Source organism: Dipodomys spectabilis, unplaced genomic scaffold, assembly GCF_019054845.1.
Source record: "Dipodomys spectabilis isolate Male_0828 unplaced genomic scaffold, ASM1905484v1 ptg000649l, whole genome shotgun sequence".
Classification (NCBI taxonomy): domain Eukaryota; kingdom Metazoa; phylum Chordata; class Mammalia; order Rodentia; family Heteromyidae; genus Dipodomys; species Dipodomys spectabilis.
In genome coordinates this window covers 35,417-174,990 of record NW_024871326.1, presented here as the reverse complement: position 1 = coordinate 174,990, position 139,574 = coordinate 35,417, and the positions used below count along the sequence as shown (strand labels likewise).

The following is a 139,574-nucleotide window of genomic DNA, read 5'->3' as shown; positions in this document are numbered from 1 at the left end:
TGCCAAGTCGCTTTTGGAGCTGGAGACGCGGGAGATAGATGTGATCAGTACGCTCATGGCTGAGCTCCTATTTAGATAGAAAATCTCCCCCCCGGGGCTGGGAAGGTGGCTCAGTGATAGAGCACTTGCCTTGCATGCATGAGGCCCTGGGTTCGATTCCTCAGCACCACATAAGCAAAAAGAAAAAAGAGGGAAGTGGCGTTATGGCTCAGGTGGTAGAGTGCTCGCCTTGAGCTGAAGAGCTGAGGGACAGCGCCCAGGCCCAGAGTTCGGGCCCCACAACCGGACCCCCCCCCCAAAAAAAAAAAAAAGAAAATCTCCCCCCTGCCACACACACACCACCGATTCTCCATTGCAAGCGAGTCAAAGGGTTTCAACGCTCAGATGGGAAAACCCAGCCGAGTGGGCAAACCAGATTGCTTTTATGGTGGGAAACCCACACATCTCAGGAGACGCTGCTGCTCAGGGGCCAGGGGAGAAGGAAGGTCGGGTTTCCCGAGGCGCGCTGGCCCGGCGTTTCCGGCAACCCTCCTCACGCCCACCCCCCCTATACCTCTCCAGAGCAAACCCCAACTCCGAGTAAAAAGACACTTTAAAACGCGTATTTAAAAGATTCCGCTAAGGTGTTTTGGACATCAAATGGCTCTTAAAAACCACGCAGGGCTTTCATGATTTCAGTGTAAATGATCCCGAAACATGTGGATTACATTTTCTTCAAATTCCTCCTCGTTTTAAAAGTGAGAGGTAGACAAGGCAGAGAAACTATAGATTACCTGGGCTGTTTAGCAGGCGGAGGGGCTTTGGGGTGGCTGGGGGGCAGGGGAGCAATGCATACAGTGAGCCCCCAGACCAGCAGAGATGCCAGCTTGTGGCTTGATGGGGAGTCGTCTTCTCTTTAAAACCTACAATGATCTTGGACTTGGCTGGGGGGGGGGGTCGGGATCCCCCTCTCTGGGCCAAACCAGGATGGAAAGCCACAGTTTCCAAGCTCAGACAAGCAAGTCACAGACCCTAGAAACCTATTCCCGCTCTTGACCTGCATGAGGAACCCTGGAATTTGTTCTCAGCAGTTTCCTTAGCCACCAGGTTGGAGGGGAAACCTCCCCCACCCCCACTCCTGGGCTCCCCAAAGTGGAGGTCAGAAATTCTCAACCTACTCTGTTGCCATTCAGGGCTTGATCATTCTTTCCAGTCTTTCTTGCTGTCCTTCCTTCCTTTTTTCTTTCTTTTTCTTTGTAGTAGAACTAGAGCTCCCACCCGGACCTCACAATCACTGCTCCAGACACATCCGCAGCCCTTTGACGTGTGTTTTGTCTCCCTAACGTCCTCCACGCTGGCCTCGATGGCGCCATCCTCTTGTCTCTGCCTCCTGAGTGTCTGGGATTACAGGCGTGCGCTACAACTCACCGGGTTGCGATCCTTCTTTGGTATTAGGTGACCCACAGAACCTAATTATCTTCACATGTCACCAGGTATCTCTTGGGGCGGGGGAGAGTGGATAGGTTCAGGTGACAAGAAAGCGTATAGATGACTCTAATGTGGGCAGCCGCTCAGAAGTGTACAATTGCTTGTCTATGTGTGCCCGCCTGGGCTGGCTGGCTGGCTGGCTGGCTGGCTGACTGGCTGGCTGGCTGGCTGGCTTCCTTCCTTCCTTCCTTCCTTCCTTCCTTCCTTCCTTCCTTCTTTCCTCCCTCCCTCCCTCCCTCCCTCCCTTCCTTCCTTCCTTCCTTCCTTCTTTCCTTCCTTCCTCCCTCCCTCCCTCCCTCCCTCCCTCCCTCCCTGGCCCCTGGCCCTTCCTTCTACATCTCAGATTAATATCCTCTGCCCATTATCCACCAAACTCTTCTTGAGTGAGCAGAAGCAAAGCCCGGTGTACATGGAATCCAGGCCCCTTTGGAGGCAGGGGCCCAAGATCCCATCCCAAGCTAATGAAGTGGGGGGGGGGAACCCAGGAGCCAAATGGATCCCACCCCGCCTCACCACCCCCGCTGGCCATCCATCCGTCACGGCCTGCAGGACGGAGGCTCCTCACTGGTGCTTATCTTCCCGGCTTCTGTCCTGGCCAGGCAGCCATATTTCACATTAGGAAAACAGATGACCCCAGGGTCAGGGAAATGAAAGGCGCATGCAGCAGGTCCAGCGGGGACTCCGCTGGGAAGGGGGGTGAGGGCGGGTCTCCATCTTCACCGGCACCCCCAGGCCAGATCCCAGGCGCAGGGCCAGGGTGACCCTCACTCCCAAATCCACCAGCCAGGGGGCAGAGCCTGGGGATCATATCTGCTCCTCCCATGATGCCTGGCACAGCCTGTGGGCCCCCCCCCTGGCGAGCCAGCTGGGTGACAGCCCTGCCCAGCTTCGCTCCCAGGGCAGGGCCAACTTGCCCACGGGCACCAGCATCCATGTAGGAGTTGGTTGGAATAGTTACAATTCTTTATAGCAAAGGTGGAGGGTGAGTAATGAAATGTTAGGTTACAGCAGCGTGTTCACGCTTTTTCTTACAGAAAACCAAGTGGATCTACAGCCAAGCACGGGGTAATGGAACACAGGGACTCGGCCCCACAGCGGGCAAAGCATTAGAGAAGACAACCGAGGAAGGACAGCAAGGAGAAGTTGCTTCCGTCCCAAATTCAGAGCAAACTATAAGGAGATGGTGATAGTTCAAGAAGCCAGAACTCTCCAGAAGGAGCTGGAACTATCTCGATGGCTGCTTGGTTTGTGAGGGGAGGCGGGGGTGTATCTTACCTGATAGGATTAGAGAAAGAAGATAGATGAGTAGCAATACCCAGCATCCCTCAGTTCTCTCACCCAGCCATCTCTACCAAGACCTCCCATTGGTCAGCACTCTGAGGGAAAAGGATTCTGGGAATTGTAGTTTTTGTGAAACAGAGCAAGGAGAAGGTGGGAATGGAGTATTTTTTTTTCCCTCTGCCCTGTCTTCCTTCAGTTCCTTCCTTCCTGAATTCTCTTCCCTCCTTCCTCCCTCCTTTGTTGCCATCCACATGGAGAAATAAGAAACTGCTGAAAAGCAGGAGTTTCATGGAATTCACAGTCAAGATAGGAGAGTATCGCCTCCTAGAGCCTCCGTGGTGGGTCTGATGCCAGCTGCCCGCGGTCTAGGCCCCAGAAGTGGAGAGCTGGTTACCAGGACGGCCTGTGGCTCTCTCTCTCTCTCTCTCTCTCTCTCTCTCTCTCTCTCTCTCTCTCTCTCTCTCTCTGTGCATGTGTGTGTGTGAGTGTGTGTGTGTGTGCATGCATGTGTGTTAACAGAACAAGCCTGACCTTTTCTGTTCCCAGGCAGCAGTTGCAAACAGATGCTATAAATTACTCTGAGTGTCCAGCAACTTGCTGATTGGAGTCTGGCTTGCATACTAAGCAGTATCGCTTCTGGGTGCCGCTCAGCGGGGGGTTTTGTCCATTTGCATGACCATCCATCTGTTCATTCCACCCCGCCCGCATTTAATGAGCAACTACTGGGCCGGCAGCCGGGACGCTTTGCCCTCATGCTGACCAGAGCTGAGGATTGCGTTTAACTTTTGACTTGTAGCACCAAAAGCACACTGAGGGCTATTTTTTTCTCTTCCCCCCCCCCCCCCCCCGCCTTTCCTTTCTTTCTTTTTTAACAGAAGATCTTTGCTGCAGAAGGCCCAGCAGGAGGAGCCGTTCTCCGATCCTGAGGTTACAATTCTGCAGTCACCCCAAGATTTCCTAGGTATGCTCTTTGAAAATGAGGATGATGGGAAAGCCCAGATAGCTACTGGCAGCTGATGAGCTCCAGAGCCAGCCCAGGGTTCTCTCTCCACCCTCCTCCTCTTCCTCCTTCCCAGGGGGCCATTCAGTCCTTCCATGACAGCCTCCATGCTGCCAGTCCCTCTGTGAGCACGCTTCCCCTTTCATACTTTCTCATGCTCTGCTTTGGGGAGTGTGTGTGTGGGGGGGGGAATCCCTGCAAACCTTATTAAGGTTTCTCCCCAGCCCCAGTGCTGACAAACTCCCAAGCAAATCAGTCTCGTTACGATGCTTCTAGAAAAGAGGCGTGTGTTCAAATTCATCCTATGAGGCACTTTAGTGCAAGTCCACATGCTCTGGGACAAGGCCAGGTAACTTGTCTGCCATGCTTGCTGGAAAAGAGTTAGGCGTGCCAGTGGCCCTTGCTCAGTAGAGAAAGAACCCATCACCACATTGTATTCTCTCTTGCCTACCTTCCTTGGCCAAACTAGTAATGGTGGCATTGACCTCCCGAAGGCACGGCAGGAAGCTGGAATCAAAGCCCTGAGTGCGGATCCTGGAAAGATGCTCATGAGCCTTGCTGTTCCCCATAGCTGTCCTTTAAAAAAAAAAAAAAAGACAGACCAAGTGCTCACGCCTGTAATCCCAGCTTACTTAGAAGGCTGAGATCTGAGGATCGTGGTTTGAAGCCAGCCTGGGCAGGAAAGCCTATGAGACGCGTATCTCCAATGAATCACCAAAAAGCTGGAAGTGGAGCTGTGGCTCAAGTGGCAGAGTGCCAGCCTTGAGCAAAAAAGCTCACGCACAGTGCCCAGGCCCTGAGCTCAAATCCTACTCCCCGTACAAAAGAAAAAATAAAAAAGAAAGGAAAGAGGAAAGAAGGAAGGAAGAAAGGAGAGTGTGAGAGAGAGAAAGAAAGGAAGAAAGAGACCCCCCCCCACACACACAGAATAAAGACCCTGAAGAAGCAGATGGGCAGGAAGCGCTGGCTTTTCCTCCCTCCCCCCCCCCCCCGTTGTCATCATCCATATCCGGCCCACAGCCCCAGGGCACATCTCCCCTCTTTCACCCCCCCCCCCCCCCGATAAACCATCGGTTGAATTGGAATCGTATTATCAGCAAAGAAATCGTCTGACGTTCCCAGAGAGGACCTGGGACCCATTGGCCAGGTGCTTCCTGAGCAGGTTTCCTTCAGACCAGTCCAAGTGTACCCCTCGGTGACCCCAATATCTGCTGGGATTCCTCTAGGCCAGGATTGGGGATTATGCTGTCGATGGCTACCAGCCTGACAGGCTGGGATGGAAGGGAGACAGATTGAACGGGGCAGGGACGGGGGAATGGTGAGATTTCCCCCACCGCACCCCCACCATCTCTGCAAGGTAAGAGGAAGGGCAGGGGTGCCCACCTCTGGGTGGCGAATTCAAATGCTACCCCGGGGCCCAGGCTGGGATAGGCCCCAGTAAAGCAGACAGGAAGCTGCCCGGTTCACAAGGAGATCATGACAGAAGCAGGTTATACCCAGGCTGGCAGCAACCGCCCCCTCTCCCGGCCTTCCCCGGGTGGGCAGGGTAGGAGCGGGTGCTTGGCTAGAAACCCATCTTGCTCTGAGCTTGCTCTCCCAGCCTTTATTTATGGTACTGTGCACGACAGGAAATTTTTATATAAAGTGTAGGCAATTTAGGACATTTGATCGTCCTGTTGCCTGGCAAACCCCCCCCCCGCTTCCCCCCAGCATCTCCCCGCGATGCAATTCTCCCTGTTGTCTTTGAATTTCAGCTGGAGGTGGAGGCTGATAATAGCTAAATTACATTGCAAACAGGTGCCGGCCTCTTCTGCCCTGGACCGATGCCAGGGTTACAAGATTTCTCAGCTGGGGGTTGTGTGGTTAGCCGGGAAGGGAGGGAGGGTGGATTTTTCTCCTCCGAATCTCTCCACCCCTCTCCTCCCCGCTCTCCTGAGCCAAGTGGGCCCTCGGGGAGGGAGATCTATGCATACTTCTCACCAGGAAAGCAGATTTTCCTTTACTCTTCTTGGTTCACACCCTGCAGTATATACTCTGCTAGGTGGGACCCTGCTGGCATCACTAATAATAATAATAGTAGTAAGATGAGAGGTAGGTAGATATTCCAGCTACGGATGGAACAAAAACAACAACAACAACTCCCAGAAGCATAAAAACCTCAGTCTCAACTGGGCTTTTAATCCATGGGCTTTCGTATCAAAGTGGCCGCCATAGCTCCAGACATCACACCAGCATCCCAAAGAGAAAAGATGGGGCCAGAGGAAAAGGATTACAAGCGCACATACCTACACCCAGCCTTGGCCTCTTTCTACAAAGCGGATCGATCTTTGATTTGAGGCTATCCTGAGCATGTCCATACTTGATTGCCTTTGTTCAGCACAGGTGAGGAGAAGCAAGAGTTTCCAAGAAGCCACATGGGGTGGTCTTCGGGAACTGGGGCTGTGGGTTCCAGGCTTCTTCTCCAAGGGAGAACCCTCCACACTGTGAGATCTTGTGTGAGATGCCACCCTGTCCTTCCTTCCTTCCTTCCTTCCTTCCTTCCTTCCTTCCTTCCTTCCTTCCTTCCTTCCTCCCTCCCTTCCTTCCTTTCCTCCCTCCCTCCCTCCCTTCTTTCCTGCCTCCCTTCCTTCCTTCCTTCCTTCCTTCCTTCCTTCCTTCCTTCCTTCCTTCCTTCCTTCCTCCCTTCCTCCCTCCCTCCCTCCCTTCCTTCCTTCCTTCTTTCCTTCCTTCCTTCCTTCCTTCCTTCCTTCCTTCCTTCCTTCCTTCCTGCCTCCCTTCCTTCCTGCCTCCCTTCCTTCCTCCCTCCTTCCTTCCTCTCTCCCTCCCTCCCTCCCTTCTTTCCTTCCTTCCTTCCTCCCTCCCTCCCTTCTTTCCTCCCTCCCTCCCTCCCTCCCTCCCTTCCTCCCTCCCTCCCTTCCTTTCCTCCCTCCCTCCTTCCCTTCTTTCCTGTCACCCTCCCTTCCTCCCTCCCTTCCTCCCTCCCTCCCTCCCTCCCTCCCTCCCTTCCTTCCTCCCTCCCTCCCTTCTTTCCTGTCACCCTCCCTTCCTCCCTCCCTCCCTCCCTCCCTTCCTTCCTCCCTCCCTCCCTTCCTCCCTCCCTCCCTCCCTCCCTCCCTTCCTTTCCTCCCTCCCTCCCTCCCTTCTTTCCTGTCACCCTCCCTTCCTCCCTCCCTTCCTCCCTCCCTCCCTCCCTCCCTCCCTTCCTTCCTCCCTCCCTCCCTCCCTTCCTCCCTTCCTTCCTTCCTTCCGTATGCACCTGAATTGGGATAAGCATAGGCACCAAGCAAAGGCTTTCTCCAGGCTGGCGTCATCCCCACCTGGCCTTCCTCAGGCTACGTTCGAACGCTCTGCCCGTGTCTGTCTCCTGACTGTGAGACACCGCTGTTGGGGTGCCCTGTGCGGTCACCTGAGCGCCCCTCCTCCACGGTGCCCCCCCCGCAGGGCGTCTCTGAGCCCCCGCCTCACCCACCCTGAGCACCCTGCGTGGTCAGTGCCGCGTGGACGGCGTGGTTCAGGCCGTGCCAGGGGCACCGCAGGCCACCGCAGGCCAGCCCTGGAGGTCCTCGAGGTCAGAGCTGGGTGGACGGGGGAGGGCAGTTGCCGGCATCCAGAGGCTCTGCCGGCCGAATCGTTTCCAGTTAGAGAGGATGAAATCTCAACACGGACACCATGGCCCTCGAGCGTCAGAATCAGGAAACTCCACTCCACGAATGTCGCGCTAACCTCTCCGCAGACCACGCCTCACCATGGCACAGAGAGGCCTTGCAGAGGCCGGAGAACGAGGGGAAATCCGGGCGACCCGCCAGCCAAGGGTGTTGCTAACAGTGTGTGCACCAGCTGTGTGTGTTTTTATTTGTGCATCCATGAAAACTAACATCAGAATGTAAAGGCTGGGGAGTCAGGAAAGCCAGCACCTTATCTAGAAGGATCCCAGAGGTGAGCGAGTGATGGCCAATACCTGTGAAGGCTTCTCCCTCCTCCCTTCCCCTTCCCCTTCCCCTTCCCCTTCCCCTTCCCCTTCCCCTTCCCCTTCTCCTTCTTCTCCTTCCCCTTCCCCTTCCCCTTCCCCTTCCCCTCCTTCTCCTTCTCCTTCCCCTTCCCCTTCCCCTTCCCCTTCCCTTTTCCTTTCTCCCTCCCCTTCTCCTTCTCCTTCTCCTTCCTCCATCCTTTCTCCTCCTCCTTTCTCCTTTCTTCTCCTCTTTTCCCCCTCTTTATCCTGTCTCCCTCTTTCTCCTTTCCTTCTCTCCTTCACTTCCTTTTTCTTGTGCTGATCCTGGGGCTTCAACTCCAAGCCTGAGTGCTACCCCTGAGCTGCTTCTTAGTCAAAACTAGCCCTCTACCGCTTGAGCCACAGCTCCACTTCTGGCTTCTTGGTGCTTAACTGGAGATGAGAGTCTCACAGACTTTCGGTTTTGAAAGGCTCCTCAGATCACCATCTTGTGAGTCACTAAGATGACAGGCTTGAGCCACCGGCTGGCTGAAGGCCTGCTCTGAAGTTCAGAGGTCCATGAGCAGATGGTGGTGACGGCGTGGAATCTGAGAGGCGCAGCTCATCATACCTGGTCACACCCGCTGGGGCGGGTGCTCTGTAGAATGGCCCCTCATTGGTTTATTTGGGGGGGAGGGGTCGTGATGAGGATGGGGATTGGCTTTGCCGTCCTGTCCCTTCCAGGGTGTCTTTATGAAAAGCTGAGCTGTCACCCAGCAGATCAGCATCCCAGCTCCAAGACTACAAATGATAACGTAGTCAGCCCTCATCGGGACTGTGTGCTAGACCACACGGAAGTGTGGTCTGTGTGGACCGCCTGCTAGACCATAGGCCAGAAGTTTCTGTGGGTCGTCACGTTAGATGAACGCAGCCAGGAAATGTCCCCAGACCTGAAGGACTGAAGTATGAAGTATTTGCAAGTCCCCCCCCCCGCCCCCTCCAGGACAGGAGGTGGTGAGGACAGTGAACTAACTCCATGACAAAGCTTCCAAAATGGTTCCAGGAGACACGCAGAAAGCAGGCGATGCCCCACAAGCTGCCCATCGGTGCTTTTTATTATGAATATCTATTGATATGTTACTTGGGGGGGGGGGGGAACCACAAAAGCTTGCCATTCCATTTGACTAGCTCATCCATAGGCCTGCCGTACGTGTCTGTAAACAAAGTTGAGGCCCGGCAGGAAGGAGAATCGTGTGTGGGTCCAAGGCCAGCTGGGACAAAAAGCTTTAAGGCTCTACCTGAAACACAGCCTAAAAGTGCAGAGGGCTGGGGAGACAGGACTCGAGCACAAGATGGAGCACAAGCTCTGGGAGTTAAAACCCTGCTATTACCAAAAAGAAAAGTGGAACTGATATCTAAGACCCAGCAGCGGGTCTGAGCCTGGTGTAGATCCTGAACTTAAAAACTTTTCCTACCCGGCTCTTTGTGGTAAAAGATGGCCAGCGTGGAGTAGAGCTCATTGGAAGTGGACGACAGGATTATTTATACTCTGTCTCCTTTCTGCTGGGTTTGCTGGTTTAAAAACATTTCTCGCGTCCTCCTCCAATATTGGGGAGCGATGGTATTTCCACCCAGCCATCATCGGCAGGTTTTGTCCCGTCCGGTGTGAATCCTGGGTGGCTGACACTAGTGGATGACCGCGGGACTCTGGGAAGAGGGCAAGTCCACAGATCACAGGTTAATTCCTAGAAAATGAGAAATCTCGGCCAGGCGGATTCCTGGCATTCCCTGTTACTCTTGAACCCTTGATGGGAAAGCCAGCCCTGCTATTCCTGCACGAAGCAGGTCGACAAACAGCTGTTCCGTAAGTGAATTGTAAGGAGAAATAAATCTCTCCCTTTTCCTGCTCTCCTCACAACTGGATACGATGAATACCCAGCTCCCACCGCACCCCCTCCCTCCACCCCACCTTGACCCTACGAACTTTAGCAGGGTGGTGCCAGTGAGGTTGGAGAGTGGGAGGAACCTGAGTTCAAATCCTGCCTCAGCCACTCACTGGCGGAATTTAATGTGTGTGGTTTTGACTGACTTATGGAGAGGAGAGGAGGGGCTGGCCCCGGGAAGTTACATGAGACCTAAAAATCACTTGGCCAGAGGCCTCAGGTTTGAAAACAATTCAGAAAATGCTTTCAGTTGTTTATCGATCATTTATTATTATTATTGTTGTTGTTGTTATTATAACGACTACGGGCTGAGTAGCTCTTATCCAAAACACCCAGACCCAGAGACGTTTCTAGTTTCATTTCATTGGATCTGGGAATACTGGCATTAACTTCGTTGATGGAGCATAGCTAATCCCCAAGCCCCCAATCCACAACACTTCAAAATCCTAGTTTTAAGCGATGTGGTTTTTGTTGTTGTTGTTGTTGTTTTTAAGCAAAGGTTTCCAGGTGGGAATGTTTGTGTTCATATTTTTTATTTAGGAGTGCCCTAGCTGTATTTTTCACTCGCATTTAAAACAAAGAATCATCTCCTGAGATAATAGCATTGAATGACTGAGCCCCAATTCACAACTAGACCCGTATAAGGTCAGGGCTCCAGGTGGCTGGCTCTGTGTTTGACTCGTTATGCCTGGTGCCAGGCACAAAGCTGACCAGACTAGCTCAGGCTCGCTGACCTGGAGCAACTGCCAGATGAGTGACATCTGCCACTCATCTCGAGTCGCTAACCAGAGTGTCGGGATCACGGCCACGAACACGACACAACCAGACCGGGGCTAGGAAGGTCTGTCCAGCCCCGGCTCCTTCCTGCTCAGCTGGAAGGTGAACATTTGTAAATGGAGGCTCCCTGCTGAGCCTCCAGCTGTGTGACACTAGATCTTTCCATCCTAGGCATCCCCTTTCCCCTCCTGGGGGGGAGGGGGTCCCCCAGGAGCCTGCTCCCCGCTTGAGAGTCAGCCACCATGAACATCGGTGGCCTGAAGATATTGATTTCAGGCTCGGGTCGATCAGAGTGCTCTCTCCTCAAGCTCTTCGATCGGTCCTCCTCTGCATCAGAGCTCTTTCTAGAAGGTTCGGGGAGGTGGGGCGGGGAGGGGGCGGGGGTAATGGCAGACTTTTCATTCAGGGCAGCAAATGGGCACCCAGGGTAGAGACAGGGGCAAAGAAGGGACAGAGGGAAGGGAATTGCCCTCAGAGGAAGAGTCCGATGCGCAGACCTCGCGGGGCCAGCGGGGTCAGCCGCGTGGCGCTGCGTCGCCCCCGGGTAGTCCTCCGTGATGGCCCCAGGATCACGGGCAAGGCGCATCAGAGGAACGTCTGGTAGGACTCAGGGGGGAGGAAGCAGATTCGATTTCTGAGGACACGGCGGAGGGCAGGGGGCAGGGGGGCTGGGGACCGGACACTGGCCCTGGGTTTGGGCTCCTCTGCCGTGCAAGTGAAGAGCTTAGTCCCAGCGGCTCAGCAGCGTCTGCTAGGAGGAGAGAAGTCTTCTCGGGGCGCAGAGGCCGGGCGAGGTGGAGGAAGCTGGGGGGGGGGGGACCGGCTGGCACCCTGCCTGTGCCCAGCCCCGAGGGTGGCTGTTAGTGTGTGCCATCTCGTCCATGGCCCGGGAACCCTGAGGTCGGCGATGCTCTCCCCCGCCATTTACAGGGCACAAAACAGAGGCTCAGAGAAGTGGAGGAGCCCTCACCAGACCCAGCGTCCCCACACGGATGGACAGCGTCTCTGCGCGGTTTGTGTTCAGATTAGCTGAGTTGACCTCAGGCGAGATGACCTTCGGGACTCGGACGCCTTGGACCACACCAGAGAAACCAAGATGGAGCCCACGTGGCTCCTCCCGGCTCCTCTTCTTTCCCGTTTGGTGGCATCGCGGCCTTCAGTCCCTCTCAGTCACATGTGTGTTGTCACTGACCAACACCACAAGCACCTACTGTGTGGAGAGAGCCTACTGCGTGCCTGACACGAGGTGGAACTATGAAGGAAAGCCCCAGGCCCACCGTTTGGTTATAATTATGGTGCTGCCAGCTAGACTTTGTATTTCTCCAAGACAGGATAATTTAGTCACAATAAGAGCAATTGAATGGTCACTCTTTATGGTTTGGAGGCCCTATGAATTTCTGTGGGTGTGTGTGAGTACTGGGATTTGAACTCAACACCCACCCCTCTCCCTCAGCTCTTTCCACTCACAGCTGGTACTCTACCCCTTGAGCCATGCCTCCACGTGTGGCTTTTTGGTGGCTAATTAGAGATAAAAGGCTCTCCAATTTGGAGGATTGTAAACAGGGGAGAGGTGGACTTCTGCAGATTCCCACACACTGCGGTGTGGCTCAGCCTTTGTGGCTGCGTTTTAAGCTCAGTGTAAACGCACTGCCTGCTCAGCCGGGCGGTGGAAGGAACGTGGGGCTCAGGGTCAAAGCCACAGCTCCCACTTCCCCTGTGGGGGTGATCTCGTTGTCTGTCCTAACCTCCAGGTGTGAGTTTTCTGGAAATCGGGGACACGCATAAGCGGTTGTGTATGGCTGGCAGCACAGTGAGCAGAGGCCCTGGAAGGGACCTGCCGTGAGTTCTGCTATCTTCTCCCCTCCCTCCTCCCTCTGGGAGAGACAGGGAAACTGAGTCAAGGCACAGGTCCGGACCTAGATAGACTTCAGAAGTGTCCCAACTGGGCTTCACATAGGTGGGAAGCCTGCACCCAACTTCCCAGGGAAGACCCCAAGTGAAGGAAACTGGAAAGCATCCAGTCGGCGTCTGGAGGAGACCAGAGGGCAAGATGGCAGATGGTTTTGTGAGGAAGGGTCTGGCCAGGCTTTGGGGGGGGGGGGGCAGAGACAGAGACAGAGGGACAGAGACAGAAAGAGAGACCAAGCCCGCAGCTGTGGCAGCGAAATCTCTATAGAGCAGCAGGTACCTCAGCTCAGGGCTCACACCTGTGCAGCCTCTTGAAGGTTAGCTCAGAAAAGGACTAACAGTGTCCTTCATCAAAGTAAGGTCATTGTCAAAACCGGATGTGTGGGAGACCAGAAGGCGGCTCCGTTAATCCAGAGCCTGGGGGAAGGGAGGGTAGGAGCCTGCCAGCCAATGGGTGGGGCGGACGGCACCAATGCCTGGGCTACAAGGACCCCCTCGAGCCCCCGCTGCTGGGGCTTGCGCGTTCACGGACAGTGGGAACACGTCTACCTTCTCTCTTCCTTTCTTCCAAGCCAGCAGCTTCTTTTCCTCTTCCTTTCTTCTAAACCTTCTAAGGCGTTCAGGTTGGGGGTGGCGGGGGAGTGGTGCGAATCCTAAAATGATCTCAAAGCTTTCTGGCCCAGGGAAGGAAATTGCAGCTGCTCGGGCTGAGATCGGAGGATCACAGTTCAAAGCCAGCCAGGGCAGGAAAGGCTGTGAGACTCTTAGACCGCATCACGAAAGCCAGACGTGGAGCTGTGGCTGGAGTGGTGGAGTGCAAAAAGCTCAAGGGATAATGCCTAGGCCCTGAGTTCAAGCCCGGGACTGAAAATAGTGAAGCTGTTGTTAGATACAGGCGGGAATGAAACTTGCAAACCCAAAATGCAGGAGGTTGAAAGCTAGGAGGCAGCCCCAACTTTCTGTGGGGAAGCTGGCTGAGCCGCTAGGTCTCCCTATCAGTCAAGGGGTATGGAGTGAAGGCCTGCTCTAATGGGGGGCTCCCCGGAGCTCCTACCTACGGGCTTGGTGAAGCCCGTCAGGGATCCGGCTGGGATGGCAGGAACAGGGGTTCCGGTGTCTCCCTCTGCGCTAGTGGATGATAAATGGTACATGTTCCCCCACTGCCCCCCCCCAAAAGAAAAAGCTTCCACAAAACTGCCGTTCACGTCTTGCTGGTTATGGATATGTCCTGGGGTGACTGGACTCGTCGGGCCGGCTAGCTTCCATTCTCCAACTTCCTAATTCTATGGCGGGGGGTGGAGGGAGGAGGTTTCCCCTCGATTTCTCCCAGGTTTCAGCTCACAACTAGAGTGGTGGGGTAGAACTGGGGGGGGGGGGGTGAGGCATGGCAGAATTCTCCCGTGGAAAGTCAAAACCAGGTGGGCTCTGAAACCAGGCTGTGGTTTCCCGGCCGACACTAAGCAAGTTCTCTGTATTCCTACTCCTCGTGGCTAAGATGGGGGTGTTGTGTCCAGTGGGAGGGAGGGTCTTCGCTCTAAGAAGGCATGGATTTGCAAGGCTCATGCAGAGGGGTGAACTTGGGGAAACCTTCCACCGCCCGGACTACAGGAAGCTCAGCAATACCTCATCCACTCAAGATGATCCCCCCCATAACCGCCGCCTCTTTTGCTTTGCTCCTGAACCTGTATCTTCTCTTCTGGGGTTCGGTCCCTTGCATGGGGGAAGGGAGAGCCTGGCGGTGGCCAGGGATGTGTATATGGAGGGGGGAGGAGCCTGAGCTGGGGAGAGGGGCATTGTCCTTATTCTGGGCAGCCCCGTGTTCTCTAATGTAAACAAAATAGAGTCAACTGGGGATAGTCTGGCTTCAGGTCCAGAGAGTCTGACAACTGCTTGATTGTTGTCAAATGATAACCCTTAACTCCATGCTCCATGGGTCCCAGCTGAGTGAAGCCTTTGGGCCCCCAGAGAGGAGCTACAGTCGGCTTCCCGTGGCTTCCTCGAAGCCCCCTGGGCTGGCGTGAGTTAACACTTCGGGGATGGCGTGTTTTAAGTGATTCAGGCTGAGGGACGTGGTTCTGGGCCTTCCCTCCCTGGGACTCTGTCTTCCGCCCAAGAAACTCCTCGAAAGCCTCTTTACACAGCTTAAGTAGCTCACGGCCTGCTAAGCACTTCAAACTGCGCGTTGCTGAACCAGGCGGGGCGGCCAGGGAAAGCCTCACCTGGCGGCTCTGCAGGTGTCCGCGGGTCTCTGCAGGAGGAACTTTTGATTTCACGTGTGGCCGTGGCTGTCACACAAGCGGCCTAGCGGCATTTCAGAGTTGTGGTGAGCTCCCTGAGCGAGCGTCGCAGGAGAGTGCAGGTTTGTGGCTCCTACTGCAGGGTTTACATGAAGGGCTTTTTACTGGGGGGAGGACAGTTCGTGGGATTGCTCCTCAGTAGCGAGGCGAGCGACTTTGAGGATAGGAAGGACTTTTAAAAAGTTGAGGCACAGAACCACTGGCGGACATATGGCGGACGGGGTCGAGGCGTGGAGGTGGACCAGAGAGGCCAGCCAGCTTTGGGTAGTGTCACAGCCCCGAACGCTGTCAGTCATCACTTGTGTGTGGCAGCCCTCTAGGGGGTCTCGTGGGACACTGCTTGAGTGACCAGGGTCTGATGATAAGACCGTGATGTAGCGAAGAATCTGCTTCCTCTGCCTCTTCCTGCCGCCCTTGAGCTGGAGGATTGCAGGTGTACCCCGGCCTCCTGCCCCTGTGGCTTCCAGTGTGGCGAAGGGAGGATCTGGGAAGTCCCTCAGACTGACGCAAGCCTGGCGGGCCTCAGATAGAGCTGTTGCTGTGGCCACTGGCCGGTAGGCCCCAGGGGTGCGCGGTCAGCCGGCTGCTGCTCTCTGGGCACCTGGGGGGTGTCCCCCTCCTCACTACAGCCAGGCCAGCAGCTGCCTCCTGCTGCCCATGTCTCCTCCTTCCTCTGGGCCTGGCGCCTCATCCAAGAAGGCAGTGGACGGCCAGCCAGTATTTACAGAGCCCGCTGGCCCAGGCCCTGCCTGCTGTGCTCACGTCACTTCCTGTCTGCCTTGGTGTCACCTCCCTCCACCTCTGTCACTTCCTGTCTTCCTTGGTGTCACCTCCCTCCACCTCTGTCACTGGGTTTGGCTCCGTCCTGGCTGCAGCCTCACACTCTCCCTTTCTCATTCTGTTCTCAGTCTCAAAATTTTGACTTTGGAAAGCCGGGCGCCCAAGGCTCACGCCTGTCATCCTAGCTACTCAGGAGGCCGAGATCTGAGGATGGCGGTTTGAAGCCACCCTGCACAGGAAAAGTCCATGACTTTTTTTTTTTTTTGCCAGTCCTGGGGCCTGAACTCTGGGCCTGGGCGCTGTCCCTCAGCTCTTCAGCTCAAGGCTAGCGCTCTACCACTTGAGCCACAGCGCCACTTCCAGCTTTTTATGATTATGTGGTGCTGAGGAATCAAACCCAGGGCCTCATGCATGCAAGGCAAGCGCTCTACCACTGAGCCACCTTCCCAGCCCCCTGTGAGACTCTTATCTCCAATGAACCACCAGAAAACTGGAAGTGGGGTTGTGGCTTAAAGTGGTAGAGCGCATGTCTTGAGCAAAAAGCAGCTCAGGGACAGCACCCAGGCCCAGAGTTCACATCTCAGGACTGGCCAATATAAAAATAAAAATTCATTTTCTACGGTGCCGCTGTTCCTGGGAGCCGGCCCCGGCACCAACTCTCCACGTTCCTTGCTTCGTAAACATGACAGCTGAAGTCCCTGGGGGTCCTGCCTAATTCCCCCCTTTGTAAAAACCAGGGGAAACTGAGGCCTGTTTGGGGAGAGCTTCTTGCTTAACTCTGAGAACAAGGGCCGACTGGTGGCTCATCCCAGACTCACCTCAGAGCACCGGTGTCCCTAGGTCTTCATCCCTCCCCCGCCCCGTGTTCTTCCTCTTCAATCGGCATCCCCGCTTCTCCCCAAGCAGAAGCATCTTCATTAATTGATTGATCGATGTCCTGAGTGACTCCATTAGACGACAGTAATGCACGGCCTCTGTGCCGTTCTGACAGGCATTGACCGCAAGCCGGTGCAGCACGAGCAGCTGTCTGGACGGCTGAGTGGCCCGGGAAGTGACCCGTCCAGCGGAATGTGAGGGAGAGATGGGAAAAACCTAGGCACTTGGGTTCAGAGTCTAATCCAGCTTCTTCTGGATTTTCTTAGCCTTCTACCTGGGCCTTGTCCTGACATGGCTGCGGGCTTCCACAAAGACACCTCCCACCTCCATTCCTTTTAGAACTTAAACCTCGCTTCTGCCACACCAGCCACTGGGATGTCTCAGATTGGGTGTAGGGGGTGAGTAAAGGGATGAGTGGGAGCGGACCCCTTTTCTGGGGAGCCTTCTCAGGGTGTCTACCATAGGATCACTGGGCTGTTGGTATGAGCCAGGAAGCCAAGGGGACTCGAAGGCCTACGTGGAGAGCAGGCCTGGGGGAACAGCAGGCCAGAGGCCATCTCTGAGGCCGAGTTGTGGGAGGCAGAAATGAATGGAACACGCAGGATTCTGGAACAAGGATGGTCACCTGTCCCAGCAGGCTAGACTTCAAGGTTACAAGTTGTTTTTTCTTGGCTTTGAATGTGGCTCAATGGTAGAGTGCTTGCCTCGCATGCATGAAGCCCTGGGTTCGATTCCTCAGCACCACATACACAGCAGAAGGCAGAGGTGGCGCTGTGGCTCCAGTGCTAGCCTTGAGCAAAAGAAGCTGGGAAACAGCGCCCAAGCCATAAGTTCAAGCCCCATGACTGACAAAAAAGAAATGGTCTGGTGGCGCCGAGCACAATAGACAAGGTTTCCTTCAAATTTTCTGAGGCCTCCAACGGCCTCCTCCAATGTCGGATTTTCTTCCCACTGGATCTCTTCAGTACTCCTCACTCGTGAGTGCTGAAATTCAGTCTTTGTGGCGTAGAGCTAAGGTCTTCCCTCGATGTCAGCCGCCGTCTCTCTGAGCCTCGCAAAGCTCTGCACCCTTTGGCACTTTGCCCACATCTTCCGGCCAGTTAACAGAAGGTTGAACCATCCTTGTCCTTTGAAGCTAAGATTCAGTGTCTCGGCATCTAGATGTAAACTCAGCGGGGCTCATAGGACTAGGTCAGAAAAGCCCAGGGTGGAATTCCTTCTCTCTCTGGGGGAACTATGGTGGAGGGGGCTCTGCCCGCACTTGGGGGAACCGTGTGCTGTGTGCGCACCCAGGGAGAGCCCGCTGCCTCTCACGCCATGGCTACCAGCCTCTTGTCAAGTCACTGTCCCAGGGTGGAGTTCTCTCTCCCTCACTCCAGAGCAGCGACCAAGACAGAGGCTGGAGCTGGGCTGGGTGTGCCTTTTCAAACGTTAATGGCTTAATGACTCCAAGCTGCATCCTGGGTCCCTTTCGCTTTTGTGGGGTGTCCATGGCACATCTCCCCTTTAAGGTGTCGGCCACTGCCATTCTGGTCCACATCGCATTCTATGGGCAACACTGGCTCCACCTCTTCTTCCACGTGCCAGACCCTAGCCCTCCCATGCCCTCCCACACTGACACTTCTGAGAACTCCCTAAGATGCCTTTTGTAACCTCTTGTGAAAATAAATAAATAAATAAATAAATAATGAAAATCCCTTCGTTGGGTGCGTGCTGCCCTCTTTGGGTCGATGTGGGTACTTGTGCCAGCCTCAATTCACTGAAAAACCTTTCTAGATACTTCTATACATTCCTGCTCGATGCAGGCCTGTGGGCCCTTTGTCCCCTGTGTCCCTTTGGGTGGTGATTTGGGTTGAGTGACTGTAGAGGTGTCCCAAATGAAGGTCATCCTAGGCCTACTGAGGCAGTGCCTGGAGTACCAACTCAAGTACCCACATCTACAGAATCTATTCAAGTAGCACTCAGTACTGAGTACTCAGTCCCAGACGAGAAGATCAGATCTGGGTCTCCAAAAGCCTCTGAGGCGGAGAGCTCACCAAATAACCAGAGCAGACAGCAATACACTGACACCCACCCAGCTGCTCCCCTAGTCTCTTCAAGATGGGAAAGGCTCCTGTTCAAGATTTTCAAGGAAAGACTCTCATAGTCATAGACACTAACACTTCCACATGAGGAGTGACCTGGCTTAATGACCTCCTTCAATGAAAAGGGATGCTGTGAGTACTTCATACCCAGTCATCAGGACACTAACAAGTACTTGTACTCAGTACTCTGAGCTCTACCAAGTACTTTGTACTCAGTCATCAGGATGCTACCAAGTACTTTGTACTGAGTACTACGGGCACCACCAAATACTTAGTACTCAGGACTCCTTACGGCACCACCCATCCTGTAGTTGAAGCTGTAAACTTGACCTAGAACCAACACAACTTGTGAGGCCTTGATGAATCTAGAGGGCAGCTCACGTCCTTCAGCCTCTCCATGTCTAACTTGTATTTTGGGGGAAGCGCTCTGGTACGCGACAGTAGATTCCTGTGTGTGCTACACCTTCCTCGTGTCTCTTCCCAGTGTGTGGATGCCTGTGAGCACATGCTTGTCTTTACATAGGGGATACCACGGTGGCTTGGGGAGGGGAGGGGGTTCCGAGGAGAAAAGGTGGGCCCTGGTGTGTCGGGAGACATAGCTTGAGAGAGAGCTGAAAGGAAAACCAGCCCAGCAGAACTTTTCCAAATGGCCCAAGTCACAAGTACACAAACATCACAGGTATTGAATGCACTGCTGTGCACTTCTGCGTCTCACAAAAGTCCAGCCCAGGCCACATTGTCTGTCCTTAAGAGGTGGCAAATCAAGGCACAGCATTACAGAATGAGTTCTACACCACTTAGCCAATCACAATGTTCTACTGCGGGAGATCCTTCACTTGGGAGGAGGTGCTTAAATGTCCACCAATCCTGAATGCGCAGCCCAATGGCAGATCATTCAATGGGACAGAACCCTTCAAGGATTTCTAGGTTTGAGAGACTCAAGATGCTGCTGGCAGAATTCAATAACAAAGCCAGCAAGGCCTGGCTGCTTAGAACCTTCCAGACTTTGTTCAAGCCTCTCCAGACCTCCATGACACAAAGTCTCCCCTTCGCTTCTTGTTGCATGGCTGGCTTTGTCTTGATTCCCAGACACTTCCAAACCTGGCGCAGCTCCTTCCTGTGTGCCCAAGGCCTGAGGACCAATCAGCAAATGGCCCTAAGGTCAGGTGACCCAAGCTCAGTCCAATCCGCTGAGTCCTATTGGCAGCTAGGGTCTGGGCAGTTTCAGTTCCCAGGGGCTGTGGGCCGGGCAGGGTGCTTGCGGCTGGGTCTCCTGTATCTAGTGGAAAGCACCATGGGTGGTCTTAAGGGAGAAAAAAAACTACTTAAGACTACTTTGTCTTTCTCGTATCTAAAGAGGGAGCATGACCAGAGCATCAGGGAATGCCTGCCCACCCACCCCTCCTTCAGAGGGTCCTGGCTGAGCCTGGAGGAATCCTCTTAGAGACCCTGAGTTGGTTCTTAGGCTAAGTAGTTATCCCCCTTCGGGGTCCATCCTAGCCAGTGTGTTCTAGAGATTAAATCTTCAGGGAGCCAAGGAGGACCAATCTTTTCCCATGTGGGCATCACCCTCTCTGGTCCCAAGGGCTGTCTGTCCTGGCCAATGTCCCAGGTACCTTGAGAGGAAGGTGCATTCTGTCGAGTGGACGGTGTGCATCCATTAGGCCCAGTCGGTGGCGCCTTGCATTCTGTCTCCTTGCTGCCCTTTCCACGTGGTGGCATTGCTAACGGGGACCACAAAAGCTGCCAACTTGTAAGAGCATGCTGTCCCGTCCCACGACGCTGTCTGCTGAGCCCCTCCTAGTTTGATCATGCAGGTGCGGGCACCTCGAGAATGAACGTTTTATGGAGAATGAATCCCCTTCATGAACTCACGGCCTCGGGTCCCCTGCCTTTCTTCTTCCTGCTTTTTGACCTGATAAGAAACAGAGATTCCCTCCTGGCTTGATCTAGCACTGGCAAACTGTCTCTTACGTAGGACTTAAAACTTAATTTTTGCCAACTGTCAGGGAGCCTTGCACGTGCTGTACCCCTGAGCTACAACCCAGCCCCACCGTGAGGTTCTTAACACACACCATCATTGGGGGGAAAAAAATTAATTCGCTATAGCACAGTAGCGCAGTCACCTGCATGGTATAGAACACTCTGGACTCATGCATTCTCCCACAAACTGGGTGCACTCGGCTTTACTGTGGGGTCTTTTACTGTGGTCCCTAAGTTTCCTTGGATAAACGGGGTCCCATGTCCCTCGAGGCTGGTACTCCTCCCTTGGGAGCTGTTTCCGGGTCAGGATTCCTGGATACAATGAGCATTCTACCTAATTCTTACTAGAGGATGCCCGACTGCTTTCTGAAAGGAAGGATAACACACTCCATTTGTAGATGACAGCCTTTCCCTGGGCATCGAAGGCAGGGTGGAGCCGTGGAGGGACTGGTGCCCCTTGTTTGGAAAGCACAGCTTCCCATGGTGCGGCTGGTGGTGACAGGTGTGTTACATCTCAGTTAACTGTCCTAAACACAACCCCTTCTGAAAGAGTCTCGTGTCACAAGTGATTTCCCGTGATCTTTGCAAGACATCTTTACACAGATGCCTCTTTAAAGGCAGGGAAAGCTATGCCTTGATTAAGTACTTTTTATGATTTGAATAAGCCGGAATCGTCAAACATCATCCGAACCACAAGTCCAGCATCTTTGTGTGTAGTGTGTTAGTCCTGGGGCTTGAACTTCAGGGCCTGAGCTTCTCTTGCTCAACGCTAGCACTCTACCCCTTGAGCCACAGCACCGCTTCCAGCTTTGGGGTGGTTAATGGGAGCTAAGGGGCTCACAGACTCTCCTGCCTGGGCTGGCTTTTGAACTTTGAGCCTCCGACCTCAGCCTCCTACACCGCTAGGATTACGGGCATGGGCCACGGGCGCCTGGCTCTGACTCCTTCTTTTGCTTCCTCCACCGTGGCCTTCTAACATCGTGGGACTGTGCCCGGCAAACCTCGAACCCTTGTTCCCTCCCTATCCTATCCTCAGCCCCCTCCCCACCCAAAGAAGCCACAGCCTGTGAAGAGGAAGCGGTTTGAATGATCAATAACCAAGGTGGAATGCAGGATGGGGTGTGTGGGTGTGTGTGTGTGTGTGTGTGTTCACGATGGCTGGCTTTATCTGTCTTCCTGCTTACCACTAACAGGTCATTAACTTATCTGCTGTGAATACATCCCTAGTGCCCACGCCTTTCAAATTATAAACCCACAGCCACCCGGGCAGATCACACGGGGCTGCGGCACAGCCTTCTGTCACGGCGCCAAGTGCTTTATATAACTCCACCAGGCCGGGCCCCCTCCTCCTTGCTTGTCAACAACTCGGTGTGACACCCCTGCCTATCGGTGGGTGACAAGCCAGGACCTTCTTCAGGCATTTTCCCAGCTGGGTAATCGCATGGCATCAGTGGGAATGTTTACAGCTTGCTGCCACTTAGAGTGTTTTATCAGAGCCCTTAATATGGCTAAATTGATAAGAGAGGGGGTTGGGCAGGGTTGGGTGGGGAGCCTCGGGAGAGCTGGGAAGGACCAGGGGACAAGATGGCGATCTAATCTTGGGGTCCCTGCTGTGCGGGTGTATGTGGGGGGGGGCAGCTTGGTCTGGGAGGTCTTGACTGTAACACCGGGCAGGTGCTTGGCACCAGCTGACATCGGCCTCAGGGACGGCGTGAGAACTGGAGTCTGATCCAGGATGTTCTTCCCATGGTGATGAGAGGCCCCTATGTAAGACTACAAATCAGGTCCGGTGACTTAATGTCTCTGCTGTAGGACCTGAAACTTAACTTTCTTGGCCATTTGCCTCACCCACCCTCCCTTCAGTCAAAACGGGGACATCCGGGGTGATGCGTGCTCTTAGGACCCACTGAGGCCGGTGAAGCTCGGGGTCAGCTTTGACCCTGTAAATCATGAGAGAGGTCGGGCATAGCTCAGCCCTTCCAGGCAATTCTGGGAAGGATGGAATGGTTAAAAAGAGACAGAAGCTGGGCGCCGGTGGCTCACGACTGTTATCCTAGCTACTCAGGAGGCTGAGATCTGAGGACGGTGGTTCAAAGCCAGCCCCAGCAGGAAAGTGTGTGAGACCCTTATCTCCAATGAAACACCAGAAAACCGGAAGTGGTGCTGTGGCTCAAGCAGTAGAACACTCGCCTTGAGCTGGAAAGCTGAGGGACAGCCCCCAGGCCCAGAGTTCAAGCCCTATGACCAACAACAAAAAAAGAGACAGAAAGGCAGAGGTGCCTTCACCCCCTCACCCCCTCAGGAGGGGCTGGGGTGTGGGACATTCAGGTTAGCGGTCCTCCAGAGGACAGTGCCAGTCGATCGCCGGACGAATGCTGATGTTTAATATCAGGATGCTCGGTGCAAAAATTGACCGCACGCGAACCCATCAATAAGGTGTTAGTTGAAATCCCAGGTGGACTGGCCAGCCTCACGCAGACTCTTCATGCCCTTGGCAATGTTGCTGACCACACCTTAATGCTCCCAGCAAGCTGCACACCACCACACCGGCTCTCGGAGACCGAGTGCATGGCGCTTAGGGACAGCCAAGGTTTTTGAAGTCCTGGATCTTTTTGTGCACAACTTGAACCCTGAGCCCCAACGATTGGCTGAACTTGCAGGAGGGTGGAATGAAGTGACTTCCACACACACCTCAGTTGGCAGCCGCTCCTGTGGGCATCCTGGTGATCTGAAATGGTGGTGGCTGGTTGTACCTGCCTGGAAGTCCAGCTGGGTTTGGACACAATCAGTGGTGGTCTGGACTCCTGGCTCCCGCAGGCAGGGTCTGCTGAGTTCCAAACAGTGAACGCTGGCCATGGTGTGGAGAATTCCAAAGAAAACCGTCTGATCAGATGGTGGAGATGTGGCCCGCTCCGCTCTGTTCGGGTGACAGGAATGGCTCAGGGGTTGGTATGCTTACATTTCCCTCATCTCTCCACCATGTCTTGAAGCTCTTGGTGATACCAGGCTAGTCCAAATTTGAATCAGCTGGCCATATATATATATATTTCTGTTGTGTGTTTGATGTAAAAGGATGCTACATTTTCTTTTCGCTCCCAATAATGCTAGGAAATAATGCTTTCATCTCAGAAAACCTTAAGCTCTGGTTTACCCTTCAGGGAATCATGAGGGAAACTCCCGAGTTGGAAGATCCAACAGACTGGAAGGAAATCTGTCAGTGTGAATCATCTTAGCCGCAGTGACTCCGCCGTTATTGATCAGACACGTGTCTTTATCCAGATCGCTGATCAAATATTGAATGGAGTGGGCCCTGGCGTGGCCCGCCCTCTCCCTGAGGACCTGATCCGTTCGTGCCTCCACGCCGTGCATTCCGGCCACGCCCCATCTCCATCTGCACAGATTTCCCCTAAAGTGCTCTGCACCTGCTGACTCCAGAACCTTCTGAATCGGGGTGTTCTGAAGCCTGATGATAAACTTGGAGGAAGGGCATCCTAGACCAAGCTACCTGAAGATGGCCCTCAGGCCTCGACACCTGGAGCTCTCAGTCACCAAAGCAGGAATGACTTTAGGAGCTTTTGTCTCCGTTGTTTTCACTGAGCTTGTGTTCAATAACCACATCAGAAGAGCAGTCAGTCTTTGAGCAGACACAGGGGGTCTGTGTAATCTATAAACTCTGAAAGGGCATTGGCTATAGACTGGGAAGTGCCAGGATATATGTCCCTGAGCTTGCTCAGCCTTTGTTCAAGAGAAGAAAGATGGCAGGCAGGACCACACCTGGACACTGTGAACTTGTGTCCTGAGGATGAGAGACCAGAGTACTTCTGAGCATGCCTACTTAGCTATTTTTCCCCAAAGCTTTTATCCACAGCTGAAAGAAAGGATGCTCTGAGTTGTGGGAGTTTCCCGACGGGCACCAGCCCCGCTGACCTGCGAATAGAAACGGTGATCTTCATGGACCTCCCTTGGTCCGATGGCTGCCTCCTTTTGGTGTCCCCTCTGCACTTTTCCCCAGGTGTCCCAACCCCACTGGAGAAGAACATCTGGCCACCACGTGTCAAAGGACCTGTGTGGGCCAAGGTCGTGACCCACAGGGAAAACCAGACATGACACAGGTGGGAGGTAGTCCCCAGGATTGGACCCTGGAGCTCGAGGAGCATCAGGAAACGTCACCCCTGTGGTTAACACTGCAGGAAGGCTCGGAGAGGACAGTCACATTCACAATATGGTCACGCATTTCATCTGCCTGCTTGGCTGTGTTCATGATCACCAGTGTGTTTTGTTTTGTTTCAAGTGACAACACCCAAAATTCAAGGGAAAGCCAGGGATGGAGCTCAAGGCCTGACACTTCATGTTCCTCCTCAGGTGGTGCTTGGCAGAGGGCGTGGCAGGACCTGCAGAGTCAGCTTGAGTCCGGGGGAAACTGGTTGAGGATGGAGCTTGGGCTGTGACCAGCTCAAGGATTGTGAGCTGTGGCTCACACCAGCTTTCTGGGGGTAGATGAGGGTCACCCATGACGGATGGGCGGGGCTCTGCTCAGGCTTCCTTCTTCAGCCAGTCACGCTATAGCCTCTCTCTCCACGCCACACCAACAGGCTTTCATACAGATCTAAGCCAACTGTGGCCCGATGCAGAGGGGAGTGGGGGGAGGCAGGCCGGGGGAGAACTTGGATCCTCTCCTCCAGAGTTCCAGTTAAGCTTCCATAGTGTTCTTAAACTACATGTACTGAAACTATGTTAGAGGGCACTTCCTCTTTCTCCAGGACTACTTCCTATCTTCTCCTAGCTGAGCCCAAGATGTCTTCTGGCTAAATCTTCTGCCCATCTGCACAGAGCTGTCTAGCGTGAAATGGGGGCTCCTCCGGCCTTCTTGTCCCTTGGTGGACGTTTTCTGTGAACAACTTCAGATATACCAACGGTTCTGCTATTCCGACTCCTGGGCCAGACCCACCTGTTCTAACTCTGAAAGTGCTTCCTATGAGACTCACGCTAACTTGAGGCAGGGGTAGGGCGGGTTACTGGCATTTGCATGGATTAAAAACAAAAAACATGCTCAGAAGCATCAGTGGTCCAGAGTCACGTATGACAAGGCCGCATGGGACCACTCTGGATTCCTAGATTCTTCCATCTGCCCACGTCTAGATATCACTGACACCTATGCATCAGGAGGTCACTAAATCAGTTACGTTTCCAGTAACCCATTCTTCTAGCAACCTCTTTCCAAATGCCACTTCTTTACAAAACCGGATTGTAAGGATGTGATATTTGAGAAAGTTATGGAAGGATGTACTCCAGGTAAATGATGTCGGCCAAACCTGAAGACTTTGGCGAACGGAGAATCGGAGATGGTTAGCTCCTTAAAGCTTTGTTTTGCCCAACCTTGATGGCATATTGGAGGGAACGTAACACAAGAAACTTGAAGCCTTGGTAGGTGGTAATCCACACAAGTGGACCCAGAGATCTTCAGCGGAGGCAGAGCCCGAACGTGAAGCTTCCTGTTGGCCTGAAGCACAGCCCAGACTGCGGAGACTCGTAGTCTGTAAGCTCAAAGCAGCTCAGAAGCAACCAGGTCATTGTGGTGCCAGGAGACACACCTGTCCAACGGCACGGCCGCGATTTCCATCAGTCCTGAAACCCTGCTCTCTTATTGTGTGGCCTCTGTGCCCTGAAGTGAGAGCAAATTGTCCTCAAGCAAGCATCTAGAGTGTGTAGGGAGGAGTGTCTTCCCAGAGACCGAAAGAGACGCTCCAGCTGATCTAGACTGAGAGCTAGCGCAAGGAATTGGCAGGGGGTTGGGGGGGGGGGGGAGCAAGGGAAGGGTCTTCTTTTTCCTGGAATTAGTCCTTAGGTTTTTTTGGTGTGCCTTTGTCATCTGAAGTCCTTGAGTCCTGAGTTTGGAACTATAATTTTAAAGAACAAGGCTGGGCAAGTGTGTTCTTTTAAAAAAAAAAAAAAATCTTTATTTTTTTTCAATTACAAATCTTGTCTTAAGTTCCAGGCCATCTGGAAGTCCAGAACCTGGAAGGCTGGCTTCAGAATTCCCATTCTTGGCACAACCATTTTATCTCAAGATGCCTGGTGGCCGCTTCTGTTGCACGGTAGAAGTGCAATCCTATTCTGTGGTTTCTAGGAGTTTGTGTCTCCTGTGTGGTTTCAGCTTCGCAAGCTACGGGACTAGTAAAGACATCTCACATACCCATGACTTCGGCTGTCTGCATCCTGTCCCCGTTGGCTTTAGATTGCCTATCAAAGTCCGAGCAGTGCCCTCTTCTTGAAAGTAGAACTAAAGCGGAGCTGTTAGGAATAATATAAGCACTCAAAGAAGCTAGCAGGTATGAAACCTCCCCAGGATGTTCTGGGAGGAAAGGAGTTGAGAGTAAGCTTGTCTGTCGCTAGGCAACCAGTCTCCCAGCCGGAGATGCTCAGCTGACGGACGGCTCTTGGGGTCTGACCCATCTCGAGGTGTGCTGGGGAAGCAGCTGCCTTCCAGGTTGGGGCGGGTCCTGTGCAGACAGGAAGTAAGGTGGAGCACCTGCCACCACAGCTGTGCACCCACACCCACAGCAGCCCTGGGTAGGAACCGCCCTCACTTGCCAGCCTCATGTCCATATCGTTTTACGGCTTTAATCCCTCTCTCCTGGCCAAGGCTAGGTCATGATAATATATTTCAGTAATGAGGCTTGACAGCCAGGGCCTGCCAGGGTAGAAGAAGGTCCAGAGGTGAGGCTCCTAATCCCCCGGCAAACTTTCTACAGTTGGGAAATGGCGGTGAACCCGGGATGCTCAGAGCCCTGCAGAGCTAGAGCCCACTAGAAACTTCCTCGGGGCCCAGGTAAACAGGTGTTCTCCAAAAGAGCAAGAGCAAGGTGCGCTGATGCACACGAAGAGGAGCGAGCTACATCCATGAAGTGCCCTGTGGTTGACGTAGGCGCCTTCCTGGATCATCCAGGCCGGCTTCCGTAAGTTGTACTTTGTTTTCTTCTCAGCTAAATCCTGGCTTTTCAACAGGTCACTGGTCAAATGGTGGTCGTGAAAGTTCAACTTTTTTTTTTTTTTTTCCATTACTGGGGTTTGAACTCAGATCTGCTTTTTCTAGGTAAAACACTTACTTACCAGATCCAGCTTTGCTGGCCCAAAAACGGAAAAGGGAAAAATTCACCAAAAACTCCACTTGCTAAAACTTAAAAAGATAGTTCTGTCTTAAATCCATTAATGTGACTGAATTTTCCAGACCCGTTTTTATCTAATCCTTATGTTTCACCATCCACTACAATTCTCTGTTGAGTAGTGAGGGAGATAATGTCTTTGAAATGGAGACAAGGATATAATTCGATTCAGCCTTCAGTACGTTCCTGCAAACAAGAGTTACAGGATGTAGCTCTAAGGCTCACTAATGGCCTCGTGAAATGGGCTTTATTCGGGCTGTTGACTTTAGGAGTTTCAAGATGGCGTCTTCCACTACCACAGCTGCAGGGATAGATGGAAGTCTCAACAGTTGCTAGGGGGAAGTTCTTGACTTGGAAGGGGAATGGTCCTGGCGTGTGTTCACAGCTGTGTAACTGGTCACAGGTCTTAAGTCCCCTGCAAACAGCTACCATGAACTTTGTGATGGTCTTAGACCAAAAGATGGTATCATAATCTGGCCTCTCCTCAGATTTCTTTTTAACCTGTAAGCTAAGCAAGACATGGGACAGGGGGAGAAGTATCTGTGTGTCTGTGTGTCTGTCTGAAGTTGAGAGTTGATGGGAGGCCTCCAAGTGATTGCTGCTACTGCTAAGCCTGAGGTTTTTGTGGGTTGTTTTTTTTGTTTTTTTTTTTCCCCTGTCAGTCATGGGGCTTGAACTCAGAGCCTGGGCGCTGGCCCTGAGCTCTTTTTGCTCAAGGCTAGCGCTCTACCACTCTGAGCCACACAACACCACTTTCAGTTTCCTGGTGGTGCACTGGAGATAAGAGTCTCACCCAGGCTGGCTTTGAACCGTGATCCTCAGATCTCAGCCTCCTGAGTAGCTGGGATGACAGGCGTGAGCTGCCAGCGCCCAGAAGAAGACTGAGAGCTTTAAGATCTGTCTCCCATTGCTCAGAAGCTGGTGGGTCACGACCATGGAGGGGAATGAAATCTGAGGACCAAGTTTTGAAGCCAGCCCAGGCAAGAGCGTCAGTGAGACTCTTGGTTGCCAATTAACCGGCAAAAAGTGGATCGTGGAGGTATGGTGTGAGTAGTACAGCGACAGCCTTGAGTACAAAAGTAAAAGTAAGAACATGAGGTCCTGAGTTCAAATCCCAAAATCTGTCTCAATTAAAACATAACTGTAATACATATTTACATTCATAACTATATATATATATATATATATATATACTTGTATACACACACATATCCCACTACATTCTCACCCCATCCACACCAGGACAGAAATGGCAAATGAAGACAGGAAAAGGTTTACCCCAGCAATCTATCACTCCAAACACCTTGGGCAGAAGAATAGCCTCCCGTCCTACCTGCCCTTGTCCAGCAGGGCTGGTAGAGGCCCTGGCTTCTGGGGCGGGGGAGGTGGGGGGCCAACTGGACTCACACTCCATGTCTCCCTCCCGCTCTGTGTCTCCCTCTCCTCAGAAACCCAGGACCAGCAGCTGGTCGGCAGTGTCCTATGCACCAGGACCGCTGGGCCTGGACACCAGGAGGCCGGTGTGTGCACGTGTCTCCTCCCTGACAAGCCGTCCGCAGGAAATCCATTCATTTCCAACCTGTTGGCAAGGTACTGACACGCAGAGACGCGCAGCCGTAGGTGCAGAAAGGCTGCAGGAGAGAAGCAATTTCCCAGCCCGAGCTGCTGCGGAAGGAGAAATTGAACACTTGGTTGTGATTTCCCTCCCCCCCCCCCCCCCCAGGCCTGTCAGGGCTCATTTACGCAGGCGCTTGGACTTCAGGGGCTGGAATACGGAGATCCGGGATCTTTCTTCAGCACCGTGTCTCGGGATACTCAAACCACACTGAAAATGTTCTTTAAGCACTTCTTTTTGGTGCTGGGGATGGAGATGAAGGCCTCACCTGTGTAGACCAGCGATCCACCGCTGACCTCCATTGTCTGCTTGCAAGGTCAATCTTCCATCCGAGGAGAGTGTCAAAGGTGAGAGGTCAAGGTACAGGAATACCCCAACCAAACTCACCTTGTTACCTAATCAACCATCCCTTCTCTTGATGGGAGATTAGCACTGCCCATTCTGGAAGCACCTAGAGGCGGTGGGAGAAATGGGGCCCCTGAGGGCTGCCTGTGCCGATGTCTGGTGCACAGGAATAAGCGCTACGTGTGTGGGCTTCTCTGGGGAAGAATTAAAGTTGGGTGTTAAGAACCAAAGAGTAGCCAGGCTCCGGTGGCTCACGCCTGTAATCCCAGCTACTGTGATCCGAGGATCCTAGTTTGAAGCCAGCTGGGGAAAGTCTGTGAGACCCTCATCTCCAATGAATCGCCAAGAAGCTGGAAGTGGAGGTGTGGCTCAAGCGGGAGGGCACCCTCCTTGAGCAAAAGGCAAACACCACGCCGAGGTCTTAAGAAATAAGTTTAACTAGAAGCCCTGCCGTGACCACCAGGAAGCGGCGAGGGCTGAGCGGAGACAATCTCTGGGTCTTCCCACGGTGCCCTGACGCACCCCAGGCTCACAACAGCCAGAAGCAGAATTTGTAGTGGCTCGAGTCTGAACTTGACCCCGTTCCCGGGGACACACTGTGTGCTGGCCCGATCCTCCCCAGCAGCCTCTCGAAGCCATGAGACCCCTCTTCCCCAACAAGGGGAAGGCTTCCGAAACAGCGCCCCCACCTGGCGGTACTTGGAGAGTGCCGGACTGAGCGGAGGCTTTGGGCGGGGCTGATGATCTCTACCAGGAGCCGGGTGGTAATGGGCAGGGTGAGCGCCAGGTCCGCCCCGGTGTGCCGGCCTCCCAGGGCAGGGAGGAGAGGACAGGTGTGTTGTTCCTCAGCCTTTTGGGTAAGATCAGGTAAGGGGAATGAGTTGAACACGGCAGTGCTCCCAAGAACAAGACGCCGGGTGCTTCTACACGAGGTTTTGCAGAGCCAGGAGTGTCCGTCAAGTGAAAATAGCAGACTCTCCAAGCCGTGCTGGGTGTGCAAAGCTTAGCGGTGGAGCCCTGCTACCCTCTGCTCTGTGCTTTGCCCAGCAAGGGGCTCGGAGAGCCTTGACTACCCCGGCGTTCTTGTTTGAGCTCGTGGGTTTGGGTGAGAAGAGTGTTCGAACCCACTAGGTTCTTTCTGTGGGAATCATCCAGCCGACGTGGGGCCGACACGGTGTTCCAAGATGGAGGGAAGCTTGTGTTACAAGGCGTTTCATTTCATGGTCACCTCGTGTCTCAAAACGGCTGTTGGTGCTCCAGCCATCATCTAGATTTTCACTATTAGGCAGGCGAGAGGGATGAATGAGGCATGTCCTTACGGTCAGGAATGCTGCTGGGGACATGAACTATTACTACCATCTCGTTGGCTAGAACTTGAGTGAACGCCTTACCAGCTACAAGAAAAGCTGGTTCCTATTTGGGGCATTGTATGTCTAGTCGACTTAAAAAAATGGGAAGCTTCCTTTATGGAGGTGAAAAGCAAGAACTGGTATTCGGGACTGAACCACAGTCCTTGTCTGTCAATCAGTGGCTCCTAAAACCAGGACTGTGTCTTACATGCCTGGGCTAGTCACGTCCGCTTGCACGTCCTGGGCCTTCTACCTTTAGTGAAAACCTATTTGTTCAGCGAGAAGAATCTTCAGAGCACCGTACGTGGGGTGTGGACATCTGGGCCCAATTTAGGTGTTCTTTGAGAGATGTGTGTCTTGCGAAGAACAATGCTTTTGTGGGGGGGGGCTGGCAGCATGGTAGGGACTCTTGGTTGCTGAGTATAAACAGCTGTCCTGCAGCTGCGGGCTCCATTGTCAACAATCTCGCAGTAGAAGTCACCCCCAGCAGGCAGACGGCCGGAAGGGCAGGCGGGGCTACAAGGTGCAAATAAGGATTTCAGATAGCGCGGAAGCCCCGCCCCTGGGACTGGGGCAGGGAGGGGGTAGAGCCTCCAGACTCGGTTTCTCAGCAGAGCACACATGAGACCTGCTTGTTTCCTCGGGAATTTTCTTGGCTGGTAAGACAAGAACGGCATGTTTGCCGTCCACAGAGTTTGCAAGCAGTGCAAGTTTTCTTTTCTTTCCTTTTTCTTCTGATCTCAAAGAATGTTGCTATGGCAAAGGTCAGTACGGCCAACGGGGCACCCATAGTTCACACCTGTAATCCTAGCTACCTGCTCAGGAGGCTGAGATCTGAGGATCATAATTCGTATCTAGCCTGGGCAGAAAAGTGTGTCTGAGACTTTTAACGAGCAAAAAAAAAAAAAAGTAAAGAAAAAAGGCCAGAAGTGGAGGTCCTGGCTCAAGTGGTAGATTGTCAACCCTAGGTAAAAAGCCAGTGGAGAACAGAGCCCAGCATGAAACCAAAACAGAAAAATAACTGCTTTTATTTTTAAATATCCAAAGAGCTCTGTGACCTGCCCCCCAGGGAATAGGCTTGCTGCGTGATTCATTATTTAGCCTGCTCGCAGTGTAAAAGGTTAAGCTGTGGGGCTGGGAAGGTGGCTCAGGGGCGGAGTGCTTGTCACATGCATGAGGCCCTGGGTTCGATTCCTCAGCACCAGGAAAAAGCCGGAAGTGGTGCTGTGGCTCAAGTGGTAGAGCGCTAGCCTTGAGCTGAGGGGCCGAGGGACAGCGCCCAGAGTTCAGGCCTCACGACCGACCAACAACAAAAAGAAGTTAAGATGCGCTGGGCACGGCTTGCCTTCTCTGGGCGAGCACCATGTCTCCTGTCTTCACCACGGCTCTTCTGCGGCTCCCGCGTCCAGCCCCAGCCAGCTGGCTCACTCTTCCGCTGGCCGTGTGCTAACCTGCCCTTTTGCCTTTGAACCCAGCCAGAATAGAACCCGCCCATGGCCCTCACTGTGGGGTAAGAGGTCCCCGCGATGGGAGATATTGTTCCCATCATTGCTCTCATCAACCTTGTCCGCTTGCATGGTAGGGACTCTTGGTTGCTGAGTATAAACAGCTGTCCTGCAGCTGCGGGCTCCATTGTCAACAATCTCGCAGTAGAAGTCACCAACAAATGTTGGCTGCGCGCAGACTACTGCCTGCAGATGGTGGGGGGCGGTGGGGGTACCGTGTGAGCCCCGTGTTTCCTGAAAGAGGAGGCTGTGGCCAAGAACTCAGTGGGGGAGGGGGGGACGCCTCTCCTGTTCCATTCGAAGCTGTCCTGCCCAGTCTCCAGGGTGCTTGTCACTCCGCGATCAGAACCACTTGTGCTTGACCTGCCTCCCGCCTCTGTGGGGAACTCTACCGCCCCAGCTGGCGTGATGCCCTGGCTAGGTATTTCTTTTAGATTGAGTCTGAGTGGGATGTGAACCGGCAGAGACCTCTGGAACATCTCCACGACGTGGAGTTTATCGAATTGATGCCTTTCCTCTACTTCCTCCCCACACCCCCAACACCGCCCCAAATCAAACTTCAGAACAACCCAGAGACAAAACGGGAAATAAGAGGCACGAATCCTTGCTTTCTAGACAGCAGAAAAACTTAGGGCCCAGTCCGTGTGCATTTGTGACAGCCCTTCTCTGCCCGCCTTGAATCTTGCTCTGGGACCATGGATGTGTTGGTTGAAGCCCCGCTTCCTTGGCGGTGTGTTCTGAGCACCGAGCCACACCCAGCCCTTGGTGCTGCCAAAACATAGCCACGTCCAGGGTAGGTGTAGCGGAAGAGTGTGCGGCCCAAATTCTGACTTGTGATCCTGCCCTCGGCTTCATTTTCTTGGCCCAGAATGACCTGTTGATGACCTAGATGGCCCAGAGGAGTAGACTAATAAGCTTTTCCAAGCCTGTTGGAATTAGGCCCACTGTGCCAGCCCGCCGCCACCGCCCCCTCCCTTGGTTTCCCTGTAAATGGAATAAAGCCCCCAAATAAAGTTCCCAAATTGGGAACTTCGGGAGCTGTGGTTCTGAGGAAGTCGCTGTTATCTGTTCAAGGCTCTGATCTCCTCTCCCCCCCCCCCACCCCCCCAGGCCTCTACCTCTGCCAAGACAGAGCCCAAAGCCAATTAGTGTCTAGGCCGTGATGAGGGAACCCAAACAAAGCCATTCAAGACTGCTCAGTGCAAGCGAGCCAAGCGATAGATAGCCCGTGTCTGGCCCTAATGAGCCCGCATATTTGATCGGGGGCGCCCTCCCCTACCCCTGCTCCCTGTGGTGACGATTACCCAGCGTCTGCCACGCTGAGACAGAAGATGGTCACGTCCCCTAATGAGAGGCGGCAGTGGCTCCAGCCTCCACCTCTGGGACAGAGCGGCGGCCAGGGGCTCCCTCCCCGGTCCCTGGGTCAAGACTCAAAGCAGCTCTGGGCCTTTGCTCCTTGACCCAACAGGACAGAAGTCTGTTTCCCTGCTGTTCGGGTAGGCCCAGAGCCTCGCCAGCCCAGAGAAGAAAGGGACCAGGGTGTTTGTTTTACATCGGCTTAGGAAGGAAGGATTAGAGTCCATTGCTAAAGCAATCAGACACGGGAGGTCCGAGGATGGAGGAGCCTCAGCTCTGAGGATGATCGGGAAAGACAGGTCAGACTCCTGACCCTCTGCCCTTGCTCAGGACCAAAGGAGGTATAGGGAGGGATTCTCCCAGCTCCTCCCTGCCCTCCCCCCCCAACCCAGTCCAGCCCAGCCTAGATGCCCAGGCAGTGCGTCCTTCATTTCCCCCTCCCATACCCACAGGGTCTCATTCCCCCTCCCCTCTCTCTCCATCCACGCTCTAAATCCTTCAACACATCCCGGGTCAGCCTGACCCAGCTCTGTGTCCATCGGTTCCATCCGTGTGATTTGTCCAGAGTTGGGCTGACCCAGGGCTGCATGAAGCCTGATGGGAAATCGCCCTTTTCTACTGGCTGTATGTTCTGAGAACGTAGGGAAGTTAGAAGGAATTAGCAATGAAAAGTCTGAGGGACAACCAGGAGTCCTCTTCCGCTCCGGAGTAGGGACAGGGAAATGTGAGCCACCTCCCGTTATGTCTGGAAAGCCTTTGAGTGTTGTTGTGGTGTGAGCTCATTTGGAGAGAGCTCTCCTTGGGAGCTGCTGTAAACCTCTGGTGACCAACGGAGATGGTTGGTTACAAGAAGAATATCTTGGGGCTGGGAAGGTGGCTCAGTGGTAGAGCGCTTGCCTTGCATGCTCGAGGCTCTGGGTTCAATTCCTCAGCACCACATAAGCAAAAAGAAAAAAAGCCGGAAGTGGCACTGTGGCTCAAGTGGTAGAGCGCTAGCCTTGAGCTGAAGAGCTGAGGGACAGCACCCAGGCCCAGAGTTCAGGACCCATGACCAGACCCAAAAAAAATATATATATATCTTGGACCCTTTTACCACTGGCTGCTATTGTGCTGTAGCATCTCTGTCTTATAAAACCTACTGATATGCAGATAACTTGGGGACCTAGCTTCATAAAAGAAGGCCATCAGATGTAACTTCTTCCTCAGCCTTTGCGGTCCAATTTAACTTGAGACAAAGCGATCATTGACTAAGCGATATCCTAAGATTTTCATATTCCCTCCTGGAACAGCTCCTCTAGCCTTGAGTCCCTCTGCCAGCAATGGCTGCCTTCCTTTCTATGGCCAGCATCAAGCCTTTGCTTGGGCCTTCCCTGCTGCAGACTCAGAATTGGCCTCTAACCTGATCCATTTGGGGGGGTGGGGAGTTCCCCCTCCACATTGGGAAGTGATATTTGAAAAAAAGATGCCTATGTCGGGAGGGGGGTGGGGGGTTTGCTGCTCCAGAACTATAAACGACAAAGCACAGCATTGCAACCGTGCTGCCCACGCATCTGTGCAAATCAGGATCAGTGTCTCACACACGTGGGCATCCACCCAGAAGTGTTCCCTCAGCCATGTCTCTATAGAGACAAGGCTTCCCCGCCATTGAAGGCCGCGGGGTCAAGGAGCAGCCCCGTCCCTCTCCAGGGAAGTGGGGAGTTTGCCACTTCCCTCCAGGTCTGTCCTAGGAACTCAGTTCCTAGCCACGAGCATCCATTCGTGGTCCTAGGAAAGGCCAAGGTCATGGGAGATGCCCAGGAAAAGAGCAATTACTCCCCCAGCCAGCGCTCTATGTGAGTTGAGCACAAAGGATGTTGAAGCCCCATCGACTCCCCTCACTAAGGAGTTCAAAGTCACCTGAGCACAGCCTCACTACTGCGAGCACCCGAGTCTTATCTGCCAGGACCTTGACGTAGGCCCAGGACCACACAGACTCAGAGCAGATTCAGCTGTGCTCCTATTACTTCTGTATGGAATACCTTGACGTGTCCTTGGGGGGTGTGAGAGAGCTCCTAGGACAGCCCTTTCCTACAGGGTATCCCTAGCCTGTGGGAAAGATTTGGCCAGGCCTATCAGGGAAGAGACTGGACTGTGTTCCCTGGAGCTCTGGACCAGAAGACATTTCCATGTTAAAGGAAGCTAGGCCCTCCAGGGGACTCCTGGGATGTGTCTAGAACATCAGTGAAGTTGGCTTGGTCTCTCTCACCCTGTCTTCCTGCATCTTTGGAGACATCAGCTGCTTCTGAGTTGTTCTGCCTTCGTGCACCCAGACAACCAAAGCACAGCCTGCTGGACTTTCCTCTTCCCCGAGAATTCTTGTAAACACGCAGCTCGGCGCCATTTGCCACAGAGCTCCTCCACCGCTGCCATCTACAAGAAGCAGCTCCCTGACCCCTCCTGCCAGAGAACCCTGCCCCCCCCCCCGCCCTCTGGTGATACCCCCAAGCTTTCCAGCTTTTCAGGGCTCCCTTAGTTCGGGGTTGAAAGACACAACTCGTGACCCATGCGTCGACATTGGCTCCGAGACAAACGTGTTGGCCACGCACACAGGCACATACACACACATACACACACATGTGTGCACACACACTTGCACATACTGGACCGCTAAGGGCCCATGTCTTTAGGTCTGTGAGGACCACCCAATGTGAAGGTTCAGAAGGCGGTAGACGGGTTATGGTCTTGGTCTTGAGGTATGATCCTGGTTATGGCCATTCAAGGTCCTTTCATGGCTGCTCCCCCCCACCCTCTAGTTCTTCTGGCCCCATGAATCAAGGTGGGGAGATCCAGGAGAGACACTGCAGTGAGCTCACTCCAAAAATCAAGGTGTCATCATTCCCTTTGGGAAGCCAAGGGGTGTCAAAGGCATAGTTGCTCCGAGAGAGATGGGAAGGGTAGCATCAAGGGATGGGACCTAGGGTTCGATTCCTATTCTGAAATCCGTATTGGGCCTCTATCTGTTCTTGCTTTATTTGTGGGGGGGAGGGAGGGAAGGAGGTGGGCAGAGGATTCTGTGAGCTTAGCGTCACGTAGGTCCAGAGTCACAGAACTGTAATCCTGGTCTGGTTGTGTTCAGGGGCTTGTCTCACAGCCTCTATTGCGCTTCCTCGGTCTATGACCTCCACCGTGGTTAAACCAATTCCGATCTCAAGAGTGCATGACTACATCTCTTCCTAGCGCCTCTCAGAAATCTGTGGTGGATCCACACTTACTCCTTCCCTTGGGCCATTTTTGTGGGTTTACTAAACCCAACACCCCCGGTTATTTTCTTACCATACTTCCATTTGCTTGGACACTAACGCCACAACCTGCTGCAGGGAAATGACAGAGAGCACAGAGCGCGGGCCGCGCCCGACGTCCACGTGCGTTTAGTCTGACCACGCGTGAGCAGTGGGGTCAGGATGAAGCACCTTGAGACCAACCCCCCCGATGAACTTTTCCTTTCTTGGCTTAACACACGTTGGGGATTCTTGCCTGGATAATAAACGCGTAGGCCTCTGCCAGCCACGCCTTCCCGTACAAGTCCACTTACGTCTCGATGGGGAGGAAAAGAAACACCTCCAAAAAATACAAACACCGTTGAGATCTGCCAAGAAAACATGAGACGAGAACAGAAATATCCACCCCAAGCTCGCAGGACTGTGAAAGTACTCCCAACTTATAAGCAAACCCAGCTCACCTAGAAGTATGCATCTCTCTTAGGGCAGAGTCTCAGCTGACCGAGGAGGACACATCCTGGCTTAGAGAAGGGGACACGGAGGAGAACTGCTCACTCTCTGCCCTAAATCGACCTCGCTCAGACTCTTGTCTTCTCCGGGCTGGCTGGCGTCGTGTCTAGCTGCTTCAATCTTGTCCCTGAAAAATGCTACGGAACAGCTGGGGCGGCCGCCATGTCTCCCGAGCTATTCTCCGCCCAGCTTTTCACACGCCCGGCTCCATGCTCTGTCTACGTTGGTCAGGCCATAAATCAGAGAGGGCCTCTGATGGGGTCAGGCCTGCTCAGCTCGATGCTGGGCTTAGAGTAACGGATGGGAGTGGGCTGTTTCGGTGAGCTTTGGCTCTGGGGCTGGGGGAAGAAGGCTGGCACTTGGTTGTTTGATAAACTCGGCACTGGCGTGTCCTGGGTCCAATAATTATGGTTTAACATCTATTGGGAGGGGCTGGCATGGGGCTGGCATGTCCCAGTCAAGGCTGGCCAGGGGCAGGGTGCAGAGTGAGTGTCAGATACAACACCGATGGCCTCTTGCCTTCCCACCAAGGTCTGTCCTGCACTGTGTTCCCCTTCTGGGGTCTGTGTTCACGGCTAATGGATGCACCAAGCAGTTTAAGAGTGTGGACACTAGATAAGGAGGGCCGTGGCTGCCTTGCCTGTGTTCAGGTAGAAGAGGCCAGATACAGGGATGACGCAGACCGTGCCTGACACCAGGCCACGCGTGTCACAGGTCTGAGGAGGACCCAGCACACCCCACCGGGATACTTCAGTGCAAGGACAGAGTGGCAGGTGTCTTCTTGAAGACTCAAGCAGCAGAATGGCAGGGCTGCCTCGCGGGGCTCTCCCCCCATTCTAAGAAGCCAGCACTCATCCTGGGGAATTGGGGTTGCCAGGTCCAGCTAATGCCTGTGAAGCCTGGAGGTCATGGCAGGGAAAAGGTTTGCTTGGGCGATTATTCCAGAAAGAAGAGGAGAAGAACCCTGAAAGGAACAGCCTCCAATGATAAAATCGGACAGACATGATCTTTTTCCAAGGGTAGCCGATGTGACTGCTACTCCACACTTGACACTTTTTATCCTTTGGGGGACATTTATTCTTAGATCTCCACCACCTCCTTCGCTGCCGCCACCATGTTGTAAGGAAGCTCAACTTCCCCCGTGGAGAGGAACGTGTATCTGGGCAAAGAGTAAATCTCACAGGTGAGCAGTGGGGAGGGCAAGGGGGAGAATGGAATAGAAGCATGGCCACCCTCCCATCCCATGGTTCTGTGTTGCCGGCTCCACCTATGTACCTACCATGCTTGCTTCTCTCCAAAGCTATCACAGAGCCAAGGACTCTGACACCGTGGCCCCTGTGGGACTCTCCGTCTCTTACCCAGATTTCTGCTTCCCAACGGAATCCCATAACATGATGAGAAAGTTGTCTACCTCCCCCCTCACCCCACTACCACCCCATGCAAAAGAAATTCCATGAGAGCAGAGACTAAGTACCTGCTCTCTGTTCTCCATCTCCAGGGCAGGACAAACACTTGGGTGCGTCCCATGCCTTTGTCTTAGCGTTATCTCTCCAAGAGGAGAAAGGACCAGGTGGACACCATTGTCTACCAGGGTGTTCGTGTGCAAAGGGCTTTGGAGTAAAGGGGTTCGGAAGGACCCGAGTTGGGTCTGAAGCCTCATCCGATGTCTTCATCCTGGGGAGCACAGGCTGGCTTTGCTTGCAAAGCAAAGACTTGAGCTGTAGCTTGCAAAGTGGGTGGAGCTGTCGGGGGTTCAGAACAGATGGTCCCTAAGCCATCCCATGTGTGGACCTGGCCAGGATCCCCTCCCCACCCCACCCCCAACACCCCCCCACACCCAGGGGAGGCCCCACCCAAGGTGTCTCTCATCCCTGGCCTCAAAGTCACACCTTCCTGGGCGGAACATTCCTTTATTGTAAACTCTCCACCTGATTGATCTCATAACCCAGCGCTTTGATGGTTTTATTGTCCCTAAATTCACACCAGGCTCTGGGTAACTTCAGAGCAGGTAGAGAATGTGGAGTGGAAGGGTTGGGGCAGTGAGAAATCCAAGTTCCAGGTTGCTACTTCAAAATGCATGGGAACAGACCCATGTCAGAGGGGGAGAGGAGAGGGGGGCGGGAAGGGGGTCCCGAGCACTGGCCCAGATCACTCAGTCTAAGCAGATCAAGATCCACCTCCAGGACCCCTGGGCTCACCTGTCAAGGCTGCTTACAGAGTGATGGGTGCACTAGACTAGCCACACCTCTGGAGCTAACGCTGGTGACAATTGCCCTTGGTTCCACACCAGCCTGCACTGCCTAAAATCACCTGAGCCATGGGGCTAGGGGCACAAGGAAACCCCTTCATTTTCTTCCTCTTTCGCTGAGGACTGTTATGTCCTGAATGAAAATGTGTCTTCCTCAAAATTCCTATGTTGGGCTGGGCACTGATGGCTCACACCTGTCAGCCTAGAGACTCAGGAGGCTGAGATCTGAGGATCACGGTTGGAAGCCAACCCCCCGGCAGGAAAGTCTGTGAGACTCTTATCTCCAATGAACCCCCAGAAAACCAGAAGTGACGCGGTGGCTCAAAGTGGTAAGAGTGCTCGGCTTGAGCAAAAGAGAGCTCAGAGACAGTGTCCAGGCTTTGAGTTCAAGCCCCAGGGACCAACAATAACAGAAAAACGAAATTCCTAAACGGGGCTCCTCATCTCCAAAGTGATGGCTGAAACACACAGTCTCCAGACCAGGTGGCCGGCCAGCCGCAGGCAGCAGCGCAGAGGAGAGCACATCGCCCTCCTACAGGTGGTCACCTGGGAGAGGCGATGAACCCCATCACCATGGCAACCAGTAGAGATGCAGCTCCCAGGACCCAGCACGTGGCGAGTTCCACACGGGCACGGGCCATCCCCAAGGACACACGCCGCAGTTTCTACTTGCAGAACATAATCAAGCTGTGGCTGGGCAGCCCTCATGGGGTGTCCTGTAACAAACCCCCACTGCCTTGCAGGGTCCCTGAGAAAGCGTACCCAGTCTCAGATACATGGGATCTTAGGGTCCCTACCAAGTACCTCAGCCTGACGTCCAGAGGTGGAGGGAGCTGGTCAGATGGTCAGCGGTGGTTTGTTGACCAGATGAAGGGCTTGGGACCTGATGCCACTGGGCAGGCAGATGATTGAGACAAGACCCCGTGTCTGCGTGTGACAAATGACTCCCGTCTTGGATGCAAGAGATACCCTGGAAACGTGCATCTAGGAGTGACCCTTGGGTGGGACTGGCACTTGGGAGATGGGAGGCTTGTTGCCACGATGGTCACATGATGGGAACGGATGTTTCTGGTGACTTTGAGTGGGTTGAAAGGCCAAGGTGGGGGTGGGGGGTAGGGGAGGAGATTTGCCCTGTCTTCACATCAGCTCGGGCTGGGTCAACTCAGCCAACACTGACTAAAGCTCCTACCATGTGCCAGCACCTCTCCTAACCAGATAGTAGTAGCATGAGGCCCTGGCTTCCTATCACCCCATTCTGCTGCTCCTGGGCAACCCAAGATGTCCTTCTGCTGCTCACGGCTAACCTTCCCCTGGCCCGAAGCCTCTCCGTGCTCAGGATCGGCAGAGCTGGCTTCCCTTTCCTCGGGGATCAAAGGAAGGAAGGAATAAGATACAACCGAGCTTGGTGTCAGGAAACAAGGCAGGCAAGCGTGGCTGGAGGGGAGGTGGGAGGAAGGAGAGAGGAAGGGTCAAAGGGGCTGCCTCCTATAAAGCATTATAGGGCAGAAAAAGGAGTCTGGCTTTCTTTAGGCTGGTGGAAAACTCATTATTTTCGCAATCGGAACAAGTCCTGCCATTTATCCTCTCCTCCCATCGTGGCCTCCTGGCTTCTGTTTTCCAGAAAGAGAAGAAAAAGGATGTGGGCAGATTCGAGATGAGAGAGAGAACACTTACTGATCATTCTGATGGATGGGAGAGGGGAGAAGAAAGATTAAGTTTGAGATGATCAGATCTTTTGGTTTCGTGGGGTCTCCCAGAAAGCAATGTGTCAATAAAGTTCAAAGGGCAAGTCACTTATTCGGGGCAATTTCCTTGACCCCCATTCCCCCTCTAAATGGAAAGTTGCTTTGCGTTTCTTTACATTGACCAAACTTGTATTTACGGCATACTTGTTTCCATAGGTGTCTACCCCATGGAGCTAATTAACACATTTATCCCATTGTATACGCATTGTTTTACCCTTGTAAATGATCACCTTGTAGTGACAATGCAGAATCTAGCCGGTGATTTCGTTAGCTGTTCTGGAAGTTTGAACTCAGGGTCTGGCACTTGCGGGGGAGATAGACGGCTCTACCGCTTGGGCAAGCCTCTAGCTCTGTACTTTTCTGATTATTTGTGAGATAAGGCCTCACATTCTCCATCTAAGCACCTGCCTGAGCCACGATCTCGCCTACTTTTAAGTTTCCCATCATTGCCGGGATCAGAGGCAGGCACTGGACCACTGCAACCTCCCTGTCTCTGTTGAGAGGGAGTCTGGGTGACTCTTCTGCCTGGGTTGGCTCAGAACTGTGATCCTCCCATCTGAACATCTCAAGCAACTAGGCTTGCAGCCACCGCGTTACACCATGGGATGGATCACTTAAGCATATTCTTTCTGTCTAATCGAAGGAGTCTTCCTTTGTGCTCTTGGTCAACATCCCAGACCCTACCACCCCCCAGTACCGCCCTTCTGCGGTCCTTCCGGGACACAGGTCTGAGAGGTACGCCTGTCCCCGTGTGTGCCCCCTCCTGAGAGTGTGGAGGGGGTAATACACCACGGTGAAGACAGCCACCGAGTCTTCCTGTGAGACTCCGGCTGTCAACCTCAGCTCTGCATCCTCCTCCCCTCCTCCTCCTCCTCCTCCGGGGACCTGACCTGTCCCACATCCGGCCCAGGGCCCGGCTGTCTGGCATCCAGATGGATCCTCCACATTCTCCCTTGGTGCCTCCCTTCTCCAGGTGATGCTTCGTTCGTTCCTGTCGGCATCTGCGGGAGAGAACAATCCAAACCTGTAACCCATCTTCCATTCAAACAGCCCCGGGGATGGAGGGAGGGGCGGGGGCGGGGGGAGAGGTGGGGGGCAGCTGCACCCAGACGCACCTCCTCCCTTCCCCCCACCCCAAGGCTGGCAAATCCTCCTTTAATCCCCCTGTCATTTGAGGGTGCCTGAGAGCTGCAAGAACTGTTTCGCCGTGGTTGTATTTTGTATTTTGCTCCCACCAAGAAAAGCGAGGTGGGCAGCAAGGCCCGATTGAGCTGCACGTGTGTCCTGTTGCTTTGGTGAACAGGGACACTTGATAGAAAATCCCCCATTTAGGGAATCAGGGACCAATCAAAGTCTACAACAGTGAGCCGGGCATTGGTGGCTCCCGCCTGTCATCCTAGCAACTCCGGAAGCTGAGCTCTGAGGATCGCAGTTCAAAGCCAGCCAGGGCAGGGAAGTCCATGAGACTCTTATCTCCGATGAACCACCAGAAAACCAGAAGTGGCGCAGTGGCTCAAGTGGTCACACGCTAACCCTGAGCACAAAGAGGCTCAGGGGCAAAATGGACAAAAAATAAGATCACAATTACCCTTGGCAAGGACTTGGCGACACTGATGTAGAACTCTGTCCTAAAGACCCAGCACACCGATAGCAAAAGTCCAAGACACCACACCACCCACCAAGAGCACCATAGTAGGTGCTATGGTCCTGGGGCAGATCTGGAAAACCAGATCTGAGCATCACATAAAGCCAACATACATGAGCTGATCTTCGCTAAGCAGGGAGATAATGTGTTTCCAACCCAAGTCCTGCCCGCCAACCACAGCCTGGCCCAGGCTGTTTGTAATCGGCTGGAAATGGTGACCTCCCGCCTAAGTTTGTCTTCCCGGCAGCTGAGCCCCCTCTATCTCTTTGAAGATTACGGGGCTTTAGCGTGCCTTTAAAGTGATTTTTTTTCTCCTCTGCGTTTTATTATAATTAATGACCAGAAAACTCTTCTCTTTCCCCCCCTCCCTTTATCTCTTAAATATGTTTCTTCCCTCTTTAAAAATGCAATATTTCTTTTTAAAGCAGGATATAGATGAGCCTGTCCCTAGCAGGGCAGGCTGGGCTTCATCTGTCAACCTGATTATGCAAAGCCTCTGTTTTCAGCTGGCATCTGAGGTGGATTTCAAAGCCATGACTCACGTGTGCTCCGAGCACACCATGCAGACAGCGCGCATCCGTGGAGAGCCCGGGCACCCTGGGCTGCGGTGGCTCGTCCCTCCGTGGTGCCAGAGACACACAAACTAAGCCAGCGGCTCAGATCGCTGCACATGGAGCACAGACAGGCTCCTAGGCAAATGCTCCATGCCACACAAACAGTCCATGATAGCTTGTGCGAAACTCAAAGCTGAGCCGGTGGCTCACGCCTGTCATCTTAGCTACTCAGGAGGCTGAGATCTGAGGATCACAGTTCGAAGCCAGCCCAGGGTAGGAAAATCTGTGAGATTCTTATCTCCATTGAACCACCAGAAAACCGGAAGTGGTGCTGTGGTTCAACATGGTAGAACGCTAGCCTCTAGTAAAAAAGCTCAGGGACAGTGCCCAGGCCCTGAGTTCAAGCCCCAGGACCACCACCAACAAAGCCCTCAAAGCTGTAGTTACAATGCTTGTCCTGTGTGTGCCTGTACGTATGCAGAGAAGATACCCATGATGGAGGTCCTCAGACTTGAGACTAGTGACAAAGTCCCACCATTGCAAACCTCCACTGCACACGGCATCCCTCAGAAAGCAGGCTTGTGTGCATATGCATATGGCCCTGTATACGCTTTCCTCTGTGTGTGTGTGTGTGTGTTTATAATTTAGACCTGATTCCTTCAAACAGCTAATTCATAGCTTCACAAGATGAACTCCAGGGAAACATATGTTGTTGGAAGAGAGAGAAAGAGAGAGCTAGAGGGAGAGGGGAAGGGGGGGGCAGATGGCTGGAGAGGGGAAGGGGAGGCCAACACAGTCATGCTAGTCAATGTTCGTAGGTGAAAATGGAACAGGCCGCTAGAGGGCAGGGGTGGGGCTGGGAGGGGTGGGGGAGGGTGAAAGGGGTGATATCGATCTAGAGGCCTTGTATTTGTACGTTGATATGCTGAATTGAAACCTCTTCGTGTAACTGCTGAAAGGGAATTAAAAAAAAAAAACTAGTGAGCTGTGGGGGCCCATCTTACAGACTGGACAATTTCTGCCAGCCTCTCTGACCTCTGCCCACCAATGCCAGAAACACCATCCAGCCAGGACAACCAAAATGTCTTCATGCATTGCCAAATGACCCCAGACAGCCCCTCTGGTTCAGAACCATTCATCTACTGAGCTGGGCACCGGTGGCTCATGCCTGCAATCCTAACTACTTAGGAGGTTGAGATCTAAGGACCAAGGTTTGAAGCCGACCCAGGCAGAAAAGTTCACGAGGCTCTCTTATCTCCATCCAACCAGCAGCAAGCCAGATGTGGCGCCGTGGCTCAAGTGGCAGAGGCCCACCCTTGAGTGAGAAAGCGAAGGGAGAGAGCAAGGCCCTGAGTTCAAGCCCCCGTACCAGCACAACAACAACAACAAAGAAATCCTGCACAGACACACAACAAACTACCAGCCCTACATTCCAGCCCGCAGCGTGAGGGCATGGGGCGAGTAGAAGACTTTGGCTAGTTGCGTCCCGTTAACTATTACTTTGCATAAAGAGTAGAGTCGCTATTGGGGAAATCTGGGTTTAATAACCAACTACTCTGGTTTGGGAGCAGACAAATTCAAGGAGTCTGTGTTGAGAACTCTGGGACGGAGCTGTTCCTATGCAAACCATGTTCCCCAGAGGGCTTGCGTGGAAGCCCCTGGGAGGTTTGTGTTCGGGGTGTAGGGGTGTCAGGTGGAAATCGTTCCTGTACTCTGTGCAGTGTCCCTCGATCCTCCGTAGTTGGATGCGCCTCCTTCTGAAAGTGGGGGAGGGACCAGTCTGCTCAGCCTCCTCCAGGGTCCCCCTCTGTAGGAGGAGACTTCACTGGAGGTGGGGCAGGGGTGACAGGTGAGCAAAGGTCAAAGTGCATACCTCCTAACCAGGACGTGTGAATGAGCCTCTTTGCCGACCATCCTCAAAGAGAGCCTGCAGTTTCGTTAGAGAATAGATTCAAGATCACAGCTCCTTCATCTGCGCTAGAGCCCCGTGAGTCCTGTGTCTGCGGGGGGGGGGGGGGGGGGGGGGGCTGTGGAAGATCTGACGGCTCTGTCCCTGCTAGGCTGCTAGGCCTGGCACCGTCACAGACCCGAGCTCTGAGCCACATGGCCCAACGGCCAGCTGAACTTGCCCAGAGCATGGGGGCCCCCAAGGCCCCCCACCCCCTTCCCCCAGCTTGGGATTCCTCAACTCCTGGGTTGGAGGAGAGCTGGACATGGGCACATATCAGGAGGGCACGAAGTCAGGTGCCAACCACCAGCCCTCACACAGAAGGACAGGGTACATCCCCCTCCCCGGCATCTGTTCCCCCTCCTAGCCCCATCCCACCCCACCCCAGAGCACGATCCTGCAGAAACCAGTCTGTCTCTCTGCCTCAAGCAGTGAGAATGGAAGGCCAGGGGTGGGAAAACTGCCCAAACCAAAGGGAGTCTGGGGCTTGGCTCACGGGAATGGTAGCCCAGAGAGGACTGCAGACACTGACCATTGTACTTCCCAGCCAGGCCCCTTACCAGCTTGAAGATTTTGTTTTTTAGGAAACTGTTACGCAGAGGTTCCTCAGCCTTTCTTTCCTTCACCGCTTCCATTTCCCTCCCAGTGCTGTGGAAGCCACCGCCGTGGGGTTATGAAGGACTGAATGGTGTGACTTAGACATTTGCATAATGCAACCACATGAGGTCCCCCGGGGATTCCCCAGGGCTGATTTCTTTTTATTTAGCCATCAGTAGCTGTCAATCAAACAACAGTTCAACCCCCTAGACCCGTTCAATGCAATTTTCTAGTCCGTTACCACCATCTTAAGCTGTGAGCGGCCAGATGAGTGTCTGTTCTCAAAAGTTCACCCTCCCCCACACGCCCGGCAGACTCCAACATCTCAAGTCATGGCTGCTTTGCTCATCTGCACCCCGTCCCACTGAGTAGGCCCGCAGGCCTGGAACACAGGTCTAGGGGTACAGCAAGAGCTCTGAATGGGGGGGAAGCTCTCTTACCACACTACGCTGAACCACACCACAATCTCGGGTGATTCTCAGCATGAATCGGGAAGGTACGCTGAGCCTTGATGGAAGTGGGGAGAAATTGGAAATAACCTATGTACTCTTGAAAAGGGGAAGACATTTCGGGGTACACCAGAGCCAGCAAGGCAGATCAACATGTGCCATGGTGGAATAATCCCCCAAACCACTTCGGGAAACTTGTACACCATGTGCAGTGTAGTCTGTGCGGCACACAAAATATGTAAAAATGGGAGGTACGTATTTATGTTTATAAAAACAACATCTAAAGGTCTAGAAAGTGGGCATCAGAGTTGGGTGTAGATGGGTGGAGTCAGGACTGTAGCCACTTGTAATGTCTGTGATGAAACCACAATGGCTGACAAGCCGAGTGTTAGTCTTGATCTTTGATCCTTTAGAGTTAAATAGTCTCATTAGCTACCAAGTACCATAATGGACCAGGCAGTTCTACTCTCCAGAGCCAAGAATCAAGCGGGAATTCTTGAGTGTGGTTTGGCTTGCTTAGAAAACATAATCCCAGGGCTGGGAAGGTGGCTCAGTGGTAGAGCGCTTGCCTTGCATGCATGAGGCCCTGGGTTCGATTCCTCAGCACCATATAAGCAGAAAAAGCCAGAAGTGGTGCTATGGCTCAAGGGGTAGAGCACTAGCCTTGAGCTGAAGAGCTGAGGGACAGCACTCAGGCTCAGATTTCAGGCCCCACGACTGGCCAAAAAAAAAAAGAAGAAAAAGAAAAAAGAAAGAAAACATAATCCCGTATCGTAGAAGAAATTAGGACTTTCCTAAGTGTGGGGGGGGAAGGGGGTACCCTGGATGGGACCCCCGGATGGTAGACGAATAATAGAACTCTTGCTGATGGCCTGTGAAGTCATGACTTCAGCAGTAGTACTTTGCCAGTGCTTGCCTTCGTTTTGAAAGATGTCACATTCCTGTAAAAGGTTACCAGCAGGGGAGGCTGGGTAACAGGCACGTGGGGCTTGCTTGTCTCCGTACCTTCTGGTAAACGGAGCATCGTTCCAGAATAAAGCATATTCAGAAATTGATCGCATGGGAGTTTGGTGCCTAGGTAGTTTCCTGGACTCAAAAACAAAAGACAACTCAACACACGTGAGTTTCTGCTCTTGTCTTTCACCAGTGATGCTTCGGGTGCCTGTGGGTTTGGAAGATTTGGCACTTTGGAAAACCTTGGTGAGGGAGGAGGAGGAGAAGGAGGAGGAAGAAAAGGAAGGAGGGAGGGAGAAGGAAGGCCATAGGGCCACACAGAAGGGCCATGGGAAGCGGAAATAGCTGCTTCCATCTGGCATTCGGCCACAGGATACCCCAAGGGTACAGCAGCCTGGGGGGTTACCCTGAGACCAGGCTTCAGCGTGGGTTCAAGAATCCTGCAGGGCCCCCTGTGTCTGGGGGCCCCTTCCAGAGAACCTGCCCCTGACTACGTAAACACTGGAGACTCCTCCTCTCCCACGTACCTCCCTCCGCCTCTAAGCCTGAAGCCTTAAACACCCCAAGTACTGTCCTGCACAGCTGTTTCTGGAGAAATACTGTCCTCTAAAGGCTTCTGTAGCCTGGTGGACCTCGGTCCTGTGTTCGATTCCCACCGCATGCCAGCTGTAAGGACCAGGGGAGACGCAGCTCGTGGATGGCTCTGGACTTCAGTTCTCTCTCTCATTTGGGACCACCCTCACAGAGGGCGGTAAGAACTCCACCCTCTTGAAATCAAAGCCTCCATCAAGCCCCGGTGCATCATGGGTAGCGGCCATTTCTTGATTCCCGCCCCCAGAAAGCAAGCTCCAGAGCCACCGCATCTTCTGGAAAGTTCCCCTAGTCAAACCAGGAAAAAAGATTCTTAGACGTAGATGGCCGTGTGTCTGGCTTGGACTCTGATCCTCAACCCCAGGCAGAGGGAGAGCTCGAGTCTCGCTGTCGGGTCTTAGAACCCATCTCACCCGCACAAAATAGAGCTGTCCATCGGGGGTGACAGACGCAGCCTGCACCCCCTTCCTGGGAGAATAAAGAACCCTCGCTAGACACAAATGTAACCATCGTTAGCATCCTGTGGCCGGTGTCCACACAAGACTGACAGGAAGTTGCTACCCCTCCACTTCCTGGGTTGAGGGGCGGCCTGCTCCCCCACCAGCCCCCGGGCTACATGGGGCCCTCTGCCTTCCTGACTGGAGATCCCCACAGGTGAATCAGAACCAGGCTGGCCCTCTCCTGCCCCGCCAGGCTACCCCACACCCGCCACAGGCCAGCTAACCACAGGTCCTGGCAGCTGCTGGCCGGGCTTAGAGGGCATCCTGGATGGTGGATGGCGGGGTCCGGTGCCCCTGGCTCTCACCAGCAGCTCAGCAACACCTGTGATGCCCGCAGGGGCCCTCTGCCCACCCCGGAAGGGCCTGCAGCCCTCTGGGGTCCACTGATCCATTCTCTCTGTCCCCACCAGTCAAGCAGTTGGCTTCTGGACCCAAGGAGAGTGAGGGTGGCTATGGATGCCCATCAAGACTGCTCCTCCTGGCATCCAAGCCCCAACAGCCCGGTCTGGCAGCTCGTGCTGCTCCCTGCAGGACTCTGGTCCCTGGCTCTGTAGGAAAGGCAGGTGTGTAGCTGGACACAGGAGGTTCCCCCCTGCCCAAACCCCTCTCCATTATCCCCTGCCTTGGTCTCCAAGAGTCGTCTCTACAACCACCTGCTCACGTGTGTTCCTCGGTCATCATGAATTTCCTCCTGAACCTGTCACCTGAGCTACTCAGGAGGCCGAGGTCTGAGGATCGCATTTCAAAGCCAGCCTGGGTGATACAGTCCAGTCTGTGAGACTCTGATCTCCAATAAACTACTCAGAAAAAGCTGGAATTGACGCTGCGGCTTACGTGGTAGAGCGCTAGCCTTGAGTACAAAGAGGCTCAGGGACAGCGCCCGGGCTCTGAGTTCAAGCCCCAGGACCAGCACACACACACACATACAAATTCATGATCAAACCTAGTAGCCAACCCCCAGAAAGACCTATTAAAGTCTTCTGGAAATCCGTTTTACGTAAGCTGTTTCACCTCTGAGCCTCAGTTTCCCCCCTGCCACTGGGACCACCATGACCCATCTATCTCAGGAGTGTTCTGAGCATCAAATAAAGTATTTCATCAAAAGCATCACTACTAAGAGGACCACTGGGTCCTGGCAGAAGTCTCTCAGCGGAAGGAGCTGGTAACCGCTTTTGCTGATGAGAAGGAGAGCATGTGGCCTGAGCTTGGGTCACGGCTAGCCGGTGCCCGCCTGGGCTGCCAGCCAGGGCCGCCAGCCAGGGCCATCAGCCTGAAGTCTGCACCCCGGTACCCACATCAATGTGGTGGTGACGGAAGGCATGCCGGGCTTCGTTGAATCGATCATTCTGCCATCTACCCTGTCCACTAGCCTCAGTGCTGCCCGTCGATTACCCATTTGCACACGATCTAGTCAGTCTATTAAGACAGAGCAAGGGAAAGGGTGGACATTGTCCAAAAGAAATGTACTCACTACCTGACGTGTGTTAACTGTCATTCCTCTGTGCGTCACCTTTATCAATGACAACAAAAATTAGAATTTTATAAAAGAAAAGAACAGACAACACCACCTTAGGCATTCAGCCAGTTGACGATAAGTAGAGGAGAGAGAAAAGTAATCTCGTAGGCCAATGAGCTACATCCGTTTCAGATCACTGAATCCTTTCGTGTGTCTGTGTGCTGGTACTGGGGCTTGAACTTGGGGCCTGGGGCCTCTCCCTGAGCTTTCTCTGCTCAAGGTGCTTGAGCAGCACCTCCACTTCCAGCTTTTTACTGGCTTTCCTACAGACTTTTCTGCCCCAGCTGGCTTTGTCCTAGGAGCCTCAGATCTTCACGTCTTAAGTAGCCAGGATTATAGGTATGAGCCACCAGAGTAGGACACTGATATATATTTTTTCATCGGACACCTTGAACTTCCTATTGCATAAGTCTTCGTTTTCTTACATACATTAACTTTTCTGAGCCTCCATTTCCCCATCTGTCATATGGCCAGGAGCAGTAGGTTTGAAAGGACGGTGAACGCAACTTGCCTCTGAGAACCACCATCCAGAACAAAGAGCTGAGAATTTGACCTCTGGCATTCCAGCCTCTGGTCTGTGCCTACAACCACCTCGTCCTGGGGACCAGGTGAGCCCCGGGTGAGAGGAGACCTCCAGCGGGCCCCTGCTGCTCCTCCTCCTCCTCCTCCTCCTGGAATGAGGCTGGCCATCCCTGCAGCCGACAACGTTGAATAATAACTGAAGAAAGGGCCGCTCTGGTTCCCAAATAAACAGGCTTGTGAGTGATAAGGGTCCCCCCCTTCTCTCCCCCCCCACCCCCACCCCCGCCCAGGCAGCTGTGGCTGGCAGCATCGTGTGTGTGCACGTTTCCTACACGCAAGAGAATAAACACCCCACAAGATCCCCTTCAAAAGGCCCAGGGCGGCCGTGGACAGGCAGCTGCTGCTGCTGTGACCAGTGTACAGGGGGGTGGCGGGAAGGGCGGGGCCTGAACCAAGGGGTTGGGGTGGCCTCTCCCCGGCCCCCGAGACGTCCAAATACATCAGTATGGAGGCCTCAAAAGCCCAGAGACCGAGAGCAGGAAAAATAAATAATTCCCGTTATCTCTGATGAATTTTTGTCTTTGATCTCCTTCCCCCCTCCCTCTTTTCCTTCCATCGCTCTTTCTCCCCACCCCCTGCCCTGATTTTTTTTTCCCCCTCTCCCCACTACCTTTAAAAAAAAAAAAACCCTCTCCTCCTAACTGTTTGATTTATGCTCCCAAGCGCTCTGTGAGCCTGACATCCTCTGATGAATGATCGGGGTGGTTCTTTTGTGCAGAGACCAGGATGGGCCTCGGAGAATGGGGGAGAGAATCTCTCCTAACAGGGAAGAGCCCTGGCACTGGAGAAGAGCAGGCCGGATAGACACACGTGACATGCGTGTGGAGGTGTGTTCCTAGATGCTCGCCCCCACCCTGTTCCCCAGAGCTTGGACCCCTCTGCTCCCTTTTGCCTCCTGGGCCAATCTAGGAAGAGAAGAAAGATGCTTGTTCTTCCTTTTCTCCTTGAAGGGAGAAGGGAGAAGGCCTGGTCTCCATTCCATCATGCCAGGACCTCAGGTTGTACGGCCAGAGGGCCCAGGTTCAAGTCCCAGTTCTTCCAGCCTCCCGTGAGCGCAAAGCCTTGGCGTAAGGTGGCCGATTCAGCACGCCAGGCTCATCTCCTGCACATCTCCACGTTGGTTCTGAAAGCCGAGTTCAGAAGCCGAGCTTGCTGGGGTCAGCTCCTCCTCCAACCTCTGAGTGGATGGACGGTCACAATGCTGCAAGAATGGGCGAATGGGCCACGAGGATTCCTCCTGTGTGGGGCACTGTGTGGCTTCTTCCATGGAGATAGGACAGCCAGGCATTTGAACTCAGAGCCTTGCACTTGCCAGGAAAAAACTTGACCCAATGAGCCAAACCCCCAGACCCTTTTGCTTTTAGTCCTTGGTTGATTTTTTTCCCCCATGTGAATGCCAGGCTTAGGACCTCGATCCTGTTTATACTAGGATAAACAGGTGCATCTCAGCTTTTCTATTAGCGGACATAAGAGTCTCAAATTTTTTTTTTTGCCTAGGCTGGCACCAAACTGCAATCTTCCCGACATCCACCTCCCGAGGAGCTGGGATTACAGGGGTGAGCCACCGTGCCCAGCAGCCTTCCTTTCTTTCATGTTCGGCCATTTCATCCTCGGAGGGAGAGGCTGGTGGGGCTCCTTGTTCATGGATGGGCACAGCCAAATGCCCCTGGTGGAATGGGCCCGTCCAAGCCTGCTCTCCACTGAACCCAGCCTGTCACTGCCCTGGGACTGGATACAATGGCTCCCAGCCCCAGGTGGAGATAACTGATACTGTAGGAGTGGGATCTTTGCCACGAGGCCTGCGGCAAGCTCTTCACCATCCTGAACCTGTTTCCTCACCCGGAAAATGGGAAGAACAGTGAGGATCTCACGGATGGGGCTCCGGAGAACGTCAGAGCAGATCCCGGATCAGGTTAGCCCTCAGCCGTTTCCCACTTCATCTGAGACACCGCATCAGCCCCTGCCTGGGCCCTCATAAAGAGGCGTGTTGGGAAAAGAAGCTCTCATTCCGGCAGGTGAGACGCAGCAGCGGTGCATTACTCAGTACCCGCTGCCAGAGTTCAGACAGGAGTCCGCGTGGATGCTCAGAGGGGTCCTTCGAGGGGGTTGCGGGAGGGGGTATCTGATTGGGGTGTGGCTCTCCTTGGCCACCTCCCGGCCCCACCCCATCTTCCTGTCTACATTTCCTGCCTGGTCCAACTAGACTAAAGTCCTACAGGGCTGGGGTTCCAAAACGAGGGATTAAAAATGAACCCAATTAAGAAGATGGATCAAACTAGAAAAGGTTAAAATAACAGCCTGACTGTAAACCGGCGCCCCTGGCCCGGGGAGAGCCCTTGCTGTCACCCCTGGGAAGAATCCGGCGCTCCCTGCCTCTTAGTTCTTGTGGGGTAACTGGCCTTGCTCCCAGGGAATCTAAGAGCAAGCAGCAAAGGCATTGCTATCCCACGGGGGAGGGGCTGCCTTTTGGCTCTTCTCATGGTGCTCCGCGCACTGCTTGCTAAGCACTCTGCCCCCGCCTGCTTGTAACTGGGCACCACCAGACCCCAACACCAAAACCCTCCAGACCCAGCCTTGCTGGTAAACATTTGGCTTCGTCCCACACAGATCCTCCGTGGAGAGCAGGCAGGGCTGGGCCCATCCTGGCCCTCGTTCCAGGCTTTTCTGGTAATTTTCCACTTGGAACAGGTTGTACTCGCCTCGAACTGTATGTAGAGGAGGTTAGGATATCTCCAGAATCATCAGAGGAGAAAGCCAGACCCATGTATGGTGTCAGCTGACCATCAACTACATAGGAAGGGGAATCGCACAGTATGGCGGCCTAGACCACGTGGCATCAGTTGACTGGGATTAAATGCACTTCCTCCAGCCCTTGGGCCTTAGACCTATGTTGTAACTCTGGGCTCTCTGTAAGGCGGTTAGAATGGACTAAAGTCACATGATTGAGGCTCGGACCGAATGTGGCCAACACTGTTCATGATCAGCGATAATAGCACGATGCCGTGTGTCCCAGTGTCTCCTGGCTGTGAACGCAGAATCCAAGGAGGAAGCAGCGTGAGGACTGAGGGGCTCACGGGGCCCCAGGACGGCTGTGTGCCCAGCGTCTGAGTCCCAGGTGCTGGGTTTGGTCCTTGGTTACACATGAGGCTTTGGATGACAACTCAACCTGCTGTGCCTCAGTTTCCTCCCCTGTAGGCCAGAGGCGATAGGCTCTCCAGGTGTGGCTGTCACCGAGACAGACAGGAGATTGGCCTGGCAGGTGATAAAGGCTCTGTAAACCCGAGATTCGAGCGTGTGCATTGAGACCCTTTTGAGAGAGGAGGCTCAGGAGCAAAGATGGGAGCGTTCCCGGGAAGAGCATGAGCTGGGATCGCTGTGTGACTGTTCTTCTTCTCCAGGTAACTCTTCTCCACTCCTGCCCTGGCTGTTCTCCGGCTTACATTTCAGAAGAACAGATTCCTCTTGAGGAAGCTCCCAGCCCATCTGCTTCAACGTTCAAGGGAGAGATGCCAGACAACCTCCCCAGCGGGGGCCTCACTGCCTCTGATAAGAAGGATGAAAAGAGGTGAATTCTAAAAATTAAACAAATCCCGGTGTCTTGGAAAGGTCACCGGGCTCCGAGTTCGGCCGTCCTGTCGGAGACAGACTGCAGGGCCGGGCCAGCCCTGCGGGGAAGAGGAGCAGAGTCTCCAGAGCTGATGAACCCGGAGCGGACAGACCAGAGCGGGGCGAGACCCCAGCGTTCACTCCAGGTCCGAGGCCCACCGGCCCAGGGTGTGGCTGTCCATGAAGCTGGCTGCCCACCAGTGTCTCTGGGACAGGCACAGGGCAAGGCACCCAGAACTGTGCTGTATTCCCTGGACAGCCCACTTCCTGTGGGCAGTGAGCACTTCCTGCCCCTGTGAGCACTTCCTGATCCAGTAGGCATTTCCTGCCACCATTGGGCACTTCCTGCCTCTGTGCTACTTCCTGACCCCCCCCCAAAGGCATTTCCCCACTCCATGGGTACTTCCTGTCTCCCTGGGCACTTCCTGCCTCCATGGGTACTTCCTGCCTCCATGGCCATTTCCTGTCTCTCTGGGTATTTCCTGCCCCCACTGGGCACTTCCTGCTCTAGCCCCAAACAAGGACCCCACCACCTTCTAGAGGCACCCCGTCTCAGGGCAGCACAGAGGAGCGGCCTGTAGGGCTCTGCTGCGCTCACTGGTGGGGTGCTGTTCCCACATTAGACTTTCACCCCCATTGCTTGCAGACGCGTACATTAAGACCAGCCACTCATGTATCAGTGTCTGCCATTATGGGGAGGAGAAAGTCTGCAGAAAAATGACTTCCAGCAGTGCCGGCCTTCCTGTATCCACTGGGAGATAGGTGTTGTTTCCCCTCTTCTCAGGTCTGGCATGGCCCCGGACCTTACTTTAACCAACAGAGTGTGGTAGAGGTAATACACTGAGACTTCTGCGCTCTTAAGGGAGATCACAGCTGTTCCTTTCCCCTCTAGAAACCGAGACTGCTGCTGTGAGAAAGGCCCGGCAAAGGCGTACAGAAGCCAGAGGCCCAAGGACCCTTTCAGGGCCCTGTGGGAACCCCCAGCTAAATGTGAAGACAGAGACTCTGGCAGGAGAACCACCCAGCCGAGCCCTGGCCGAATGCCCGACCCACAGCGTCATGAGAAATGAGCAATCGTGGCACTACATTTGGGGAGAGTGTTTAGTCACGCAGCAAGGAAGAACCCCAGTAACACAGGGATTTTTGTCTGTGCGGGTCCCATTGGAACCCTGAGCCTTGCCTAGAACCTGGCCCCCAGGGCAGTGGCTTCTGAATTCCAGTAGATGGCCAAAGAAAGCCATGGGTCCAGGCAGGCCCCAGGCCTCGGCCACGTCTGCATCTCTGGGTCTTCTCCCGGGTCCACCCTTTATCCAGAGCCACCAGGTCTCAGGTAATAGAAAGAGACGGGGTCAGCAGGCTGGGGAAATCTCCGCACCTCATCAAGTTGCCAGCAGGCTCATGTCCCCTTCCCAAAGGGGGGCAGCCATCCACCAAGCTCTGCTCCCCATTCTCCTTCCACTGGGGGGCTGCACCCCATTCTTCCCCAACCCAGAAATAGGAAGGGATCCTTTCACCTCTTGATACCGTGAGAGGCCCCCCCCGCCGCTTGTCTCCCCAGCACTGCTTTCCACAGTGGGGGGGGGGGGTCATGTCCTTCACCCTTCCCCCACCTCTCATCATACCCCTGTGCCAACTTCTGAGAGCCAAGAACGGAGGATCCTGAAGGAAGGGCGGGTCCCACCATCCTGTTCTCCCGCCTCCCACACCTCGAGTGCTTTGGAGAAAGAAGCCACTTCTGACTGCGAGAGGGGAGAGAAGAGAGCTGAACCCCCCTCCCAGAGAGCACCGAGTCCCCTTATCTGTCCCCAGCCCTGCCCCAGCCCCTCCCCGGGCCAGGCCGGGCCTGACAAGCTCATACATTCGCACTTTTCCAAAGCAGTGTCCACTTTGGGACGAGTGGTGGGGGCCCAAGAGCAGTCATTTCCTTTGACAAATGCCAGTGCTGACAGCTGGACACTGTTCTACAATCCCCGGCCCCCCGCTGCCCACTCCCCCCCACCCCCCGCCCGGGCGCTGGCAGAGCAGGAAGGCGCTCAGAGGCAAGTCCTTTTCCAAGGACAGAGACCCAAGAGGACGTCCACTGCGCGCAATCTCACTCCGACCGTCAGGGCTGCACACGGCCAAACGCCCGGCTGTGCCCCGAGCCTGGCCAGCTTCCCTGCCTCATCCTGGCTTTCCTCAGCGGTGGAAGAGAGGTGGCTGTCTGGCTATAACTCTGCTTGGCAAGCCGCACGGACTCAGCTGGAGGCAGCGGGCATCATTCTGGCTGACGGTCAGCTCTGTCAGTTGCCTGGTGAGCTCTCAGAAACAGGCTCTACTGGTGTTGGATCCACAGTGTCAGTTGAGCTGGGGTGTCTTTTGAAGGCTGGGTCAGGAATGATCTCCCAAACTCCTCCGTTATTGGGCAGGATGTGGTCTCTCACAAGCTGTAGAACTGAGAACCCCAGGCCAGGTGTGTAATCCCAGCTATCTTAGGGGGCCGAGATCCAGAGGATCATCCAAGAGACCCCCATCTCAACTGATAAGCTGGACCATGTCATTGTATGCCTGCAATCCCAGCTCTTTGGGAGGTGGAGATCAGGAGGTTTGCTGTCCAAGACCAACCTGGGCAAAACATTGAGAGCCTCCTACACACACACACACACACACACACACACACACACACACACACACACACACATACACACACTTCAATCAACACACCAGGCAAAGGGGTACATACCTGTATTTTGAACCCCTCGGGAGGCACAGGTAGGAGGCTCGTGATCCTCTAAAGCTAAAAGGATTGGGGGCATGATTCAGAGTGCCTGCCTTGCAAGTAGAAGGCCCTGAGTTCCAACCTTAGAACCACTAAAAAAAAGCAAAGGGAGAGATCTTCAGTTCCATGCTGGCTGCTGGCCGGAGGCCACCCTGGAGTCCTGGGTCTCTCCAACGTGAAAGTAGCTTCGCCAACCCCAGCAGGGGAAACAGAATTCCGTGAACGTGGGCCGTGACATCACCATGGGGACAGCCCGCCCCCTTTGCCCTTAGCTAGTTACCTAGGAGCCAATCACCGGTGCCCGATCACTCTGGAGGATTCAGAAGGGCCTCCTGACTTCATGATTATCCAATGAGGCCCTGGGTAAGTCATGTCCCCGTGGCCCTCCTCTTTGCAGAGAGCCACCTTTCCTGTTCCAGCCATTCCAAGTTACAGAGCTGGTAGAGGGCCCAGAAATCCGGGTGATGGGGGAAGTCTCCAGAGGAGCCAAATTCTGAGACTGGAAGTGGATGGTGGAGAGGAGGGAGGACAGAGAATGAAACAGGAAGTGGGATGTAAAGCGGAGGGAGGTAGGAGGAGACAGGAAATGAGATAGAGAGAGGAGGGAGGAAGAAGAAGAAGGAGACAGGAAGTGAGATGGTGGAGAGGAGGGAGGAAGGAGAAGGAGACAGGAAGTGGGATGGTGGAGAGGAGGGAGGAAGGAGAAGAAGGAGACAGGAAGTGGGATGGTGGAGAGGAGGGAGGAAGAAGGAGACAGGAAGTGGGATGGTGGAGAGGAGGGAGGAAGAAGGAGACAGGAAGTGGGATGGTGGAGAGGAGGGAGGAAGGAGGAGACAGGAAGTGGAATGGTGGAGAGGGGGAGGAAGGAGAAGGAGACAGGAAGTGGGATGGTAGAGACAGGAAGTGGGATGGTGGAGAGGAGGAAGGAAGGAGGAGACAGGAAGTGGGATGGTGGAGAGGAGGAAGGAAGGAGAAGGAGACAGGAAGTGGGATGGTAGAGACAGGAAGTGGGATGGTGGAGAGGAGGAAGGAAGGAGGAGACAGGAAGTGGGATGGTGGAGAGGAGGAAGGAAGGAGAAGGAGACAGGAAGTGGGATGGTGGAGAGGAGGGAGGAAGGAGGAGACAGGAAGTGGGATGGTGGAGAGGAGGGAGGAAGGAGGAGACAGGAAGTGGGATGGTGGAGAGGAGGGAGGAAGGAGGAGACAGGAAGTGGGATGGTGGAGAGGAGGGAGGAAGGAGGAGACAGGAAGTGGGATGGTGGAGAGGAGGAAGGAAGGAGAAGGAGACAGGAAGTGGGATGGTGGAGAGGAGGGAGGAAGGAGGAGACAGGAAGTGGGATGGTGGAGAGGAGGGAGGAAGGAGGAGACAGGAAGTGGGATGGTGGAGAGGAGGGAGGAAGGAGGAGACAGGAAGTGGGATGGTGGAGAGGAGGAAGGAAGGAGAAGGAGACAGGAAGTAGGATGGTGGAGAAGAGGGAGGAAGGAGGAGACAGGAAGTGGGATGGTGGAGAGGAGGGAGGAAGGAGGAGACAGGAAGTGGGATGGTGGAGAGGAGGGAGGAAGGAGGAGACAGGAAGTGGGATGGTGGAGAGGAAGGAGGAAGGAGGAGACAGGATGATGGAGGGGAGGAAGGAGAATTCATTTCAGGGTCTACCACAGGGTGGAGGGCAGTGGCGGGCGGTACGCAGGTGTGAAGGTATTTGAACCCACTGAACTCTCCCCCTCAGTTCTGGCAGAGGAGAATGGAGTTGAGCAGAGAACAGCCAGGGCTGGAGGAAAGGGCATAGCTCCGCACACATGGCTGCCAGGCTGTGTTGCCGCCACCCACCATGCCCCACGCTGGCAGGCCGGGCCCTCGCTCCTTGGCGCTGACTGACAGCATTCCCCCAACTCCCACCCCCTCACCCTTTACTCCTTCCTGCTCTCACCCACCCCACCTTTCAAGGGCCGGCCAGGACCCCACACCCATCCATTCGCAGTGCCCACCCCGTCCACCCTCCATCTCAGAGCCACCTGCCATGCCTGCCCTGCTCTGGCCTTCCTCACGGTCCTCCACACGACACAGAGGAGGAAACTGAGGCTGGTGTCCAAGGACAGAGGTAAGATTGTCCTGCCCAGAGCTGCTCATCTTCCTGTCTCTGTAGCTGGACACCTGGGGGGGTGCACTCTGTGGACACCCCATTACAGACTTGTACCCCAGCCACCTGGGGTCTTGTTGACCCCTGTGGTCTTCTGCATCAAGGGGGTCCGGGTGAGGCCTGGGACTCTGAATTTCCAGCCAGCTCTGGGTTGGTGCTGCTGGTCCTGGTGAAGTTTGAGAAGCTACATCTGACATGTGACCCTTCAGATACCTCAGAGCCTCCGAGAGGGACTCAGCCAATACTGGGGGTGTTGTATGAGAACTTCTGGGGTCGCCTCAGTACAACTGGTGTGAACTTGGGGCGGTGGGTAGGGGTCATTCGTTGGGCAAGTCATCTACTGCCTTGGTGAAAATGGGTTTGAGCGGAGGCATTGCCTTTTTACAAAAATAATCAATGAAGCCGGGCACCAGCGCTCATGCCTGTAATCCCAGCTACTCAGCATGCTGAGATCTGAGGACCCCAGGTCAAAGCCAGTCTGGAGAGGAAAGTCCAGGAGACTCTTATCTCCACTGAATCACCAGAAAACTGAAGTGGCGCTGCCGCTGGTGGTACAGCACCAGCCTTGAGTGAAAAACGAAGGGACAGTGTCCAGGTCCCGAGTTCAAGCCCCAGTATCAGCACCTCCAAACAGGAATAAAACAAATCCTTCTGCCACACCGAAATCTAAGTCTCTGCCTCTCAGAGCTGAACCCTCTCCTCTGTCTGCACCCACAGTCCTACAAGTAGCAGGGTGCAGAAAGGAGGAGGGCGGGCCTTCATGGTAACGTGGGCAGGGCCACCACCAGGGAGGACAGACAGGGATGAGGAGGAGCGGGGTCTCCATCTCATGAGGAAAGCCGAGGGCCACCCCAAGAAGCCAGTAGAACGACTTCCTGGCGCCCTGCCCGGAGTTGCTCCTTGTGGCCTGGGCTCAGCAGAGCCCGAGGACTCTGCGGGAGGAGAGGCAGCGCTGAGTGTCCTGGGACTGCCTGTGGTGTGACCTCCCGGAAGTGACCTCGGGCCAGGCAGGAAGCCAGGTGACAGGTGATGGAGGTTCAGAGTTCAGCTAGACCCGGTGACCTAAACCCCAAATTGCCAGGACACTGGGTGAGGACCTGGGTTTCCACAGGCTATGGGCCCCCCCAGGACAACACAGAGCCCCACATCCATCTCTTTCTCCACGAATGAAGCCAGAGGAACCCCAATATCCATGGACACTCCCCTCCCCACCCCACCCGCCCCAAGACAGCCATGGGTCTGGGCCCCTGGGAGCCCAGGAACAAGATGACCAGGGCTCTGGCTGTGTGCGCCCCACATTCAAACCTCGCTCTGCTCTTCCCGGGGATGTGTGCACCCCACCCGGCCCCACCCCTCCCACCCACCCCCCACAGTCCTCCGTCTCCTCCGGCCTCCCCCCGGTGACATGAGGTGAGATTGTGGTTGGGATCTCCCAAAATATGGCTGAGAACCCATTCTTCCGGTGGCACAGGACACACCCCACCCGCCCGGTAAAATCTAGAGGAGCAGCAGTTCCCATGGCTGGATCAGCAGGGCGTCCGGGTTCTATCTCCGAGCCTGGGCAGCAGTGAAATGAGACCGGGGGGGGGGGGGGGGGGCACAGCGGGGATGTGATTTGTCACACTCTCTCTGGAAGCCAACGGAGTAAAATCCAAAATTCTCGGGTTACATGGAGAGTTAGGATCCAAAGGATTTGGACCTGGGGGTCCTTGGGATGCATTTTATGACACCAAAGAACTGGCATTGTCTGTCTGTCTGTCTGTCTATGACTGGGTATGGGCAATGCACCCACAGCAGAGAATTGCCTGTGACTTTTTTTTTTTTTTGCCAGTCCTGGGACTTGAACTCAGGGCCTGGGCACTGTCCCTGAGCTTCTTTGGCTTGAGGCTAGCATTCTACCACTTGAACCACAGCACCACTTCCAGCCTTTTCTGTGTAAGTGGTACTGAAGAATGGAACCCAGGGCTTTGTGCATGCTAGGCAAGCACTCTACCACAGAGCCACCTTCCCAGCCCCACGCATGACTATTTACAAGCATGCTGGCAGCTCATGAATTTCAACCAGAAAGCATGGCCGCAATGTATTGGTAACGTAACAATGGGCCAATCAATTTCTCCAAAACAAAGCCAGTCTCGTGTGTGTGTGTGTGTGTGTGTGTGTGTGTGTGTGTGTGTGTATGTGTGTGTGTACACGTGAGGGCAACGCGCGGGAGGGGAGTTAGGCATCACTGTGTTGGAGGGTGTGACAATCTTCTGACTTGTGTAACTTTCCTTGAAGATGCGCTTTGAGCGGTTGTAAAACTCCAAGATTCAAAGTTACTAAAAACCCTGAACGGCTGCTCACTGGAGTCAGGGTATCTCACCCCTTACCTGTCTCCCAGGGTCCCTGCTGGTCCTGGGCCTCCGTCCCCTCCACCGACCCCTCCACACCTCTCCCTGCCTAGCCCCCTCCCTCCCAGGCCTCCTGGGATGTCTCACACTGACTGGCCCAGGCTGCCCCAGCCCCGACCTGCTCTCCAAGAGGTTGAGAGGCCGAGGTGAGATAACTCAGCTCTGGCCACGCCCTCGAGCCAAGGGAGAGGAGGAGAAGGACTGGTGCCTCACCAGGGCCTCCTCTGACAACCCCAGGGCCTAACCCCCCAGGGGCCAGGTCCGACTCTGGGCCTTTATTAAATGGGTCAGCTCACCCCAGCACCATGGTGCACAGAGCTTGCCAGAAGGGCAAAGACTGAGGCAGCACCTGCCATTTCGGGGCCTTGGTTTACTCCTCTGGGAAATGGGTGTGCTAAGAGCAGTCCCTTCGAGGATGAAGGCAATACTGGACCTTGAACTCAGGACCTCCTGCTCTTGCTTAGCTTTTGTGCTCCAGGCTAGCACGCTAGCACTTGAGCCATACCTTCACTTCTGGCTTTTGTGGGGGTGGGGTAGGGAGGCAGTTAATTAGAAATAAGAATCTCACCCATGGCTGATCAAGAACTTTTTCTTGTTTTTAAACCATCACGTCTTCATTTCACATTGGAATAAGGTGAGTTTTTGGAGAAAAAGAAAAAGAAAGAAATAAGAATCTCAGCCAGGTATCGGTGGCTCATGCCTGTCATCCTAGCTACTCAGGAAGCTAAGATCTGAGGATCACGGTTCAAAGCCAGCCCAGGCAGGAAAAGTCCATGAGACTCTTATCTCCAGTGAACCACCAGAAAACAGGAAGTGGCGCTGTGGCTCCAGTGGTAGAGCTGAGGAGCTCCAGCCGAAGAGCTGAGGAGCTAAGGGACAGCACCCAGGCCCAGAGTTCAACCCCCACAACCACAAAAAGAAAAAGAAAAAGAATCTCTCAGATTTGTCTGCCAGGGCTGGCTTCAAACCATGATCCTCAGACCTCAGCCTCCAGAGTAGCTGGGGTGACAGGCGTGAGCCACCAGTGAAAGACTCCTGTGTTTGTTTTCACAGTCTCTGTTTAATTCTCTCGGTATCTATCTACGTTCTCCTGTTTTGATATGTCCCCCTACATATTAGACCTCTTGTTGATACATCTTTGTAGAAAAGAGCTCTGCTGGTGAATGCAATAATAATAATAATAATGACCCTGTGAAGAATAACTGGCCCCCACCGTGGGTTGGGGGCTGAGGATGGATCAGCCTGGTGCTGGTCTTGCAGAGTTGAAGTCAACAGACAGCTGGGAAAATCCCTACAACACGAGCAGCCACTTAGGTGAATTTTCCCGGTATTGGCAGCACAGGAGCCCCACGTGGTGCCTTCTGGGTAATCCCTGTATCTGCCCTCTGAGCCGTGCACCGAGTTAGTCCGGCTCCCACCCAGGACCTGCTCAGCCAGTGGCACTGGCTGGAGTACCCCAGGCAGGGGGAGGGGGTGTGGGGACCCATCTCCGGGGTCTAATACTCAGGGCACATATGTGCAAATGGAACCAGGCGACTCAGCGTGGTGGGGAGGTGGGGGGAGATGAGGAGAGAGGGATGGAAGAAGGGCTGACATTCCTGGAGACACGCCGGACTCCCGAACTGACATGTCCAATTGAAACCCCTTGGTTACACCGACCTAAGGATAAGAACGCAAGCCGGGTCCCTCCTGATCTTCTGCCATACGCGTAGCCTAATTCATCTTCTCTCTCTGTGTAAAGTGGGGTTGTTGCAGTCCGAGCAATGATATTCATTAATGGGATAGATGTCAATTGTGGGTACTGTGTGTCGGGAGCCGCCCCCCCCCCGTTGGCTCCTCTCCCTCGACCTGGTGAGGGGGAGGGCATCCCAGATCTCACTTTGTGTGTTGGGGGGGGCAAGGGAGGGGGAATGGCAGGTATGGAACTGGTGACATGAAGAGACTGTTCTTGCAACTTTGCTATGGAGATGAGATACTGTGGGTAAACTCCTCCCCCACCCATGTCTCAGATGAGGAAACTGGGGGGGGCATAGAGGCTGAACCACATCCAAGGTGTCAGGAAGAGGAAGGGGAGCCCTGGGGCACACAGCAGACTTTCTATCTGCACTTTCACCCTGAGCCAGCCCATGGGTGCTCCTGCTCAAAGAGCTCTGAGGACCCCTAGTGGCCAAATGTTCTCCTGCTTGGGGACACATTGGACCTGTGGGCCTGAAGGCAGGATTTCTCTCTCTCTCTCTCTCTCTCTCTCTCTCTCTCTCTCTCTCTCTCTCGTGGAGAGAGAAAGGGAAATTCCCACAAAAGCATTGCTCTTTTCATCTATGCATTAAACGAGGGTCCAAGCGGACGCCTGGAATCCTAGCTACTCAGGAGGCTGAGATCTGAGGATCAAACGGTCGAAGAGAGCAAGAGCATTAAGTGAAGCCCTGAATTCAAGTCCCAGTACCCCCGCAGAACTACAGCCACAACCTTCCTTTCCTATGCTTCTCATCACATATCAAAGAAATATCCATCCATGGTTATGTCCGGCTGGTAGGATTCTTTATGGGCAACTTTGAATATTCTTTGTTCTTAACTGTATTTACTAAATTCAATAAACAAAAATGCTAGATTTTTTTTTCTTTCATGGTTACTCTATGTCTTGTGAAATTTTCATGTACTTTTAATTTCCTACAGGAGAAAGTGGCAGGCCAGAGTAGTCAAAAGCCTATGTAATGATCCAGAAAAGGCCTTGTCCTGGCTGGCTGGCCCCAGGGTGCTTCATCCTAATGGGGGCTCCCCCCGGGCTGGCCCGGGGCCCCAGGAAGACCCATTGATGCCATGACTTTTCCTGACCACCCCAGAAATCTCCATTTCCTGGCTGCATGAGAGGAGGGAAGGAGGGCTCAGAGAACTTTTACTCCCCAGACTCGCTCCCCACAGACAGAGAAATGGGACTTTTACCTGGAGGCCACACCAACCCTCACTCTGTCCCACAGAGAGTTACAGATATCCCCCCCTACACACACACACACCAGGGGTGGGGAGGGAATGGAGACCCCACACTGCTGTCTTCAGAACCTGGCAGACGTCGTGGCTTTGATCCTTCACCCCTCCGTGGGTGTGGGGGGGGGCTGAATTTAACTCAGGGAGTGCCAGGGTGCAGAAGTGCCCCCGCGGCCTTTGTGAGGGGCTGCACGGAACCCTGAGCCCAAGTGGTGGCTAACGATGGCCTCTCCCCCTTGAACCTGGAGACGAATGTGACCGTCCTAGGATGGCGATGAGGGCTGTTGGGTCTGAGATCTTGGATCTCTGCAAGCGGGTCTTCTCAAGACCTTGCTGTGAGTGGGCGCCCTGCTACTTTGCTGTAAGGAAGCCCACGTTCCAGGGACCCTGGAGAGGCAAAGATGGCACTGCTCCAGCTGTGCCAGCATCACTGAGCGCCTAGTGCGTGCCTGGTTCATTAGATGGCATCTCATGTGCACTTGTGCACGTGAAAAACCTGTGTGAGGGGCAGTGTCAGTACACCATGGATTTGTCTGCCTGGGCTGGCTTTGAACCTCAATCCTGAGTAGCTAGGATTACAGGCATGAGCCACCACCGGGCATATGTGCTGTGATTTATCTGACGGATTCCTTTGCAAATCCTATTAGCAAGAAAGTGACCATGGCCCATGGGCATCTTGCAGACAGGGAGAAGGGAGAGCTTCCAGAAATCTCAAGACCATGAAGTGACATATTCGGGAAACGACAAAACAACCATCTCCAAAAGTGGAACCGACATTCACCCATGAGTTTTCACAAGCACCGAGCAGCTGGGGGGTGGGGAGGGGCGGAGAGGTGATCGGGCCCCACTCTGGCCTGCATGCTTGTCCTTGGGCTCCAAGGCTATTTTATGGACTGTTCTGCGGAAAAGAAGTAAAAGGAGGTTTTTGAAAACCCATCGTCGAAGGTATCCAAGAAAACTCAGAACCCTGAGCAGGGAGGGTGTGGGTCTGGAAGCCAGGGTGGCGGGGGCAGCTGTGGGCAGGGCTGGGAGAGGCGGGGGGTGGGGGGCAGCGGAGGTCAGCGTGCCCACGCCAGGGGACCACCCCCGGCAGGACGCACAGTGCGCTCATTCTATCCTAGACGGCCAGGCACCGGGCTGGGGTGGAAAGGCAGGCACTGTGTGTCTTGGCAGAGCCGGCCAGGGTTGGGGGCCTCGTGTGTTTACGAGAAAGGGTACTCCCTGCCATCTAGGGGAGAAGAAGGGCAGGCGAAGCTCCGGGAGGGACTTGGAAACGTGGAAGGGCCGGAGATCTCCATGGGTCAGTGTGTTCCCAGAAAGAGCAGAAGGGAAGGGAGAGGGGAGGCAGGGAGGCCGGAAGCCGGGGGCCGGGGGGAGGGAGGGGGGAACCTTGGCCTCCATAAAGCAGTTGAGGTCAGGGCTCCTGACCCGGGCTGCAGGACTGAGGCCCAGAGAGCAGAGCAGCCCGCCGACACCTCTCCCGCTCGGAACCAGGGTTCAGAGCCACTGTCACCCCAATTCCACGCTTCAGCTGGCCATCACCCATCAGTAAAAATAATATCCCAGAGAGCCTTCGAGAAAGTAGACGCCCACCGTGTTTGGACAAGCTGTGGCTTTAGGGCCCTGTGGGTTGGAGCTGGAGGGGTGGGCTATGAGCTACCTCCCTTGCAGGGAGACCCTCCCCCCCACTTCCTATCTGCCCAGCCCCTCCAGATCCCCCTTCCCCCCCACTTCCTATCTGCCCAGCCCCTCCAGATCCCCCTTCCCCCCCACTTCCTATCTGCCCAGCCCCTCCAGATCCCCCTTCCCCCCCACTTCCTATCTGCCCAGCCCCTCCAGATCCTTGGCTTATTTCAGCAGCGCGCCCCCCAACCCAGGCCTTTGGGGTGATCACAGTTACGGCACGCTCCTGCCCTCTAGTGGCAGGAGGTCAAAGGTGCCGTTGTCTGCCAGCCAGCCGGGCTCCCAGGGAGAGAGACACAGTCCCCTCTCTCCTCCTCCACCGTTTGGAGCAGCCCGGGATCTCTGAGCGGGGGGCCTGGGTGCGTGGAAGAGGCCAAACCTCGCTTCTCACTGTTGGCTGCGCCAGAGCAGTGACCAACGCCGAGTCTCGTGAGAGATTTGTTCAAGAAATATACCAAGGGCAAAAGAGCCAGGGCAGAGCGAGGCTCTGGGGAAAGCCACGGCGTTGGCCTGGTCCTGTGGGAGCTCCGCCGCGTGACCACGGCTCCCTCTGCCGTCCCGCACTGGTCCATCGAGGACGAGGGTCACCCCAGAGCCGGGCTGGGTGCAGCCACAAGACCCCACGGGGCCAGAGGCTGGGGTGGGGGACAGGAGGGAGCCGGGGGGGGGGGGAAGGGGGGAAGTGGGAAAGCAACCATGCAAGTCTGCTACCACCCAGACAATCGGGTTCAAAGTGAACAGTCACGGGAGGTTGTCTGAGATCTGGTGCTGGATCCTGTCCACCTGTCCACCTGTCCATCTGTCCATCCTCCCTGGTCAGCAAGCTAGCCTGCCTGCCGCACCGTCCGTTCACACCCAATCCTTGTGTGTTGTAAGAAGAATGTCTGCCTCAAACTCACCAGAGCCCCTCGCTGGATGGATTTATTCCCACACACACACACCTCTGCGCTGGTCCCCCGGCCCTCTCTCCTCCCCGATGTGCCCCCCACCCCCGGTTGGTTCCAGGCTGGCCAACGCTGTTTCCACCCAAGTGAAAACCTCACCCCTGCCCAGGCCGCTGTGAAGTCCTGCGCCATGCAGCCCCCAGCCAGGCCCCACCCTGGGGCAGCTGGCCACCGACAGCCCGTCTTCACCAGCAGAGGACCGGACGGGAGCCACAGGGAAAAAGCCTGCCCCTCCGGAGAAACCCCGGACCCTCCAGAGCTGCCGGCCTGGGGCATCCAGGGCTGGCCTCAGTTGTTTCCTCCTCCATGATGAGATGTCATGACAGCCCGGCACCGGCAGGGGGCGCTGTTCTGAGCGCTGGTGTGTCACTTGGCTCCCCCCCCCTCCTCCCCACTTTGTAGGAAGGGAAACCGAGGCACAGAGTGCCAACATCCCTGAAGCACCATCCATGCTGTCCTTCCCACCGGGTCCCTGGAGTTCCGTGAGTTGTTCCAGGTCCTGCCCCCCCATCCTCTCCCTCCCCCCATCCTCTCCCCCCCCCACCGCCGTGTTCGGCCAGCCCCAGTCCTCGTCTGTCACAGCCCTCCCATCTTTGATCACCAGGCAGCCCAGATGTTGGGCTGATCAAAGGCAGCTGCCGCCTGGACCCCGCTAGAGCCGCAGGTTGTGAATGCACTTAGAGCGCGGGAGGCTGGCGGGGGCGCGCTGGGGCCTGGGGCCGCGCCCAGGGGGTGGTTCTTCCCACTGGGGGGGGGGGTTGCAGGGTCTCAAAAGCGCACTGGGCAGAGGCTGATGCTTGCCCAGGGGTCACCATCGCCAGAGGAAAAGCCTGTGTCCAAACATATCACGCACATTCAAATTCCACCATTTCATCCACCTTCACAGGTTTCAGACTTGGCTCAGTTCATCCTGGGGTATGTGTGTGTGTGAGAGAGGCGGGGGACTGGGTCTCAAGATGCAGCCCAGAACCTGCCATTCTCCTTCCTCTGTCTCCTGAGAGCTGGGATTACAGGTGTGTACTACCATGCTCGGCTCACTTCCATCTTTTCCTTCCTTGCAGGTCTCCAGATTTTTGAGGGTTTTTTTTTTGTTTGTTTGCTGTTGTTGTTTAAAATTAACTAGAAAACAGCATGGAATAGCAAGTACAACATAATATACATAATATATATTTGCCAGTCCTGGGGCTTGAACTCAAGACCTGGGCACTGTCGTTTTGCTCAAGGCTACCACTCTACCACTTGAGCCATGGCACCACTTCCAGCTTTTTCTGTTTAATGTGGCACTGAGGAGTTGAAACCCAGGGCTTCATGCATGCTAGGCAAGCACTCTACCACTAAGCCACATTCCCAGCCCCACATTTTATATTTTTAACAGAATTGTGCTGGTACCGGGGCTTGAACTCAGGGTCCAGGTATTGTATCTTAGCTTTTTTACTCAAAGCAAGCAGTCTAATACAGTACCACTCCGGTTTTCTGGTGGTTCATTAGAGATAAGAGTCTCACAGGTTTTCCTGCCAGGGCTGGCTTTGAACTTCAATCCTCAGATCTCAGCCTCCTGAGGAGCTGGGATGACAGGTGTGAGCCACCAGCGCCTGGCACAAACTTTTAAACATTTGTCAGATCCCCCTCTGTGCATACATGAAACACTCAGCTTCACAAACTGGATGTGATGGCCCACACCTGTAATCCCAGAACTTCAGAGGCTGAGGCGGGGAGGATCGTGAGTTGGAGGCTAGCCTGGGCTACTTAGTGAACACAGCAGACAGACAGACAGACAAAGAGAGAGAGAGATGTCCACACTGAATGATTCTCAGGCCGCCCAGCAAAGCCAGTGTCTAGCTCTTGCTCAAGATTGAAGTCGAGGCTGGACCTACGTGGGTGTGCTCCTGAACTGGGCCAGGCGGTCATGGCTGTGTCCACACACCAGGTCACCATGTGGCACAGTTCGAATGCCACCCATCTGTGGTGGTCTCTGCCCAGCCCAGGGGGCCCGCTCCACCCTGCCTCGACCCCCCCCCCCGCCCCCCCGTGGCCATCTCCCCACTGTACCCTCTGCACGGCAGGGGGGGGAATGGAAGGCTCCACCCCAGAGTCCTCCTGGCCCTGCCTGTCCTGTCCTGTCCTGGACAGAGGCCGGTACGCCTGCCGGGCAGTGTGTGGCTCGGGGCCGTGCACAGGGCAGTGCACTCAGCAAACAGTGGTGGTTTGCCGTGGCTGAGTTCTTCGGTTTTCTGGTTCGCAGACGGGATGGGTGAATCAGGAGGTCTAGGGGTTCCCCTTGGAGTCTCCCCACCACTCTCCTCCCTCCCCCCCGCCCAGAGCCCCTGAGAACACTAGGGGAAAGCTGAGGGGAGGGCTGATCCATCACCAAGCCTTCTGAGGTCCCCGTGGCCATCCCCGGCTCCCTGGCTGTCCCAGCGCTGCCCCTCTGGTTAGAGCTCGCAGCAAATGCATCTTGGAGCGGGCTTTGATCCCTGGCAGCTGTGTACTTGTGGCTGAACCCGAGGCCCCGGGGCTGAGGCGGGAGGGGGGAAGGAGCTGGACTCTCTCCTGTCTTCTAGGCCTGGGACTTTACACACACACACACACACACACACACACACACACACACACACACACACACACACACACACACTGCCCCCAGCAGGCTGCGCTGGGAGGCAGGCAGGAAGGAGTACAAAAGCTATAGCCAAAATATCACAGAGTCCCAGGTTCAAGTCCAAGCTCTGCCCTTTTCCAGCTGTGTGGCTTTTCAACCCCTCTGGACCTCGCTTTCTCCTCATCCAGAAAACAGGCGTAAGAACCGTTTGGATGTCAGGAGAATGCACAAGAGTAAATAGGTCCACGTTCTTTTTTGGTTTTGTTTGTGACAGTCCTGGGACTTGAACTTGGGGCCTGAGCTTTCTTTGCTCAAGGATGACACTCTACCCATTAGGTCACAGCAACACTTCTAGCTTTTTTTGGTGGTTAATTAGAGATGAGTTTCACAGACTTTCTTGCTGTGGCTGGCTTTGAACCACGATTCTTAGATCTCAGCTTCCTAAGCAGCTGGGATTACAGGCATGAGCCACCGGCCCCCACCAGGTCCACATTCTTGAGTTGTTTGGGATAAAGTAGGGGCTGGAGCAATCTTTCCAGCTCTGCTTGCAGAAAGACACCAATCAGTTATACAGAATATGATGTAACACTCTAACTAAAACGTTGCAAGTGATGCTACTTAGAGAGATCTTCCTAGAGTTCTTTCCTTTTCTGAGCCCACACACACCTCCTTTCCTACCCCTAGAGATGGAAACAAAGCAGAATTATCTTCCTCACAGGACATTTAATCTGAAAATTAATTCAAGCCGTGTTTTAAAGTGCTTGGGACAGTCTTCCACGGGCTCAGCATCGGAGTCAGCGGGAGAAACAGATAATGCTGTGTGACCTGGGCCCGGGCTCTCTCTCTCACCTCTCTGAGCAGGTTCCTGCTAGAAAAAAAAAAATAATAATGACCAGGCACTGGCGGCTCTGGCCTGGAATCCCAGCTACTGGGGAGCCTGAGATCAGAAGATCGGGGCTGGAAGCCAGCTTGGGCAGGAAAGTTTATGAACCTCTTTATCTCCAATTAAGCCCAAAAAGCTGGGAAGTGGAGGTGTAACTCAAGTGGTCCAGCACCAGCCTTGAGCAAAAAAAAAAAAAAAAAAAAAGGTCAGGGATAGCACCCAGGCCCCTGAGTTCAAGCCCCCGGACTGGCAAAGGGAGGGGGTAGGGGTGATAAAGATTCATGTATCAATTAAGATAAGGATAATCTCCATTAAGGACATCTATTGAGATAACCACAACGTCCCAGCGTGACCTAGAACCCAGGGCCCTGCTCGGGACCGCACAGTGCCCGCAGTGGGGAGGGGAGTTGAGAGCGGCCCGCGGCTCTGCCCCAGATGGGGGTTTCCTCTTGCTCCCTCCTCTTGGCTTGGGGCTCCTCAACGTCCTGGCTGAGGCTTTTCCCACAGCCACGCCCGTGTCCCTGCCTCCCTGGCACCCCTCACCTGCCGGTGGCCACGGCTGGCCCCTTCCCGGTGCCCTCTTGACTGACGCCCCCCCCCCCCCCCCAGCCAGGGTCCAGCGGCTCAGCGACTGACATCTATTTATGTCGGCAGAAGTGGCCCTCACGCGGCCTGTCCCCGCGGAGTTTCTTTGGCAGGAAACCCGCGGGGGCAAAATTAGGAACCCATCGCCCCTCTGTGCCCACACCGGGCCTGGTGGGTGCCTGGCTCTGGCTGCCAAAGAACCCCAGGGGCTTCCCCTAGCTTTCCCCGGCTTCTGCTGGGGCAGGTCCACGGTCCTCCGGCGCCCCCTGCTGGCCCCAGCAAGGGACTGCGTAAACTGTTTAACCTCCCCGGGTCCTGGCTGGCTAACACGGGATCTTCCAGATTAAAGTCATAGCATCCGTACCGCCTGCACACCGCTCACACCGTGGGCCCCTGGCCCATTTGCCTCCCGTAAGAAGCCAAGACCAAGCTGGGCGCCGGTGGCTCATGCCTATAATCCTAGCTACTCAGGAGGCTGAGATCTGAGGATCCCAGTTCAAAGCCAGCCCTGGCAGGAAAAGTCTGTGAGACTCTGATCTCCAATAAACCACCAGAAAACTGGAAGTGGCGCTGTGGCTCAAGTTGTAGAGCGCTCACCCAACCAAGAAGAAGCCAAGACTGACTCATTATTTCTCTCTCCCCTTCTCTCTATCCTTTTCCTTCCCCCCCCCTTCACTCTCTCTCACTCCCTCTCTCTCCCTCCCACCCCGGCCTTTGGAAATAGATCACCGGGCCACCCACACCAAAGCTTGGGGTTGAGCCCTACTTTTAAAAGTCCCAGGGGCTTGAACTCGGGTCCAACAGCATCCCAAGTGTCCTTGTAAGAGGTTCAGTGTGAGAAGGAGAGGTGAGGACAGAGGAAAAGCCAGAGCAGGCATTGAGGAAGGAGGTGGGCTCACAAGCCAAGGGAAGAGGGCCGCTTCCGGTGCTGATGGCTGGAGATGGAATTCCACGGGGAGCCCAAGCCTGGGGGGTGTTTTAAGCCACTAAAACCAGTGAGCGCTTGTTACAGAGGCAACGAGAGACTAACACAGCATGTACCTGACCTGGGCTGCGGCTGGTGTCCACGGCAAACCTTTCAGAAGTGCAGTGGACGGATCTCATAGATGGAGAGACAGAGGCTGAGAGGCCGGGAAGGGGCTCTCAGGAGAACCTCGTATTCCTGGGAAGATGGTAACAGAAGGAAGAAGCCAGGAGTCCCTGCAGAATTCCTTCCTCCCCGGCCCCCTCCCCTCTGCCAGGCCCAGACCCGGCTTCCCACGGGGCCTCTTGTACTCATAAAGCCTCCTCATTTGTGTGCGTGTTTGTTTGTTTGTTTGTTTAAATCCCCAAGCCCAGACAGGGGGAGCCAGTCTGGGGGGTCCAGTTACCCTTGGATGGTATTTTCCGAGAGTAAAAAGGGCAGAAGGCAGAGCAGGAAGGCAGGAAGGCAGGAAGGCCGTAATCATGTTATAACGTGCTTGCTTATTAAACGCGGGGGTTACATAGCCCGCAACACGGTCGGTCATTCTCCTAACATGTGGTCACCACATTTCCCCGGGCCGGGGTGGGGACGTGGGGTTCGTAAAGCGCTTTCCATTTTCTTTTAATGCCTTTAAAACACCCTCTGATCGGACGCGGTCTCGGGGGAAGGCTATATTTAGTTGTGTTTTAATAAAGGCAGTTCAGGAAAATAATAAAAGCATATGAAACTGGCAACCTCCGCTTGCTTTAAAGGCAAATTCCTCAGCACTGCCACAGAAAGCCTGTATACCCCCATCTTAAAGGGGTCACGGGGGAGAAACAGCCCCCCTAATTGTCCTTCTAATTAAAAGCACATCAGTAAGCAAAAGTATCTGTTAAAACTCTTTCAAGGAGGTAAAATGCCGGTACGGCCCCTGCCACCTCGAACACTGACAGTGCTTGGGTTACAACCTTCCATCTCCCCTCTGCGGCTATTCGGAAATGTGTAACTTCTTGTTGCACACACACACACACACACACACACACACATCAGTGGGTTTGGGTCGTTGTTGTTGTTTGGTGTTGCTTCTGGTTTTTGCAGTGGTTGGGTGTGGCAGCCAGGGTGATGTGCATTCACATGTGTGTGTGTAGTAAGTGCCCTGAGCTTCAACCCAGCCTCAGCCAGTTAATGGAGCTGAGTATGTGTGTGTGTGTGTGCGTGCACGTGAATACATGCATGCATGCGCACATACGGGTGAATCAACAGTCCATGTAAGACATAGCAGTGGAGGGATGCAATCACAAGCCAATCCCACAGAACCTGCAGGGAGACAAGGAATCTTCTATGGTTCTACCAAGACTCATCTTTTTATCCTCACATGGCTTCTCCTGTGTGTGTTTCTTATAAGGATACCTGTCATTCCATTGAGCAGGGAAGGGGTCAGCAATAAAGGGGCAGGGATTCCTTTGGAGGAGGTGGTGACAAAAATGTCCTAATATTGACTCGAACATGGTTGCAAAAGAGCAAACATGCTATCACCATGGGACAAATGTAGACAAGTGAATTGTCCGATACGTGAATTAATCTTTTGTGTGTGTGAGTGTGTGTGTGCACACACCAATACTGGGATTTGAAATCGGGGCTGGGGGCTGTCTCTGAGCTTCTTTGCTCAAGCTAGTGCTCTACCATTAGGTGGTTAATTGGAGATGAAAGTCTCCAGGGCTGGGTGGTGGTGAGTCACATCTGTAATCCTAGCTACTCAGGAGGCTGAGATCTGAGGATCCTGGTTTGCAGCCAGTAGAAATGGCCACGTGACTCTTATCTCCAATCAACCACTAAAAATCCGGAAGAGGTACTGTGGCTCAAAGTGGTAGAGCTCTAGCCCTGAGCAAAAGAGCTTAGAAACAGCACCCACGCCGAGTTCAAGCTCCATAACCAAGAACAACAACAACAAACAAATGTCTCGGACTTTTTCTTGCCCAGGCTGGCTTCAAACTGCGATCCTCAGATCTCAGCCTCTTGAGTAGCAAGGATTATAGGCGTGAGCCACCAGGGCCCAAAGAAGCTATTAACCAAAAGTCAGGAGTATCTTGAAGAGGGAAATTGCAAAAGCTGAGAGGAGGGGGGGAAACCCAAACAACGTTAGTGCATATGAGATGCTGTGGCCAAGAAGGAAATGCTGCATACTAGGGATAGTATGGGGGTTCCTGCGGAGCTCCCCCCCCCACCAGTGGGTAGAGACTGCACCCTGATGCACCCTTGTCCCGTCTCAGGAGCCTGACCTGCCTGTGTCCTTGAACTTGGGGTAATGCAGAATTATCACCGTAGAAAACACAAAGGCTAGAGGATCATGCTGGTGTCCGAAGGCCTGGTGCTGAATCTGAAGCTAAGCATCGTGGGGTGCTAGGCATGCCCCCACCTGGTGGAAATTGGTGTGCAGACTCCCCTCTGGCAGACTACTCCCCCCCCCCCCCCCCACGCCCGCAACCCCTGGATCCTGGGAACCAGCGCCTCCTACCGACATCTCCCAGCTTCGTCTCCAGGTGGAGCCTGCGCCTGCGCAGTGGGCGAGTCCTCCGCCGCCCTCCACCCCGCCCCCTTCCCCTTAGGGCTGACTTCCTCGAGCGGCGTGGCCAATCACGTCTGCTTCTGGGAGGGGGCGGGTCCCGCGCCCGGTCACGTGACCGGCGAACCATGGCGGCGCCCAGGGCGGCAGCGTGAGAGCGGCGGGGAGGGCGCTGCGGGCTGCGGCTGGGATCCGGAGCGCCGGGAACCTCGCACCATGTCGCGACTGATCGTGAAGAACCTCCCGCACGGGGTGAGTGCAGAGCCAGGCCTTGGGACGCCTCTCGGCGCGCCCTCCGGGGGACGGAGCCCGGGGCCCCGCGCCGACGTCGGCATCCCGGGCTTGCCCGCGCTGCCCTCCGGGAAGGCGGGGGAGCGGCTGCTCGAGGCCTCCCCGCCGGCTGGAACCCCGGCTTCTCTTCCCGGGGCGATGCCACCCCCGCCCCGGCCCCCCAGGAGGCCCCACAGGCTCGGGTCGAAGTTTCCAGGCTGTTGGGCTCCTCGCGGGGTCACGGCCTTTGCTTCCCCGCCGCTGCCGCCCGGGCAGCCCGGAAGACCAAGTGGGGGGCGGGAGGTGGATGGGGCGGGGTGACCCCGCCCTGCTTTCCTGCATCCCCGGAGCCCCCGCCTCCACCTCCCGAGGGAAGCATCCCTCCGACAACACGCCGGGTACCTCAGCCGAGAAATAGACGAGTGGGCATGGACACGGGGGGTTGCACCCTCCCTCCCGTTTCAGTCCGACTTCTGGGTTAGAGAGCTCCTGATGGATAGCCCCAGGCCACCATGGAAAGTGAGCCGTTTGAATGGAGTGATTGGGAATAACGCCGCCTTCCGAACTCTGGCTTCTACCCCCGAGGGTATCTTCCTCACTTTAGAAAATGCCAGACTGTTTCTGTTTTTTACTGTTGCCTCTGGTGGATTTGTTTGTTGGCTGGCTGGTTTTATTGTTGTGGATTTTTCTTCTTAAACTCTCTCGCCCCCGGAGGGCTGGGAAGGTGGCTCTGTGGTAGAGCACTTAGTCTTGCTTGCGCGTGGTCCTGGTTCGATTCCTCAGCACCACGTAAGCAAAAAGGAAAAAAAAGCCGGAAGTGGTGCTGTGGCTCAAGTGGTAGAGCGCTAGCCTTGAGCTGAAGAGCTGAGGGACAGCGCCCAGGCCCAGAGTTCAGCCCCCACGACTGACCAAAAAAAAAAAATCTCTCAGTGGATGGTGCTCTGCCACTTGAGCCATGCCTCCTGCCTGGTTTTTTGTTGCTCAACTGGAAATGGAGTCTCATGGAATTTTGACCCAGGCTGGCCTCAAACTGTGCTTCTTGAAACCTCATTCTCCTGAGTAGCTAGCGTGTCTTGATACCTGGGCTCCCGATGGAGGAGGGGGCACCCCTGGCCCCCCTCATTGTGCCTCTTCTCCAGATGAAGGAGGAGCGCTTCAGGCAGCTGTTTGCTGTCTTCGGCACACTGACCGACTGCAGCCTGAAGTTCACCAAAGATGGCAAGTTCCGTAAATTCGGCTTCATCGGCTTCAAGTCGGAGGAAGAGGCCCAGGTAGCCCTGAGCCACTTCAACAGGAGCTTCATCGACACATCCCGGATCACGGTGAGTCGGTGGGAGTCCCTCTTTGCCTGTTTCCCTGGAGTGACAGCAGGCCTCTCACTCAGCACCCGTTGCTCTTCCCCCTTTGGCCTGCACTTTGGGTTCACACTCTTTTGAACACATAAGAATCACCTGAGAGTTTGGTAAAACATCCTGGGCCCGTGGTGAGTGTCTGAATGAGCTTGTGGAAATGAGGCCCCAGCACGGGCACAGGCTGTCCCTAGGGGACCACCTGTGAGCCCCTCCTTTGTTCACTCACCTGTCAGCTGCCTCTGGGACTCCCTCTGAGGCTGGGTAGCACACATCTGTCTGGGATTCCCAGCTCTGTGTCTTCACGTGGCCACCTGCCAGCCGGCAGGCAGAGCTCTATAAATCAGCAAGCTGCTTGTGTTCCTGGAGGGCTCAGGAAGGCTTCCATGTGTACTGATGACATGACAAAGCATGAGTCGTACTGCACTGAGAAGGAAAAGGAGACCTGATCCCATGCACGGCCGTATCCCTGCTCTGCGGGTATATAAATGCAGAAAGAGCCAGGTGCCACAAGTTTCCCAAAAGATTAATTCCTCTCTGTGATTGATAGAAATTCAAGTCATTTTAAAAACCATCTTTATACTATTTTTCTGTCAGTTGAGTCATGAATACATGTCCTTACCACAGAAATAATTTTCGTGGGTTTTTTAATGGACCAATAGCAGGACTTGAATTCAGGGCCTCAAACTCTCACACCTCACTTTTTGCTGGTTAATTGGGAGATGGAGTCTCAAAGACATGTCTGCCCAGGCTGACTCCAAACTTGGATCCTCCAGGTCTCCGCCTCCTGAACTGCTAGGGTTATAGACACGAACCACCAGTGTCCAGCTAACAATTGGCTTTTATTCTTTTTTTGGCTGTTTGTTTTGGGGACAAGGTCACAATATGTAACCCCAGCTGGCCTTGAACTTGAAATTCTCCTGCTATACCTGAGTACTGGCTTACTGACGTGTACCACTACACCCAGCAGAAGGAATTATTCTTAAAGACCCCATGAAAGGATTGTGACCCTGGGAAAAGTGATTCCCTGTCGTGGCAAGGTGTGGCTTATGGCTCCCACCTGGGCTCCCACAGGGCCAGCCCTCCCAAAGATCACTTCCTGGAGTGTTGGAAACGTCTAGGTTTCAAGAGTGGTTCCTTAGGGTTCTCCTGAGACACCCCCCCCCCCCCCATTTTCCCTGTTACCCTGTGATGGTTGTCTGGGGCCAGCCAGGCTTGCCCCTGTCAGCTGTCACTCTGCATTGCCCTGCTCCAGCTCCCAGCTGAGCATAAAGCCTGTGTCACCAGACCCAACCTGCACACGTGGTTTTAAGACCTTAGGCCCGGGGGCTGGGAAGGTGGCTCAGTGGTAGAGCGCTTGCCTTGCATGCATGAGGCCCTGGGTTCGATTCCTCAGCACCACATAAGCAAAAAGAAAAAAGCTGGAAGTGGTGCTGTGGCTCAAGTGGTAGAGCGCTAGCCTTGAGCTGAAGAGCTGAGGGACAGTGCCCAGGCCCAGAGTTCAGGCCCCACGACCGGACCCCCCCCCTACCCCCCCCCCCAAAAAAAAAGACCTTAGGCCCTGAGTTCCAGTTTGCATCAAGTTCGGTCACTTGCCACCTGGGTCACTGGGCAGTGGCTTCTGTTCTCTGCTTTGATTCCTGGGCTGGGAACTTGGAGAGCAGCGACTCCTCCTTTCTGCTTGGGGGAGGCGGGGGGGGGGGGGGGGGCTTGGCATGCTGACCCTCGCAGATGGGGTGAAGCAGCATCAGTACTCGGGTTCCCCGATGCATGGTAACTGTGGCAGTGACTTCAGGGCTGGGGATGGGAAGGAATTTGCTTCAAGGAAACAGGTCACTGTTTATGGCCTGTCTCTAAAGCCCATGTGCCCAGGTCCCGTGTGTGTGTGTGGGGGGGGGGGTGGTGGGTGATAAACGCCATCTTCTCCCCACACAGGTGGAGTTCTGCAAGTCATTTGGGGACCCCACAAAGCCCCGAGCCTGGAGCAAACATGGCCAGAAAGCGATCCAGCCCGAGCCTCCTGCACAGGACTCTGCCCCCAGAGAAACTAAGCAAGTACGCAGGTGGTGGGGCGGTCCCGAGGAGGCAGGGTGGATGGTCCCTGGGCCCAGCAGGGCTGTGCTGCTCTCCTCGCCCCGGTCCCCACTCAGGCTCACCCTCTGCCTTCTGCCTTCAGGATAAGAAGAACAAGGTACCAACTGAGCTGGAGAAGGTGAGTCCCGGGGCTGATCCGAAGGGAGGCCTGCGCAGGGGTGCTTGGGGGAGACTGAGTACACCCCTTGCCCTGTCTCCTGGCTTCTTAAATCTCCTGCATCCCAGGGGCTCTTGCTGGTCGATAGGCCCAGCCCTCACCGGAGCCTCCTCTGCCTCTTCTCCATCTCTCCACCTCTGCCTCCTCGGGCGCTGTGCCATCAGCTGAAGGAAGACACCGAGTTCCAGGAGTTCCTGTCAGTTCACCAGAGGCGGACACAGGCCGCCACTTGGGCCAACGACGCCCTGGACACTGAGCCCCCAAGAAGGAAGAGCCAGCCAGCCAGCGACTACCTAAACTTTGACTCCGATTCTGGCCAGGAGAGTGAGGACAGTGAGGCAGCTGGGGAGGAGGCCAAAGGTGAGGACCCGTCCTGAGTGCTCCGTGGTGGCATGGCGTGTCTGGCGCATCCTGGAACGCCGGCCCCCTGTCACTCAATTCGCTGAACTCATCTCCCTGTTCCTCCAGGGAAGCCAGGGCTGGACGGAAAGGTGGCCGTGCAGAAGGGACTCTCCGACATGGATTACCTGAGGTCCAAGGTGGTGCAGGCCGGGGCATCCTCCTCAGAGGAAGAGGAGGAGAGTGAGGACGAGGCCGTGAGCTGTGAGGGAGGCAGCGAGGGCGAGGCCCAGAGCCCCCCTGCCTCCCCTGCCCACCAGGAGAGCTCAAGCAGGGGGCTGGGCCCGGAACCGGGGGCCCTACCCCCCAGCAGACCCCAGGAGGCTGCAGCTCAGGTGTGTGCTTCCGTGAGGGCCCGAGGGGGGGGAGGAAGGAGGGCCGGCTGCACATGCCAGCCTGGGGGCCCGCCCTTCGGGGCGTGGCGTGGAAGAAGAGCCAGGAAACAGGCCTGGAGCAGAGAAGGCCATGGCTGGGAGGCAGTGGGGTCAGGACTCACTCCTGGCTGCCAGGCTCTGAAGAAGAGGTTATAAAGGTTGTTGTACACCTAGTGTCCCTCCCATGGGGAGGGGGGAAACCCCTGTGGGGGCCCCCCCCCCGCCTTAGAAGCACCCACTCTTCCCTTGGCTCTCCAATGAGAGGAAGGCAGGCTTCACCCTCCTCTTCCTCTTCCCTTCCCTCCTCTAATCACAAGCACTCCAGAGAAACCTGAGTTCTGGGTTCAGATCTCAGCTCTGGTCCTTAGTTGGCCGTTAAACCTGTGCGATCTTCCCTATAAATGAGGCTCTTCCAGCGCAGTCCCTGAGCTGGTTCCCATTCCTCCCCACGCCAGGCCTAAGCCCAGGGGTGCGCAGCGCCAGGAAGATGAGCACACGCACAAGGGCCCTTGGCCCTGGCATCGCTCATACAAACCTCGTGCCAAGGACTCGGCCGGCCAGCCCCGTGGGCCGGTGCTCAGCGCTCAGCCCGGAGCTGACCGGTGGAAACCACACTCGAGTCAGGGCAGGTTTTGTGCCCAGAGCTTGGGTTTGGCAGGGCTGTTTGGATTTCAGAATCACGGGAAAGACCGTGAACCAGAATACCTGTCGAGTCGTATTACAGACTGAGTCAGACACTGGCCTCTTGAGTACTGGGCACAGTCCCGGTTGGGGTGACCAGTGTCATTGTGCCTCCGGCTTCCTTCCCTTCCCCGCTGGTATCCCCGCACCGCGGGGCCCGCTGCTCCCTGATGCTATGGCCTCCACCGAGGCTAGCCGTGCCACGCCCAGCCCTCCCGGGGCGCGGGCAGCACCTCCGCTGCGGTGGGAGCCATCCCTGGGGACTCACCGCCACTCCTCTGTCTCGCCACCACTCAAGACACAGAAGCCGGCAAACCAGAAGGAGCCCACGACCGCCCATACAGTGAAGCTGCGCGGAGCCCCGTTCAACGTCACAGAGGTGCGGGATAGGACGGGCGGGCACCAGGGCAGAGGGGGCAGAGCCTGAGCCGCCCCTGGGATGAGGACCAGCCAGGATGAGCTAGAGGGAAATAGGGGCAGAGGCGGAGCGATGAGCCCGCAGCGTTGTTGTGGGAAGGGGGCAGGGGGGAGGAAGACGGGTCATTCCCTGCCATCCACACCCGGCTGGGTGGGCCTCCTGTTGTAAAGGGGCGGTAGCCACGGTGGTGCCCACGCACCCTGGAGGAGGGCGCACGTGCTCTCCCACAATGCCAGGTTTCTTGTGGCACAGACCCACCGGCCTCCCCAGTCCTCTCAGTTAGACCCGGGTCATTTGCAGTGTTTTGCTATGAGGACTAAACGCTGGAGACTGAGGCCCGGGCCTCATGCATGCCAGGCAAGAGCGCGGCCACCAGCCACGACACCCCTGCCCAGTCGTGGGGTGCTTCAAAGTCTTCAGATAAAATATCTGACAATTGTACTAATAGGATTAATTTTTTTAAAAGTCGTTTATTACGGAAGTAACACGAGAGAGACTGGCTGAGGAAACATTTTTTTCTTACAGAAAAATGTCCTCGAATTTCTGGCCCCCCTGAAGCCCGTGGCCATTCGGATCGTGAGAAACGCGCATGGGAACAAAACAGGTGGGGTCTCACGGGTTCTGGGTGGGGCGGGATTGTAGGGCGCACCTGGCTCTGGCTTCCGTTGGGTGGTCCGGGTCTGTCCCTGGCCCCCATCCCTGCCTCTGGCAGCCTGGCTGACGGTGGCATCTCTCTCAGGGTACATCTTTGTGGACTTCAGCAGTGAGGAGGAGGTGAAGAATGCATTGAAATGTAACAGAGAGTACATGGGTGAGACTCGCGGGACAGGGCTGTGAGCGGTTCACCATCCACGGGGCCGTGAGCTTCCTCGCTCTGCCAGAGCCTGGGGTGGGCACTGGGGGTGCAGCGGCCAGCAGTCCCCTTAGTCAGGCAGAGGGCTCTGTGGAGCACCCGGGGCGGGGGGTTTGGAGGATGGATGGCTGTGCGGGGTGAAGCACGGGCCTTGACACCCGTGACCCTGGTCATTCTCCTGGGCTGGATTGGCACAGAGGACTTTGCAAGTGGTACCAGAAGGTGAGCCTCAGGACTCTGGGGTCTCTGTGGCCTGGGCCGGGCAGCCCCCAGGCTGGAAGGTGGTAGGGTGAGTGCCAAGGGCACTCTCCCCCTCCCAGGCCACGGCGTCCAGCAGTAGCAGAGAGGAGACCAGAGCCACTGGTCAGGAGGCCCTGACCCCCTGTCCCTGCACAGGTGGGCGCTATATCGAGGTGTTCAGGGAGAAGCATGTCCCCACTGCCAAGGGGACCCCCAGAAACAGCGCCAAGCCCTGGCAAGGCCGCACGCTCAGGGAAGACGAGGAGGAGGAGGACCTGGCGGACTCCGGGAGGCTCTTTGTGCGCAACCTGCCGTACACCAGCTCCGAGGAAGACCTGGAGAAGCTCTTCTCCGCCTACGGTGCGTGCGGCCAGCCTCGGTCCTGGGTGGAGCCCCGTCCAGTCTGCAGCGGATGGCCGTAGCCCCTGTGTAAAGTGGGGATTCCCATCCCAGCTGTGGCCTGAGGACCACTAGATGGCGGCTCTGCTGAGTGTGTGGAGCTCTTCACGCCAAGGCAGAGCTGGAGGTGGACGCTTTCCTGAAGCTGCCTGGCTGGCCAGATCCTCACCCCCCCCCCCCCCAGTGTGGCAGGCAGTGACCACAGGCCTGGGCATGCCTGCCGCTTGGGTGTCTGAAGTCGGCTTCCTGTGCAAAGCTGGCCCCAAATAGAGGTGGTGATGGGAGCCAGTTCTGGCTGTGTTGTAGGGCGTGGTCACCGCTGGGCTCGCCGTGGCCATGAGGTCTTGGTGCTGGTGCCACCCCAGCAGTGGTCTTGGGTCTCCCCGGGCAGGGAGGTCCAGCCCCTCCCCTCGGTCCTGGGTCACATGGCAGGAGTTGGCCACAGACCACAGCTGTCCATTCGGGAAGACAGATGTGAGGCCACCCAGCAGGCGGTGGGCGAGGCTGGGGTGCAGCTGGGCACACCGAGAGCAGACGCAAAGGAATTGCGCGGTGACACTTTGACTGTCAGGTGTCTGCAATAGCCAGTGGCCGGGAGAGCCGGGACTGAAGTTCCCACAGCCACACCCGCCCCCTCCAGTGCCAGCACCTTGCTCACCCAGTGCTCGGGCAGCCAGCCCCGCTCCCAGCCAGCTGACTCCATGCCCGTCTCTGCCCAGGTCCCCTGTCCGACCTCCACTACCCCATCGACAGCCTGACCAAGAAACCCAAGGGCTTCGCCTTCGTGACCTTCATGTTTCCCGAGCACGCCGTGAAGGCCTACGCCGAGGTGGACGGGCGAGTATTCCAGGTGAGCAGCAGGGCTTTCCTGCCCCTGGCCACAGGGCCACTTACAGGGATCCGCCATCAGCTGACCCCACCCAGTGACCACCCTCGGGTCATCGGTGTCCACAGTGAGTAGCATGTCCGTGACAGCTGACCCCTCCCTCCTCCTCTTCCTCCCCCCAGGGCAGGATGCTGCACGTGCTGCCGTCTACCGTCAAGAAGGAGGCCAGTGAGGACGCCGACACCCCCGGTTCCTCCTATAAGAAGAAGAGGGAAGCCAAGGACAAGGCCAGCAGCTCCAGGTCCTCATTACCCAGTCACCCACCCCAGCTTCCGCTCCCTCAGTCCTGCCTTCTCTCTCTCTCTCTCTGACACTGAGGTTTGAACCCGGAGCCTCATGTTCTCTCTCTGCTTGCTTTCTTGCTTGCCTGTGGCTGGAGCTCTTTTCCACTTGAGCCTTGTCCCCCAGTCTCCCAGTCCAAGTTTTTGCTGGTTATTTTGGAGATGGAGTCTGGACTTTTCCTGCCCAGGCTGGTTGGGAGGCACCCCGCCGTGGCTGCCAGCTTCCTGAGCAGCTGGAATTACAGGCATGACTCATCAGCCTTATCCAAGCTTCCTGCTGCTCGCACTGTTCCTCCCCATGGGTTCTGTGTGTGGCCTTCCAGAGCCTCTCTACTCATCTGCTCAGCGGGGAGAGCAGTGTGGCCATCACTGGCCGGCAGTGACCACAGGCGCTGGCATCTGCCATTGTGTGCACAGCCCCACGCATGCGCCGTGCTCCGGCCATGCTAGCTGGGCGAGGGCGGGGGTCGGTGGGGGGTGGAGCTTGGGCAGCTGCCCAGAGCCATGCCTTAGCTCTTGGAGGTCTGAAGGAGTCCCCCATAAGCCGGGTGTGACCCCTGCTCTGCCTCTGCCCCTCAGCTCCCACAACTGGAACACGCTGTTCATGGGGCCCAACGCCGTGGCCGATGCCATTGCTCACAAGTACAACGCCACCAAGAGCCAAGTGTTTGACCACGTGAGTGAGGGCCACATGGGCACGTTCTGTGATCCAGCCGGTACCTAGAGTCTCGGGCTCCTGAGTCTGTGTTAGATAAAACCCACAACTGGCTTCCTCCAACCTGCCAAGGGCAGCCCTGATTTTGTCCACTGTCCCTTAATCCTCCCAGCATGCCAGGCCAGCACTGTCCCTAGAGGTAGAGTGACTGCAAAGGAAGGAGACAAAGTTAATTCCAATCATCCCAAGCCATTTTTCAGTCTTTGTTTCTCACCCAGTCCAGTGTGATTGGGCCACTTAGCGGCTCAGTGTGGCCCCTGGTGGCCATATAGGGTAGTGCAGGCTGGCCCAAGGTAAGAGGAGAGACGGGTTGCAAGTACCCGCTGTGCACCAGGAGCTCAGCGGAGCCCAGAGCAGGGGTTCTAGCCCTCCCGTCCCTTGTAGTTGAGGAAGATAGTGGTGCCCAGAGTACTGGTCCAGTCCATGAACGCCATCCGAGGTCAGCAAGTTTGTATCTGCCCCGGGGGCTGGGGGAGGAGGAGGCTGGAGAAGGGGCTGTGGGGACCCAGGCAGCAGAGCTGTGAGGGCAGGTGAAGGCCGTGGGCCAGCCCCATTTCCCTCTGAGGGGAGGTGGCGTGGGCCGTCACACTCTTCCATTCTGTCCCTCAGGACACCAAGGGCAGCGTGGCCGTGCGGGTGGCCCTGGGGGAGACCCAGCTGGTCCAGGAGGTCCGCCGCTTCCTCATCGACAACGGGGTCAGCCTGGACTCCTTCAGCCAGGTAGGTCTTCACGCAGCTCCAGCCGGGAACTTGGGCGCTGGGCGTGGCTTTCCGGGGAGGCCACGGGGCCTCGTTGGGGAGACCTGCCAGGCTGGCGGGAGGCCCATGCTTCCGCAGAGACAGGGTGCACCAGCCCACAAAGGAACCCAGGCTCTCCGTCACTGCTAGGCCCAGCCAGGACGGGCCAGGCAGCGAGGGGATCTGCCTGGCTCAGAAGGGGCCCTGGGCCTTCACCCTTCACAAGGCTGCCATGGCAGCCAAGGCCGGGCCTTCTGGCTCTGCTGCCCGAGGCCACTGCTGGCCGGGGCTGGGTTTTGCCCCAGGTCCCACTGCTCTGGTCCCACCGGTGTTGTTCACTTCGCCCCTGAAGGCCGCAGCGGAGCGAAGCAAGACTGTGATTTTGGCCAAGAACCTTCCAGCAGGCACCTCGGCGGCCGAGCTGCAGGAGGTCTTCGGCCACTTCGGCAGCCTGGGCCGGGTGCTGCTGCCCGAAGGCGGGGTCACCGCCATCGTGGAGTTCCTGGAGCCCCTGGAAGCCCGCAAGGCCTTCAGACACCTGGCCTACTCCAAGGTGAGGCCGGGCGTGTGGCGTGGGGTAGGGGGCCCAAGCCGGGGGAGCAGGACGGCTCACAGACGGACACTCGCAGTTCTGTCAGCCGCGGGCTGTGGGGGTCAAGGCGCAGCCCTATCTTTGGGGAACCCCCATTCATCTCGCAGGTGTCTGTCAGGCACGGACACACCTCGCTGACGGAGCTCCCTCTGTGACGCGGGGAGGAGGCTGGCGTCCCTCTCCCCGGGCTGCCAGGCGTGGGGGAGAGCGAGCCTCCGGCCTGGACTCAGCCCTCTCGGCTCTTGGGTGCCCCCTGTGCCAGCCTGTGTATGCAGCTACCCAGGAACGACCCTGGACCCCAATAGGCACAGGTTCCCCTGGGATGTAGATGTCCATGTCTTTTTTTTTCTTTTTTTTTTGTCGGTTGTGGGGCTTGCACTCTGGGCCTGGGCGCTGTCCCTCAGCTCTTCAGCTCAAGGTGAGCGCTCTACTACTTGAGCTACAGCACCACTTCCAGTTTTCTGGGTGTTTGTTCAGAGCTAAGAGTCTCATGGACTTTCCTGCCCATGCTGGCTTTGAACCAGGATCCTCAGATCTCAGCCTCCTGAGTAGCTAGGATGACAGGCGTGAGCCACTGGCGCCCAGCTCATCCCGTTGTTTTATACCACCTCCATTAATGACAGCGGCTCTCTCGCTGGCTCCCCGCTTTGCACTCCCCATTTTGCATAAGTGTAAGTGAAGGCCTGGGAGCCTCAAACCGTATGGCTGGAAGGTGCCGTCCCAGCCCTCTAGTTGTCCCTTCTGAGCACGCGCATTCCAGAGTACACAGGAGCAGGTGTGCGCCCTCCTACCCCCAAGGCTGGCTTGGAGCATGCGCACACCTTCCCCCACCCCACCCCCAGCTCAGCATGTGGACTCCGGTACTCAAGCGGGTGGGCTAGAGCATGGAGTGAGATCCGGAGGGTTCCGAGTGGCCAGCGATGCTTTCTGTGGGGCTTGGAGATGTACCCCACACACACACCCTGTGTGTGTCTGCCCAAGTGCACCGTGCTCTCCTGCCCCATTCATTCTTCCTGTCCCGGCCAGATGCTCGGCCCTGCCAGGACCTTGGCGGGCTCTCAGCCCCAGGATGCCTCCCACAGCTGGCACCCTGTCTCCACAGTTCCACCACGTCCCCCTGTATCTCGAGTGGGCTCCGATGGGCGTCTTCTCCAGCGCAGCCCAGCGGACGAGCGAGCCCCAGGCCGGGCCGGGCGACGCCGATGAAGAGGTGCAGGCGGGGCCAGGAACAGGTAAGAGCCAGGAGGCAGGAAGTCCTCGTGGAGCCGGTGGCTTCTCCCTTCACCCTGCAGCTCTGGGGGTCTCCTCGTGGGCGCAGCCTGAGGCCATTTGGGTTGTCGGTTAACGGCTGGAGAGAGGAACTCTAGAATCCATCAGCGGGACTCAGCAGCAAATGGGAGCACCTTATCGTTGCACAGGTGGCGGAGGGGCAGGTGGAGACCGCCCAGGTGCGCTCCTGGCCCGGTTCCACAGCAGCCCCTGGGGTCCAGTGGCTGCACGGTCGGTCAGGCAGCGTGGTGGCCCCTGGGTCCTGGCAGTGGGTCTTTCCCCTTCCCTCCCCCCCCCCCATCCCCCAGTAGCTAGGCTGTGAGGCACCGTTGTCAGATCGTTCCTGCTCAGCAGGATCTTGGTGCCAGCGGCAAAAGCCTATCACAGCCCACAGAGCAGCAGGGGTGCCTCCGGTCCCAGATGCCCCCTAGTGGGCGGTAACAGCCCCCCATGAGAACCACTGATTCTAACCATGTGTTAGACTCCAAGACCGGTAGCCGCGTTTGGAGTACAGCGGAGGTCCCTTTACTCAAACATTAGGGTTTTACCCGTAAGGATGGGCCTGGTGGTACATACCTGTAATCCCAGCATTTGATAGGCTGTGGCAGGCGCGTTGAAGGCTGGTAAGACTGGCTATGTGACGGGCTTTTGTTTCAAAAGTTTGGTGGTTTTTTTCTTTTAAAGTCCACCAGTAGCAGGACACTCGCATGGAATAGAGTTCCCAATTGGTTTATTAGATAAGAATGCATCTTTTAAAGAAGCCAAGTCGCTGGAAAGGTGGCTCAGTGGTAGAGCGCTTGCCTTGCGTGCATGAGGCCCTGGGTTCGATTCCTCAGCACCACATAAGCAAAAAGAAAAAAGCCGGAAGTGGCGCTGTGGCTCCAGTGGTAGAGTGCTAGCCTTGAGCTGAAGAGCTGAGGGACAGCGCCCAGGCCCAGAGTTCAGGCCCCACCACTGGACTAGAAAAAAGAAGCCAAGTCCTCCATCTGCTAACTCCATCATTCTTGCATATTTCAAAAGAAAACTGGAAGGCAGAGGGGCAAAATGGTGAGAGAGGCAGGCAGTTCTCACCTGAGCCAAGAGCAGGTCTGAACCTCTCCTGTCCTGCTCCACGGCGGGTCCCGGAGCCTGCTGGAGGGCGGAGGCGTGAGCAGGGCCCTGCCCCTTCCACTCAGCCCACGTCCACCCGTGTCCGTGGAAGCATACACGACTCGCACCCACGGAGAGCTGCACACCAGCCGCGAGGGGCTGACCAGGACGGGCACGATCTCCCCGTCCCTCGGGAGTTCTGGGCTGGTGGGGGACCTGAGGAGGTCTGGGGGCCACCCGCCCCCCGGCTGCCTGTGGGGTTCCCTCTACAGAGGCAGGTTTCCCACAATAGAGGCCTCGGAGCCTGGAGGAGGGGCTCGCTGCCTGCCTGGCTCTAGACCAGGGAAGTGTGCCATCTGTGCCTTGCCCAGCGGATCCCCCGCCCTCCCCCCCCCCCCCCCCCCCCCCCCCCCCCGTGTCGCCTTGGCTGTGATTTCCCAGCGCTGGTCCCAAGGCTCCCTTCTATTCTCCTCTATCTTCCCTTCCATCCCCTGCTCCCCACCCCGCCCTGGTGCACATTGTTTGAAGTGTCCCCAGGTCTCTGGCTCCCCGTGGCTGGGTGAGTGGAGCCCTGGATTTCTCAGCCCTGCAGGGAGGGAGAGGGTGGCGGGGAGGGAGAGGGCTGGGCCGTGCGGTGCGGTGTGTCGGCCTGTCCCCCCCCCCCCCCCCCCCCCCCCGCCTGTCTGCGATGCTCTCCTGTTCTCCGTGCCGGTCCCCCGGGAGGGGACAGCGTGTTTTATCTCCCCACAACCAAGACCCTCACCTCCAGATAAAGGGCCGCGAGTGGGGGGGAGGTCCAGGAAAGCTGCGCGCCGCTGATAACGCCGCGCCGCGGGCCCCCAGCCGCAGCCTGCAAGGGGAGGGCGCGGTAATTCTGCGCCCGATTATCCCAGAGCCCCGGGTGGCGAGGCGTGACTGGATTTGATTGTGCTCAGGACAGACGTGCACAGCCCCTGTCCCCCTCCAGCCCTCCCCAGCCCACCTTGCTCCCGCCCCCTCCCCCCCTCCCCCCGCGCAGCCCCGCTCGCTCGCCCAGCTGCCCGCCCGCCCCCTTCCTGGTGGTTTTGTGGGCAAACATCTGTAGGCACATCACCAAGCCATGTTTCCCTCTCGTCTTCCTTTGTCTACTCGTGAGGAAGGCCTTGGGCTCCCCGACCTGCGGAGCCTGGAGCGGGCTGCAGGGAGAGGGGTGCGGGGCTCAGCGCCCCTCCCCTCCTGAGGGCCCCGCGGGACCGTGCGTGCCGCGGCGTGACCGAGAAAGATGCGTGGGCATTGCTGCGGAGCGCACAACAGGCCTGGGTGCGCTGCCGCCCGCAGGCGGGACACCTGTCATCCCTTCATAGAGGTGACAGAGGCCCGGGATCTGTACGGGGTCACACGCGGAGAGAGCCAGGTGGGGTCCGAAGCCACTGGCCTCGAGGTCTGAGCTCTTACCCACCGCGCCACAGCTCCGCGTGGGCACCACTTGGGTGTTTCTGAGCCTCACTGTGCTCCAGGCGCGCACCACCTGCAGCCATTTATTGTGCATAAATAGAGATCTGAGCAGGAGGAGCCAGGCCTGAGTGGACCAGAGATGAGCAGAATAAGCTGGAACTGCAAGTGCAAAGGCCCTGTGGCAGGTGTTGGTTTGGCAGGCTTGGCGATCAAAGAAGAGGCTGGTGCAGTTGCAACAGAGCAGGACGGGGAAGAAGGAAGGAGGGTCAGGATGAGCAGGAGAAGGACCCTCAGCTGCTCAGCACGGAGATGGCTGGGCTGGCCAGTTGGGATCTCTCTCAGTGGTGCAGGTGGTGTAAGCTCAGGCCGGACCAGCTCCTTTGTGATGCAGTCAGGCTGCCAGGATCTGAGGACAAGGTTTCCCCGTAAGAAGCTGGACTCTCCGCTTTTCTAGAAGCATCTGAACTCCTGGCCACGCTGGGTGGGCCTCCCCAAGTGGGGAGACCTGGAGGGAAGGGGCTACCCCTAAAACCATGAAACTTGAGAGGTGCAGCGCTCTGGAAGTTTCTTTAGGTCTGCGGTGAACCTGCCAGCCTTGGGTTCGATTCTTCAGTACCACGTTCAGAGAACACTGGAAGTGGTGCTGTGCGTGGCTCAAGTGGTAGAGCGCTTGCCTTGAGCAGAAGCAGCTCAGGGGCAGCGCCTAGGCCCTGAGTTCAAGCCTCAGGAGTGGCAAAAAAAAGAAAAGAGAAAGTTACATTGGAGTTGGCAAGTTTGCCTAACGCCGCTTTTCCAGGTAGAATTCACACGTGACGCACGCAGCCGCGGCTCCCGCTCAGGAGCAAGGTCTCGCGAGGGCTCTGACGTTGACCGTCCGGCTGCCCGGGGCGCGTTCCTGCGAAGAGCCGGCAGTGTGGGGGCCGCAGCTGGCGCTTGCTCTGTCCCCGGAGGCGGCGGGGGTCCCGGCTCCGGCCTGTCCGTCTTCCTTGGGCAAACCATGCTGCCCGGGCCGCAGGGAGGGAGCTGGTGGGCTCTGGTTTTCGGGCTGGGCCCCCCTGGGCTGAAAATGTGTGGTGTGTTTGTGCTGAGGGCAGCCGCCGGCAGGCCGGGCGACGGCGACGGCGCCGACGGAGATGACGATGACGATGACGATGAAGAGAGCTCCCCGGGGTGCACGCTGTTCATTAAGAACCTCAACTTCAGCACCACGGAGGAGACGCTGAAGGAGGTGAGTGGAGCTTGGGGGGGGGGGGGGGAGTATCCTGCGTGGCCACCACGCGTGCAGCTCTGGCTCACCTGGCCCTTTTTAAGTGGGGGTGCCCCCCAAATGGGCCCCACAACCCAGTTCTGAAGGTTTGGGGCCTGCCGCTGCTCCCCCACTGCCCGCGTGTAAACCCGGAGTGTGCCGCCGCGGGGCCGTGCGCCCGATCCCCGCGCTCCAGCTGCCGCCGCGGGGCCGTGCGCCCGATCCCCGCGCTCCAGCTGCCGCCGCGGGGCCGTGCGCCCGATCCCCGCGCTCCCCGCACGTGCTCCCCATGCAGCCCCACCCTGTCCATGCCTCACCTCCCACACGGCCTCGCTCTGCGCCCCCGAGCATGGGGGGATCCCCAGGAGCCGGGGTGAGGCCTGGTGACGCTATCTTGCAGGTGTTTTCCAGAGCGGGCGCGCTGAGGAGCTGCGTGGTCTCCAGGAAGAAGAACAAAGCCGGTAATGCCTGGGTGACCCCCGAGGCCATGGGGGTAGGGTGACCGGGGACCCCGTGCCCTCGCTTGGTGTGTGGCGTGGCCCTGCCGTTCCCCCAAAGACCAGCCGCATTTAGTGTTTAGGGGGCAGGCAGGGTGGATGACCCTTCTCCCCCCCAGCAGCCTCCATCTCCTCCCCACGCGGTGTTTAGATGTAGAACTTCTAGAACATTCTCCCGAGTCATGAACCCTGGGCCTCTCGGCTGGAGCAGGGTGGGTGGGGACGCCCTGTCACCAGCCTGGTGCTGTCCTGACCCCCTGCTGGTTGCGGGGCAGGGGGGACGGTGGGGTGGCCGCGGCCCAGTGGTCCTGTCGTGGGGACCCCATCCCCAGGGCCCCCCAGCACAGCTTGAGGACACAAGTGGAGGTCTGCAGCACTTTTGCCAGGGTCACAGGACGCTGTGGTGTGACAATCCCAGCACAGGCTCCCCCATGGCAGCCCGGGGGCTTGGCAGAGAAGAGCAGTCAGGTGGCAGAGGCTGCCGGCACTGAGCACCTGTCTGTGCTTCAGGTCCTCGTGGCATCCTGGGTTCGAGTCCTGCCTACCCTGGCCCTTTCTTAAAAGGCAGCTCCCATACAAGTCCCAGTGGACCTGTACCCACCCAGGTGGCCTGGTTTTGACTCGATGGTTTCTGTGAAGGACAAATCTCAAAGCCGGGCATGGTGGTGGACACTTGTAGTCCCAGCACCCAGGAGCCTCAGGCAGGAGGTTCGCAAGTCCCCAGGGTGGATCCTGTTTCAAAAGAAAACAAAAACCAAAACATTTCCAGTAAGGTCACATTTCGGGAAGAATCAGTTTGGGAATTCGGAAAAGGATATCACTCTAAGGCCCAGAATGGGGGGGTCGGGCTGAATGGAGGTGCCCGGGGCCAGCAGGTGCCAGCTCTCAGGGTCCCCGAGCCCAGAGGCCGCCTCTGTCCCCGGGCGCCCAGCTCAGCGAGGAAGCGTTCCACACAGCAGACGGGACCAGGGCCGGCCAGGCAGAGCCCCGATGCCCATCTTGTCAAACCCCTCTCCCTCCAAAGGCAGTGCTCCGTGATGGGCCCATGGTCATGCCAGGCTTATGCCAACAATTGGCCTGCTGCGTCCCAGTTGGCAGCCATGATCACCTCGTGGGCCCAGGCCCAGGCACCCTGGCACGCAGTCCTGGACCTCCTCCCTGCCCACCTTGCTGATGACCCCTTCTTTCAGGAACCCTGCTGTCCATGGGGTTCGGCTTCGTGGAGTACCGGAAGCCCGAGCAGGCCCAAAAAGCCCTGCGGCAGCTCCAGGTAAGATCCCTGGGGAGCTGGCAGGTGCGGGGGGGGGGGGGGGACGCATACACCCCTCCATCTGCCCCCACTCATCCTGCTCTAAGGAACTGCAGCTGGTAAGCAGCTCAGAACGCGTTAGTTCATTCGTTCTGTCCACAGCCCTTTGTGGGCGTGGTTTGTGCCCTGTGCTGGGCTAGGCCTGGAGAAGGTGCTTCCTCTATGTGGGGGAAAGATAGGCAGCAAAAGCCTGAGCAGGCGTGCAAGCCCACAGCACACAGTAGGGGCAGTGGGTACATGCAGAACACATCTCTAAAGAGATGGAGGTCGAGCTCACACCTCAATCTGAAGTCAGCTGTGCAGAGAGCCGGGAGGGGAGCAGTCAAGGAGGTGGGAGCAGCATGTGCAAAGGGCCTGTGGTGTGGGAAGGTAGGACTGAATTTCACATGTGTGAAGCCAACGGAGGCCCGATATTGAGGTAAAAGGTGAGGTGATGGGTGTCGGGGGCAACATGTCCCAGGCTTTTGAAAGACTGGACTGGAGCCAAAGGCTGTTTCAGGGTTTGGAGAACCCTGAGGAAGGGTCCGAGGAGCGGTGAGCCGGCCGGCCGGTCTCTGATCTGCCTCATGGAACCCGGAGGCCACCTGGGCCAGGTGTGGCCGCCATGCTCAGGGGAGGGAGAAGTACTCTCAGCCCCAGAGGCAGGAGGAAGAGAGCTGGGGTTCACACCTCCCCGAGGGCTGAAAGGGCTCCTCGCGCCCCACATCCTGGCACGGACATGCACGCGTGTGCATCGGGGCCGGTGGCACCTCCCACCAAGGGCTGTCCACGGAGGCTGCGTGAGCTGCGGCGGCTGTGAAGTGCTCGGTTTTCAGGGTGGATTTTGCTATCACCCCAGCTTTGTCTCCAGAGACTGGCGTTAGAGTCCTGCCCTCAGGCCCCGGTTTAGAATTTTCCTTCAAGAGTAGCACTCCGACTAACCCACATTGCAAGCCTTGAAGGGTAGAAGATTCTAGGCCCCTGGTGGTGTAACAGGAAAACAAGGAAAGATGAGGTCTCCGAAAGCCCCTGCCCTGGGCGGGGGTCCCTGGGTGACAGGCAGAGCGTTGAGCCCAGCTTCTCCTCTTACAGGGTCACGTTGTGGACGGCCACAAGCTGGAGCTGCGGGTCTCAGAGCGAGCCACCAAGTGAGTGTCCTGACTCCCTGCTTCCCCTGCCCGTCGGGGGTCTTCTCGGTAAAGGCTGCGCGTGCCGGCCGCCATGCTGCCCCCTGCCCGCTCAGCCCGGGCCTGGCCTTGGGGGCGATGTTACCTGTGCTGCTCCGATGTGCGGCCGGCGGCCGGGGAGAAACACGCACGTGGTCAGGGCTGGATGGTAGGAATGAAGCAAGGGAGGGTTGCACACGTGCGTCAGATGAGCACTGTGAGGCATCATGCCCACCGCGTTGGTACCACCCCCCTTTCCCAGAGTGGGACAGCAGAGGCCCGGGACATCGGTCAGTTTGAAACTCGGTAGATGTTAGGAGACAGAGGTAGACCAGTTGTCCGATGGTGTTTCCTGGAACAGTGGGAAAAGATTTTGAGAGCTTTGTTATTTGGCTCCCCTGTCTCTACCTGCTTCTCCATGTCAGTGACCCAGCACCCCCCAGGGGCTTCCAGCAGTGCCCCCCAAAGAGCGTCCCCCAGCAAGTGCTCATCTCCTGGCCATTACCATCTACCTTCTCTGAGTCTGATGACCGCCTCCCACCATCCAGAGCTGGCTTCAGCCATTTCTTTGGCCATTTATTGTGGCTGTCCAGCAGCTGGGTGCCAGTGAATGTTGGGGAGTCCTCTCTCCTGTCAGGTCCTGCTCCGGTCCCCCGACTCTCAGATTGAGGGCTAGTGAGTGGCCCTCACAGCTTGTCGCCTGGTGCCGGGCTGACGTGGCCCCCGGGTCGCGTGGGCGGGGGTGACGCATCCCCCTGCTGAGGGCGGGGCGCTGGTTCTGGGCGGGCTTCGGTCACCTGACCACCACCCCTCCTGCAGGCCGGCGGTGACATCCGCACGCAAGAAGCAAGTCTCCAGGAAGCAGACGACGTCTAAGATCCTGGTGCGCAACGTCCCCTTTCAGGCCAGCCAGCGGGAGATCCGGGAGCTCTTCAGGTAGGACACGCTCCGGTCCTCAGCACCGCCGCCGCCGCCGCTTGGTAGGGTTCGGGAGCGTCCTGGGTTCTAGATGGTTCCACCACAGGCCAGGTCGTCCTCCGCCTTCGACTGGTCCCCTAACGTGAGAGTCTGTGCAGGGCCGTGGCACAGCCAGCCCCTCCTCCGCAGCAGGCCGGACCCCGCCCACTGCGGCAGGCCCGGTGCAGGGGCCTCACCCACGTCCCCCTTGGCTGGAAGCCAGGGGCATCGCCTCAGGGGCTTTTGGGGGTCCCCCCTCCCTGTATCTGGGCCTCGGTCACAGCTCCCAGGGGTCTCTGGTCCTGGCCCCTTAGAGAGGAAGGCGACTTCCCTGCAGGCATCCCCTGCGGACACGGGCCTCTGGATGCCGGGAGACCAGGCCAGGTGGGCCATCCGCCCTGCCACGGTACCAGACAGGCAGACAGGCAGGCGTCGGATGTAATAAGTCCCCTCTGCTCACGTAGCACCTCGATTCTTGCAAGGAGTGAATTCCTCTGCAGCCAGTTTGCTCTTGGAAAACAAAGAGCATAGGACAGAGCCCGGCCCGCCCCGGCCCCCCGTGCCCACGCCGGGTGGGTTCTGATTTCTCAGGCTGCTTAGGGCTCCCCCACGGCGCCGGTCCTGAGGAAATGGGGCAAAGGCTGGCGGGTGTGGGGACTCCCCGCGCACACATGGAGGGGCGTCCAGAGACACCCCCCCCATCCCCAGAGTAGAAGCACGTGAGTTAGCCCGGCCGGGCGACTCCACAGCAGGGGCAGTTGGGCTTCTCCGTCCGGGGTGCGGTCACTCATCCATCTTCCCCTTGTGTGCTAGCAGGGCGGGAGGAAAGCGGAGCCCCTGGGGGAGCCTCCAAACCATCTTCCCCTGGGCCACAGCAGCAAGACGGAGAGGAGGAAGAATTCTCTCCGTGGGAGCTTTGCCCCTTGCCTCTTGCCTGAGGCTCAGGGCAGGGACCCAGTGCTCTGTCCTTGCTCTCTACCCTCCTGGTTTGTCATCTGCCGGGCATAGGTGTGCGGTGTTCACGGCCGAGGTTGGCAGAACCCCACGCCGGCCCTTGTCCGCGTGGGTAAGCGGGTCTGCTTGTTCAGACCCGCTTCCTCTGCTTAAAAGGAGTCCGATGTAGGAGGTGGCAGACGCCGACGCCCAGGAAGGGATGTCCTGGCAAATGATGGCGTTCCTCAACGCCGATCCTGAGGAACAAAAGCCAAAGGGAGCGCGCCATCTGATCTCGAGCTTTCTCTGCCTTTTCGCAAGGCAGGGAACCGAATTCTGTGCAGTGCCCCTTCTCCCTGCCATTGTTCTGGGAGTTTGTGAACCCTCCTGGCAGCCCTCCCTTGCTTTTGTTCCCGGGGCCGCTCTCAGTGGTGGACAGCAGGGGTCGCTGTGAGCCTTCCGAGGGAGCTCCAGGCAGGCTGGCAGACAAAGCCGGTGGCCAGCATAGGTCTCTGGCCCCCGGAGGAGGAGGGGTCCAGGTGTGGGGGGCACGTCCTGCCAGGTGGAGTGAAAATCCCAGTCTGTTTTCAGACTCATGCCACTGTGCTGGGCTCTCCGCCAAGCCTGGTGCCTTTCTGGGCAGGATCCTCCTGAGTCACACACAGGGTAGGGGGGCCGAGGGGAGTAGAGGTGAGGAGGGGCACACTGCGCACCCTGAACCCATGTGGGGCCCGCCGTGGATGACCCCGAGCTCCAGCTTGGAGTCTTTGCGGGGTCTGCTGCCCCTCACCCCGTCAGCCCGGGTCCTCAGACCCAGGGTTCCTGGTCCCTGTCTGTATGAGCACTGTGCACAGTGCGTGAGCCCGTTTTGCCAGGCGCTGTGCCAGGCGATCTGCTGGGATGCCAGCCCATCACCGCCGGGGGCGAATGTGGCACATCCACGGAGGGGAATATTATTCAGCTATCAAAAGGAGTGGGGCACATGAGCCACAGTGTGAATGAACCTTGAGACGTCCCCTTTTACCTGGTGACACCTTACCCGGTGTGACACCAGGCGCGAAGGCTTTAGCTGTGTACCGCCGTTGGCATGAAATGGTGGGCAGGCAAGTCCGGGAGGCAGGGAGGCTGCATAGAGTGGGGGCATGAGGCCAGGGGAGAGTTGAAGAGTGCGGTGGAGGCTTCTGTTTGATGTGGCGGAATGTCCTAAAATTGTCTGGGAAGGCTGCACCACTTGTGTGGTATTGTCTGATTGAGTGAATCGTAGAAGGGGTGACCAGCAGGCTTGTCTGATTGAGTGAATCGTAGAAGGGGTGACCAGCAGGCTTGTCTGATTGAGTGAATTGTAGAAGGGATGACCAGCAGGCCTGTGTGAGCAGGAACAGGAAGGACCTACGCACAGATGTTCCCACACGTAGCTAGGTTATGATCCCGCCATGTTGGAGACCAGCCGGGTGTCTTTCGGTGGGAACACAGCTGCACCACCTTTGCTGTGTCCGTACAGCGGAATACCACTAGGTAGCGAACAGGAGCAGAGTCACAGAATTACACAGCAACCTGTTAACTCCAGAGCATGATGCCGAGGGAGCAGGCCTAGCTCCCGGAGGTCACAGCTGTGTGATTCCTCTAGCGCTCCTGAAATGACAAGACAGGAGGTGACAGACACTGGTGGCCAGGGATCGGGGAGGCCGGTGACTGTTTCCGTGAGAGGGCAGGTCCTGCTGGTCCCCAGGGTGCCCACCCCAACCCTCTCTAGAACTAAACAGGCACATGTGGACAGTGTGCAATACACAGGAAGTCTAAATTCCCTGAAAGGTGGTATCAAGGTTGATTTCCTGGTTATGGTAAAGTGCTGAAGTTTTGCCAGAACTTAACACTGGGGAAAGAATATATAATCACAAAAGCTGGAAGTGTTTGGAACCAAATACCCCATGCTACAAAAGATGGAGAGTAATGAGTCGCCCATCCCCAGGGGTAAGTGGAATCCGTGAGGGCTGCTGAAGAAGGCGTTTGTGATGTCTTGACAGGCCAGGCTCCTGGGGTCAAAGAAAGGAGAATTTTCTAGGTTTGGGAGACAGCCACAAAAGTGCTCTTTGTCCAGGAGGAAATAAGCAGAGCCTGGGGAGAAAGAAATCACCCAACTTTTCTACCCCTCTGAACAGTTTGTACACTGGGTTCCATAAATCTAGGCCACTTAAACCCAGGGAGGTGACAGGGCTGGCCTAGTAAGCCTATTTTATTTCTTGGGATCTATTTTTATCTAGGAGGTTCATGCACAGACTTCCTGGTACTATAGTGACTCGGAAAAGATATGAAGAATCTAAAATTAATATTCAAAATATTCATATTAATCTTAAACTGTCTTCAGGGTAAAGAAACACTGCTGGAGGTGTTTCTAGATCCTTTTCAGAGAACTGAGAAACGGGGTCTGCCTGCCTGCTTGTCTGCCAGCGTGCCTGCCTCTGTCTCTGTCTGCCTGCCTGCCTCTCTGTCTGTCTGTCTGTCTGCCTGTCTCTCCCTCCCCCTCGAAGGCTCCCTGGAGCCCAGCCCTGGGAGCTCACCGAGCGCGCTTGCTCGTGAGCTGATACTTTCTGAACCTGAGCCACTCGCCTTGTGGAAACAATTTTAGATTCCGCGACCCTGCCGGTCACCAGTGTGTCCACTGGGGACATTCATGGCTAGTGTGGGCCATCGCCGCCCGGCTAGACCCAGCACGCTTGCTCAAGACACTGGGGTACCTGCGGCCTCGTTTCTCTCCATCGTCAGCTTGGAAAGGAGGCCAGGTGATTTCCCGTGAACCAGCAGTGTGCCAGCCCGAGAGACTGCATTCTGCACCCCGTCCTAGCGGCGGAACTGCTGAGGGAGTGAACCCATGACAGGATCAGACCAGACCAGCATGGCAGGCGGCTTCTGCCGTTCCAGGCGAGCCCAGGGGTCATGGCTGCCTAAGTCCTCTACAGGAGGATTGTGAGTCTATTTGGGCTCCACAGGGAGTGGCATAGTAATCGATTAGTAATGTCTGGTACAGATGCAGGCGTGGCATCTTTGACTGCTCACCTACAAATGTGCTTCTCGCCTGTCCGCCTGCCTCCCTGCCTGCCAGGAAGCTGGCTCCCCTCCTGTGGATCGCTGCTGGCTCCCGCAGCCGCCTTCTCTCCCCTGCGGGGCCGCTTTGGCCCAGGTCCCCGCTGCCATCTGAGTTTGTCTGCAACTCAGTTACGAAGTGACTGGCGGGCTCGGCAAAAATGGGCTGAGCGTCTCCTATCTCCGGCGAGACTGGGCCTGTGGCTGTGCTAGTGAGGGAGGGGCGGGGGTTAGGTACGAGTTCCGTGGAAAGCCCCAGCTACGGCGCTCATTCATACCACTGAGCCCAGACTCGTGTCCAGTGCTCCGACTTTGCCAGGACCAGTCCAGACCCGGGACCTCATTCTTTTTATCTTTGTTACCCTTCCCAGCCGCTCTGCCCCACCTCGCTCCTCAGCTCCTGAGCCTGGCCCGTGTAGAATGGGATTCATTGTGCCAGGCAAAGCCGGGATAGTGCTGCTCTTGGTGGGGAGGAGAAGGAGGAAGGGGAGGGTGCCCAGAACTCTGTCATTTCAAGCCTCTCCATCGCCCTCCAGAATCCTTCCTTCTCTATGAGCAAGTTTTGCCCTTGGAGAATTCTCTTGATCCTAAAACCAATGTCCTTCAGATCACTTGGGGAGCGGAGCAAAACCTTAGCAGCAGGGTGAGTGTTGGGTGCAGCGCCTCCCCCCGTCGGTCCCGCGACCGCACAGGTCGCACCGGTGTTCACCTCACCGCCGTGCAGATGAGGGACGAGGCCAGAGAGGTTAAGCGGGCCCCGAGGTCTCCTCGCCAGTGAAGTGGCAGGCCCACGTCTCAAGCCCAGGTTCTGGTCTCATCCTTTCCCTGATTGGGTAGCGAGGCTTGATGGAGGTAACCCCCAAACAGCCGTCTCCCCGGCTCACAGGGTGCTGAGAGCCTCTTGTCTTGGAGCGCGGCGCCGCAGGCCCCCACAGCAGCTTGGCTGGTGGAGTGAGTTACAGCCGCCGCCTCTGCGCCCGAGTCACTGCTCAAAAGGGGGCGCAGGCAACGGGGACGCGTTTGTCCGGGATGCACGAGGCCGCGCCCAGGCGGTGGGTGGCTCCCTGGCCTGACGCAGGCCGACGGGGCCAGAGGACCCCAGCCCTGCCCCCGTCCCCGGGACAGCCCCGCCAGGCTGAGTGCCCTGAGCGGCCTTTTTCCATCCCAGCCTCAACCTCTGCCTCCCCTCTCGGCTGAGCTGAGCTGCGGCCTCCACCCGTCCGTTTACGAAAAGAGAGCAGGCATCTGTGCTGCCTTCCATGCTAACAGCCTCTCAGCCTGCGACTGGGCACCATGGGAGCTGTGCGGACCGCATCCCCTAGTGGGTGGGCACCACACCCCTCTGTGTCCCCTACCTGACCTCTGGCCCTGGCAAGCGAGGGGGACTGCTAAGAGCGGCTGTTCTGCCAGGGCACCCGGGGCTCACACCTGTACCCTTGACTACTGAGGAGGCCGAGATCTGAGGATCAGAATTTGAGGCCAGCCTAGGCAAGAAGGTCTGTGAGACTCTCATCTCCAGTTAACCAGCAAAAAGTCAGAAGTGGCGTCCTGGCTCAATTGCTAGAGCACCAGCCTTGAGCAAACCAAGGACAGTGCCCGGCCCTGAGTTCAAGCCCTAGTGTAGACACACACGCACAAGATCGGCCATTCCCTTGATCTCCAGCTCCAAGTCCCCTCCATCCTGGTGCCGTTCGCCCCATCATTGACCTCCCCGGGGGAGGTCCAAGTTCTCAGAACAAAGTTGGCACATCAGAAACAGCCCCGCCGCCCGGCCCGGGGGCAGGGGGTGGGAGGGGGTGCATCTCGGGCTGCCCGCTGCCCAGTCTCCTCCTCCCTCTGCACCCCTGGCCTGAAGTCCTGGGGACTCTCTTAAGGGTTCGGCCACTCTGCCTGCAGCCGCTGGAGCCTCTCTGAGCCCCACCCCCACCCCCACCCCCGAGGGCGGTGCTTCCTGCTCCAGAGGAGTCGCTCATTTCCATCTCATTTTCGAGTTATTATCGAGCTGCCGGTGGTGAGGGTATTTTGACAGCAGCTGTCAGCAAGGTGTGAGCGTCTGCCATCGCCTCCGATTGGCTGAAGACACCTATGGCAGCGTGCTGTGCATCATCCCAGCCCCCACCCACCCCGCCAGAGGGGCACGGGGAGCGTGGAGGGAGACGGAGGATGGGGTGTCCAGGGAGGCAAAGCAAACAGCCCGGCCGCCAGCGCAGAGCGGCCGCTGCCAGGCCCAGCCAGGCCCCAAACGTCATTAGCATTTTTCTGACTCCCGCCAGAAAAGACAGCCCGTTTAAAAAAAAAGACTCCGATGGCGTCTTGTGTTTTATTTAATTTATTTTATTCGAGGTTTTGGGCAGTCGAGGAGGAGGGGGCATGGAGAGGATCCATTCAGACAACCATTTAGGCTTGTCAGAGTTCATTGATTGAATTAGCAAGGCTTCCCCTCCCAGCTTCCAGCAGCCGGGGCTGAGCCCACAAAGCTAGAGGTAGCTGGTGGGGGGGGGGGCAGAGAGCTGGCTAGGGAACTGGGGGGGGCCTGCCCCGCCCCCCCCATGGCCTCTCGCTCGCTTGCTCTCCCCTCTGCCAAATGGAAATGAAGGCAGGTGTCTCCCTCCTCCCTCCAGCCGTGGCATAAATCTAGTTCCACGGGTGTTTTTTCCCAGCGAGGCGCATCCAGGCACGGCATAAATAACGCCGTGCCTCCGCCGCCTTTTACCTGAGCGTTTAAAATGCGTTGTTTGTTTGCTTTGCTTCCGTCTGAAGTGTGAACGCGCATGTCAGCCACACCAGGAGCAAACACACTCCGGAGGCCGGGGGGGGGGGGGGGGGGGGGGGGGGGGGGGGGGGGGGGGGGGTCGTCGGCAGGCAGATGGCGTGTCTGTGCCAGGCCCGCTGGCCACGGCGGCAGGCGGCACTCCCGCGTCCTGCCCCGCCCCCTTTCCCGGTGGGCAAAGCCCCCTGCCTGGGGGCCACACGGCCCTAGCCTGCTGTAATCCGGTCTGGCTTCTCCTGGTTGGGGCCCCCACAAAACTGAAGAGAGTCCCCGTCTCGGGTCGTGTGCCAGTCCATGGCGGCTGTGGCCCCCCTGGAGGCTGTCACTAGTGTCCGAGGGGTGGAGGTCAGGAGGCTGCTCCTTCAGGAGTGGATGGAGGGGGGAGGATGTGGCTGTTGAGAAAGGGGCCTTGTTTGGGGATGGGGGGCAGGCACTGCCGCACGAGGTTGGCATGGCTGGAGGACCTGCCCCGGGACGCTTGCTCACCGATCTGGACCAGAACCAGGGGCAGGGCCGCCGCTCCACCCTTGCCTTCGTCTCTCCTCTCCTGGTGACCCTGAGCCGCATGTCCGGCTACATCGCCACACGTCCCTTCCGTGTTTCAAGGAGAAGTGGAGGAGGAAGGGGACCAGTACCCTGTGAGCCGCTTCCTCGGGTCCGGCTCTCTCCCTGCGTCTCTGCGCCAGGGGCTGGGCTGAGTACACCTCCTGGGGCTGGGTCCTGGGGTCTCCATCATCACAGAAATAAGATCCTAGCAATTGTTGGGGGGGAAGAAATCACAAGTGCCTGGTGTTCACTAGAAACTTGATCTTGGTCTCTTGGCCTCCAAATCTGAGACACACAGTTACGAAGTTCTTTTATTTAAGCCAAAAAAGAAAAAGAAAAAAGCCTGCTAGGCTAAAGGGAGGGCCAGCTACGCAGCAGTTGGACTCTCAACTCTAACCCATCGTGTGTCTAGCAAGTGGAGAGCCAGCCGCCGTGGCACACACTGGACTCGGCCACCCCCTCTCCCCCAGAGACACCTCAGCTCCGGCTTAGTCCCCAGAGTCGGCAGGGCAAGGAAACAGCAAGTGGACTTTAAACCACCGGTGTTCAGGCCGGTTGCTGTAGCTCACACCTGTAATCCTAGCCACTCCACAGGCTGCTGACCATTCAAAGCCAGCCTGGGCGGGAAAGTCTGTGAGAGCCTTCCTTCCAGTTCAGCAGCAAAAAGCCCGAAATAGAGTTGTGTGTGATAGAGCACCAGCCTTGAGCAAAAAAGCTAAGGGACAGCGCCCCAGGCTCTTGAGTTAAAACCCCAGGCACAAGAACAGAAGCCCCGTCCACGGAGACCGGCGAGGAAGGGCCCCGGGGTGACGCCCTTTGGCACCCTTTCTTGGGCACACTCCTCCCACTGGGGAGCAGGAAACACAATGTGTCCTCCTTCCCCCCGCCCCCAGCCCCGTCCTCTTCCTCACAGGGAGGGGACAGCAAGGCCTGCATCAGCCGTCTCTGTGAGCCGGACAGCCTGAGGAAGGTTCGGGGTTCGGGTTGGGATCTGATTGGCTGGTCCATCCCTGTAGTTTTCTGTTTCACTTGTTTTCCTCACACAGAAGCAGATCGGCAAGGCCCTGCCTACCTGGGTCCTGGCAGACAGCATTCGTATTTCATCTCCCCGACCGGGGCTTCCTCCGGCTACGGGAACTTAGATTATTTTGTGGAGGTGTGGATATAGCAAGCTGCACGACGCTTGTCCTCTTCCCTCCCTTCCTGTGACAGCTCGTTAAATTATTCCAAGGGAGCCGAGCGCTGCAGCTAAATTACCACGACGCGTATCATGGCAACTGGCCCCGTGTCACCACTGTGGCTCTTCTCGGAGAAACTTGCTCAGGAGAAGGAGATGGGCAGGGGATCCAGGACCAGTATACCAGGGCAGGTGGGGGATCCAGGACCAGTATACCAGGGCAGGCGGGGGGTCCAGGGCCAGTATACCAGGGCAGGTGGGGGATCCAGGACCAGTATACCAGGGCAGGCGGGGGATCCAGGGCCAGTAGACCAGGGCAGGTGGGGGATCCAGGACCAGTAGACCAGGGCAGGTAGGACCAGTAGACCAGGGAAGGCAGGGGATCCAGGACCAGTGTTCCCCCATCCACCCTCTCCCCCCCCCCCCCCCCCCCCCGCACCACCATGGGGCAGGGCCCCAGATGGAAGAGCCTCACATGTAACTGCAGGCGAGGGGAGGGCTGTAGGTAGGGCCTGTGGGTGGTCTGGGGAACTGGTGTGGCAGTCATACTGGCACTTACAGGAGACACTGGCAATAAGAAGGGGCGAGGCAGAGCCCCCCACTCTTCATGCTCCTGATTTTGACTCCTGTTTGTTTATTCACTTGAGGCTCGGTTGAGGCCCCGCCGTCTCTGAGCTGGGGACGTATACGCGCACAGCACAGGGCGTGGAGCATGGATCAGTATCTCTGCAGCTCAGTAAGGGATCGTGGGGCAGCTGGCGCCAAGAGCACCACCCAGCGGGCAGGAAGGCGACCCTTGACCCGAGGCGGGTGACCCCGCCCCGGCGCCTCCGCCTGGTGCGTGTGGTCATGGCCACGCTGCGCTGCGCTGTGCGTCCCCGGGGAACCGGAGCCGTGAGGGTGCTGCAGGGCCCCCACAAGGCTCCAGAAGGAGCCGGGGCCTGTCTGTGGGTCTGTCCGTGGGTCTGTCTGTCCATCTGGGTCTCAGCCAGAATTGTACTCCCACACTTGCCTGAAACACCTCATGCGTGGCAGGTGAAAATGTGGGGTACCCCAGTTAGGACTGTCGGGGTCTTGCTGGGGTGGGGTGGCTCGGCAGCGCACTTGCCTGGCATGTGTGAGGCGCTGGTTCCCGGCCCAGCACCAGTGTTTCCCAGTGTGTTTTGGTGTGTATGTCTGGGCCTACAGCACTTGTACTTACCCAGGCTGCTGGTCGCACGCCCAGGACCCCAGCAACTGGTGGGAAAGAGGGGGTCCAGTTGCCCTTGGGCAGGGAGGGGGGCCTACTCAGGGGCCCCAAAGCAAGAGGGTAGAAGTACCCAGCTTGGGGTGCTGCTTGGAGTAGTACTCTGCTCACTAACCTGCCAACTAGAGTCTCAGCAGCGCACCACCACCCCCAGCCCCCACCCCCACCCCACCCCCCCACACCACCACCCCCTCCCCCCCCCGTGTGACATCTGGGCAAGTGTCCGCAGGAGCCTTGTGCAAAGCAACCGGTCAGAGTTCCTGCCATGGGATCCTGGGTGCATCCTCAGCTCCTTGGCAGCCTAGCCGATAAGGGAAGCCAGTGCTTCCACCAGGCACCACGGATATCTGGGTTGAAGCAAAGCACTAAGCTTTTAGGAGGAAGGAGCGAGCTGGCACTCCAGCCATAGTTAGAGGGCATTTGGTGTTTGCGCGACCCACAGATCTTTTGTCTCTCTTTGGGAAAGTGTCACATGGTGTGTGATCATTTGTGCAGAATCTGCGCGTGTGGAGTAGACTGTGTGTGTGCTTTGCCTGGTCCTGTGGACCCAGAGCCTGGGCGTGAGACTCAGTGGCTTATTGGATGATGATGGGGAGGGGGTGGGGAGGGAAGGGGAGGACGCTTCGGGCCCGGGTCCTGGCAGATACAACTGAGAAGCCCGGGGCTGGCCTGACCTGCTCCCTGCAGTGAGCGAGCTCTGGGGTGGAGCAGGGTGGGGAGGGGGGCGCTGGGTCACCACAGACCATCGTGAACCGTCCACCCTGCCTGCGGCCACCAGCCAAGGTGGACCAGAGGCTGGGATGCAAACTCTAGCTCTGTGTCTGCACAGGCAGCAGCGTGCGTGCGTGCGTGCGTGCATGTGTGACTCCAGAGCCAGCCCTCCGCACACGCCTGTGTGCATCTCTTCCTCGACGCCAGGGCTTGCCACCTGGCTCGGCTAGGGATCGAACCTGGGGCCCTGCAAGTGCTAGGCAGGTGCTCAGCCCTGAGCTTCCCTTCCTGCCTTTCTGGTTTTTCCTCTACTTTGCGGCCCTGGCGATGTCTTCCCGCCTGGTGCCTGCCTGCCTTGGCTGCGGTCCAGTTGCAGATGGCTCTCCTGGAGCGGCTGCCTTCCATTCCTGCTCTGTGTGCACTGGGGAGAAGGATCCTCGCCCCCCCCCCCCTCCTTCCAGGCCCATGGCTAGTCACCCATAGGACAGATGGATGGAAAGGTCGGGGTTCGCGGGGTCCCTGGCCCAGGCACCCGCCCTCACTGCCGCTCCTCAGGTGGGCAAGCCGGGGCCTAATGAGGCTTGCCGCCCGTCTCCTAATTGCCGGTCGACTCGGTCCTGGGCGGCCTCTCCTGAGCGCCCTGTAAGTACCTGATTAAGGAAAACGAATCCGGGGAGGCGGGAGGCGAAGCCGCTGGGTTCAGAGCGGGGCAGGCGCCAGCGCGTAAGTTCGTCAGCGTTGTGGGCCACACAGTCTCTGTCACAAACGCTGCCGTCGGGCCACAAGGCCGCTGTCACAGGTGCAGCAGAGGCCGCCAGGAGCCTTGGCGACCCTGGGATACTTGGGGGGGCGCCGGTGGCGTCTCGGCCACTCCTGCCTGCTGCCCGCTCCGCCGTCCCCGGCAGCCCCTGTGCTGCTCATGACAGACAGGGACGTGCGGGCCCCTGGGGACCCCTCCACATGGCCGCTCAGGGCTGGGCGAAGAGGGCGCTGCCGAGCCCCGATCCGCGGGGGCTGTGTCCCATGACAGCCCACCCCGCCCCTCGGTAAAGGTCACCCCGACTGTCCCAGCTACAGCCCGCCGCCCTCGCGACTCCTGGGACTCGCGGGGGACCCACATAGGGATCAGCTGGGAGCAGGTGGGGCGGGCGGCACCTCTCGGCTCAGCTCCGAGCTAGGGGCAAGCGCACTTCCTGTCCCGCAGAATGGGCTTCGTGGCCCAACTGAGAGCCAGCCCGGAGCGCGGGTGTCTCCACCAGCCTCGCTCCCCCCCCCCCCCCCCCCCGTGCCTGCCTCCCCTCCTGCCCTGGGCAGGTTCGTGGGGGATGCTGGAGGGTGAGTGGGGCCGCGGGCCCCTCTAACAGACGGGCAAGCTGAGACGCAGCCCCCCAGCTCCCATCTGTGCCTCAGCCTCCCCACCTCCCTCGGTCTGGGCCGAGCCTGCCGAGCCAGGATGGCAAACCCAGCCCCACTGTTCCCCGTGGGGTTCCACAAACACATCTGGTCCAATTTCTGTTGCGTGGCGGTCGAGTGCAGCCAGGGAAACCAAGTGTGCCTTTAATTATCTCCCACCCTGCCTGCAAAGCTTTGATTATTGTCCTCCGACGGTAACTCCACGTCCCACCCCCCCCACCCCCACGCACCTTCCCCAGACCCTCCGGCAGAGCTGCCAGCTGGGCCTCGGAGCGAGCTGTGACCACACTTCCCATCCTCCAAACGGACGGGCCGGCGCAGCCGGGATTACAGGCAGCCCCTCTCCTGCAGAGCCGGGAGACAGAGCGCAGTGCAGCTTCTGTGCTTCGCCTCACATGCCATAATTCCCTTTCCCTCCTCACCTGCTGCACAGGGCTTCTGGAGCCGGATGGCCGGGGCAGAGGGCACCCCCTTTCTTCATCGCGGCTGGTTCTTCTCCGCGTTCCTTCCCTCCCGTCTTGTCTCTGTGATTTTCCCGCACCCCAAACCTCATCTGGCCCCAGTGGGTCTTTTTTTTTTTTTTTTAAGTCGGGAAAAGAGCCTCTCCCTCTCCCATGCATAGCCTCCCAGATCTAGCCTGGCTAGAACGAGCCTTCTCTGATCCCCCCCACTCCCACCCCGGGCCCCCACAGACAGACCCACACAGAGCCCCTTGACTCGCACCGCCTGACGGACCAGCAGCTGCCCGCCGCGTAATCGAGCCGGGTTCTCCATTAGCCTGTTGAGACCCCCAGCAAATGGCACGCCTCACAGATCCATCTCAGCCTTTCTCGGCATCTCCAAACTCGCCAGCCATCCTGAGCGCCAGTTGTTTTATTGTTGTTTTCTTTCCCAGACTTTTAAAAATAACAGTGGTCCCAGCTGGGCCGAGCTGCCGCCCCCCCTCCTTGGCGCGCTGGCAGGCTGGGTGGCATGAATCACCAGCCGCTCGCCTGCCCGCCTCCCCGCAGGCCCCGGGCAGCCTCCAAGGCTTCCGTCCCGCCGCCAGCCCCAGGCCCGGCTTGCTCGGGAGCTCGGGTTGACACTGCCCAGTTACTGCAGGCACACCCAGCTGGGATGCATTGTTGGGCAGATCATCAGGACACTGCGGGCTCTGGGCCGCCAGCATGAGCAGGGCCAGGCAGAGGAGTCTCTGAAGTGGGTGGCTGTCTGGGGCACGGGTGTCTGCTGTGTCCCTCCCACTGGGCCATAAGAACTCTTCTAGAACAGGAATCTCTGCAGACATTTCTCCCACTTCCTCCACCATCTGCCTGGTGCTTCCTGGGGGATTGGCAGCCATTGCTAGATGTTCAGGCCTGAGGACCGGGGCGGGCGCTGCCCGGAGTGGGGGCTCCGTGTGTAGGCAGAGGGTGTCCCCACCTCCACCGTCAGGGAGGCCAGGGTGTCGCGAGCCCCTCGCCCTGGGCCAGGTCCCCCGCTCAGTCTGCCCTCCTGCGGGTCTGGGGGCCTTGAAGGAAGTCAGTCCAGTGCCACGTCCGCCAGAGGACAGGCAGTCGGCCAGTCGCTGCCCCCCGCACGGCCAGGACCCAGTGGTGAGGGCTGGAAAAGAGGAAAGCCAGGAAGGGACACACAGCCATCGGTCCACCCACCTGGAGTCAGCGGAGGTATCCCGGCATTGTTTGATGAGTCTAGGAGACGCCGTAGCAACTGCTTGTGTTTATAAAGTTTTATTGGCACGCGGCCATGCTGGTTGACTTACATACTGAGTGCTGAGGTGAATAGTGGATAGAGGGGAGGTGCTCTGCCTGTCTGACCTGGGGCTGTCAGCCATTCTGGAATCTACCACTGTCAGCCCCACTGCCCTTGTCGGTCAGCAGCTTCTGAGCTCCATGGTGCTGGGCCCAGTGGGGCCCATGGGGATGGGGACCCGTCCCAGTCCTGGCGTTGTGGTGGAAGTCACGGCGGGAAGCCGGCGGTGTCGTAGATCCATTCCTTGACTGGCGTTAGGCTCATAAGCAGGCCAGATCTCTCCTTCTCCCGCACGCTCTCAATGTTTGCCCTTCCCCCGTTCACCGTGTCCCCGCACGGAGGCTAGGCCACCCGAAGGTGTTAAATTGGTTCTGAAGGTCCACCTCTGGCTGGCACCAATTTCATTAACCAGAATCATCCATTTATTTTCTTACAATGGGATTAATTGTGTTGGAGGCGGCCGCAGGCCAGAGAGGAGCTGTCTGTGTGCCTTTCACAAACTGAGCAGAGGGACGCCCAGGCCTCGGGTGTGAGGGAGGGCATTGCTCCTCTCACCCTGCTTCAAGCAGGAGAGAACTGTGCCCAGCGGCCCACGGGGCTCGCAGGGCTCGCAGCCGGGCCACGCCTCTCCGGATGCCGTCCTCCCGCTCCTCGGAAAACCGGAATGACATTGCATGGGCTGGACAATCGCCGTTCCTCAGAGCTCTGACAGACCGCGGCAAGGGCTGAGCAGGGGGTGCTGGTCCCGTGCTGGGCATCACGGAGAGCCCTGAGTGGGCGCACACATCTCTGCAGCTCCATGGGGAGGGGTACCCAGGACCCACGACAAAGCCAGTCTTCAGAAACGGGGCTGTGGGTCTGCCATGGACCAGCCGTGACTCAGAGGGTGGGGTACCCCAGGTGCTGCCCCCACAGTCACCCCCTGCATAGCCAGCCTCACAAGTGTCTCCCAGCCTGCATTTCCTGCCTTCATCTCGGCTCTCTGGCATACCTGTGTCCTGCCAGGCAATCATGGGTGGGAGGAGGAAGTTACTAGGGTTTCCCTGAGTTCAGTCTCTTGTGTCGAGAGACCACTGTATTTTCTTGCTAGATGCTCCAGGTAGACCTGTTGTGCCTTTAACATCTTAAAGGCACTGACAAGGTATGCAGCAGAGGTTTGCTGAACTCCAGCCAGATTCAATCCCAGAAGCCTTTTTACTCAGAGTTCCCATCAATGTCCTTTAGGAGGAGTTTAAGACCCATGAATTTTGAAGTTGCCTTGTGTGTGTGTGTGTGTGTGTGTGTGTGTGTGTGTGTGCGCGCACGCGCGCTTACATGTGTGTGTTAGCACACATGCACACGCTGCTTCTAAGATCTGAACTCAAGGCCTAGGCTCTGTATTTGAGCTATTTTACTCAAGGGTGGTCTACCACTTGAGCCACAGCTCCACTTCTGGCTTTTTGGTAGTTCATTGAAGCTAAGAGTTTCATGGACTTTCCTGCATGGGCTGGCTTCAAACCCTGATCCTCAGATCTCAGCCTCCTGAGTAGCTAGGATGACAGGTATCTAGGGTGACAGGTATTCTCGCCTCTGTCTCTGACTTGACCTTCAGATGCGTCTTGATTCTCAAGCCAAGGAGAGATCCACCCCTTTGTAGTACAGGGTGCTGGTGGGGGGGTGGGGGGAGGCGGGGAGAAGGGGGGTTCCTCCAACCTCCCGTGAGGCCTGGCTCACCGCGGATGGCCCTGTGCATTTGGTGGGTCTGGAAGCGGCCTGTGTGTGTGTGTGTCTCGGCCTCCTCACCTGTACAACAGCCCGCAGGCCCTGCCGCAAGACCGCTGGCAGCCGTGCACTCAGGCCCAGGCTGTGCCCGGCCCACTGTGTGCCCTCAAATCTGGGGCGGGGATCCCGAAAGCACCTCTCTACTTCCGTGTATTTAAAGATGCACGGAGAGTCAGCGAGCTGGGCTGCTGTCACTCGCAGAACGCACAAGTCCCGAGGGCCTGGTCTACCCCGGATGGGAAATCAGTGCCCACGGCGGCCAGGTGAGGCGGTTCACCATGTGTGAGGCCTCCCGCCGCCCGTGACCAGCGCACCGCAGCCATGCTCCCACGCACCATGTTCCCTCCTCCTCCGGCTCCCTCGTCTCCCTCCCACCTCCTCCCAGTGGGCGGGTGGGGCCCCGAGCCAGGCCCCCAGAGCCACTCCGGATTCTGTGGTGGCCACCGGGAATGCACCCAAACTCAGCGCAGAGCCATTTACCCACTCATCCCCAGGACTCCTCATCTAGAAAACGAGGGGTCACGCTTGCCTGGCAAGGCCCCCCCACGCTCCTCTGCCACCTCCTCGGGAGCAGAGCCATTTTCAGCCCCCCAGAAAGAGGCAAGAATGGAAGGAGTGGGGCGCGGCTGGTGCCGGGGTGACTTTCCAGGCTGAGCGGTGGGTGATCGGTGGAGAGTGGGGAGAGGACGGTGAGGAAGAGGTTCCAGCTCTTTGTGGGTCCCTCAGATGACCGAGCGCCTCCCCCGCGCGAGGCGGCCCCGGGCTGCTCCACACGGTTCGCCCTCACACCACATCCCCCCGTCCCCCACGCATGGCCACGCCTCCCCCTCTATCCTGCTGGGACTTACGCACCCCAGGAGTAGATGTAGGCACTTTGGGACCCCAGACAGCGCTGCGCCCAGAGCTGGCCTCCTGCATGGTCGGGGGCGGGGCGGGGCGGGGGGGGGGGGGTGGTGAGCCCTGACTCCACTAGCACTGAAGATCCCAGTGCCAGTCACAACCCTGGGTGCTTGAACCGGAGCCAGTTTCCAGCAAAGGATAGGGGAAATAAGCAAACCCACCCTTCAGATGGCGAGCCAGATGGATGGGGGGCTGGTGGGACCAGGAGGCAGCATTAACTAAGGAGGCCAGACAGGCAAGGCCTGTGGAAGAGGCAGCCTCGGAGCCGAGAGCTGAACGACAAGGAGTCTGTTGTGAGAAAATCTAGGGAAGGAAGGTTCCGGGTAATGCGAAGGGCAGGTGCAAAGGCCATGGGGCAGACTTGTCTTTGGTGGCGCAGGGAGTGAGGGGAAGGCCAGCTCAGGTTCTCTGGAGCAAGGGAGGAGGGAGAGGGAGAGGAAGGCACTGCCTTGAGGCCCCGGCAGGAAGTGGTGGGGAGCCAGGGTGATGGGTGGGAGCCCCGGGCCACAGAGCCCACGCAGGCCCCATGCGGCCCCACGCAGAGCCCACGCAGGCCCAACAGGCACCTGCCGGGCTGCGTCCACAGGCAGTTAGGAAGCCTGTGGTGTAGTTGCAGGGCTTCCTAATGCCAAGAGACTTGGCCACGGGTGCTGGCCGCAGTGCGTTCTCATCTAAAACGCCCAGTCCTGGGGGGGGAGGACACCGACTCCCAGAACAATGCCTTGAGGCAGGTGAGGGAGGCCCCGCCCACCCCACACCCCACATGTCGCCCAGGTGGGGTGCGGCCGGGGAAGACCATGCTCCCCGCCCCCCATCCTTGGGGTCGGTCGGGGAAGACCATGCTCCCCGCCCCCCATCCTTGGGGTCGGTCGGGGCGGAGCAGGGACTCGGCTTGTCCAGAGGGAGGAGCCCCTCCCCCGCCCGCCGGGGATGGCGGGGCCTGTGTGCAAACATGTTTTGCATAGCCTGACTTGTTTATGGTGGCCAGGCGTAATTGACTGCCCCCCCTCCACACCTTGGAGCCCCCGCCGCCCCCCACACATACCGCCACCACCACCACCACCCCCGCGGAAGAAATTAGAAACGTGACAACAAACTCCACTTGTCACACACACACACACACACACACACACACACACACACACACACACACACACGTCCCTCCCCCACCCACCACCACCACCAATCACGCCCGCCGCAGGCCTGGCAGAGGGGCGGGGCCGCGGGGCGGGGTGCGGGGAGGGTAATTGGTGAGCCCGGGGTGAATGGAATAATTGGAAAAGTGAGGTGTGAGTTTGTTGGGAAGTGTGAGCGCGCGTCGGGGGAGAGCGAGCCGGCCTGGCCCCTTTATTCACAGCTTCGGATACAGTAATTGCTATTTTGTGCTTCGTATTATCCTCGCAGCGGGGAAGCCCGGGCCGCCCGCCCCCCCTCCCCCCCCATGCCACGGGCCGGGGAGGAGTCCCCAGGTGCCCTCTGGTTGCCCGGCCTCCCCTCCCCCACCCTGCCCCCACCCATGCCCCCCCCCCCAAGAGACGGTGCGGGCAGAGGGACTTCCTTCGGGAGCTGCTCTTAAAAATGGCCCTGTGGACTTGGCAGTCAGAAAAGGACCTTCGTAATGGCTGCTAGTTATATGTCGCTTATCGCCAAGGAGCTAAAGGTACTTCATCGATTTTTTTTTCCACCTCCCTCCCCCGCTTCCCCCCCCCCCGCCCCCCCCTTATTTTCTTTCTTTCGAATTCTCTCTCGCTGGCTCTCTGTGATCGTTAGGCACGCACCCGGGCCTGGCCACGGGTCCCCGTGCAGTGTCCCGGGCCTGGCCACGGGTCCCCGTGCAGTGTCCCGGGGCAGGCCACGGGTCCCCGTGCAGTGTCCCGGGGCAGGCCACGGGTCCCCGTGCAGTGTCCCTGGGCAGGCGCCCTCCTGAGCCCTGTCACGGGGAGGCCGCAGCACTGCTGTCCCCAGGGTGGGCACACAGCCCAGAGAGGGGCAGAGCCCAGAGGCCCAGCGGGGCGGGGGGGGGGGGTGCCCTGAAGTCTCAGCTGTGCATTTTGGGAAGTTCCTTCTCAGAGCTAACCCTAATCCCACACTGCCGCTCAGCTGGAGCCGTGCTCTCCCAAAGCCGCCATGGCCGCCCTGACCTGAGCCGTGTGGCAGCTCAGGCATCCTCCGACGTGGCTCCCCCCGCCGAGCCCACAAAAGCCACTTCCGCGGGCCACGGGAACCTCGTCACCAGCTTCTTTCTCCACCTTTTAATTATTTCCCTCGCCTATCTCCATGCACGAAGCGCCCCAGTTACAGCACGCCGCAGAGAGACAGGACTGAGCCTCAACAGTCAGCCTCTCCGTCTCTCTCACGTGCACGCACAGATACACCGCGCTAAGAAACCTGGGCAGAGGGTGTTGGTTGTCCTCACCCGGAGCCCAGGACCCCCAGGGCAGGGCGGGTGGTGTGCACGCAGCCCGTGGAGGAAGCTGGGCTCTGCCCCCTGCGGGCCCCGTGGCACTGGGCAGACCACCGGATGTGTGGGGCTCCCTCAGCTGCTCCCACAGGTGGCTTCCCGCCGCACCCCGGGCCCAGTGGTGCCCAGCTCCTGGGAATGACTGGTCCCTGTTCAAGGCGGGGGGGAGGTTGAAGCATGGTGTACATAGCAGGCTGGTGCCTGCATCCCGTTCAAATCCCACCACTTCCTAGCAGGCACTGTTGCTGCTCCCGACAGCTTCTCGGTCTGGGAAATGGGGCCACAGACAAGCCACGCGTCCCTAGTCATCCTCACCCCCGCTCTGTGGGCAGGGGTGAGTTATCACTAACCACATCCACCTTCATGGTTACCACTGCCTCCTCTGTTGGTGCCAAAACTTCCTCTGGCCGAGCCACAAAGATCTATGTCTATTCTTCTCTCACGGGGGCCTCCAACCCCAGGGAACCGGCTCTTGTCGGTGCAGGGTGATGTCAGCCTAGCCTTGGGAGGTGGGGGTGGGGGGGGGGCGGGAGGGAGCTAAGCCCCAGAGGCGGCCAGGGCCCATGGTTGAAGCACCTGCCCGACCCCCACACTCTTCATCAGCGCCATCATACTCCAGGCGTGAAAGCTCTCAGCCTCCATCCCTCATGTCCTAGTGACTCGGAGTCAAAGAACCATTTGTGCAAGCAAGGAACAGATCTGTGCACCCCTGCCCTGCTGTGTCCTGCTGTGTCCCCGACCTGGGGATTAGCGCAGGGACCGAGGCCCTGCGTGTCAGGGGCCGGGTCGGCCTTTAGGTGGCAGCATAGAGCAGGGTTTGTGGGCCGTGCTCCGGCCTCCATCTCACCCCACCTGCCCTGTGTCTGGTCCTCCACCCGGGCCACTCTAAATCTAAATCGGCCAAGAGCTGCCTCACAGCGGGGAGCTGGCCGGTTCCACACCCACTCTTCCCCTTCCCCGGAGGCCGGCCCTGTCATCAGCTGGACGCACGGAGGGGGGGGACACAGGGAGGGCCGCAGAGCCGGAGGAGACGTGCAGGTTCATTTTGAGGATTCATAATGCTGCATTTACACACCGTCCTGCCTCCGGAAATGGGGCTGGCAGATGCCTGGTCATGCGGCGGGGCCGTGGGTTAACGTCTCGGATTTAGCTTATATCATTTCACAAGAGCTCGAGGCCTTTGCTGTGTTCCTTACCTGATCCGTCTGTGGCCCAGAGCCTCCTAGACCGGCAGGGGAGGGAAGGAGGGAGAGAGAGGTTGTTGTATGTGTCGGGTGGCCATCAGTGTGTGTAGATTTTCAAATAAACTAATACCTCTCTTCGGATGCCATGCACATTAAATATTTATCGGTAGCAACCCGGGAGTATGGATTGGATAAATGGACATTAGACGGTGGTGGGCGCGGGCGGGAGACCCTGAGGCAGCCCAGCCCCTTGGTGCTAGAACCCTCCACGGTCTAGCTCAGTGGAGAGGACAGGGGCAGCCCAGGGGTGACTGAGCCCATGTTTACCTGTTTGATTCCTCTAAGGAAAGCCCGGGCCATCTTCTTCTCCAGAGCTTTGCCTGGCTGTGGCTTAGCAGGTATCAAAAGGAAAGCCCTGGAGAGGGGACTCCGGGCTTACAGGGAGGCGCTGTGTGGCGCAGCCTCGAGGGCACCTGCCCGGCCTCGACCTGGGGCTAGACACCAGGGCTCCGCGCCTGCCCTCCCAGCATGGGGCATCCCCGCACCTGGCCCGGAATGGAGGGGCACCCCACTGACCCCGTGAGCAGCCCCTCTCCCTGGCAGAGTACAGTCAGAAGCAGGGGGTGGGGGGGCTGGTCACCTCACAGGAAGATCCCCCCCAGCTGCTGGGGACGCACCGAAGGCTCTGCGCCACCCCCCCCACCCCCGCCACGGAGCACACGCGGGCAGCTCCCTCCGCAGGCCTCGGTTCTGATCCCACGTCTGCCTTCCGTTTGTTTCCAGCACCTTCGGGGAGCTGAAGACGGTGCGCTTGCCCAAGAAGATGGCGGGGACCGGCGCCCACAGAGGGTTCGGCTTTGTGGACTTCCTCACCAAGCAGGATGCCAAGGTGAGGTGCCGCTCGCTCCGCTCCCTTGCCCTCCTTCCAGTCGGGGTGGGGGGGGGCCTTCGGGAGAGGGGGGCCGGTCAGCAGGGAGCCTCGACAACTTCTCTCCGCTCTCTGACGCCATGCTGATTTGCACAACCCAGCCCCTCACTAGATTGTGTGCGTGTGTGTGTGTGTGCGTGTGTGGTGTGTGTGCGCGTGTGCGTGCGTGTGTGTGTGTGTGTGTGTGTGTGTGTCCGTCCTCTGCACACACTAGAGTACGTGCCACCTGCTGCCCCGTGCCTGGAGAGTTCCAGGCCCATGGTGAGCGCCTGGTGGCTGTGTCCTCCCTGCCTCAGCTCGGGTCCCCCTCAGCCCAGGGGTCTGGCCACCACCCAGGGGTCTGGCCACCGCCCAGGGGTCTGGCCACCGCAGGGAGCGTGGAGAGGCGGTGCAGGCTGCTGGGGTGCCGCTAGCTGCAGGGAGCAGGCGGTGTCCCGCGGTCCCTGTGAGACTCTGAGCCGGGCGCCGTGCCTTGGAAAGCGGTGGCAAGGCTGGTGGATGACATGCAGGCTGTAAACCAGCCCCCCCCCCCACCTGCTGTGTGGCTCCCATCATTGGCCATGTGCCTCAGTTTCCCCCTGGTGGAACAGGTCTCAGAGCTGATGTAGGAACCATCCCACCGCGCAGGCGTCCTCGGTTGGTAGGTTAAGGAGTCTGGGGGTGTCTGGACTCGGGGCGACGGCTGGAGGCCCTCCTTCCACACAGGGCCGCTGCAGAGCCCACGCTTGCTGTGGGCTCCCGCCTGGGCACACGGGCCCCTCTGCCGGGCTGGACCGTTGGGCTCTTGGTATTGGCTAGGGCAGGGGTCCTCGGGGTGCACGTGCCGTGCGTGGCAGGTCCCCCGCTGGCGATGTGGACTGGCTCTCCCGCCCGGCACCTCACCAGGCGCTGCTTTTAACCCCGCCGTGGCCGCGGCCCGCTCTGCCAGCCCCGTGCAGGGCGCACCCCGTGCCCACCCAGCCTTCCAGCGGCTTCTGCCAAGCCAAGCTCCCCTGCTCTTTTTGCTTCTCCAAACCTGCTATCGCTCCTCCCTCGGTCCCTCCCACTCCCAGTCAGCGGGCGGAACCCACCCAGAGCCCCGGCTGCCCCTCCCCACACACTGAATGTCAGAAATAGTGGTCACTGGTGGGGTGGGACCTGCAGGGCGGGAACTCCCCTCCCTTCTCCCTCCCCTCCCTTCTCCCTCCCCTCCCCCCTCATCCCTCCTCTCCCTCCCCTCTCCATTCCCCCTGCCTCCCCTCTCCCCTCTCCCCCAGCCTCGAGCTTGGGCTTGTCCTTGTCAACCCTGAGCTCTCGTGCTTTCTCCATGAGACCACCTGGCATGTCCCCAGGGACTCGGGTCCGTCAGACCCCCGCTTCTGGGTCAAGTTCATAGCCCAACCTGGAGAATGGAGGCTGTGGCAGGTCCCCAGAGGACCCCAGAGGTGCTGAGTGGGGGCAGGGAGGCCCCTCACACACGGCTCACCACGGGCTCCTCCCCGCACCGGTGATGGCCATGGCCGAGATCAGGAGGGGCTCTGCGTGGCGTCCTCTTCCCCAAATTACACACACACACACACACACACACACACACACACACACACCCCGTGGGACTCCAGCTGTGTAACCCACTGAGAAGCTGGGGGTGGGCCCTGGGCCATCTTCCCTGGACACAGGCCAGGGTGATCCGAACCCTGCTTGCAGGAAGCCGATCGATGAGCTGGCAAATTCTGCCAGCCTAGGACATTTCATCAGCCCCCAGTGTCCCGGGCAGTAAATGTCAGTGCCGCTAAGAAGCGCTGCTATCTGAGTCTCCAGGTGTGATGACGGGGCACTGGGGAGGGAGGGAGGAGGAAGGGGCCGGGGCTGGGGCCCTGGGCGGGGCTCTAGGCCGCTGTATCAGCGCAGGAAGGAGGCAGCTGGGAGCTGAGTCCCATCTTTGGCCAGGACAGTATTCATCTTCATAGCACTCAGGAACAGGCAGCAGGAAGCCCCTTGACAGTTGTGGAAACTGAGGCCCAAAGGCCCAAAGGAGGTGAACCCAACAGCTGGGAAGAGCCTGGCTTCCCCCCTGAATAGAGAACCAGCTCTCCACGCCCGCCTGCCTGGGTCTCCAGGCGTGGGGGGAGGGCACACGGCGGGTCCCCAAAGCAGCTGGGGGGCTCAGCCAGGGGTGGCCCCGCCCTCTGCCCACCAGGCATTGTTGCCTCGAAAGCTGCTTGCTCCTGTCTTGACCCAGCCCGGGCTGGCTACGGAGGTTCTAGAAGGGGCCACACAGGTGAGAAGGGCACAAAGGACAGACAGGCCACCCGGAAACCCGCGCATCCATCCCCCGCCCCCGTGCCCCCCCGCGCCCCGTGCCCCCCCGCGCCCCCCCCCGCGCCCCGTGCCCCCCCCCGCGCCCCGTGCCCCCCCCCCCGTGCCCCCGTGGCCCCCCCGCACCCTGTGCCCCCCCCGCGCCCCCCCCGCGCCCCGTGCCCCCCCCCGCGCCCCGTGCCCCCCCCCGCGCCCCGTACCCCCCCCCGCGCCCCGTGCCCCCCCCGCGCCCCGTGCCCCCCCCCCGTGCCCCCGTGGCCCCCCGCACCCTGTGCCCCCCCGCGCCCCCCCCGCGCCCCGTGCCCCCCCCGCGCCCCGTGCCCCCCCCGCGCCCCGTACCCCCCCCCGCGCCCCGTGCCCCCCCCGCGCCCCGTGCCCCCCCCCCGCGCCCCGTGCCCCCCCCGCGCCCCGTACCCCCCCCCGCGCCCCGTGCCCCCCCCGCGCCCCGTACCCCCCCACGCCCCGTACCCCCCCCCCCGCACCCTGTGCCCCCCCCGCGCCCCGTGCCCCCCCCACGCCCCGTGCCCCCCCCACGCCCCATACCCCCCCCCCCGCGCCCCGTACCCCCCCCGCGCCCCGTGCCCCCCCCGCGCCCCGTGGCCCCCCCGCGCCCCGTGGCCCCCCCCGCACCCTGTGCCCCCCCCGTGCCCCCGTACCCCCCCCCCGCGCCCCGTGCCCCCCCCCCGCGCCCCGTGCCCCCCCCGCACCCTGTGCCCCCCCCCCGCGCCCCGTGCCCCCCCCGCGCCCCGTGCCCCCCCCGCGCCCCATACCCCCCCCGCCCCGTGCCCCCCCCCCGCGCCCCGTGCCCCCCCCCGCGCCCCATACCCCCCCCCGCGCCCCGTGCCCCCCCCCACGCCCCATACCCCCCCCGCGCCCCATACCCCCCCCCGCGCCCCATACCCCCCCCGCGCCCCGTGCCCCCCCCCCACGCCCCGTGGCCCCCCCCCGCACCCCGTGCCCCCCCCCGCGCCCCGTACCCCCCCCGTGCCCCCGTGCCCCCCCCCGCGCCCCGTACCCCCCCCCGCGCCCCATACCCCCCCCCGCGCCCCGTGCCCCCCCCGCGCCCCGTGCCCCCCCCCGCGCATCCATCCCCTCCCGCGCCCCCGTGCCCCCCCCCCGCGCCCCGTGCCCCCCCGTGCCCCGTGCCCCCCCCGCGCCCCGTACCCCCCCCCCGCGCCCCGTGCCCCCCCGCGCCCCGTGCCCCCCCCGCGACCCGTGCCCCCCCCCCGCGCCCCGTGCCCCCCCCGCGCCCCGTGCCCCCCCCGCGCCCCGTGCCCCCCCCCCCGCGCCCCGTGCCCCCCCCGCGCCCCATACCCCCCCCCCCCGCGCCCCGTGCAAGGCGCCTTTAATTTTTCCCCCCTTCCCCAGCCCTCCATGCAGTACTTTGGCGGTTGCAGCTGTTTTTATTTGCCGTCGCTGCTGTTGTTTTAAAAGGTCTATTTTCACATGGAATGTTATCCAATTAGCAGAGCAATGTGTTGGCTTAAATAAACGCTTGGGGGGCCGGCGGCGGGAGGCGCCCTGGCGGCTGGCGTTGGCGGGCAGAGCTTCTCCACTGCGGCTTCATCGTGGGGTCTCCAGTCAGCGTCTCCCCTCCCTCTCTCATTTCTCACCTCCCCACCATGCGGGGTGGGCTCCGTGCCCAAGCCCACCCCACCCCTGTCCCGGCAATGCTGAGTGTAGGGGGCGGGCGGGGGGGGGCGTTTCGCGTGGCACCCCGACAATGTTCTTACCCCAGTCTCTACCAGGAGATGGCGCCGCGGGGAGCAGGGTGGAGGGGTGGTCTCTGTGCTCGGCACCCGTGTCCCTGGCTGAGCTCCGGTACACCTGTCCTGGTGTGGGTCTTCTCATCGTGGCCCACGGGGAAAGGAAAATGGTTTGAATCCTGAGCTTGCATTTCAAGGCAGGGACTCTGGCCCAGCCAGCACATTCGTGGGGCTAATGATCTAGAATCAGTATAAGCCACTCAGAGTAGCAATGCTGCCTGGCACCCCTCAGGGGCAAGCAGCTCTGCCGACGGCCCCCCTGCAGACACCCTGCACACAGAGGCCCACCCAGGGCCCTGGAGGGCAAAGGGCACTAGAGTTCAAATGTCTGCCTCCTGTGTGGGCCCTGAGGGCCTCGGGAGCCTTTGGACACCCATGCCTGGAAATGGGCCTATGGGTGTTTGTGCAGGAAGCGCATTCCCGGGGGGACCCGAGGGGTCGCCTCGACTTACACAGGGAGCTTGGGTTACCCCAGCCCCAGTGCCACCCTGGCGGGCAGACTCCAGCCCTACTGGGGCCGGAGGAGGCTGACAAGCCACCGCGAGGCTTCACGACAGAGGGCAGGGTCTGTCCCCAGAGCGCAGGAACTGCTGCTGTGCGGACAGGGCATGCGGCGGACCCTCCCCTAGCACACCTGGGCTCGGGGAGATCTGTGCCTGCCTTCTTGGGGCGCCGCTCTGCACACGTGGGCCTCCTGGCCGGCTTAGGACCCACTCATCCCGGGTCCCTGGGTACAGGTGGTTTGGGGCAGGCTGGCTGGCAGGGCTCCCCTCCCCCCCTCGACCTCCCAGGGAGGTACGGGCCACTCTGCTCGGCCCCTTGGGACAGAAGTCTCGCCAGAGGCACAGAGCAGCCTTTTTGTCGCCTGGAGAGGCCGTCGCTCTCCCCAAGAGGCTGTGGACCTATCAGCCCAGCACTGTGCTAACAACCTTCCAGCACCTTCCTCCACCCTGAAAGATGGCCGCCAGGCGCGGCCACACCAGCTCAGCGACATCCTCAGGGAAATGCAGGCAAGGATGCAGGAGGCCACGATCCCTCCCCACCCGCACCCCAAGCCTGTGCCCGTGGCAAGGTGGCGTGGCCCGAAACCAGGCCTGCCCCCTCCTGCCCCGGGACCTCACAAACAAGGAGCTTCCTTGTGCCCTTCTAATGAAACCCAATTACGCCGGATTATCCAAGGCCAATTTTAGCTGTCCTCACCCGGCTGCGGGAGGAAGCCCCGGTCCCTTCATTAACCTGTGGGGACCGGCCGGGCTGGGGCGATGCTGCTATTTTGGGAGAACCACATACCGAGCTCTCAGTGGAAACACAAAAGGGCTTCTATGTCCACCCTGCCGTCGCTCCTCTCCCCCCCCCTCCTCCACCCCCGTCCCCGCACAGTCACGAAGGCGGACACAGGTAGTGGCAACAGGCCACATTCAGTGCTCTCACGTGCCAGGCCGGGTAAGCCCGAGACTCTCGCCAAATCCTCTCCATTCCTTACTGCTGCTCAGAGACAGCAAGCTCTCCCCGCATCACACAGCGCCTCTGATCATGAAAGGCCCCTCCAGGGTACAGAGCGGGAGAAGGAACCTTTAGGGAATCCTCCAGTGAACAGAGACGCATGCGCACAGACAGGCCCTTTGAAGCCCAGGAAAGGAGGAGCGGCTTCCATCCGTGGGTGTCTTGCCCGGGCCTCCTTCCTGGAGTCTCACCTCCTCCCTCCCAGAGTTGAGATCCGAGCAGCCACCAGATGCCATGTCTTGCCTGGCACGTCCCCAGGAAGCAGCTCCTGGGGGACCCTGCGCCCGGCTGGAATATCGGCCATGCCGGGCTCCCCACCAGCTCCTCTCCCGGCCCCCCGCCCGCCACCTCCCTGCCTTGCCAGCTGAGCGAGTGTTTTAGAGCTCAGAATGAGCCATTTCGGCTCGGGGTCCAGATGCATTTTTATATCCGCCTAGGAAAAAAAAAAAAAGCCCACGCAGGGGCTCTGTTGGCAGTCAGAAGGAGGTTTTTAAATTAAAGTTAAAAAAAGAGAGAAAAGAAAGTTTCAGCACCTGGCCCTTTGCAAACATGGGAGAGAGGAAAAGACTCCCTGGGTTTGAGCCGCGTCTGGTGGGTGGCAGTGCTTCTCCCGCTTGAAGAGGTGCCTGAGCCGGGCCTGGCCCAAGGTCACTTCCCAGCCTCCTTTGCGAAGGGCCTCACAGGAACGGGTTGTCGGCCAGTCCAGAGGCCCAAGCTCAAAGCAAGGTGGCAGGCAGGGCCTGCCTTCGGAGAACCCGTCCCCCTGGCCCAGGAAGGGGCCGGCAGCCCTGAGTTCCTTGGCTCTTGTGTCCCCACCACCAGGGCCTGCCTCCCTTCCTGCAGAGGAAGGGGATCGGATCTCACTGCTGTAGAAAGGGCAGGATGTGGGCCAGCGCCAGCCCCGGCTGCAGTCAGCTTGAGACGGCAGGGAGGCAGCGCGTTGAACAGCAGTACAGGGCCCGAGCCACCAACAGCCAGGGAGGGCGACAGGGTGACAGTCGGGGCCTCACACCTGTCATCCGATGACCAAAAAGAGCCAGGCTTCCTCCCACGGCCGCAGCCGCCGCCGACAGATCGGTGGGAGGGGCGCCCAGCTAACGGGGTCACCCCCCAGGGACAGAACATCATGTCCCCCAGGGTCACCGGGGCCAGAGTCCCCGGCAGGCAGCCGGCGGGCGGCCTGGGGGAGCCCTGGTTCTGAGTCACTCACGGGCTGCGTTTCTCGTCCTCCGACAGAGAGCCTTCAACGCCCTGTGTCACAGCACCCACCTGTACGGCCGGAGGCTGGTGCTGGAGTGGGCCGACTCCGAGGTGACCCTGCAGGCCCTCCGGCGGAAGACGGCCGAGCGCTACCACGGTGAGTGTGCCCGGGGCCCCGCCCACCCGCGGTGCCCTGTGGGCCGCGCTCCCAACTGCCCAGTCCCCTGTCCCTGAGCTGGGCACATGGTGCCCAGGCCGGAGGCAGAGATGGGAATTTATCCCAGCTCCTTCCTGCCACACTGCTCATCCACGGCTTGGGCCATGGTCCACCGGGTCCCCTGGCCCAGCCCCTCCCCTTCCTCACAGGGGGCATTGCGTGGTGACCCGGATGGCTGCATGTCGGCCCTGTTCTTATGCCGGGGTCGCCGCTGGGCCCGGCAGGCAGGGGGTGGGGGGACTGGGGCGGCCAGTGCAGCTGGGGCTGAGGAGGGAGATGGGGGGTTAGATGTGTGCCAGGCAGGTAGGAAGAGGGGAGAGGCTGAGCCACGGCACACGGGGGAACCTCGAATCCCATCTCCACCGCCCCCACCCCCACACCCACCTCCGCGTCTCCCCTCAGTGTCAGGCAGAGCAGCTGCCACATTCTGCCCGCTGTGGGGCCTTGGCTTAGGGACAGTCACCTGGCTGTGAGTGCGTCCCTGTCCCCCCCATACACACTCCAGACACACACCTTCCTCCCCACGCTGTCCCCTCCCACGGGCTGTCTCTCCAGTGCAGGGCTGGAGTCTAAGAGATGCCTAGTCTAAGCTAGTCTGAGATGCCTCACACCCCCTCCAGGAAGCCTTCCTTCCTGCCCAGGTGTCGGCGATCGTTCCGTCCGTCCGTCCGCCCGCCCTCCTCTGTTCCTTCTCCTCTTCCCCTGTGATGTGCCTGGGCCAGGCCATCTTTGTCTGCACTCTGCCTGTCTTTGGGTCCCCTGTGCAGTCGCAGACGCACAACTCAATAACTCCCCAAATGCTGACGCGCAGACAGGACCCGCCTGCGCCATCGACAGGCATTGACAGACCCAAATGCACCGCTCGGCAAATGTTTGTGTAAAGGTTTTCCCTGGAGCGGAGGCGCAGCCCCCACCCGGGGCTGCCAGGACTTGTGGGCTCAGCATTTGTGGCCCGCACGGCGGGGCGGGGCGGCGGCGGGGGGGGGGGGGAGCCTTCAATACATTGAGCTCCGGGAAGCCTCGCTGTACCCCAGCGCGAAGCGTGGCACCAGAGGTCCCGCGGGCCGCTGGCTCCCGACAGCCCAGGCGCACACCGCGGGCCAGGTGGAGCTGGGCTGGGGTGAGCTGGGAATGCTGCTCCAAGCCAGCCCCAGGCTCTCCAGGAAGGCGCTGTGTCCTCTGATCACGGGGGGAGCTTCCACCCAGCGCGGTCACTACAAAGGCTTCCTGGGATGAGGACCACAGAATGAAAGGCGACATCTTAGCCGGTCCTCAGGCAGGACCTGGCGGCACTCCTGGGTGCCACCAGGTCCTGAGAGCAGATCCCGGGGCCCAGGGGTCGGGGTGGCCGGGCCAGGGCACGGCTGCACCCTGCCGCCCCAGAATGGGTCCTTGGTCCCAGAGGAAGCCTTGGTTCACCAGCGGAGCGCTGAGGTTCCCCGTAAACACTCCTGCGCCCCTGGGGCCAGCCTCGTGCCCCCCCCTCCAGGGTCACCGGGGAGCTGGGGTGAAGCCAGATCGTACCAGTTACCATGACAGATGTGCCACCTGTGGACTTGGGCACGTTTCAGTCCTGCGCCACGGAGAGCTAACGTTACCGTGCTTAGCTCGTCACGCAGCAGAGGCAGAGAGGGCAGGACACTTGCTGGGAGGCAGCCAGCAGCCAGCCACGCCGGGCGGAAGGGCGACTCGGTGCTGGGCCTCCAGGCGAGCTGCGCAGCCGGCCCCGTGTGCAGTGCTTGGCTCCTCGTGCCCATGACTTTGGGCGGTCCCCACTTTGGCTTCCGGATGGTAGACGTAATGGGGGGGGGAGGGTCCGCGTTGCTGTTGGGGTATCTCTGGGCTCAGGAGATGATGGTGCCCGGCTCATGCCCCCCCCAACATCCCATGTCCCACCCTCCCTCCCGCTGGCAGTCCCGCCTGGCTGAGGGCAGGTGTGCTCGGGAGGAGGGAAGGCGTAGTGCTGAGCCAGCAGAAGCCACCCCCATGCTGGCTGAGGAAGCTTGTGCTGCACCCCAGCTCAGCCCCCAGGGCGGCCTGCCTACCCCCCACTTCCTCCCTCCTGCCTGATCAGGGGATCCTTCTCTCTCTGTCTTAAACATTGCCTGGAGCTGGCCCAGACCTGGCTAGTCACACAGGGTGCTTTGGGAGGGGAGGATGGAGGCCAGCCTCCCCTGCCTCCCCTCCCTTCCCTGGCCAAGAATGACATTTCTCACAGGCAGCCCGGGGCCCGCGGAGCGCTGCTGTTCAGCGCCTGGCCTGTGCCGTGTGAAAAGAGAGAGCCAGGAGGGGAGCGAGGGAGAGGGGGAGAGGGAAGTCCGCCCCTGGCCGCGTCCCTTTCTTCCCGAGCGTGTTACAGCCCAGCGGGGTCGCAGCACCGCCAGGCTTTCAGGGCCCCGCAGGCCGCGGGTCCCCGCAAGCAACCGAGAGAACATAATGGCACGGAGGAAATCGGCCGCCAAGCCCTTGGTTTTAAGCGCTCGCCGCCAGGGAGGCCGGGCAAACAGGCTTTTATTTGGCCGGGAGCATGGCTCTGCTTCCTTGCGTTGTCTTATTCCAGCTGGGCAGGCCTGACGGGCTGTGGTTAGCGCCGGTTACCTTTCACCTCCAGAGCCGGGAGTGCAGGCATGACCGGCATGGCAAGTGGCTGGCAGCGCAGAGCCTGGCCGGCGGGGGTGGAGACGGAGGGGAAGGCCCGCAGAAAACGCTCCCACCGCCCAAGCAGCGCCACCGGCCTGCGGGGAAGGGGGCCGACGGCCGTCCCCGCCCAGGCCTCAGCCCGAGGGTCAGCCGCAGCGTCTCCCGGGGTGGTTTTCCTGCATCTTTCAGCTCCCCCGCCCCACCTGCCGGTACAGGCTCACGGGCACCATTACAACTCTCTGCCCACCTGCTTGACCCCAGGCCCTGGCCAGCCTGGCCTTGAGCCTTGGTCACAGAGGGGCTCGGTGACGGTGGGGGTGAGAGAGGACCACTCAGAACCTGAGCGGCGCTGTCAGCAGGGTGGCCAGTGTGGGCCCAGCATCTAGAATGTGCCAGGCCTTGCGTGGTGCTGACTTGGTTCATCTTCCATCTGGTGGGGGGGGGGCGGGGGGGGGGCGGAGATCTGGGCTCCACAAGGCTGGTCAGGGCATGCCCAGAAGCCCTGCTAACTGAGAAAAGGGGGAGGGGGCGGGTTACGAGTGTTGTAGTGCACACTTACAATCCCAACTCTGGGGAAGCCAAGGCAGGAGTCAGAGGTGATCACGTCTCAGATTTTAACCATGCGAAGACACATTGGGCAGCAGGCAGTGGCCAAGCCCTGTAATACTAGCTGCTACCAGATCAGGAGGCCTCCCAGCGGACGAGGATGGGCGGAGGGGGCCAAATAGACCCCAGTGTCCCCCCCCTCCCCCCCCCCCCCCGCCCCGGCCCCTGCAGAGCAGAAGGAGAATCAGGACGTGGGATTATTTGGAGTCAGGCTGCAAAGGCCTGGCCGGGGGTGGGGGGTCCGTGGGAGAGCCAGGGCAGAGGCGGCCGGCCGAGGTTCCCCCAGTGGCACGAGACCAGTATTTCTGAGCCCTTGGTCTTGGTCCTCCCCGCGTGCGGGGCCTCCCCTGGGAGCAGCTGTCCGCGTGCGCGCGTGCGAGAAGGTACTTACTCCCAATCCAGAGAAATTGTTATTGACTTGTGTTCCCTGCCTTGCGCAAACATTTCACTCAGCCGACACGGCGAGGCCGGGAAGCCCCACCAGGGCTAACGGGGAAGCCAGCTGTGCCAGGCCATCGCCCGGCTCCTCCTCATTGATCATGGAATTAGACTGACGGGAGGTAGGGGGCAGGGCGGCCTGGGAGGGGCAGGGGCCAGGGCCCAGCCGTGATTGGACGAGGGCCTGGGGCCTGGCCAGAGAGGAGAGGGGGCTCCCCTCCAGGGTGTGGCCAGCAGCAGGGTGTGGTCGGGAGACCAGCAGGTGCATCACAGCCACACGCAGAAGGAGGGGGATTCCGTGGCTCTTGAGGGGAGAGAGGAGCTCGGGTGCCACATTGGCGGCCCCCACTCCGGTCTGCATTTTGCCCACAAGATGGGAATACGGAAATACTGGGATTAATCATCTCGTTTTGCTTTTGGAAGACCTGGGTGGGAAATTCAGCTTTTGACCCGTCCTTAAGAATCAGGTCTGGGGCCAGGCAGGGTCACGCACACCTGTACCCCTTACCGCTCAGCAGGCAGAGATTGGGGAGATGCGGGTCCTGGCCAGCTAGCTGAGAACCGACTAAAGCCGGGGGGGCCGGGGGGGGGGGCCGGGGGCATGGCTTGAAAGATTTGCTGCAGGCCACAGCCCTGGCCGCAGCCACCCTGGGCTTCGGTGCCCTGCAGGGCGATGGGCGAGCTGTCCCCTCAGGAAGGGCTAGGAGGCTTGTGATAGGCGGGGTCCACAGTGCTGTCCCACCTGGTCCCCTCCGGGCACCCAGTCTGTTCTCGGGAAGTAGAGAGGCGAGCAGGCCCCACTGCAGGGTTCAGGGGGCCCTGAGTTACACCGGCTGCCCATCCCCCCGCCTCGCCGTAGAGGGCCACCCTGGAGCCGACCCCTGGCGGGCACTGACGGGCGCCCAGGCTGGCACGGCTGTCCTGCGTTACAGGCGCAGGGGCCACAGCGGTGCTCGCTGTGGTCATGAGCATCTTGCCTCCGGTTACGTCCTTCCAGAGACGGGGTCTCGCTCTGTTGTCCAGGCTGGCCTCAGACTCCCCAGCCCGCGATCCTCCTGCCTCAGCCTCCCCAGAGCACGTCCTGGAGTAGTGTCCGAGGCGCAGGCCGCGGTGGGATGAACCGTCTGGCTGGGATGAATCCTCGGTGGCCTGGCCGAGGTCTCCCAGCCCCGCCTTCCCGGTGCAGCCCTGCTCTTCCCCTCCCGTTCTCTCCCCGCCCCGCCTCGCCTCGCCTCTCCCAGCCTCTGCCTCCACAACAAAACCCCACAAAGCGCCTTCTCTTGTCCTCCACCGCCCAGCCCCCCGCCCGCACCTCCCCACCGCCGCCAGTGCGCCTCGCGCGCGCCGGGCGACAGAACGCCAGCCAGGGAGGGAGCGATGAGACACGAGACGCGGGCTGGCATTCTGTCAAGGAATTAATTGAAAAATAAAATCATTAGGTAGAAACTCCAGAATCGCAGAAGTGGTGGTTGGAGGGGAGGAGGAGGGGGCCGGGCCGGGGGGGGCTGCTGGGGGACGGCCGAGCTTTTTGTCAAGTTAATTTCTCGGGTGTTGGTGTTTGGTGACAGTCACTTGTTGTTTATCTCCGGGTGCAGCTGTGACGCGGGACCGGCGCGTGGCGCGGTGCGGCACGTTCATCTCCCACCTTCCTCTGGTTGCACATTGTGTTTGTGTAGTGAAGAAGCTGTTGGCTGGGGCTTTGGGGGGGTGCTGGATCTCAGTCGCTGCTCCTGAGCCATGGGGTGCTCCTGGCCTGGCACAGCGGGGATGACTCGGGACCCGCTGCATCCTGGGGGCTGCGCGGTTGGGGTTCCCATCCGAACTCTGACCCCCGAGGACCTGAGCCAGGCACACGGGCGTGGGGAGCGGCCTGCGCGCCCGGCCTGTCCCCCACCTCGTTCATTCCCAGGGGTCACCACCACGCCCTTGCGGCCCCAGGCACCCCCGTTCTCGATCCTGCTAAGGGAGGGGCAGGGTGGCATCCCCCGAACTCCAGCCACCTAGCCTCCAGTGTGACAGGTCACCTGCCATCTCCCCCCCCCCCCCCCCGCCCCATGGCACAGCAGCATTGACCACCATGGTTAAGCTGGGGGACATGTCCAAGCCTGTCCGGGTGATGAGGATGAGGTGCACAGAGAGGCGAAGCATGTGCCTTGTAGGTGCACAGCTTGTCAAGGTGGAGCTGGATTTGAACCCAAGCTTCGTGCCCTGCTCCTGACCGCAGGTATCATAGACGGGGGTTCTCGGGAAATGAAGGCACCCCGTCAGAACTCCCGCTCTACAGAGAGCAAAATCAGAATGGCCAGGCCCCACACACACACCCAGGGGTGCACCTGCTCCTGAGGCCCTGCAGCCAGATCGGACCGGCCTGGACCGGCCTGGAGGACCTGGGGCTCAGCTCCGGCCCCCAGCTGACCCCTCAGGAGACACAGCACCTTGGGCAAATTGAGACGGGCTCCCCAGCCGCCCTGTCTGAGCTGCGGGGCCTGCACAGGCACTCCACCGGGACGGGTCTGCCTCTCTCTCCCCCAGGCCTCGGTTTCCCCAGTTAGGCAGTGTCTCCGGTGCCTTTAGCTGTGCCACCTGCTGCTCCCAGAACCTTGCTTCGTCCTCCTGTCCTGAGCTCAGATGTCGGGCTCTGCTCTGGGCACCAGCGGTGGGGAGCGGCATGGGGCAGCTTTGCAGGGTCGGGGGTGCAGGAGTGGCTGTGTATCGCAGGGTCTTACCACCAGGGGGCGCATGCCAGCGCCAGAGTCTGGCGCCGGGTTCCATGAGTAGCCTTTCACTGATGGTTAGACAATGCAAGACCAGGCCACATTTATGGAGCCAGGGGCAGGGGAGGATGAGAGGAAAGGTGGGACAGGGACAGGGCTGGCACCCAGACAGAAACAGCAGGGAACTGGCCGCATCCACGCCCCCTTCCTCCTGGGCGCCTAGCTCCCTTTTCCGACCTCGTTACAAAGAACTCCTCTGCATCTGTCAAAGCCCAAGTCAGATAGCCCTTCTGCTCTTCATCCCTCACAGCCTCCTGGGCTTTGCATGCGTGTACAGGGCATGTATTGCACACTGTACCCTTAGTCCAAAGCCTCCAAGGAAACAGAAATGGCAGCTACCTCGTTTCCCCAATCTTTGCCCAGCCGGGCCTAGCCACTAGCCCCCAGGGAGGAGGCCGCTCACTCTCCGGGGTGGAAGATGGGGCAGGGATGCCCCATGGGGAGAAACTGGAGACTAATATTTCTCTCTTCTCCTCCCCTCTCCCTCCCCTCCCCCCTCCCTCCACTGCTCCCACCCTCTTGCCCTTCCTTCCTCCTCTCTTCCATCTGGGTTCCCACAGAGCCCCCGAAGAAAAAGCGGTCTGCGGTGTTGGACGGGATCCTGGAGCAGCTGGAGGACAGTGAGCACGAGTCTGAGGAGCAGGCCCTCCCGCTGTGAGCCGCGGCCAGGGTACGTGGCCCAGGGCCCTGGGCAGAGGGGGCAGCAGCTCCCCGGCTCAAGATCAGGGAGGCCAGGGCCTGGGAGCCAGGCGGAAGGCCCCAGGGGCCGGGCTGCAGGACGGACGCACAGCTTAGGCCTGGCCCTAGGCTGGCCAGGGACACCCACAGCGAGGGGCGCACTTGAATCGGGGTGCAGGCACCAGGTTCGTGTCGGTCTACATCTCCAGCGATGGTGACCACACCTCCTCGGGAGCTGGGGCCCTGCCCCCCCCAGGCACAGTGCCACGCTGCAGCCCTGCCCGTGGGGGACGGGGGCAGAGGAGACCCAGTGGGCACCGCCACCCTGCAGCTGGCCCCAGCACCACCACCGCTCCCAGGGGCCACCCCAGCCGGTCCCCCCGCCGGGCAGGGCTGTGTGTGACATGGGCCGATGCTGGTGTTAAACCAGAGATGCAGGTGAGCCCCAAGATTGGCATCTCTGTTCGCCTCTGAATCTGGGTCTCTGGCTGGGGAATCTTTCAGCTTTGCGCATGAGACTTGGTCCGGGCTGCATTTTTGTGGGATCGTGTCTCCGGTCCTTACCTGGCTTAGGGAATGGCCCAGACCCCATGCCAAGCGAGGTACAGAGTACTGGCGCCCACTTCCCATGTGGTAGGCGAGCCTTACCAGGCCTGGCTCACCCCGAAAATCTGGGGCAGAAGGTAAATGCGCATAGCTCATTTCTAATCTCACTAGTTCCCAGAATCCATCACGAGAGACCCAGGAAGAGACGGGGTAGGCCAGGCCGGTGGGCAGAAGGGGGGTGGCAGGAGAGAGCCGCCGAGTGGGGGCAGCAGCTTGGAGATCGGTGCTAGGAGGCAGAGCAGGTGGGCACAAGAGCTGGGCAGGGGATCTGCAGGGCTCCACCTCTGAGCTCCCTTTCCAGGTTGGTCAATGGATGCCGGTTTTGTAGGAGTGTGTGTGTGCGTGCGTGCGTGTGTGTGTGTGTGCGTGTGCGTGTATGTGCATGTGCATATACCAATCTCAGGGCTTGAACACAGGGCCTGGGCGCTGTCCCTGAGATTTAGTTTTTTTGTTTGTGCTCAAGGCTACTGCTCTACCACTTGAGCCACAGCTCCACTTCCAGCTTTCTGCCAGTTAGTGGGAGAGGAGTGTCGTGAACTTTACTGCCCAGGCTGCCTTTCCACCAAGATCCTCAGATCTCAGTCTCCTCAGTGGCGAGGATTATGGGCGCAGGCCTCGTGGAATTTCTTTAAAAGACCAAAGATCTTGTCAGAAAATCCTGGGTATAGATGCACCCAGCAGACTGTCAACACTGATTAAATGGTGGTGTTGTTATCGGTCACTTCAGTGGTCATCATGGGCGGAGGGGGGAGAGTCTGCCCTGCCCTCAGTGCAGGCCCAGGAAGATGAAGCCTTAGCTGGGGGGGGGGGGGGGGGGGGGGAGGCAGGCCAGCCTGGGCCCTGTGCAGACCTGGGGCAGAAGTGAGGCCCTGGGCCAGAGAAGAGCCCTCCTGCCCGGGAAGGGGCTGGTGGGAGCAGAAGAGGCCTAGGCCGGCTCACAGCGGTAGCATTGCTGTGTGTGCTTCCCGCGCCTTTCCAGCTGTGGGTCCTATGCTGTGGGCAGGCCAGCCCGGGCCCGTGCTAGGCCAGGGGACAGATCTGTGATTGAAAGAAGGGCCAGAAAGCCGTGAGATAGAACCCCAAGCCACCACCCCCACCCCACCACGGGGAGATCCAGGGTGAGACAGAACCCCAAGGTGACCTCTGCTGGCCCTGAGACCTGGGAGCTCAGATTCTACCCCAGGTCCCTTGACTGTGGGAGGCGCCTGCATCTGCCCCCCACCCCCCACCCCCGGGGAGCGGACACAGAGGCCAGGTCCCCACTGGCCATTCACCCAGTACGAGGAGAGAGCCAGGGGACACCAGGGTGTGTGTGCCTGGCCTCCTCACCCCGGCCTCCCTCCCTCCCTCCGTCCGTACCCCTGGTGCTGAGCAGACTGTGCTCCAAGCACCCAGGACAGGATTAGCTGGGTGCGGGCGCACAGGCTTTGGTGAACAGAGCCGAGCCGGGTTTCAACATCTAATTCAATTTGTTCTGCCGAGATTGAAATATGAAATGGTTGCCAGTCAAAGGACGGGGAAGGGAGAGCGCGCCTCAGCCAGCCAGCCAGCCAGCCAGCACTGGAAGTTAAATTTTAATGGAAACAATTTAACCCTTCGGGTTCCAGGCGGAAAATGGAACACGCGCTTACGTGTCCCTGGCTCCCGCCGCTCTGAGCTCCTCCCACAGGGAGTCTCTCGTCCCGCAGGATTAACGAGAAAAGATTGCCGTCCTCACTCACTAATAACGGGTCCCAGCCACTGAAATGAGCGCCTTCCAGACTGTGTGTGGACAGTCTAGCCTGGGTAGGCGATCCCATGGCGCCAAATACGTCTCCCTCCCTCTCCCTCCCCCCCCCTCCTTCCCTTCCTCCCTCCATTCCCTCCTCTCCTCCTCGCCTCTCTTCTACCCTCCTTCCTCCTCCCTTCCTTCCTCTTCCCCTCCTCTCTCCTCTCTCCTCTCTCCTTTCCTCCTTCCCTCCTCCCCCCTCCCTCCCTCCCTCCCTCCTTCCCTCCCTCTTCTTTTCTGTTTCCAATGGTGGGCATTTTCACATGGCCCTCCTGTCTCAGCCTCCTGTGTCACAGCGACCACAGGCACACCAGGCTGTACCCCGCTCTCCCTGCCCCTTCGGCGGTTTAACGTCTGTGTGCGGGCCACGGCCAGGCAGGCTCCAGGCCTGTGCTGTGCCTGACCCCCCCCCCCCCCCCGCGGTGTCCTTGGTACTTAGGAAATACTTGCTGGAGGACTCCATGGCCCTGCGCTCTCTTCTTTTCCCAGTCGCCTTCGTGGGAAGCTCTGGTCTCAGCTCCATCATTCACACGTACCTTGCGCTGCTGGTTAACTCGGTGGCTTTGCCCACCTTGGCCGGGCAAGTCCTTGTCTCGGGGCTGCTTCCTTCTCTGGCTTGATGCCCTCCCCCAGCCGGAGGCAAAGGATCCAGAGAGATGCTCACTCGGTCCACACCTCTGGGGTCCTTTGCCGGGGCTCCATTGGCAGGGAGAGGGCTGTGGAGAGGCACAGAGCTCGGGGCCAGCCCCCTGCACCCCAGAAGCCCTCGCGTCCATCCCCCATCTTTGGCCTACATCATTGGGGAGCTCCCTTGCCCTCCTCTCCCCCTCCCCCGTTCACCCCTGTTCATCCCCCCAGTCCACACCGACTTCCTGTGAGCCATCTCCCTCTGGTTCTGTGAGGGCTGCGGCTGGGACGCCCCCCTTGGGTCCCGCACACAGCCACCCCTGGGCCCTGTCACTGGGCCCCGGGGAGGGCTCGGGTCCAGCTCACGTCCTCCCGGCCCTGCTCTTCCCACAGCTCCCGAGGTCACGGCAGACTCGCGGGCTCCAGCCAGGGTAGTGGTCAGCAACCCCATTTGGTTTCGCTTTGGCCTGGTGTGTGATCTGCTCTGGGTAAGCCGCCCGCAGTCCACGTCGGAGTCTCCCGCGTGCACAGCGCGTGCATCATTCCGCCTGCCCTGCCCCTCGGGGTCCGAGTGCGTGTGTGCTGTCCGGGCTGGATGTCCAGCATTTAACCCGGAAGCAAGGCGGGGTGGGGAGAGGGTCCCTTCAACATACATCCCGCCTCCCCCCCCACTGTTGACAGGGAGGGCAAAGCCCCCAGGGCGGCCCAGGACCCCAGGAGACGCCCCGCACAGTGAGGGGGGGGACAAGTTCCCAGACACCGGAAGGCCAGGGACCGGTGCCAGCGCGGTGCGCGTCGGGGGTGGTGATGGGGAAATGGCGCTCCGGCAGAAGTCAGGTGCGAGGGTCCACGCGGGAGGCATGGCCGGGCCACGGTGGGATCTGGGGGCCACACCGTCATCTGGACGTGGAGGCGTCCAGGCCACCGCGGGAGATGGAGCTCTGTCCGCCAGAGGCACCCCCGATGCCGCCCATGCGGTCCCCGCAGCCGGTGGCAGGCCGCGCGGCCGGGCTGGGCGGCGTCACGTGGAGCCGGCTGAGCCCTCCACATCCGCTCATGAATATCAATGAGGGCCGGTAATTCACAGGCAGAGAGCTCCAGATTGACTAATCAGCAAGGCTTTTGCCCCAAACTGGGTCTGAGGAGGAGAGTGGCCGCAGGCAGGTGTGAGCACGATGTGACCGGAATGGGCAAACACGCATGGCCCAGCCGCAGACAGCGCCCCCCCCCAACCCCCCCTGCGGGGGCCGGGTCGCCTCTCCAGCCGCAAGCTGCCGCCCTGGCCTGAGCTCGCACAGCTGAAAGCCCTCCGCTGGGGCAGAGGAAGCCCGGGCCGGGGAAGGGGGGGCTTTTTTTTGGGGGGGGGGTCAGTCCTGGGGCTTGAACTCGAGGCCTGGGCACTGTCCCTGAGCTGCTTTTGCTCAAGGCTAGCGCTCTACATTTAGCCACAGCGCCACTTCCAGCTTTTTCTGTGTATGTGGTACTGAGGAATCGAACCCAGAGCTTCATGCATACTAGGCGAGCACTCTACCACTGAGCCACCTTCCCGGCTCCTGAGGGAGGATGTGGCTTTTTGTGACACTTGGTGGCCCTGCCACTCTGTGGTCTTAGACAGGTTTCTTCAGGAGCACCAAGGCCTTGTCCCCAAGTAAACAGGTCAGAGTCCAAGGTCCTGAGCCCTGGGTTTCTCCTCTGCTTCCTCTAACACCTAGGGAGACTGAGGACAGGCCCTCAGTTTGTGGAGTTACCTGTCAAGTTCCCTGGACATCTAGTACCTCAGTTTCCTCTTAAGTAAATTATCAAAAATCAAGCATGGCCCAGTTCAAAGCCAGCCTGGCAGGAAAGTTTGTGAGACTCTTATCTCCAGTTAACTACCAGAAAACCCAAAGTGGCTCTGTGGCTCAAAAGGTAAAGTTCTAGTTAGAGCAAAAGAGCCCAGAGACAGCACCCAGGCCCTGAGTTCAAGCCCTACAAGTGACAAAAGAAAAACAAGTGTGGTAGTGCACACCTATAATCTCAGAATCAAATCTGTAATCCTGGGAGGTGGAGGCAGGGAAGCTTAAAGAGTTCCAGGCCAGCTTAGGGGCAAAAGTAGTAAGACCCTATCTCAAAACAGAGTAACAAATAAAGGACCAGGTGCTTTAGGTTTGTGGGAAAGCACTTACCTGACAGCACAAGGCCCTGAGTTCAGCCTCCAGTACCACCGCCCCCCCCCCCCCAAAATAAATATCTGGGATCAGGAAGATGTACCCGAGGGTGCGGTTCAGCCATGATGCTGCGTGCAGAGGCTGGACCGGTGTGGCGGGGTCTCTCAACACCACCCAGTCACAGCCTTGGGGCCAGCTGTGCCCATCCGGGCTTGGCCTGGCTACCCCCCACCCCACCCCCCCATCTCTGGTTACAAAGCTGTAACCAGGCTCTCCGGGCCTTAGTTTTGTTGGGGGAATCCTAGCACTTTGCACTCATCAACACAACTTCCTACGTATTCTTCCTCTTGCATCTAGAATGTTCTGTGAGGGAAGGGCCCATTCTCCTGGTCACTGTGAACCCCCCCCCCCATACTCTCACCCCCACTGTGCAGGTGTGAATACCGAGGCCGGGATGCCGGACACCGCTCAAGGGCAGAGCCCAGTCTCGCCCTTCGGTGGTGCCTGGGTGATGGGGGGGGGGGGGGGAGCGGCCTTTGGCAAGCAGCTGCTGCGATGGAAAGGGGGCAAAGTCGGCTAAAAGTTGGAGGCCTCCGTGCGGTGGCGCCGAGTCCCCGGCGGGGCCCGCACAGAGCTGGAGCAGGGACGCGCGTCGTGGCCAGGCGGGCGGGCGGGCGGGCGGGCGGCTCGCTCTCCGCTCACTTAGAATGCAGGCCTGAGATCTCCACTTCTCTCTGATGGCTGCAAGTGATTGACACTTACAAATTACCCAGCCGAAAGTGTCAAGTCTTTGACCCCTGAGTAACATCTTTGGCAAGCCTGAGATTTGCCAGCATTTTGTCATCTAATTACTACAAATCCCTTGAAATTTCACTGGCTGGTGAATTTTTAATGTGGGGCATGGTCCAGATGGGTTCGTGCATTGCCCACCTCTCCCCCGCTTCCCCCACGCCCTCCTCCTCCTCCTTTCCCTCCTTCCTTCCTCCCGAGCCCCGTCCTCTCTCTCCACCCCTAACTTTCTATTTCTGTGAATCTCACAAACTTGTGGATGAGCCCTGCCCCGCACTGGCCAGTGCGCACGGGCATCCGAAGGGGCCCGCGCCTACCCCCCAGATCTGCCCCCGGCTTCCCCTCCTCCCCTCACGTGTCCCCCAAGCCATGGGGCGAGTGGCTGCTCTCCCGCCAGCATGGGCTGGTGACTTCCTGCAGGGCTGGTTACATTCACTGTAGGCCCGCGCAGGGCCTTCACCGTGTGCTCTCTTACCTTGTTTTCCAGGTCCAGGGGAAACGGCCACCTTGTGTGGCACAGAGCTGAGACCCTGGCTTCTGGCCCTGCAGAGGTGCAGAGGTGGCCTCCTCCTCCTCCAACCCCAGGCCTCCATCTTCAACACGGAGGAAACCCGGCTTCCTGGCACTTTGCATTCTCCCACGCAGGAGCAGAAAGATCTCCAGATCCAAGTGAGAGCCGGGCATGGTGATTCACCTCTATAATCCCAGCACTCAGGAGGATCTCACATTCAAGACCGTCCTGGGCTGCATAGCAAGACCCTGTCTCCGCAGCAGCAGCAGCAGCATCAACAACAAAAGCCCAGTAAGAAGCCAGGCACCCACGGTTCACGTGAGGCCTGTGAGCTCCGCCATTCGGGAGACTGAGGTCTGAGGATCATAGTTCAAAGCCAGCCCAGGCAGGAAAATCCCCGAGGTCTTATTTCCAGTTAACTAGCAAAAAGCCGGAAGTGAAGCTGTGGCTCAAGTGCTAGCTTGAGCAAAAACAAAAATACTAAGGGACTACGTTCGGGCCCTGCGTTCCAGCCCCAGGACCTGCACAGAAACACTAGAAACAGAACAGACGGAGTTCCGAGTGAGCCTGTGGTCCTCCAGTTCCCGCTGGTTTAAAAGGGTTTCCCATTCGTGTCTTTCCTACTGTGTGCATATTGGATTCTTCTCAATACAAAATCAAGATGCCTTTTCAACTCTGTGCCCGGATCCACTGTCGCACAGGTGCGCGCGCAGGCTCTCCCCCTGGGCAGGAGGGAGCGTGGGAGCCGGGCCCGGTGCACGCTCCCGCCAGCCCCAGCGGGCAGCGATACGTCGGCTGCCACCCCGCCCTCCGTCCCCTATTCAGGGAGACAGGTTTCGCTTTCAGCCCCGTTCCTGGTTACATGTGTACTCGCCTGATAAAATGTCCCACTTGGCCCCTTCTCCCCCTCGGGACCGCTGTCTTACGGGGAAAGGGTTTGTCTGACAGCGACCGGCCGACGCGTGTCGCCTGGAAACCTGCTGGGGAGGGGAGGTGCCTGTCACCCGCGCTGCTGATCTCCAGTTCGCTCCGGTGCCTTCCATCCATAGTGGCCTCCACAGAACGGGTTCTCCAAGGTAAGTCACCACCCAGGCCCTGGGCCCCAGAGGGACGGGGGCAGGAGGTGGGCTGAAGCGAGCACCGGTGGCTCACACCTGTCATCCGAGCTATTCAGGAGGCTTGAGATCTGAGGATCGCGTTTTGAAGCCAGCCTGGGTAGGAAAGTCCACAAGACTTGTTGCCCGTGAACCACCAGAAAACTGGAAGTGGAGCTGTGGCTCAAAGCAGTAGAGCGCTATCCTTGAGCAACAGAGCTCAGGGACAGTACCCAGACCCTGGGTTCAAGCCTCATAACAGCAGCAAAGAAAAAGGACGTGGTGTCGTTAGGAGGAAGGCTCACCTGCTTCAGATGGAGCAGGAGTGAGAGGGGTCCCCCAGAGCCCCTCTACACCCCTGCTTCTCAAGTCTTCCTGCACAGCCATGAGCTCCAAATCCAGCGTGTTCCAGGTGTAAACTCGGAGCAAAGGAAGGTTTGCGGAGTGGGGCCCGGACTTGCTGGAGCCCCTGTGCCAGTGGCCGCGGCCAGCCACGCTGCCTGCAGGAGCCAGGTTCACTCTGCCACTAGGCCCAGCAGTGTTCTGGTGTCTTCAGAGCCCGGTGCCGGGCAGGCGAGGTTGCTGGGCACTGGGATGGCACAGTGAGCCTGGCCGTGGATGGCTGACCTCGGTGGCCACGACCTTGGCAGGGAGACAGCCTCTTAGAAGGAGCCGTGGAGGTGGGAGCTTCCATGGTGAAGAATCACGCAGCAGTGGCTTTCCTGGGGTCCCCGAGGCCTCTGCTAAGGCAGGGCTGAGCCTGATGGAAAGGATCACACCGTTGTTAGATGAGAGACCTTCCCACCCCCTTGCATCATGGGTAGTGACACTGGGTGCCACACTGTGGACGATGGCCACTCGGCCTCGGTTCCCCGGGACAGAAGCATGCAAAAAAGGCCAGCAGTGATGTGCAAAGGGGTCTTTACTTTCCCCTGCTTGGCCCTTCCTTGTGTGACATTCATGTGGGAGCCCCCTTCTATGAATCCAGAAGCACGGGGTTCGAGTCCTGCGTTTTCCATCCAACACCAGTGGTGGTCCAATGGAGTCAGGAGAGACCCTCCCAACACCAGTGCTGCTGACTAAATGCTGACGCTGCTCCCTGCCTCTCGGGACCCAGCAGACATTCCGTGGACAAACAGCAGTGGGCACTCAGCCCTGGCGCTGCGGTCATCCACAGCCAAGGACTCAGGAAAGATAGGCTGCCAGGTAGCTGCCTGAGAATCATCTGGAACATTCTAGCTGCCCCATTCCCGGCTAGGAAACCTGATTCTATGCTTCTCAACCAAGTCCCGTGGTGCTTGGACCTGGAACATTCCAGATGGAAGGGTGCAAGGTCAAGGGAAGGGCAGTGTTTATAGTGTCTGCACACAGATACCTGAGCAGGAGGAGGGTAAACCTCAGTGGCTGCATCTACTGCAAGGCCCTAGACCACGTGCACACCCACCCACCCATTGTTTCCCTGCATCACAGACTGGGCCACGCCCCACGGCCTAGACCAGCTTCCTGCCTTTGCAGGTCCCCTGAGCTCACCCCACCGCACCTCTCCCTGACAGGAGGGGCCATTTCTCCATTGCTCTGTGATCACCCCAAATTCCCTTCCAGTGTAACCAGTAATTTGACAGCCCTTCAAAGAAAAAAAGTCGGGGAGGGGGGGGACTACAGCAGGTTTTAGGAACACCCCCAGCTGGCAAAGCCAAGCATCTGCAATTCTGCTCGGACCCAACCTTGCATTTCCTCTTCAACAAAGGATAGCTTGCAGCTAGGTCCTTGGTGCCCCCTGGTATTCAGCTCCCTGGAAGGAGACCCACATACCCTCCTCTCCATGGGGCTCCTCGCCTCGTGGTGATTGTGACCACCAAAACGTTGGACTTAATGGAAACCACTCGGGTCCTCAGTCCCGCATGGCATGCGGTGCTCGCTTGTTGGCTTGTGGCAAACCCAGACCCTAGGTGGGGTTCATCACCAGCCCACCACCCCCAACAGCACAAAAATACCTGAGAACCCCTCAAAAAATGGAAAAGATAGATGGAGCTCCACTTGCTGAGAAAGCTTTTTCTCGTGCTTGAGGTTTTAACTGTATTTCTTTGTCTTTTTCTTTTTTGGTACTGGGGATTGAACCCAGGATGGTACACTTGCTAAGTAAGGCTAGGTCCCAGCCCTCATGCTTGAAATTTTTAAGTCGGGTAAATAGAGATTAAAAAATAAGTAATACTTTTCCTCCCAACTTGTGTGGACCCCATCGCATGGGGGGGGGGGTGCCGTGCATGTGTGTGCAGAAGGCGCAAGATGAGAAGCTTTCAGAAAGCTACAAGGCTGTTCCCAGCCACCCCTGCAAGACACTGGACAGTGGTGGGGAGGGCACCATAGTGCTGCCCCCACCACCCCTGCAGCCCTGGGGGGAGGGCACATGTGGCACATCCTTGGGGTACCCCCAGAAAAGTCCGCAGGTGCCTCCAGCCGCCGGAATCGGCGGGGGGCTGCAGGCCTGGCTGCCTGGGGTGGGCAGTCATCCCATAGGTGTGAACACCCCTCCCTGCAGCTCACAGATGGGAGATTTTTGAGATTTTCATTTTCACCCAGGAGACAGCCTGTCTGTTGGACGGCTAGGAGCCTCCTGGGTTTTTTTTTTTTTCTTTCTTTCTTTTTTTTTTTTCCTGAATGATAATTCCCCCCCCCCCTTTTTTTTTTGTAGCTAAAAATCACCCAGGCTTGTCCAGACGAGAGGGCAGAAAATGAAGCGGCGGCGGCGGAGAAGGGAAGATAATTTCTCTGGGTCGCAGCCGTTCGCACTTGTCAAGTCTGCAGGAGGAGAGGAGGGAGGGGGAGGAGAGAG

General features: G+C 58.2%; 1 protein-coding gene across 1 annotated transcript; it reads left to right on the top strand.

Moving 5' to 3' along the window:
* Positions 1 to 74,967: 74,967 nt before the first annotated feature.
* Rbm19 (RNA binding motif protein 19) lies at positions 74,968 to 136,316 on the top strand. Its single transcript, XM_042671637.1, has 25 exons — positions 74,968 to 75,082; positions 76,240 to 76,422; positions 78,385 to 78,504; positions 78,626 to 78,661; positions 78,865 to 79,060; positions 79,169 to 79,434; positions 80,453 to 80,533; positions 81,098 to 81,176; positions 81,312 to 81,383; positions 81,822 to 82,025; positions 82,784 to 82,914; positions 83,073 to 83,191; positions 83,811 to 83,907; positions 84,556 to 84,666; positions 85,037 to 85,237; positions 86,379 to 86,508; positions 90,163 to 90,296; positions 90,715 to 90,775; positions 92,002 to 92,081; positions 93,192 to 93,247; positions 94,085 to 94,201; positions 114,938 to 115,043; positions 121,883 to 122,003; positions 129,082 to 129,191; positions 135,624 to 136,316. Exons 1-24 carry the CDS (start codon positions 75,047 to 75,049, stop codon positions 129,177 to 129,179), a joined length of 2,835 nt encoding a protein of 944 aa, XP_042527571.1. The 5' UTR covers positions 74,968 to 75,046; the 3' UTR covers positions 129,180 to 129,191; positions 135,624 to 136,316.
* Positions 136,317 to 139,574: the final 3,258 nt, after the last annotated feature.

Excerpts from the sequence above, each read along its gene's own strand:
- Rbm19 (XM_042671637.1), top strand. The coding sequence starts at position 75,047 with ATGTCGCGACTGATCGTGAAGAACCTCCCGCACGGG. Across the intron at positions 79,435-80,452 it reads CCCAGGAGGCTGCAGCTCAG|ACACAGAAGCCGGCAAACCA; the intron begins GTGTGTGCTTCC and ends CCACCACTCAAG. Across the intron at positions 82,026-82,783 it reads GAAGCTCTTCTCCGCCTACG|GTCCCCTGTCCGACCTCCAC; the intron begins GTGCGTGCGGCC and ends GTCTCTGCCCAG.